This window comes from Haliotis rufescens, unplaced genomic scaffold (assembly GCF_023055435.1).
Source record: "Haliotis rufescens isolate VD_foot unplaced genomic scaffold, xgHalRufe1.0.p SCAF_20, whole genome shotgun sequence".
In the NCBI taxonomy this organism is placed as follows: domain Eukaryota; kingdom Metazoa; phylum Mollusca; class Gastropoda; order Lepetellida; family Haliotidae; genus Haliotis; species Haliotis rufescens.
The window spans coordinates 14,218,775-14,362,953 of NW_025963891.1; the positions used below are offsets into that span (position 1 = coordinate 14,218,775).

At 40.9% G+C, this 144,179-nt stretch overlaps 2 protein-coding genes across 3 annotated transcripts; both read right to left on the minus strand.

Annotated features, from left to right (window-relative positions):
* Positions 1-4,405: 4,405 nt before the first annotated feature.
* LOC124132149 (myosin heavy chain, striated muscle-like) lies at positions 4,406-31,414 on the minus strand. Of its 2 annotated transcripts, none has more exons than XM_046495865.2 (35): positions 31,377-31,414; positions 29,489-29,746; positions 28,905-29,048; positions 27,120-27,276; positions 26,721-26,748; positions 26,182-26,293; positions 26,005-26,097; positions 25,581-25,644; positions 25,243-25,341; positions 24,596-24,699; positions 23,896-24,297; positions 23,603-23,773; positions 23,158-23,461; positions 22,253-22,326; positions 21,844-21,931; positions 21,596-21,713; positions 21,218-21,475; positions 18,586-19,051; positions 18,204-18,413; positions 17,802-17,947; positions 17,254-17,344; positions 16,909-16,965; positions 16,235-16,321; positions 15,372-15,538; positions 14,553-14,631; positions 14,051-14,299; positions 12,876-13,072; positions 12,284-12,416; positions 11,704-11,920; positions 11,201-11,441; positions 10,565-10,757; positions 9,595-9,855; positions 8,396-8,635; positions 7,391-7,591; positions 4,406-5,589 (listed from the first exon to the last, which is right to left on the minus strand). In XM_046495865.2, the coding sequence occupies exons 2-35, from the start codon at positions 29,684-29,686 to the stop codon at positions 5,440-5,442; spliced, it is 5,799 nt and encodes a 1,932-aa protein (XP_046351821.2). In that variant the 5' UTR covers positions 29,687-29,746; positions 31,377-31,414; the 3' UTR covers positions 4,406-5,439. The 2 variants fall into 2 exon arrangements, with proteins under 2 accessions (XP_046351821.2, XP_046351810.2); XM_046495854.2 differs by having other exon boundaries at positions 22,253-22,329.
* Positions 31,415-41,478: 10,064 nt separating this feature from the next.
* Positions 41,479-77,000, minus strand: LOC124132151 (myosin heavy chain, striated muscle-like). Its single transcript, XM_046495879.2, has 36 exons — positions 76,985-77,000; positions 70,570-70,909; positions 69,997-70,140; positions 69,259-69,415; positions 68,553-68,580; positions 66,912-67,017; positions 66,162-66,254; positions 65,454-65,517; positions 64,758-64,856; positions 64,493-64,596; positions 60,393-60,644; positions 60,154-60,303; positions 59,179-59,349; positions 58,712-59,015; positions 58,418-58,485; positions 57,933-58,020; positions 57,467-57,584; positions 56,987-57,244; positions 56,410-56,875; positions 55,892-56,101; positions 54,040-54,185; positions 53,405-53,495; positions 52,705-52,761; positions 49,653-49,739; positions 49,131-49,297; positions 48,901-48,979; positions 48,317-48,562; positions 47,871-48,067; positions 47,192-47,324; positions 46,565-46,781; positions 45,931-46,171; positions 45,289-45,481; positions 44,497-44,757; positions 43,763-44,002; positions 42,921-43,121; positions 41,479-42,165 (listed from the first exon to the last, which is right to left on the minus strand). Exons 2-36 carry the CDS (start codon positions 70,765-70,767, stop codon positions 42,022-42,024), a joined length of 5,778 nt encoding a protein of 1,925 aa, XP_046351835.2. The 5' UTR covers positions 70,768-70,909; positions 76,985-77,000; the 3' UTR covers positions 41,479-42,021.
* Between the last annotated feature and the right edge of the window lie 67,179 nt (positions 77,001-144,179).

Genomic DNA, 144,179 nt, shown 5'->3' on the forward strand with positions numbered 1-144,179 from the left:
TATACGTGCGACATAGAGTATACATGTAGTATAAATGAGACATGGTATGTATATGTGGCATAGTGTATACGTGCGACATAGAGTATACATGAAGTATAAATGAGACATGGTATGTATATGTGGCATAGTGTATACGTGCGACATAGAGTATACATGTAGTATAAATGAGACATGGTATGTATATGTGGCATAGTGTATACGTGCGACATAGAGTATACATGCAGTATAAATGAGACATGGTATGTATATGTGGCATAGTGTATACGTGCGACATAGAGTATACATGTAGTATAAATGAGACATGGTATGTATACGTGGCATAGTGTATACGTGCGACATAGAGTATACATGTAGTATAAATGAGACATGGTATGTATACGTCGCATAGTGTATACGTGCGACATAGCGTATACATGTAGTATAAATGAGACATGGTATGTATATGTGGCATAGTGTATACGTGCGACATAGAGTATACATGTACATGTAGTATAAATGAGACATGGTATGTATATGTGGCATAGTGTATACGTGCGACATAGAGTATACATGTAGTATAAATGAGACATGGTATGTATATGTGGCATAGTGTATACGTGCGACATAGAGTATACATGTAGTATAAATGAGCCATGGAATGTATATGTGACATGGCAAAGCATATGCATGTGTAATTGGTTATACACGTGTCACATACTTAAGCACAGCACAGAGAGCATACGTGACATTCAATCTGGTAATCGTAACATTGCATGATGAACATAATGTAACAGATGCCATTTATTGAACTTCCCCGTTTTGTTATTGGGCAACTGTTATATGCTTTGAACCTTGAGATCACGCTCATTATGGAAACTCCCAAAATTCCCTTTCAAGTGATATTAGTATTAGTCACTGAAGATATTGACGAAAATGAACAGAATTGATATCGAATTTCTCAATATCTTAATTCCAACCGATCGGATGATTAATCCTCCTGTCATCATATAAGAATCATGGTACATTCAAGTCCAAAAAAGGAATCACCAACTATGCCCAATGCAGATATAATATATCAAACTGATAATGTTTTCTAAATATAACTAACTATTGGATACGTATTTCCATTTCTTCACATCTAATTGCATTCACATAACCATGACTGTGATGCCCTTAATGTCTATTTGGTAGCAAAGCTTGGGGAAACGTCAAATACGAGGAACAGCAGGCATCCCGAGTGTTACTTAAGGTTGTACTGGTATCCTGGCAGGGAGCCATGCAATTGGAACGAAGTTGTGAATCTATATATACCGTGCACATACCCGCTGGTATTACATACACGCTACTTATAGCGTCACACGCTCACGCCATGGGGGACTTGTGCTGATTACTGTGCTGCCATCCGCATACAGCCACAGTTTATAATCCCCTGCCATGAAGACACATTTTCTCAAAAGCTATCAAATTTAGAGAAATGAAACTTTACATGATTATGTTACTAGTCCGGATCTCAAAGGAGTCCGAACATTAGTGTCGTACATTCATTTTTGTACCGAGTTATGACCCTTGCGCAATGCTTTTCATCTTTGTACATACTGAGTGAAATGGGGACGGGTTTTCACAGAAACTACTGAAGTTGCAGGAATGAAGGTTTGCATGCTTATCTAAGAAAAACTTGTCAAGACTTGTCAAGAAAGTGTCTGCATTGGGGACAAGTATTTTTAGAAACAACTGAAGTTAACTTATTTAAGAGATAGTTTTCAAGACAGGATTATTTTTTTCCAGAGAAAGGGCATTTTGTGTGCATTAACTTTACGTTTAATCATTTTTTCTGATGACATGAAGCGGCCTAAGTGCCTACATCTTCTAAGGCTTTAAAGGACTCTTTGTGTAGTTTTTATTTACTACTATATGAAGAAACAATATCTAATATGACCCATGGCGGGGTATAGTGATAACGCTGTCTTCTTGTTATTATTATGATAGAGAGGATAATACTAATTGACACGAGTACTGGCAATGTTAGCCTTGTGAAAACACATTGGCCCAAAACATTGGTATGATAATGTATAGTTCCTCTGTGTATTGTGTCGTTGTCTGGAATCTCTAATATACAAGTACTTGTTTCTATAGGTAAACTCACACAGGGTGTAATTCATTAATTGGTATATAAATATACGGGACAACTATGTGTGATATGTTGTTTTCATGGCAATATTAGTATAGTGAAAGACTATTCAATCATCATATCATATTGTATTTCCAACTGATACTCATCACAGTGGTAGATACAGGCTGGAATATTATGTGAATAATAGTTTATTCTCATTCAAGAAAATAAGTTTGTGCAATGCCGTAATATGGGAAGAAGAATACATGCTACCCTCTCCCTCTATAACTGTCCAAGAACAAGGCGATTGCTTTTTCATGGAGAACTAGTAAATCGTATATCACTTCATTCAACACTGGTGGGAATGCATTTTCCCACTCCATAAACATTTTATGGAGTCAAATGTAATTTGATTTTCCTTTTTCGAAGTTTCAGTCAACTTAGAACTTAGAATTCCATCACCGATTAACCCCCATCCCCCACCCCCCACTCGAAAAAGAGCTCGAGTCTTATGGGTTAAACATGCATCACGTACAATTCACACTGCTAAGAATGATTGTACAGGCGCACGAACAAATAAAGTTAAAAACAGGCTGTACGTTAAAATATAGATTAGACCCACGCACGCACGCACGCACAGATGGTGGGTATGATGTCATCAGTGACAAGTCTCTCTACTATTCATGACATTTGTTTTCTTTCTTCATTTTTTATACATGGATGCCATACCTCGTCTACATGTATATACAACTGTATCTTGATAAACACAGATGTAGTCAATATGAACAAAACTGTGCCCGGGAAATGTACGGGATGTATCTGTCACTGGTTCTATATTCAATAGTAAAGAACGTGTGAAAACATAATCAGCCGTGATGCTGGGTGCCCAATGCCACCAACGGTCACGCCCACAATCGAAAACTTGGATATTTATTTGAGGATTCTTAAATTGAAATTGACTTAAACATTTACTACCTGTTCTCTAACATTAAATAAACCATCAGCTAATTTTAATTCGACAGTTTTTGTCATATACCATATTCTTTAACAACTGCATACTGAAAACACTGATATATGATATCAAATTTTCTTCTTCATCCTTACTAACCTATGCGTACAAGGTTTCTGTTTAACAAAGCTGCATTAGCAATTTTTCTTTACGGGCATATGAATGCGTCGTTGGACAGATAACTACAAATATATTGCCAGCCAAACTACATTTACCCACCTGGCAAAAGGTTCAGCACTATAATGTCTGAAGAAGAGCGCTGTATGCAAATACCACGATAGAGTAAGCGAGTAAGAGAGACTTTTTGTCGCGTTCATCAAATTTGGCAGTAGAAGCGCGGCAGGAAACCTCAAGAATCTGTGTCAAACAATGAGCTAGCGAACCCTCATGGAATTAGCAGATCCGGATACAGATTGCTGTGGTGACTACTCAACACTTTTGTGCACTTAGGTTTTGCTACGGTATTTTCTTAATACTGATTTAAAGTAATTTCATCAGTATATTCAACTCCTATCTGTCATAAAAAGAGAAAACAAAATTTGAACAGACAAATGTGAAAACCAACATCCATAAAGCATTGCAATTGGCAAACATGTTCCTATAGGTCATGCATGACAGTGGCTTTAAACATTTCGGACCCCAGAAATACATTCCAGGAAAAATATTTTAGGACATTTTTGAATGACAAGTCATTTCGCTTTTAGATTATATTTTGGAACTAAATTGCCCTGACAAGAATAGCGTTTATTTTTTTGTTCATTTTGATAAAACTGCAAGCAATTTTTTGCAGCTATCATCCAACTGACATAGTTGGGTGATGGCATAGAGCAACGGAAATGTTCCAGCTCTCTAATATGAATTTATGCATTTGTACTAAAACAGAACATATATACATCTCATTGTCAATAACATTATACAATAGATACTAAGCTCAGTCAGTGCCTTCATGGAGCTAAACACAACCTATTGTTGTATATGACCTCCTGGCAAATTCTGGGTTAGAGTCCTCCTATTATGCGATGCATGTAATATGTTACCCCGTACACGTAGTATGTTCCGAAGTCTGTTTCCACTTACAAGTGTGTGTTATGTCAAGGATGAAAACATTTCCCGGGCCATATAGTATGTCTCAACGATTTTGTGTGAAACCAAGTTCCCTAGGCCGTGATGAGACTACAGATATTCTCAAGGACAAATGTGCACATGAGAATATTTTCCACATAAGCTTCTGTGAGGAATTGTGTAGGCAAATAAAATATCAAAAACATTGATACCGAAGACGCCAAAGAAACACGTTAATGCATGAGTGTATATTGATATATTTTATTCCAGGTTCTGAACTCGGGTTCAAGGATACTGGATAATGTATATACAAACACAACACAGTTCCTAATGAATAAGACATGATTTGATCGTTGATGTTTCACGCTCTCGTATAAACCATTTATATATTTTCTACTTATAAATGTTTAGTTCCCATTTGAGATGATTCATTGAGTGATGTTCTGTGAATCATTGGTCACGAACGCTCGACCAAGAGGTTGTCCTACCTCGATCAGGGGCTACAGGCCTGACATCATCATGTCAGTGTTTCTAATGGCTCCGTTGGAGGGATTAACTGTTTGTCTTTATAAAGAAGCAGACCTCGCGTACCTGAGCACACCGATGTTTGTTATTTTTTTACAATGGCACAGAAGAAGGTATAACGTATAGAATATCAGTATTATCGGTGCTGGACCATCTTTACGAGTCTGGCTAGACGACGTTTCATTTTCTGTACATGGCAGATTTAAAGAATATGCAGCTTGGACGGGTCAGGAAGGCCCGGCAATGCCGCCCTAACTATGTGGTGCTTGGTCGGAAATAGCAGCATCACGGATTATGCAGACCGCCCGGACCCGTCTAACAATCAAAGTGTTTTTTTGTCTAGTAGTAGCTTGAAGTCCCCGTTTTCCGTCCTGACCATGTGTTTGTCATTTGGTATAAGACCATGGAAGCGTATGCTGTTGCGTCTGTGCAACAAAGCCCAGCATTACGGCCATGGACGCGTATATATCAGCATAATGGAATATACAGCTCCACCGGTCCTTGGGAATCTCGTAGCAAATCACTGACCGAGGTGACAAACCGTATATTTGGTCTCGCTGTAGATATGCATGTTGTCAAGTCTATGCTTTCAGAGCGCTTGGATCAGATCCAGAGCCTTCCTACCCACGTTTACAGGTTTGAGGGCTTGAGGTCACGAATGATGAATCACTAGAGTATGGCTCCGCCTCAAGTACGTGATTACAGGACCTTCATTATCACGCAGTGGTGGGGAGGTAACTGCAGATCTGGATGTTTATATATCATAGGACATGCTGGTCACAGTGCGACTCTTGCTTCTCATCTTCTCCAGGGCCCCTTCGGCAATGTTGGCTCTGGTATCACTGTCCTCCAACTCCTGCTGGGTTTTGCGGTATCGTCCCATGTTCACTGCCGCAATCTCCTCCTGCAAAATAAACAAGTTGATACATATCCACTTTATCATCCCAAACTGGCTTCAAGCGATATCTCCATCGCTACAATGTAATTGCACCACAATGCTTTTGCAGACCAATGTGACATCATGGCTACCATGAGGCCACAATCAAATGACATCACTAATTTCTCTGCCACTGAGGTTGAAAAGCTCTAAAGACTTTATTTTACACCCAAGACACTGGTTATTATTGTTCACAACTGAAACGTTGGAAAAATATTTTAGATGATAAATAGAGGGATAAGATTCTCTATGTATCGTGATAGACTACGTTTCATAGGACAGACTTTACATTTATCTCACCTAAACTCAACTTTTATACATTCTTCATGCACCCATAAACATCATGTAAATCAGTTAACGTGGAATTGTCCTAAAGCCACATGTAAACCTATTTTACCTCCTTCGTAATAGTTAAAAACCTATGTGTTGCTATCTTATGGGAATCAATTGTCATCACTGATGGCCGTGGTTGTTTATAAAAAAACACAGCATATAAGATTGATCAGAAGACAACAAAGGAAACAGCTCAGGCGTGCCACACTTCTTAACTTGTCATATCAAACGAAACTGTAAGGCATTAATAGAAAGACATAAACTTCACTATTTTGAATAACACAATAATTGTCAGCTTTGAGTAAATTTGATCATACACAAAATAGTCAGTAAAGGATTATGAGAAAAACTAACAAGATACGAGGAATTACGGGTTGTCGTTACCATGGGAACTGATGTCAAAGATGCACAGTGAGCCAAGCTACAGAAGGATCTATGACATTAATGAAAAGTTTAACTTGAATTTCGCGTTTCGAATTGGTTATTCTTTCTTTCCCATTATCAAATATACTGCAAACGTGCCGTGAGATCCCATCCCTTACCACCTTCAAAATTTCTAGCGAAATGAATCCCTACGCAAAAGAGACCTTTTCACAACACATCGGATAGTGTAAAATAGCTCGCTGTTACCAGTAGCATTTAGTATATTAATAACCTGCAAGACGTTAAAAACGTGCCGTGGCCTTTAATTTATTAACTTTAGCAAGTGCAAGTTAACAATTGTATAAGTCAACGTCGGCCAGGGCGAGAACGTCAGTTGTAAGTGGGTCACACGTGTTGACCTAACGTTACAGTAGCTAACTGAGCCATTTCTAACGTTTTTAAACATCAATGAGTTTATACCAGACATGCATACAACCACTGGATTATGAAACGATGTATACGAACTATTTTGTAGTTGTAGTTATTTATTTGGAATCAGAATCCAGAATTATGCGACGTCTCATTCCATATCATCACGTGGATGATAGACTGAATGAACAAACGAATGAAACATAGTTCTGGCGGCCAAGGAAAAGTCGAGTTATTTATAGAAAAACTGTAAAGATCATAACAGAACATTTAATACCCTCTGTCCAGTTTCCCTTATGGGTAAGACATGTTTATACTGAACTGATACGGCTAATATATGAGATTGTATCTTTGTCAGTCGGCAAAATCGTGACCAAAAAGTATTCAACCTAAGAGATCAAAATTCCACATATGAAATATTCAAGTCCAGTGGAGGATATTAAAGTCCCAATGAGGAGATATCAAAATCTCATGGAGGAGATATCAAAGCCCCCTGAGGAGATATTAAAGTCTCACAGGGGAGATATTAAAGTCCAACGGACGGGATATTATAGTCAAACGGAGGAGATATTAAAAATACTTGGGCACCGGTACAACAGTGGTCTATTCTGTCTCGATTAGCTATTTGAGCATCATAACTTACAGCCTCCTCAACCTGTGTCTTCATAGATCTGATTTTAGCGTTCTGTTTGTCCAGGACATCCTGCATTCTCTCCTGGTTCTTCCTCTCCTCTTCGATCTGGAAGGCAAGCTCCTTCATGCGACGCTCGTGGTGTCTGGAGTTCTTGGTGGTCTCGGCGTGACGTTGTTGTTCCTTCTCCAGGTCGGTCTCCACGGTGCGTACCTGATGCAGTTAAAACATTATGACCATACCATACCATACCAAAACATAATTTAACCATTACTACATCACACCACGCCACGCCACGCCACGCCACGCCACGCCACGCCACGCCACGACACGACACGACTCGCCACGCCACGCCACGCCACGCCACGCCACGCCACGCCACGCCACGCCACGCCACAACACAACACAACACAACACACTAAAATAACCATACCATACCACACCATACCATTATATATCATACCATACCAAAACATAATATAACCATGACTACACCACACCACACCACACCACACCACACCACACCACACCACACCACACCACACCACACCACACCACACCACACCACACCACACTAATCATACCATAACATAACATAGCATAACCATTATTGGACTAGACTAGACAAATATCCAGGTGTATCTCTTGTACGTTTGGCGAAACCAATGTCTACATATTTAACAGTTTTACTATTACTAGGTGATTGCACATTTCTCAACCACATGGCGGTAGGAGCCAGTGTCAGACCTGCACACAAGTTGGTCCGCAAGAGTATCCGAAAGGTGATAAACAACATCTTCACTAGTTGGTCTCGAGCTACTGTACAACTAAATAGAAGTATAACATGGCAACCCTCTTCATGTTTTCTCCATTCGTTTTTTAGCCTCTGCTTTCAAACTGGAGTTGGACACGGATTTCATGAAAGTGATTCAGAACCACAAAGACATTTTGGTAAAACGAACTTAATTGTGAAATCAATGATGTTTGTATTAACCGCGTAGGAAAGTTGAGACATACCCGCTGTTCCAGTTTCTGAATGGTCAAAGCGTCTCCCTTCGTCCTATGGGAATCTGAAGTATCAAGTCTTGTCTGAAGTTCTCGGACCTGATTCTCCAAAGCCTTCTTCACCTTCTCAATAGTGCTACTGTGTTCCTGTTCTGAATGGAGCTCATCAGATATCCGGGTAGCATCAGCAATAGCACGCTTGTAGTTTTCTTGGGCGCCTCTCAGGTCGGAGGTCATCTCATCAAGATCAGACTGAAGCAGACGACAAATCAAAGTCTCATTGAGGTTAGAAAGCGATTGGCGTTTACCATTCGGTCAATGCCTTTTCTGCGGCAGAGGATGTTATACTTACATTTTTATGCAAATTGTATGAGTGGTGGATGTTACTGATCGAGCAGGCCATGCTAACCTCCTTTCGCTAACACCTGGTATCATCACTGATTTTAAGTTGTCCATTCACATTATTTTCACAGCTTTTTTTGCCTTTTTACGCCGAATGGATTTGTTTTGGCAGATAATCGAGAATGATTATTCTCTCGCGTTGATATTCCGTTTACCTACCACTATGCACACCGATTTGTCATTTATTACCAAATTGTGTCACCGAGAAGGTGACAAGTTAAATTTTGGAACCCGACACGTCAAATTTACGAACATGACATAAAAGAAAAAATGTAAACATTGGTATGTTATTCCTCATGAGCAGTGAAAACCCAGTTATCGTTTTCAATTTGAAATAGTTCACATTATGACATTATTTCAGTTTGGGGGGCATTCTCGAGCATGCTGATGTATTAGCTGATGGTGCAATATTTTTTAACATATTGAAGTAATAATAAAAGAGATCAATATAAAAAATAGTTCCAAAACTAATGGTGAGTTTCTGTCCGGAAAAATGAATCATTGGTACACTGTAACGTCGTTTTAATCATATATAGACGTTCCAAATGGTAATGTCTGGAATGCAGTGTTTGGACAAATGGTTCCGGACTTTCATCATATAACATAACATACATGTACCATACCACCCCTTCAGTGTTCGAATGAGGAATGTCATCGCATCTTTCTTAAATGAGTTATTGGCTTACGTTTAATGATAAATCGTCAGCCTCCTCTTTATCCAAATATTTTAACGTGGCTCGCCACTATACGCTTTCATACTGCTGACTGCACGCACGACACAATCACGCCCTGTCAGGTACACCACAAACCTGCATAGCGGATATGTCGACATCCTGTTTCCTCTTCTGTGTACTGACCGAACTAAGCTGTGCGCTCAGTTCGTTCAAACGGTCGTTAATCTCCATCAGTTCGTTTTCAGTCATTTTTCTTGCTCGCTCAGAAGACTCGAGAGCTGTACGCATCTCATCATTCTCGTCCTTAAGGGTCATAGAACGACGCTCCACTGTCTGGAAGGAGTCCCGGGCCTCCTGGAGGGCCCTGCTGTCCTCCTCAACCTGCATCTGTAGATCCTGCCAGGGGCAAACATAGCGGCTTGAGAGACAGTATTTAAATGTAGGACTGTAGGATCATCACATCTCTTCGTATTACAAACAGTTGTGAAAATTATTTGTGAAATAATAAGCAGGCGTCTGAACTTCATGTCCCTTCTCTTCATTACGAACTGGTGTATCAAAATAATAAGCACTAACCTAAAACTGAGACTTAGACTGCCTATACACTTTCCTTCATAAAGATGCTATCTACCTTAGCTGTATTTACGACAATATTTACGTGTCATATTCGGGAATCTTCGGTGGCCTTTGCAGTAAATGTCCTCAGTATTACATGCTTGTCAGAAGAACCGACTAAAGTGATATGTTTCGTCTGTTTGTTGTTGAGTGCCGCACTCAGTAATATCACAGCTATAGGACGGCAGACTGTAAATTAAGGAGTCTGGAACAGACAATCCAACGATACAACGAGCCTGACTACTCGAGCCCTAGGTTGTTGAAGACTAATTCTAACCCGGATCTTCACGGACTGAGGTGAGGATCTGATGGTAACACTATGAGGCCTGGCTCACTTTGTGGCATCATTTCCCTACGGTGTGGTTCGTTGCCAAGGCTGTAACGTGAAAGCGCCGAGTATGACATTCCTTGATGTTTAATGTCAGGTTTGAATTACTACGCCTCGTTAATATTTCCTGAGCCATTGATGTTCTCAAGTCGAGTTGCTTACCTTCATCTGAGATTGATATCTCTTGCAGGCATTCTCAACCTCGCTCCTGGCCCGGTTAGCATTGTCCACAGCTATCTCGAGATCACCGATGTCGCTCTCCAGCTTCTTCCTGATCCTCATGTACTCCGCCTTGGACCTGCCTTCCGCATCCAAGGAATTTTGAAGGTTATCCAAGGACCGCTGGAAGTTACGACTGAAATACAAGTCAGAGTTTGAGTGAAACGCAAGGAGTAGCACTGGAGCATCTCACGGCTGATCGTGTATATATTGGTATACAGAGGATACGTATATGTAGTTGTTTCACACAGCTGACAAGGCATAGCGTATTCCAAGGACCTCAAACAGGACATCGATCTATTCTGCTATTCACAAAAACTATGGGTTAGACTATGATTTGTAACGACTTTTGTCATTGTAACCGCCTCGATGTCTAGGCATACAACAAAACATCAGCTTGAGACATGAACACCTAATTAATTGTTCAACGTCACGCTCTGTATTACTTTGTCATCCGTTACCTGTGAGAAGAAAGAACTTGTGAATGAACTAATCTTCTTAAGGACCTGTGATTGGGAACGGACCAAAGTATTTTAATGGTACACGAGGTGGAGTACTGATGATATACTGATATGTTACCGGTGGTTCTCAAATTCCTCTTCCTTCTCAGCAACGCGTTTATCAACTTCAGCTCGGACCTGAGAGATTTCAAGCTGTGCGCGCACAATCTTGGCCTCCTCCTGCTCCAGGGCAGCCTCAGCCTCTATCAATGCAGACTGAAGGTCGGTTTTCTCTGTAGAAATGCGTCGGTTAGCTTTCTCCACATCCGCCAGAGTCCTGGTATTGTCACTGAGTTGGTTACTGAGAATGACCACTTCCTCTGGAAAAACGATCAGCTTTCATTATTACCAGTTATCAAATTATCACGTCTTTGAGATTATATTTCCTGAAGAACGAATCAGGAGTATGAAGAACCCTTGATTAAAACTGTCGTCCAGAAGGAGTGGACTCTATCTGACAGGCGGTGGACTAAATAGGAAATAATGTGTACGCAAACAGGAAGAGGTTCACCATAAGCTGAGATATCATGCATGGTCGCCGAGTCTCTTTATATTTGCTAAGATTCAGCTCCGACTATTCACCTGAGAGATTCTTGTTCTCTCTCTTCATTGAGTCAATCTGGCCATCCATGTCCTCCACCTTGCTTCTGGTGCGGTACAGCTCGGCAGAGTAGCCCCGTGACTCTTTCTGAGACACCTCCAGTTCAGCCTTGAGGTCAGCGATCTTGCTCTGGTACTCCTGTACTAATCTGTCAAAGTTACGCTGCTTCTTCTCAAGACTGTTCACAGTAGTCTGGGCCTAGATTAAATGCATAAATCTATGTAACAACTGATTTCGTCACCATTTTCGTTAAATAATATTGTTTGAACTTCTCATTCATAAATTAAAATTTTCAAAATGAAGCCTACTTCATCTTTGATTAATTTAGATTTCATTGAGGGGAAAAGTGAATGTTGTCAGCAGCTATGTCACGGCCGGCGATAATATTCGAAGCTAGGTCAGGCTAACGAACGATCCACACCATCGCAGAACGATGACATTCAGATCATTCATTTTACCCGTCCGATCTCCATAAGTCGGAAGCTAAGTCGGAGGGTAATCCATCTCCGCCTTCCCACTGCCCCATAAATTAGGCATGCATAACGGAAGTAATCGTCTTACCCTCTGGTATTCCATGGCTATGTCATCAATCTCGGCTTGCATCCTGATCTTCACCTTCTCATTCCCGGAACTACGGGTACGCTCACTCTCCAAATTCTGTTCAGCCTCGTTTAGACGGGACTGCATGCGACGCCTGAAGCATCAATTGTTCCAAATGTAACTTACATAAAAGAATATCACCATGGTAATGCCATTTGACCATGTTATATATTGGTATTTACAGGTAGATATCAGTGTTACCAAATACGGTGATGAGATATTGGGTTGTGGAAAGTACTAATTGCAATTATTTTCCCATAGTCATGGTCACATTTACTGCCTTAACGATGGCCAATTATAGTAACCAGTCGTCTAATGCGCTGCAATTCTTTGTGATGTGACGTGCTGAAAGCTACGATCGTGGGTTCGAATCACAGATTCGCCCTGATTATGTCTCTGGAATTGTCAGCACCAACTCGTCCTCATGAGTTCACCATAATGGTTGACGTCTCATACCCGCACCACTTCGGGATTTCCTCCCGTATCAAGCTAACATACCGTGATATAACTGAGTTAAACCAAACTCACTCACTCACTCCCATAGTAACCGTACCTTATATCCTCCAACTCTTCCACCTTGATGCTGCCCTCAGTCTCGAACTTGGACCTCCACTGCAGCATCTCATTGTTAGATTTAGACAACTGTCGCTCCAGGCTGGCACACCTCTCCTGTTCCTCAATAAGCTGATCACGAACCCCTCCCATCTCGGCGTTCAGGTTGCGGAACTCTGCCTGGAGTTTCTGGCGCATCTGTTGGAGGATCACAACGAGACATGTTGCATTGTTAGAGAAAACGTTAACTATGTTGTGTCGTACGAAAATGCGGTTCCCTTGTGTTTTACAATAGTACGTGTCCAGCGTTATCTAGTACGACTATACCTGTCCGATGGTGTATGTAGTACACTGATGTTTGTCTTAGGTTCTAGAGGTGTATTATACGTGTCCTATTATGCAAAATACTACGTGTTCATGTCCTTTGTTGGATAGTATAAGAACATGTCTTATGATGTTCCTTAATACGTATCCTAAGATGTATAATGCAGTATGCTTCTGTTGATGTATAGTACCACAATACAAATATTCAGTTCTGAACAGAAAGACAACTTGTCTCATGGTGTATTGTGAAACTACGTGTCCTCCGTTTCGTTATGTCGTTGTTTTTAAACTAGAAATAAAAATAGATAATATGTTTGCTATTATGAAACCCACAGAAGAAATAGTAACGTGAAGCATATACTAGCCGTTTTATAATAAGACTTATAATAACAATTGATAAAAGGTAATGATATAATTGGTCGAAAAGGGAGGAGTTTTGGAGAAGAGCTTTCTAATATCTGAACATGAGCAAGTCTGATTTTCCTAAGTGATGTTAAAAACAGTACAAACATATGGCAAAACAATCATCACGTTCACGGACATGGATGGTCGGCCTTTTTGGCTCATCTTATCCATTACGTCTGAGTTTGATCATGGGACCTTGCAAGTGACAGATAGAAAAATGTTTACTCGTCCACCATTTGAATATGTGTGACAGTTTTGTACCATTATTTCGACATTTCCCATAACACTAACGTTGGACATTTCCAGTGGCCCAAAGGAAGCACTTACCCTTCCCCGATCTGTGTTACGATAGTGATTTCTGCCATACCACCCTACACGTAAACCCTTTAAGTAACCGTAACGACCTCTGGACCATCAGCTAGCCAGTGGTTCCCATCACTTCCTCACCCTCTGTTCTTCATCTGCACTGCGTCTGGACTCCTCCACCTGCGTAAGAAGTGTCGCCCTCTCCCGAGACAGGTGTTGTGCCCTACGTTCCGCGTCTTCCACCTGGCGGGTGAGGTCAGAGGTCTCACCCTGGAGTCTGTTCCTCTGGGTCTGGAGATCAGTGATGTTACGAGAAGACTCCTCCAGTTGAGATGCCAGGTCGGACAACTGGCCCTGCAGCTGTCTGGAAGCTGCGTCGGACATTCCACCCTACAAAGTCAGGTATTGCAATATGAATATTTCAATAAAAATACATGATAAAATTAGTTATTGGCTTTGATAAAAAAAGTAAATGATCAAACATTCCATATCAAAATTCATACGTCAACTCAGACATTGATTTTGCCAGATAAAGATACATTCTTGACAATTCAGAAATAGGGGACCCAAAGCAGATATTGTGTATCCCCAACAAGGGTCACCCGTTTACGCACTAAAGTACCAAACAACCATAAAAGTGTACCTTGTTCCTCTTGGCATTCTCCAGCTCTGACTGTAGATCATCCATCTCTCCCTTCATCTGGTTCTTCTCCTTCTCTAGTCTGAAACAGATCCGCGACCATGACAACCATAGAGTGATAATTTCTCAAATATACAATGGTAACTGATTAGCCAAGTCTAATGTTGGATCCGGTGGTGTATCCTAGGCAGAATACAATTTAGTACATGAATATCGTGTCTGTAGTGAGGGCTTGCTCTCGTGGTGTCACGATATTTCATGCGATAATTTGTCTGTGCACATCTGATTGTTTACCGACATGCTCCGATGTGAAACAATAATGGTCGATACGCTCACTCTTATCATAACGATTTAACGAAGACCTATGTACATAGATTATATTCCAGATTAACTTCCCTGTTGGTTTAGAGGCTGTCTGGTTTTAAAGATAGTCATTGGATAATAAATAACACTCTGCCTGAACAGGTCACGATGAAATTCCCTTTCATAAAACGTCGGTATTCCAGCATCTTGATTGAACATATTTCTCAAAACAAATAACTAAGTCCAAGAAACACAATGGTAGTTGGTGTTAATGTTGCACCAAACCGTTTGTGACATGTTCGCTCGATAGCTCTATTGAATGGTTCACTCACAAATGGTCTCCGTGGTCCAGATACAGCGTTAGCCCGAGAGAGCTGAAGATCGATGGTCGATAAGCATGCACGTCGCTGTATAACTGCCGTAATCTTAAACGCCACGTTAAATCCCATTTTACCTCACCGAATATGTAAAATTCATTGTGATAATCAAATCTAAAAATCTAATATTCTCTATATATACCTCGCCCTGTGCTTCTGCAGTGTGTCAATTTGGTCACTGAGATCATTGGAAACGTCCTGGTTCTTCTTGCGCAGAGCGGCGACCTGAGCTTCAGCCTGCATGACGCTCTCCTCCAGGTCTCTCTTCAGCTTGTTGATGTCAGCCTGCAGGCGCTTGTTTGCATCAGCCTGAAAGCACCGCAATATGAGCATGGCACATTTGTGATCGTATTGCTATAAGGGCCTCATCTTGATGTGTAGACCGCCTCCGAGGTCTAGTGGTAGAGCGTCCGCCCGGAGAGCGGAAGGTCCGGGGTTCGATCCCCGGCCGCGTCATACCAAAAGACGTTGAAAGATGGTACTTGTTGTTACCCTGTCTGGCGCTCGGCTAAAACAAGGACTGGTCGGCTCGGAGTCGGTATACTGTGTCTGAGTGGGGTATTCATGTTAAACTGCGGCATGGTATCTCAGTGAGCTAGCACTATAAATCGGCATCAGTCCGGACTAGTACAACCAGCCACACAAACATACACACGTACATGCACGTCGCTATATAAGTGCAATAATCTTGGACGCGACGTTAAACCCCATTTCACCTCACCTCTTGATGTGTAAAGTCACTTAACCATACCAGGATCCATTTCTCGTGAATTCGAATCCATGATTGCTACTGGTTATGGCCTTTAGTCTGTCAGCAACATACCCGTGCTCCTGGGTTGACAGGCTGTGCGTAACCTGAAATACTGGTCACAGCGTTGCTAAATAGTAACATAGCCTCACATAGTAAATTAAGGCTTTCACTACAAGTGTTGCCGTTTATGAAGAGTTGTTTTAACGTATTAACCAGAAGGCAACCTGTGTCACCATGCAAGGTTGTGGACATACATGGTTTGCAGTATCGTCACCCGCTTCTTCTAGGCGGACAGACAGTTCTTCGACCTCTCTGGCCAACTCTTGCCGTTGTTTTTCGACCTGTCAAAATTGCAATAATTGTAATATATTCTGTAAAAGATTCAGGCCTCTCACGAAAATGAATGCTAATGCGAAAAGTATATACTCATGAAAAGATGCATGTTCTAAACTGATTGAATACACAATACCCATCCGTTACACTGTGTTCGGACAGGTTTGTGCGACAGTGTCCTTAACATCAGCTATCATATTACAAAGGAGCATAAGTATGCAGAGTATGTTATTGACTATTATTCTTTCTATTTGTCATTTAACATGTACGCATTGTTCTTATTTCATCTGTTAACGCAATAACAGTTGCTGTGATATGTTGATAGAATCCATTTCAATTTTTCCACGCATAATTGCAAATGCATAGTGTTTGACATATCTGTGTGTTGATCGGGCATTTTGGTTGTGATTTAAGATGTGAACATGTATAAATCGTATTAATTTCAATTCTGCAATATTCAGGCTGCTGCTGCAATATTTAAACGCTGTACTGTTTATTTCAGGATGTGTGTATGTCATCTTCTGTTATATCGAAGACATTATTGAACATCCAAGAACATTGTGTTTCATGCGATCAATCTGCTAATTTCGCTTACCTTTGATCTGTTTTGTCTTTCCATCTCAAGCTCAGCAAGGCAGTCATCAACGTTTGCCTGCAATAGAATCAGTAACTGGATGACTTCCTTTGCATTCATTTAATCATATTCATTTTTAATATAAGTATAGATGTTGAAAACATACAACGATCAAACTACACTTTGTCTTATTTCTCAAACGGAAACATGTTTAAGAATAAAATGTTGGTGACATAGGTATTGTTGGAATCCTCTTCCAAAAGGAAATCGAAGTATGGGAGATAATACAGGCGCAGGAACTAGGCCGATGACTCTGAAAACCCACAGACAAATACTAGTAGTACTACATGTATTTGATTAACTGACTGTGAGGTCCTTGATCTTTCTCTGTTGTTGGCTGCACTTGTTCTCGGCATCATCCAGGTCAACCTTCAGGCTGGACAACTCCTTCTCCTTCCTGGTGGAGACAATAGCAAGTCATAAGAAGGGTGTAATGTCGTTTCAATCACTATTCCAGTCAATCAAGACAATGGTTTCACACATTGTGTCCATACAGTGAATCGAACATCTGGTTCGAGCCTAACGAGCCAGCCACTAGCCTTACTAAACGTCTCATTAGATACGAATGTTTTTGGTGGCTACTACGGTGGCAAGTATTAAATATGAAATGAATTAGTGAATAAACAAAAAGTGAACACTCCAAAGTTCGGGAATGGTTTGGACCCGATCTTTTAGGAGATGTGAAGAGTTGCTGCCATTAACCGTGCCAGATTCGGTTGGTCGTAGGTTCAAATCCCACATTTGTCACATTTGGCTTTATTTCCACTATAGGATGAAATATTGTTCAAAGCGGTGTTAAACCATACTCACTCGCCAAATGTATCATTAATCTGCCCCTGATACCATTAGCTTACCTCTTAACCGTTTCCTCGAGTTCTGTCCTTACATTCTGCAGCTCAGAGCAAGCGTCTTGGGAAGACTTGAGATCTTGCTCCAGCTTCTTCTTGGCCTTCTCCACGTCCGCCCGGACTCTCTTCTCACGTCCAAGATTCTCCTCAAACTAAAACATGTAGAACAAAAACCTAGTAAGTAACATTTTAAAAGACACAGAGAAGTATAAATTCTGACGACAATGCCCCCTGCCAACGACAACTAATATCTTGGAGCCATCATCATTGACAAAAAAGTTACTCAGAGCCTATAGATTACGAGTTAGTAACTAACATTAACCCTTATCAACTGCCCAAACAGTATGCTTAGCAACACACATATATTACTAAAGGATACCAAATAAACGACAATATTAACAATCTTACTTCATCAAGAGTTGTTTCCAACTTTTGCTTGAGTTTGTTGAGCTGTGAGTTCTTATCTTGCTCTGATCGAAGATCATCCTCTGTCTTCTTCAATTGGTCCTCAAGGTCTTTCTTACTCTTTGACAATTTGGCAATGGAGTCATCTTGTTTTGACATCTCTCCTTGTAAGGTCTTGATCTGGTCTCCTCTGGTTTTGAAATCGTTTTCTGCCTACGATGTAAATCATATCTACTGTGCGTATGAATTGTAAACTGTTAGTTTGATAGGGCAATTTAGAATGTAAATGCTCACAACTTGAAAACATGATAATCCAACATATGTGCTTTAAGGTGATAGGCATTTCTTTAATAATACCTAACAAGACATATTTTGCTTTATATACCTGGGTAAGACTGTTCTCAAGGTCGATAATGTCTTTTTCCATTATTTGCATTTGATTCTCCAGCTTTGACTGTTTCTCTGACAGTTTGGCATTTTGGGCTTCTTCCTCAGCCACCCGACCATCCAGTTCCTTTATCTGTGATTCATTTTCAAGCTTTGTCTGAAGCAATTGCTCGATTCTTTCCTCGCAATCATCTATGGTATCTTGTTGGGTCTCAACTTCCACTTTCAAGTCGTTTTTGGCATCATTAAGAACAACATTTGCTTCTTCAAGCTCCTTGCACCTCTGTGTCACCTTCTCAAGCTCTTCCTTTGCCTTTGCCAGTTCTTCTTCTTTCTGTTTCATCTCATCTTCAGCGGCTTGAATGCTGAGGAGGGGCTTGACCTTGGTGTAGAATCTCCACCAGAGCCAGTTCCTCATGGCCAGCCACTTACGGATGTTCTTCTGGATCATCTCAAGGGCAGTTCTGAAAAAGGTTACCGATATTTTCAAATCAGAATGCATGTCAGATGATGTCATTAAAGCATGCTTTCTATTTAATTCTTGATTTGTGTAGTTGTTTAACAAATTCAATTGTCTTCAAATTAAATACCAGATATGTAGTTAATGTATTATCAATAGTGACGGTACGAGGGGCGTTCAATAACTTTTGCAACTTCAATATAAGACCAAGTCGCAGAATATCTTATGCACTTTTATTTTTCAATATAATGTCCTGTAGGGTGGGTGATTTAACTGTTCGAACCAAGACTTAGCCCAGTGACTATTTCCTGTGACGGCAAATGAAATCTGCCCTACGTGGAAGACGCTTCCAGGATGACGAGGACATATAGGCTGCCACAGAGGCGTGGTAAGAGGGCCAATATGCGGATTTCTATAAAAATGGCATTAAAAGCTTGAAGGAAAAATGGAATAACTGTACTGGGTTGAATGAAGATTATATTGAAAAATAAAAGTGCACAAGATATTCTGCGACTTGGTCTTATATTGAAGTAGCAAAACTTATTGAACGCCCCTCGTATATCATCAAAATGAAGACCCATATGTCCATGTAACACTGCTATTGAAATATACTGAACAACAAAAGTTCCTGTGACATTGAATAAGATTTAATGCAAAGTAATGTTTTTTACCAAATCTGAAACAATTTCGGCTTGCAACAGATAAAAGACTCCTGTAAGTGTTCAAATGGTTTAATTTGCCACACTGACTTCAGAAAATACGAGATTTCATATAAAAAAAAACATGAACATGCCAAAATGTCAATTCACAAATCAATAGTGTGTGTGTCCACCTCTGGTTGCGATGCAAGCAACACATCTTCGTCTCATGGAATGGACCAGACGTCGCACAAAGTCCTGTGGAATATCTGTCCATATCTGCTGGAGCATGTTTCGAAGTTCCTGGAGTGTCCGTGGAACACGTGGTTGACGTCGAAGTCGCCGATCCATCTCATCCCACATGTGGTCGATTGGTGAGAGATCAGGGGAGCGAGCCGGCCAGGGGGTGACATTCACGTTGTTTTGTTGAAGAGATTCCTGAACAAGTCGAGCAATATGAGGCCGGGCGTTGTCATGTAATGCCTGGGCCATGACGACGCAAAAACGGTAGAACAACAGGGCCGATGATCTCGTCGGGGTAGCGCTGTCCATTGATATTTACCTCTACCACTATGAAACGGGTCCTCTGTCTTGCTGTAACCCAACCCCATACCATAACGCTGCCGCCCCCGAACCAATCTTCTTCCATGACACAATGATTGACGTAACGTTCACCTTGACGTCGGTACACTCGAATCCGACCATCGCTGTGGCTGAGGTGAAAACGAGACTCGTCAGTGAATAGAACTTGTCCCCACTGCATGGCCGTCCAGCGTAGACCCTGTCTGCACTACTGTAGACGTGCTTAACGGTGGTTTCCTGTCAAAATGGGACGTCTGGCGGGTCTTCTGGCGCATTGCCTGCACATCTGAGGCGACGACCTACGGTTCGTGAAGATATTCGTCGAAGGCCAGGGATGCTTCTTGCAGTCACTGTTGCTGGCTGGAATCGATTTCGTAGGTGTGTTGTTCGAATCCAGTTGTCTTGTCGATTATTGGTTACGCATGGCCTGCCACTCCGAGGATGGTCTCTGACTGCATTCGTCTGTTGCTAACGTTGCCATAAACACTAAATGGTGTTTCTGTGGACGTTAAATTGTCTTGTAACATCACGTTGACTCGATCCTGCTTCAAGCATACCAATGGCTCGCAGACGCTCATTTTCGGACAGGCGTGGCATTTCGTAATGTTGAATAATTGCGTAATTTTGTTGTTTTTCTGAGTGATTGTTGTCAGCACGATGCTAAACAATGCACATGGAATCCCGTTATTGCACATGTTTTTATACCCATTCTTGGGCAGTGAAATGCATGGGGCTTGCATAAAAGACAACTTTTGCATGGAATGCATGCTTTTCTGTAGCAGTTGCGTTTTTGTGACTTGATTCCATACATGCACTATAATATTGGAAACCAAACTTTACTTGTTTGAAAAATACACTAAGTGTAAGCCAGCAAGTTGGCTGGGATCAATGATAAGGTCGAAGCATCTTTGAAAGATATTTACTTGCAACGCCGGATATACATAACTTACCTCTTGTCCTGAAGCATCTTGATGAATTTGCGCTTCAGGTAGCCCCGAATATGGGCCTGGAACAGGGCTACAACAACGGACAGTCGCTCATCACGGATTTCCTCGAGGTAACCCAGGACACCAGCCTTGAAAAACACCTTGGTGTTGCCGAGACGATATTCCTCCTTATTGAGCTCCAGGGCTTCTAGGATTTTTGCCGAAACAATTTTCCCCTCTACAAAACCCTCAGGAACAGCGTTCGGAGCCAGAATGGAGTATCTGAAATTAATAGCATAAAATTAGTTTCCTTCGCAAATAGAACGGCAATTTTGGGAAACAGTTGTATGATATGGTCTTTTTTCCCTTAACAATCAAATTACCTGAGCCATAAACACTTACCTCTGTTTGAACTCTGAGTAGATGATCCTACTAGGGAATCCCTTTCTGCAGATACGGATACCTTCTAGTACACCGTTACACTGAAGCTGGTGGAGCACAAGTGCAGCGTCAATCAGACCTATTAAAGAGGTAAGAGTGTGGGGAAACAATGTGGTGATAGCAGTAATGACATGAACTGACATGAACCATTTTTTTCTACTGTCATACTATGTTCACTGCAAATGAATATGGATACTAATTAATAGTACCTGGCGTCTTTGTCTCATTGGGAATGATACATCGCACGAAGTGAGGGTGTGTGGTGTACAGGTTCTTCATCAGCTTGTTTAGAGACTCCTAAAATTCAACGTTAACATGTATTACAACAAATGTAAAGCTCTATCCTATCTACACAGTCAAAGTACATGTGCCATCTATCAAATTGCATCTTGCCGAAGCAAGCTAGTCAACTGAATGTAAAAGTCTAGTTTCCACCCTTGACGAACTAGGCATCAATTATGAAGTTCTACTTTGGCTGGACTAACGAGACTATGCGTAGTCGAATCAAAATCGCGAAACGGAAAGATGATCAACATGATGTATAAAGTAAGAAAATGCTTCATAAAAACATTTAGGGAAAAAACATCCTACTGTCGTCTGCTTTGATACACTTCTTACCCTGTGAGTGGCAGAAATGGTCTGGAATGCAGAGCTCTTCTTCTTCTTCTTACCACCAGAAGCTGCTGCAGCATCTGCTGAAGGTAATATACATACACTGAGTATATTGTATGATATGAATATTGCATACAGGTCATATTATGAGAACAGTATTTTCGGTAAATCTTACCGAACGCGATTACATCTCTACGCTTATAACATAAGCATTGTCCAACAAGAGAGGGCGTTTCCTACCAAACTACCATGATATGATATGATATGAATATTGCATACAGGTCATATTATGAGAACAGTATTTTCGGTAAATCTTACCGAACACGATTATATCTTAACGCTGATAACATCAGCGTTGTCCAACAAGAGAGGGCGTTTCCTACCAAACTACCATGAGTAAATTATTTATCATTCTGTATCGCATCAGTAATTGTCCCGATATAAAGAGATGATGTACCGCGTAGAATGCACAGAACTATGATATATCTGTCCCTCGTGAATTGCAACTGATGGGTAATAAATTAACATTATAGCTCATGAAACTTATTTTAGTTTACATGGGTGATCTGTATGTATCAATTGTCACTCTACATGAAAAGCATCTTTCTGTTGTTCATCTAGGTTATATTGAATCGGTTTAGAGTTCACTTATTCCTGAGATACATGAAGATCTAACTGCTACCAAACAATCTAATAGATATTGCTTTTAGCCATTTATTCTAAATCTATTCAAACTGAATTTGTTTTTGCTATCATATTCATGAAGATGTACTTAATTGTTTTACGAATAGTACCTACGAATAGGTCTACTGTGAAAATATTAGTAATAAACTGATAGCCATTTTTGTTAGATATATAATTGTTTATATGCGGCAGATAAGGTTAAATGAACTGTGAGTAAATATATCTACCTCCTCCAGGTGGAGAAAAGAGCAGCTGAACAAGTGGTTCCTTAGACTGTTTAAGGAGTTCCACAATGGTCTCATTGACAGGATCCTTGTTTTTCTCCAGCCAGCCTCCGATGTTGTAGGGAACTGTTCCTGCATAATGCTTCAGGGCGAAATCACCGTATTGACCTCCTTTCATAGATTTGTTTGTCTTGAGGAAATTGGGTGATTTGCCCATGTGATTCTCAGTCAGTTTGTCCTTGAAGGTCTTGTCAGAGGCCTTAGGGAACATGCACTCTTCTTCAAGGATTGACAGGATACCCAGGGGCTAAAACATTTGAAGTGTTCACGAAGATATATCTCTGTGATATCGAGAGTATTGTACAGACGTTACGTGAAATATGAAATACACGTCGTTTCGGGAAGTATAATTTACTGCCCAGATTTAGATTAGCAGCAATTAACCTACCTTTTCAATGAGTTCAATGCAGGCCTGTAAGTCCATGCCGAAGTCAATGAACTGCCAGACTATGCCCTCTTTCTTGTATTCTTCCTGCTCCAGCACAAACATGTGGTGGTTGAAGAACTGCTGCAGACGCTCGTTGGTGTAGTTGATACACAGCTGCTCGAAGCTGTTGAACTGTTTGTAGTGAAACCATGAATGTATATTAAAAAATATAATACATATTTATCTACACGATTTATAACTAGAATTACCTGCTGCAGAAAACCAAACGTAATAGTACAAGGCACTTTGCTCACCTCAAAAATCTCAAATCCAGCAATATCCAACACTCCAATAAAGAACTGTCTTGGCTTCTTGGTGTCGAGTGAGTGGTTGACTCTCTTGACCAGCCAGTTAAAAACACGATCAAAGAGAGATTTAGCAAGGGCACCCACTGAGTAGACAACCTGTGCCTTTGTCCTGCCCTGAATGACGTAATCCATGGCTACCTTGATCTTGGGTTTACACAGAGCCTTCAGGAAGTCACCATTGTTGACACCCAAAAGGAAGGAAACTTTCTCAGCCTCAGCAGTTCCATCAGGCTCAGCCTGTTCACCCTTCTGCTTGAACTGCATCTGACCCATGTGTAAGATGGAACCAGTGCACTTGTAACAGCTAACTTTTTCATCCGGAGTAAATCCCAAGACATCAAAGGCACTCTGCAACATATCATTGCAACTTTATTTTTGTTTTAATCTAATCATGAATATGTTTTACACCATTAACCCATGACACATCAAATTCAGAGGGCTTGTAGAAACTGACCCCAGTGTCATTAAAGCATCTGTCGCTAAAATCAGGACATTAAAATGTAGGTTGTTAATAAATTATTGTCATTATATAGTCATATACCAATGCTCACTTGTCATATGAACTAAGGGATTGTGCTCATATTTTTGCAGGATGATTGAACGTTCAAGAAAGTTTTGACTGTTTTGGCATTTGAGGGATACCTACATGTGTCATGTTCATCTCCTCAACATCATCGATGCCGTTGACTGTAAGGACTCCTTGGTTGATGAAGGAGTATAGACCAGCGTCATTCTTAGTCAAGCTAATTTCTAGAAACAACACATTGAAACGTTAATGACTTTATTTGCATATGCATTATATATTTGCATATGTATTTCGTATCTCAGTTACATACAGTAACCCACTACCAAGCAAATTAATATCCTACTGAGTATATTCACTGAATAGTTTAATATTGTGCAATTGCATTTATATTGTAGCAGCTTCACAAAGCAATACTATAACTTAATTTATTTTCAGGTACTAAAACTATTCGTAGACATAACAGTTAGGTGACTGTTTTGAACAGGTGTTTGCAGTGCAACACGTGTCTTGAATATACTTCATGTAACAGTACAGAACAAAATATCACAGAATATGATATGAGAGCTGACAATGTAGAATGTCCATATATAATACATCAAGGTTGTGCAGTAGATTAACTACTGGAATTTCTTTCCATCGGTGATCGCACGATGCATTCAGCGGAGGAGGCTGGAATGCAATATGATACCGTCTTATCGTCGCACCATTTGCGTCAATGAGTTATGCAAGGATAACTTCTTACGATATTGATTTCAAGACCCACTAACCCAAAATCTCTGGCACCGCTCCAGAAAGCATCTGGTAAAAGATGTGGTAGTTCCTCTCAACAGACTGTTGGTAGGTTACACGAGACTTCTCCAGCAGGTCTGGGGAGATAACAGATATGCCTGAGACTTTTTTTCAATGTTTTCGTTCTTTGTAGATGCATATTATCTTAATAACATAATGGTATATCAGAGAAGACAGCGTTCACAGTGATCTTCATGCACACTCTGCATGACACATTCTTGTTAGTATAATGCTAATATTCTTATATGATTACCCAAGTATCGTGTGTGCACAGAAAATGAGATAGAAGCTTGACAAGCCTTGCTGTAGTACTTACATGTTTCAATATCAGCACCAGAGATTTTTCCAGAGCTTGCGAAGTGGATACGAACAAATTTACCCTGAGAAAATATAGAAGCACATATGATCACTTAAAACATTCAAGTAGTCGAACTTTAGTAAAGTGATTTATGACAACGTTCTTTAGCTGAAATGATCTTCAAAGGGATCATCGATTACAGGTATAGCTAATATCTGAGAGGAAACAAACTGGAATTTTCAGCATGATTTCATTTGAATTTGCCTTTGATTTTTGAAGTTTGTTTACTGGATTCAGTTTATATGTAATCAGTTCAGTCGGTCTTCAATTTAATTATTAAGGACCAGAATAAATGAAACTCATTTGTGTTGTTTTTGACTTGAAATTGGCCCATTATAACATTATATGTATGTCTGTTATGAACAGCTGTAAAACAACTTACGAATCTGGAAGAGTTGTTGTTACGGGATGTCTTGGCGTTTCCGTAGGCCTCAAGAACAGGGTTAGCCTGCACGATTTGGTCTTCAAGGGAACCCTTGAATGATTGTAAAAAGCCTATTAGAATAAGTATACACACAATTTGGCAAGTATTGTATTCAAAGAAGGAAGCGTATATCACCTTCTTTTCTTCCTTCGGAGTTTCTTCCTTCTTGTCGCTTGCGGCAGCTACCAAGGCGAAGTAGCCGATGACCTTCTTGGTGTTCTCAGTCTTTCCAGCTCCAGATTCACCGCTGACAAATGATTATTATTGATTGATAATTATAAATACTGCCAACCAACAAAGGGTACAGTGAGTGAGTGATATGAACAGTATTACTGTTATGTCACTTGTCAGATTAATGCGGGAGGAGAGTTATGCAGATCGTGGACGTTTAGCACTTTGGTGAAATCCACGAGCACTGTTATGGTACTAACAAACCATATCAGGGATTATTTGAGATTATATTCCACAATCACTGAATTTTTTAAATGCCTTAAAACGCAACTAAATCGAAATGCGGAATCTTAGAGGGCCATCGGTGTTCGAAGCATTTCCATACAGTATAAATATGATATTCCCGTAAAGCATTGTAGATATTCAGGATCTTAGTACGTGAACATACATGTATCTGATGGTAATATTTGTTTCACTTGAATAAACACTGTCAAACTACTCACGTAATCAACATGGACTGATTTTCACGATCTGAAAAGTGAACATAGTACAGTGAAATCATACCTGTAACACATTGTGTACATATATCTGATATACTTAATAATCATATTTCATTAACACCCGTTGCACGTAGATGCAATTGGCATCAGCCGTTAGACAAATGTGCTATTGTGGGGACGACGCAACATAAAAATGTTTGTGACATCATCAACAATGTATGACGTCATCTTCAGTTATCAGACGCAATGCGTTAACATGACGTCACTTTGGAATGGGTGTCTTCGCAGACAATAACAATGGAACAAATAGGGCGAATCAGACAATCGGTATGAAACATAATTAACGAAAATCGATTCACCTATACTCTTGCCCCTATGGGTTATATTACTGTGTTAGCTCACCTTGCACCATGAACTGGTAGGCATTATCAGCAATGGAGAACAAGTGAGGAGGCATCTCGGTCTTCCTCTTCCCCCTATATTTATCTACAACTGACTGAGTGTAGATGGGGAGACGACGGTAGGGGTTGATGGCGATACAGAACAGGCCGGAATATGTCTGGAAACATATATATGAAATATATATGATATGAAATAGGTGAAACCAACGGGAGGACGCAATATGAAAATGTTAGTGTACACTCTACAGTTTCACTAAACCTCATGGTTCGCCAAATATAAATTATTGTAGGGATTTGCAATAGTCACTTAGTCACTTAGTCACTGATCACACCTGCAAGTCCAGACAGACGCCACCCACGCAACACGGTGTCTTTGTTCTTTGCGACTGCGTCAAAGGCCGACACGAGCCAGCGCGCATGTATTGTTTTAGCGGAAGTACTCTAATCAGTGCTAATGAGCGGTGCTATTTGGTGTGTGATTGGATTAATGTAAGGTTGGATGAGGGTGAGGATTCTCCTGTACACCTGACAGAGGACATTTTCTTTAGATATAAATCCACTGATGCTTGAGAGGAGGGGGGTGTCGCATACATATTGAGTCGCATTATTGACTAGGGGCCAGTTGTCGCATTCTTTTGGAGACGCATTAATTTCACGATTTACAGTATATATATATATATATATATCCGGGCGGACGCTCTACCACTAGACCACGGAGGCGGCCGTTGATGATAGGAGATTGGATATAGTGGTAGTATAACCACCTGGTACTATCATTACCTGAGAAAATACAATACAGATACAAGTGTACATATTCTGAGTGTGAATTGGGCAATGACTGGGTATTCTAAAATGTCTCACAATTCAGTCACTTGGTACAACAATACCATGACGACAGGGACCTTGTTGCTAAACTGACGTCACACGGCACTGTTTCGAACGTTGCAGCCAAGTCTTCTAAATTACGTCATGGGTATTGTCACATGTGTGCAAGCCGTTTCTATTACTGCCGACACACTCCGGCGCAGTGATGACTGTGCATTTGGTATAATTTGTTTTACCTTTATACCGATGAGAGACGTTACTACCAAAATATCAGATATCGGATGTGAATAGACAAAACTTTTCGAAACGTAACTTCTCAATGGCCTGATGAATGTGTTGTGTTCTATCACTAAGGTGATCATATGGACCCCGCAAGGTAGGAGAAATCAGTCTTGCCAGGGTTAAGTGTTTATTATTTTACGCCGCTTTTACCAATATTCAAACAATTTTAATGAGGGAGAGTTAAAGAAACGAAAATGTATAATTAAAAAAGGGTCAAAGTGAACACAGTATCATATTGGATTGTACTGCCATTAATGTAGGTGAGGTGAAATGGGGTTTAACGTCGCGTCCAAGATTATTGCACTTATATAGCGACGTGCATGCACGTGTATGTATGTGTGTGGCTGCTTGTACTAGTCCGGACTGATGCCGATTTATAGTGCTAGTTCACTGAGATACCATACCGCAGTTTAACATCAATACCCCACTCAGACACAGTATACTGACTCCGAGCCGACCAGTCCTTGTTTTAGCCCCTTAATACCGAGCGCCAGACAGGGTAACAACAAGTACCATCTTTTAACGTCTTTTGGTATGACACGGTCGGGGATCGAACCCCGGACCTTCCGCTCTCCGGGCGGACGCTCTACCATCAGACCCCGGAGGCGGTCTCCATTAATGTAGACATACCCCGGTAGCCGGAGGTATATCACTACTCTAACAACACACGCGTACTTACATAGATCATGCCAGAGGTGTATCGAGATCTTAAATTGTAGAGGACGCTGGCTTCGTTCAGATAGGTAAGGTTGGCGATGTCCTCGTATTTCTCAAACTTGGGTGGGTTCATTTGCTGAATCTCATCAGCCTTGAACGTTTTAACCTGAAAAGAATAAAATGGAATTCGGTTTAAGAGCAATTAATATAAAAACGGACATTGAAGAAAACACGTGTTTGATACCAAGAAAGACATGTGCTGTAAAGTTATGATTAAAGAGATTATGATTAAAATGCGTTTGCATTGATACAGATACCATAAAATAAATTGAATCTGGTTAATGAAATGACTATAACTTTTTAAAATAATCAAATACAATTGTTTTGTTCCTTTGTTATTAACGTCACACGTAGAAATATAACAGCTATATCACTGCGGCCTGTAAATACGGGCCAGACAGTCCAGTCGCCTCTTACGACCTGCATAGGTTGCTGTGGACTCTTTCTACCCGGGACCCCTTCGGGCGTGATATTGATTAAATGACAAATGATATACGATACAATGATAAATGATAAAACATAAAAGAGATATCAATGGCGACGAACCTCATTCGTGTCCACTATTTTAACGGTGACTTTTTCTCCTGAGGTCTCCTGTATCTCCGCAGAAACAAACCCCTCTTGCTCATCTGGGGCCCAACATGCCTTCTTGGCATCAAAGGTCCCTTTTTGTTCCTTTATCAGTTTCTTGCGATCAACCGCAAGATACTGGAAGTCGGGGTCGTTGGGATCAAAGGAGGACATTTTCACAGAGGAAGTGAACTAAAGAAAGTCCGAAAGGTGATGAGCAACTCTGTTCTGTCCCTGCAAATATATACACATTCAATTCAATTCAGAACACTGACGCGCCATTCTGATTAAAAAATAGCGTCAGCCATTTTGTTGCAAAAGGGAAGTAACACCGCCGCCATGTTGGCGTTTTCCTTGGCGGACATTGGCGTTGCCATGGAAACCTTTTATGATGAGGATGCTTAAAATACTATTTGTCATGTCACAAATAGTCTTACAGTAATTGGCAGATTATCAAAGTTCATACAAACATATTTTGCCGATGGCATCCCTTTTAAATTAAGTCGTTATTAGCAATCAGTATCGTTATCTGTGAATTCCACGTACAAAACATGTATACAGCTTTATTCATATCTACAGTAATGCAGTGTCTTGTGTTTGTTTATTCACACACATTTCCATTATGAATCAAAGACATCGCCTCATCATTAACACGGCTACTTCATTATTACTATCACGCGCTCTTCATTATCAAGAATAGAACGACATTCCAAGGGCCGTGGGCTCCCTGCCATACATATAAGGCTAAGGAAACACTACACCTTAACGCCGGGGTCGTGTATCGCTGTCGTGGTACCTAAGTCCATGGAAGTAGGCCAAACGAACGTTATTACTATCATACTGATGATGGCGAAAACCCCTGGCAACTGCCCTAGCTTCACACCGCTGCTGCATGGCGCTCACGGCCGCCAGCAGCAGCACCGGGAACCATGAATGATGGTAACATACCGGATCTCAGAAACGGGACGTTTTGAGGTTTATTAAATTAACTTGAGAATGTTTTATAAATTAATGGCGGTGTTCGAACGCGCCTAATTTCAGAATAAATATAAAATGCTGCTACTCAAGTAAATTAATATAAAACGAATAATTATGAATAACAACCTTGGCAATTGAACCCAAATGAAACCTATACTGTCTGATCCAACAAGTGGAATCTTTCGTCACATACTTTCAACGTAAGCTACATTGAACTTTATCAATAATTTCATCCTAAGATTTCTCGTTAAATCCAGTGAATAAACTCCAACCTCTATAGCATTTTGGAAAAATTGTTTGCAGTACATTTAATACAATGATCAAATTGATAAGGATTTCCAATGAATCTTCTTCCAAGGTACTAGAAACTGTTTTTGGTATCCATAGCAACGGGAAAACACAAATGTCCTAAGGAATATATTACGCATAAAACATACTCATAAGTCTATAGCAACGTGAAAAAATCATTGTCATAAAATCCAAAAAATTAAAGAGGCACAGAATTAATGATGCACCGGAAAGATGAGTACAAACGGATTCGGAGTGACAACAAAGTGTTTAGCTGGAACATCTACGAGGAAGGTATTGGTAAATCTGTTCACACATGTCAAACACCAAAACACGGATATGTATTAATAAGATTTCCCATACGGGCATCAGTTGATCAGTGAAGAAATGAGAGTTCTACTCCAAGGTAGGAAGTCCAGGATAGGCACACTATCACTCGGTTGTTATGTTTTCTGGGATGGTAATATTGAGATATTGAGTAAAGAGTAAAGGTAATGGTAGGACTCTGAGAGACAGTGCAGGGTGTAGTAGGGTCGGTCTTGTGACAGGGAGGGAATATATCCGCCAGTGCACGGCACAAGGGGGTTCTAATACTCACGGCCAGAGCTGGTCTGAACAGCTACTGCCAAGCTCACTTCATATATACAGCGGCTTATCTTTCCCGACCAATTATGTAAGGCGTGCTTTGATTGGCTGAATGGAGCATGTGATCTTGGGTGCCCATGCTGCTTCCTGCATGGTCAAGCGTTTGATTGAGGGTGAAAAGAAAGGTCGTATGGTAGCGATAACCTTGGGTGAGAATTTACAAGATTTAATTGACCAGAACACAACAAGAAGAACCCTTTTAGTATTCTACACTTTAAGAGTAACGTGGGCCAGGGACTGTGGCTTGTTTCTGTTTTGCATTATGATGTTATATGCCAAGGTTTTGCCATGTGGTCTGAATCATGTTATCGAGTAGATACATGTGGAAGTATTCCGTGACAAAAACCATTAATGGTACTGATAATGTGCTGTCATGCGACAGACATGTTGCTATATATTTTATTCTAATATAGTTGAAAGTTGTTACCAATAAATATACCATCATTAAAATGCCACGACACTTTCAAAAGACCTTAGTTAATAACCGCAGAGGTGGGTGAATTACCATATATTATGTTTGTTATAAGTTCTGATTGAACATGTTCTTGCGTTTACATTTACCATGTCCTTTTTTCGTAAAAAGCCTGAAATACTCTTATCTTTTTACATACGCTTTTTCAAAATCAATCTAACATCACAGATTTGTAAACATGAATTGCTCATGAATGATAGGAACTGTTCTTGATAAATATGTACGATATAAGTGGGTGAATTTCCTTGTTGCACAGTTGTGTACATATGGTAACGGATATAAGGAAAATGTATTGAAGGTATTAATAACAATGTCTATTATTCTCCTGTCGACCACACAATCACCTTGTGTTGTACATATCAAATAACAAACCCTACATCATATTTAATATGGACAAATAATTTGTATGTTAAATGTGTTATGTCAGAAGTGTATATTGACAACATTGCCAGTTTGCAGTCATAATGTGTCGAATAAGCAAAGCAGATGAAGGACCCTACATCCAGGGCATTTGAGAACAACACGCTAACCATTGGACTACTGCACACGATGATGTATACACAACACACGCAGTATGTCGTCCCTTAAAATCCAAATGCTGACCCTTACTTTAATGGATCGGGTGGTAATGCTTGGTGACTATGTTACCAGCGAAGATTGGATCGTTGATCATGAGACTGATCTCTGGTTGTTTACGGGATGCCGTCCGCATGGGGGGGCGGTCGGGTAGTCTAGTGGTTAAAGCGTTCGCTCGTCACGCCGAAGACCCGGGTTCGATTCCCGACCTGGGTACAATGTGTGAAGCCCATTTCTGGTGTCCCCCGCCGTGATATTGCTGGAATATTGCTAAAAGCGGCGTAAAACCATACTTGCCCACTTACTTGCCCCCGTACGGATGGAGTATTATCTTTGCATATGTACATATTACCACGCTAATTGCATCCGCGATCACGAATAGTCTGACATTCTGTCTCATTCATTTGTATGGCCGGCAAACTGTCATTTTGTTATCATTTGAATGTAAAAACCTCAAAAATATATTTCCACACCGATATTACTTCTCGTGTGTTTCATACAAGTTATAAATGCATTCGTCATGTGATTGAAATAGGATAAATCACTTAATTCCTCTTTTAAACATGGATACACAATGGATATTGACAATGTTCATTATGACATATAATATGGTCTTACTTTTCTTCCAAATATTTATTTAATCGATAAGACTACGCTAATTGCGTGATAATTTATATCATCATTATTGCAGTGTTTCTGGTACTCTTATTATATAAAGAAAGTATTACATAAAATATTATGTGATCAACTACCATTTATACAAATTACACTATTCCCTGGTGCAGACTGTCTCCAGGACGACATCACATATTCTCTGCTACCCCGGCGAGTGTTACATTCCGGTTTTTGCATCTTTCTTCAAACATGTAATTCCCAATATGCGTTATACATTCTCCTGAATGTTGCTGTAATCATGTCGACATCGTTATATTTATTAGTTACTGATGTTGCATCTTATCTTTCCGAACAGTCACATTTTTGTAACAATAATGAGCGCGACGTCTTGGATTAACTGGTGAATAACATTGCATTTATTAGTTTCTGCCGGATGTACAATAATAAAGTGTATCTGTAATTACGTTGTTGTATGATTATGACTAAGGTTTATGTGACCAGTTGACGGTTTACGATTGGGTAGAACATTCGTAAGGATAAATGCCCCGTTTGATTCCTAATTCGTTACTGGTACTATGACATAATAGTTTGGATATATATTTAAAAGTATCGTGTACCTATAACAAATGTTGTGCAAGTGAATCAGTAGAGCTGACATATGCTGACATGAACGTGAACCGAGCATATGTATTAAATCCTCTTGTTTTTGTTAATTCAAAAAATTGTTTTATGAACAATGTAACTGCATTGATTTTTACATATGATTAAACCATTTTATTGACTATTTTGAATTGCTGTTACAAGTTGATATTTAACCTTTCTCTCTCCGTTAGGCGGACCTTGTGTTCTTCCTTTTTGTCGTACCATGCGTATTTAATGTCAAGTTGTTTACACCATCAAATGAATATGATTCACTTTTATGACTATTAACATGTTCAACACTTGCAATATTCATTCATCTAATATTTTAGTATTTTGAATCCATGTTTGCAAGAACGTTCGTATAGACAGCTGTTTTATATATGCTCCCACAACGAGCGTCACTTTTTACATTGCGTCGGGCGTACAAGAACATTATTTGTTGTTTTTTCTATATTACATTCCGCCAACCATCTGGTACAGTGTTCCCTTCAACCAGCGTGTGCTGTCATCCACAGCACTTCGCTAACACCGTTATAATGGAAGTCTCCCCGATGGAAGCCGACAGCAGAGCGTGCGAACGCTGTCACCTTGAGTCTGTAGATGAGGGCATTAGGATGCAGTTCACTATCTCTGGTGCATGTGTATAGCAGCAGTGGGAGGATAAAGGATCAATCAGCTACGTCCCTGGACAGAGATATATGGGCTAATAACTTCTGTTTTTGTAAATACATATCGCAATAATCCTCTTAATATTTGGTTGCCAAGAGTTCTTTCCACTGCTTTTTTACGCCCAGTGGAATATGTTTCGGCGGATAATCGAGAGAGGTTGTTTTCTGGCGTTGACGCTTTATATATTCTTGTGGTCTAGCGGTATATACGTGTATGATTTATCATGGTATTACGTGTCTTGTATTTTTCCAAACTGCCTCTACTGCCAAAGTAACAAAGAATGGTTTTCCTTTCCAGTAGAATATTAATATATACCTTATACATACGGTAACATATTACCAGACTGATTATGATGTGAATCTCTTCGTGTAAAATAAATAGATAAATAGTTTTTCTTTTGTCGTGAGGGACAACATATCAATTCTGAGACTTCTAGCGGAACCCACAGCGACACAATATGAAGGAGTTAACTTTTGCATCAGCGTTATCTATATGCATATGTACGTGCAAGAGATGTAATTACATCATTGATTAACCTTCTGTAACCAATGCAGTTATAATTACCTGATTCATATTCCAATTTAAGTACATGAAAGTACCTAAGGTATTATTATCTATATTGTTGTTTTTTCCGTAAGATGGAATCCTGGAGGAGAACTATTGCTGAAAAAATACTATGTTTCGGTTAAATAAACAGATGCAAGCAATGGTGGCTAATGTATTCCAGATACCGCGGTGCATGTCTGTCGATCAAAGCCGGTATAGAAAATTGCATACGTTGAAAAACATGGCTAAAAGCATTTGTAACCAGCGGTTATAGGTTGTCGTGTGTGTTTTTTCCCCACAAGTACACAGATGCTGACGTCTTGTAGAATCTTCATTTCACAATATCTGGATCCTAATTCACGTACATGTTTACGTCTAGCAATTACTCGTTTGACCCTGGTGACCTTGTCAGAATGCACATGAACAAGTGTATCTTACACCAGTAGTTATTTGCACAAGCATGGCAGGTATCTTGTAGCGAGTGAGACTGGACGTTCAGGCAGTGTATGTGTACTTTAGTACTAACAGATGTCAATGTTTTCTTGTTGCCACTGTGCAATTAAAATATCTCCTTCTGAGTGGTCGTGACGTTTATCTGAAATAAGATCTCAAGGGCAGGAACCATCACTGATGATGCTTTGTTTGTTTGTTTGTTTGTTTGTTTGTTGTTAAACGCCACACCCAGCAACATTCCAGCTACATGACGGCGATCTGTAAATGATCGAGTCTTGACCAGACGATCCAGTGATTGACACCATAAGCATCGATCCACGCAATTTGGTTACGATGCCAGGCATCCACCAAGTCAGCGAGCCTAGCCACCCGATCCCGTTTGTCGCCTCTTACGACAACATAGTCGCCATTTACGGCAAGTAAGGGTTGCTGAAGACCATTCTACCCCGGATCTTCACGGGTCACTGAAGAAGCAGCGATACAGTGTCAGTCCCTACAAGTAATACATATGTAGTTGAACTTATTACATATTTGAGCACAGCCTCCGTGGTCTAGTGGATAGAATATCTGCCCGGAGAGTGGAAGGTCGTTGATGATTCCTGGACTCATACCAAAAGACATTGAAAGATGGTACTGGTCGTCTCGGAGTCAGTATACAATGTCTGAGTGTTCATGTTAAAACTGCGGCATGGTACCTCAGTGGGCTAGCACGATATAACCAGCATTAGTTAGGACTAGTACACGCAGCTGCACACACACACACACACACACACACACTCACACTCTCACACACACACGCACGCACACACAACGTCGGTACGTTGTCGCTATAAGTGCAATTATCTTAAACGCAACATAAAAACCCATTTCACCTCACCTATTACATATTTGAGAAATATCGATCTCATTATTAATAAGCCTTTTTACATACTTTGCACATAATGAACAATGTTGATATTCTTCATAAAGTTAACAGATACTTGTATATGAGATTGTTGTTATGTAAAGTCAACATCTTCAGTGTTTATTGTGAACCATAACATCATAAAGAGTTCTGATAATTTCACGTTTCAAACGAATGCATGACTGGAATATGCCTGTCAGTCAATGGTAGTCATGGTAACAGTGGTTTCTGGAAGGGTCGCTGCTAGGTAGTGCACAGACTGACACTGTTTGTACAATCAGTCAGTCAGACAGCAAGGCATACGTTATCAGGCCACGTTGCAGGAACACGGAGATTCGGTTACCTGGAACCCAGCTTCATTTACCTAATGATCCAGCATCCGGCGGGACGGCGAGGCTCTTCTGATGTCTTGGTTCCATGTGGCTGGAATTACTTATAGAGCATACCTTCATTAGTTACCTTTGCGTACTATAAGCACGGGTTCTTGGTGTATAAAAAACACCTAAAAGAAATGGACAGTATTCCAAACTGAAAGGCAAGCTGTAGGGAAATGCAGAGACACTACACAGATACCTAATCCCATAAACTGACCAAGGTCTTGCCTCCAGATAATCATTTTATATTATTTATAAATATGTCATAAAAGTAAAGAAAAGTATGAAAGTGAATGAGTCAGCGAGAGCTTGGTAGAGTGAGTGAGTGAGTGAGTAGGATTTTGCGCTGTTTAGCAACATTTCCGGCATATCAGAGCGGGGAAACATTGGCTTTACACATTTTACCAATGACGGGAATAGAACCCTGGTCGATTAACAGGACCAGCGCTTTAACAACTAGGCTACACTGCCGTCCCTTAAGTTATAACAACGTGACGCAAAACATACAAGGCGCAATTATACGAACGTAATAATTTTACTTTAAAACTAGCCCACAGTTTATTATTTCATGCGTCCTCACCTTCAAAGAGCTCGGTAAAAAGTAACGAGAGGTTACGTGTTCGCCAAAAGTACGATTATCTTATAGCATCATATCCCTGAGCGAGTTCAACGCCAAAAACATATGTTATCCTAAATTGTTCTTTCAAGTGCTATACTAATCATAAACAAAATGAACCTCACATCACAGGGACATGAAAACAAATAGTTGTGAGTGCATACGGCACGATCGTGGCCATGAGACTTCCAGCGATATGCACACCACAGATGATGGGAAGGTACGCGGGCGAGCAACAGTATTTGTTCTGTGTGAATAATTAGAGAACAGCGGTGTGTTGATGGTTGACGTTAATTGCTACCTAGTCCGCCATGTGTTGTATCTGCGAGAGCGGGGCCGCTGATGTTCTGGTTTTCTCGTTACAGCTTGAGGAGAGGTGATGTGATACTGAAAGTAGGCTTGAGCGCTGGTTCCTACATCAGCACTACTGGCGCATGGTGGGATGAAGTTCACTGTAGGTTACGAGAGTTTGTCAGTGCAGACATGACTCACAAATTTGCAAACTCCGCTTTTTCCGAATCCGTCAACCTCGATTTTTTCCAGTCTAGAAGTAAATCCATGTTTCAACTTTAACCTACATACCGATGAGTCGAGAAAGTCTGATATAACGAATTTGGTTATCGCGAAACATCGAGCATTTTGAACATATTTCCACTCTCTGGCCGTTTAATAGGCGATGTTGTGTTGCCTTTGCATGTGTTTGTGACGGCTGCCACCGGTGGGACATGATACGCTCACCCTTTCGTGAACACATGGTATCATCACTATTTGATAGTGATTCCTAAACACATGCTCATGATCTAGTTGGAATCGTACAATCGGCTCTGTTTTTTGGCGGGGGCACGGGTGGCCCAGTCGTCTAAGGCGCCGCGATTCGCTGTGCAGAGTTGCGTCCCTTGGGCACGCCAGAAACCTATGATTGTGGGTTCGAATCCCGGTTCGCCCCGATTATGTTTCTCGGTTTGTCAGCACCATACCCGTGCTCAAGGGTTTCACCGAAGTGGTAAACGTCTGAGACCTGCATCACTTCGGGCTTTCCTCCCACATTAAGCTGACACGCCGCGATATAACTGGAATACTGTTAAAAGTGGCGTTAAACCCAACTCACTCACTCACTCACTCTGTGTTTGGCAGATACTTCTCTAGAAGTTTGTTATCTTCTATTTACATAAATCATGAACTTCGAATGTACTGATCTGGGGCATCTAGCGTCCGTTATATCAGGATTTTAGAATCAAAATTCCCTCTTTTATGAGCAACACAAAACACAAATTTAGAGTGACGAGAAGGTTGAGTTGTTTAATTACTTGGTTTTCGGGTGAGCTGCCCGACTATGTGGCATAAATCTGATAGATAAGAAGTCGTTTTCCCAATGCCTGCCAACTAAATTCAGTCGTTAAATAATGTGAGTTAATCAATGTAGGAAGCGAACCTTTGACTTATACTTTGGCTAAATATTATTTTTTTCTTTATATTGAATTGAGCAATTACTTTAAAACTATGTGGGGGTTTTTATATTCCATTTTTATCTTTAATTCTGCCGACAACCACTTTAAAGTTAACCAAGCGATAAGGGGGAGGGGGGGGGGGGGGGGATAGGGACGTTGCTCATAATATCAGTTACTTGTTTTTCTGGGCCGGATTCGATTATTTCGAGAGGTCTCCGTCATTAATAGTTGGTTATGCTGTTGTATTTTATTTCTATTCTGTTACGATAAATACCACTGACACATAGCTTCGTTGTGAGCCGGATTCGATTCACACGACGCTTAAAATAGCCGTCCTTTCAAATTACAAACAAACTCTGTTCTAGATTAGCAATAAGATTGAGGGACATGGTGACGACAAATGAAACTTTCATGGTATTTATCTTTATGTGGTGGTGTGGTTCGTTGGTTGTTTTTTAGCGCCGCACTCAGCAATATTCCAGCTATATGACGGCGGTCCATAAATAATCGAGTCTGGACCTGACAATCCAGTGATTGATATCACGAGCATCGATATACGTAATTGGGATACGATGACAGGCATTAACCAGGTCAGTGAGCCTGACCACCCGATCCCGTTAGTCGCCTCTTACGACAAGCATAGTCGCCTTTTACGGCAAGCACGGGTTGCTGAAGACCTATTCAACCCCGGATGTTCACGCGATTAATAGAATGGAGATACATACACACGGGACACTCGAGGATTGTCGTCATATTGCGGGAATATTGCTGAGTGTGGCGTTAAAACACAAATACTGATTTGTTTCTGAAACTATGGCATCTCGATGACACACAGTTCTGATACATTTCATCCTTGCTGAGTTGTAAATTATTTAAGCGCTCTTCGAATGACAATCCAGAATGATTTAATGTTATGTCTCTTTAACAGACAAATGTCGCTTAAGAATCTATCGGAAACATATGAAGTTGCTGCTTGTCTTTATTTGCATATATACGGTAAGACAGCACAAGACATGAACCCTTTGAAAATGTGTTATCAGTGTAAGGGAGATAACTCGTGCAAGCCTTACTCACACATTGAGCATGGACACCGTTGTGAATGAAGACGGGGAAGTTACTGCTATTGACATTACACATACGTCACAATTAACGAAACAGAACACTCTTTCCGTCAGAATATCCATGGTTGACAGTGTGTATTGTAGATGTAGATATTTCTACAAAGTGAGTTTTGACATATTCATTGACAAAATCGGTTGAAATATATTCACGAGCAGTTGACGGGAAACAAGTCTTTATTGAGATTAAGGGAGGCAACTCTTTCCGCCTTAAAGTTGACACTGTGGTAGATGATATTCCCATGTGTGTGCACACAGATTCTCCCTGAAGTGTTATAAACTCGTGTGTAAAAGCCCCCCGCCCCTTCTAATGAACGTTATTACTAAAGGAGCCTTCCAATCCAACTGCGTCATATTCCATTTTAACCCTCTTATCCACGCTCATCCGATGGCGACCCCTTCGAAACCACCTGGTCAGTCTTTTCCTGTCCCAGCATAGCTCTCGTGCACCCGGCCAATCTCTCCGTGTCCCACCATAGCTCTCGTGCACTCAACCAATCTCTCCGTGTCCCACAATATATTTCACGTGCATTCAACATATCTCACGTGCACCCGGCCAATCTCTCCGTGTCCCACCATATCTCACGTGCACTCAACCAATCTCTCCGTGTGCCACCATATCTCACGTGCACTCAGCCAATCTCTCCGTGTCCCACCATATCTCACGTGCACTCAACCAATCCCTCCGTGTCCCACCATATCTCACGTGCACTCAGCCAATATCTCCGTGTGCTACCATATCTCACGTGCACCTGGCCAATCTATCCCTGTCCAACAATTTCGCAAGTGCACTCGGCAAATATCTCCCTGTCCCGCAATATCTCAAGTGAACTCCATCCATCTCTTCCTGTCCCACCATATCCAACGTGCACTCGGCCAATCTCTGTGTCCCACCTAAGCCCACGTGCACTCGACAAATCTCTTTTGCTCCACCATATATCAAGTGCACCCGGCCAATCTCTCCTTGTCCCATCTAAGCCCACGTGCACTCGGCCAATCTCTCCCTGTCCTACCATGTCTCAAGTGCACTCAGCCACTATCTCCCTGCCCCCACCATATCCCACGTGCATCCGGCCAATCTCTCCTTGTTCCATCTAAGCCCACGTACACTCGGCCAATCTCTCCCTGTCCCACCATATCCAACGTGCACCCGGCCAATCTCTCTCTGTCCAACCATATCCCATGTGCACCCGGCCAATATATCCCTGTCCCACCATATCCCACGTGCACTCAGCCACTATCTCCCTGTCCCACCATATCCCACGTGCACTCAGCCACTATCTCCCTGTCCAACCATATCCCACGTGCACTCAGCCACTATCTCCCTGTCCCACCATATCCCACGTGCACTCAGCCACTATCTCCCTGTCCCACCATATCCAACGTGCACTCGGCCAATATCTCCCCGTCCCACCATATCCCACGTGCACCCGGGCAATATCTCCCCTTCCAATAATATCTCGCATGCAAACAGCCAATGTCTCCCCGTCCCACCCTAACGCACGTGTACACGACAAACGTCTGCCTGCCCTTCCTAAATCATTAACATCACACCTCTTTCACACTTACAATTCCATAATTCATTTAATGTCCACGTCGTGCAAGAATAAAAAAAGAATCAATCAATAAGTAACATTTTATTCAGGTTCCGAACAAGGGTGGCATGTCAAGAAACTCATGACTGACAAATATTTTACAATGTGTTGTCTGTGAGCGAATATATAGCACTGTTATCTTGTATTCATTCATATTGCGGTGAAAGACGCCATTAGTTGGCATCACGGTCATTTCATTGTAACGCTTACTACTTCTGGGCGTACCAGGGCGTGGTGCGTGATGAGTTAGCGCATCCACTAGCCCAACTGTACGGCTTATATAACGAATCGTCAGTTAAATGCATCTAGAGATACCCTGGGCTTCAGTAACTAGACTTCACATGCCCAGATTCCGATATCTGTAGGTGTATTTCTGAGCAATATATCAATGTTAAAATGATGTCGGTTTGTCAATCTTTACGGCTGATCTCAGTTGGGAATGAAAGCCGATTTCGCTCCCCACACTCCCTCAGAAAAAAAACATTGTCAACCAGTTGAAATGTTCAAAAGAATATACGTGTCTCCGGAATTCACAAACAGGCAGGGCGTGGTAGAACGTGCTGTAAGTTTTTAATGAACACTGGATATGGTACTGCGGTTCTTGGCTCTGAGTTTGGACAGTGCATTCTCAGCAGAATCAGCTCTCTCTTCCGCATCATCCAGCAGCTGCTGCACCTGCCGGTACTTGTTCAGGTTGATGTTGGCCAGTTCCTCCTGCAACATCACAAGCCAACATATCATTGTCAACTTCATCAGACCCTAGACACACTTTTCGGATTGGTCAACCCTGATCACATTCAGGTACCGTGACCAAAGTCACACTTTTATCGGTCAAAATTGATCATTTTCAGATCAAGTACCGTGACCCTAGTCACGCTTCCAATGGTCAACATGGATCCCTTTCTAGTACATGACCCTAGTCACACTTTCATTGACTAACCCTGATTGCCTTCAAGTACCTGGACCCTTGTCACAATTCATTGGTCAAACTTCATCACCTTCCACTACCTTGACCCTAGTCACACTTCATTGGTCAAACTTCATCACCTTCAACTTCTGTGACCTGAGTCACACTTTCATTGGTCAAGCCAAATAGATCTATCAGAAAAACATGACCCCATTCTCATTTGTATTGCTCAAGCCAACCATGACTACTATTATTAACAAACCCTAAATCTAACAAATCTTGTTCCCCAAATTAATGCTAAAATAGGGACAATGCTTCACAGAACTAGGCCGATTTCCAGTATTCAACAAGACCTCGCAAGTCGTGTATAAAGTGTGATACTGAGACGTTTTCTCTGTCATTGTGGGTTTCCATTAACTGTAAGACGAATAGACTTCATAACATTGAAAAAGCAGGCTCGAAGTGGTGTTTCAACCATTTGAATCAAACTTGCTGGGACCACCAATTTGCCTGAAACTTATTCGTTTTTAATCTTGAAAATACTTGCAACGAACGAACTTACCGCCTCTTCTGTTTGTACTTTGAATGTCTTAATCTTGCCGTTGAGTTTGTCCACGTAGTCTTTGAGTCTCTGCTGGTTCTTCTTCTCCTCCTCGGCCAGGAAGGAGATCTCCTTCACGGCCCTTTCAGCCTTGCGAGCCTGCTTCTGGGTGTCGGAATGGCGGCGTACCTCGTTCTCCAGATCACCCTCCACCTGGTGGAGCTATAAATACAACACATTCTGTGAACATTGCCTACAATATCTGTTCCATGTGTGTATGTGAACTCATGGGAGAGTGATGTAGGATAAACACACTGCATTTTTTTGTAGAGCTAGGCTATCTGTAGATTTAACCGCGCCTAATGTAATTTCGTACCGAAAGCACAACGTGAGGTTTCAAATGTAAAATTTAGCAAGGTTAAATCTACGGGTAACCTATCTCTACATTGAAAATTTAATTTTGTTTATCTCCATTTTATCATAAGGGAATAAAAGGGAATAAATGTTTGGTTTTAGCAAGTATATTGGGAAAAGCAGCACATGTGAATCCCCGACAACTCCCTATAAAAAAACGAAATACGTGCTGTGTATGCTCAAGCAGTGTTTTGTATACCGAAATATTTCGCTAAAACATATGGGCGGCACTGAAAGCATGTAGCATAGCATCCGTGTTGTCTCCTTATAGTAACAAATAGTGGCAAAATGTTATCATGGCATTAGGGCCTCAGGGATGTTCACGCTCGTCTCTCCCAAACAAACGCCCGATATAGACGTACTGGACAGGTGAATAAATTACATTTGGCCATACCTGAAAGAACAACGAGCTATAATTTGAAATGTGATTTAATGGTTGTGTTACCCACCTTCTGTTCTAGTTTTATGGTGGCCTTCTTGGCCTCCTTGACGCCGGTCGCCTCCGCCTCCTCAGCGCGAATAATGAGCTCCTTCACCTGGTTCTCCAGGTTCCTACGTGCCTTGTCCAGGGACTGGGCGTGGTCCTGTTCGTTACGGAGCTCTTCGGAGAGACGAGTGACATCCACAATGGCGCGCTTATAGTTTTCTGTAGCCGAACGGGCGTCAGTGCTCAAATCCTCTAGGTCGCCCTGTACAGAACCAATAGTGTTAGAGTTTATTGTAAGAGTTCTTTTAAGGTTTAGCTAAAGGAAAACTGTCAGTAACGTTTCTATAGCTCTATACTCTACGAGCGAGAAGAAGTGGTCATTTTTTGGCATACAGTGTCATTAAGGTATTACTGGTTTTGTCATAGAATAACTCCCACACACAAAGCGTGTATCGGATAAGATGGGTAAATGAGATTCCTTTAAGAAATAACTACTTGCGTTCCATATAGCAAACGTAAAGGTATGTTACGCTCGGGCCAATTAACCGTAATTGAAAGTCCACTTTGCTTGACCGAATGTTATGATTTTTATCAATCAAGCTGGTACTTAATACCGTAATTACATATACCTCTAATCACGTTCGGCTCTATACTGAAAATGAGTCAGGGTGTAGTGTAGTCTCTCTTTAAGCAGCTTATCGAAACTCCTTTGCGTTGAAGTAGAAGTATGTTAATAAAGTCACATTCCCTCCTCACCTGCATAGCTGAGATATCAGTCTCCAGCTTCCTCTTCTGTCCAGCTACGGAGCCCAACTGGGCAGACAGTTCGTTGATGCGGTCGCTGGCCTCTTGGCATTCTCCCTCAGTGACTTTGCGAGCACGTTCAGAAACCTCCAGAGAAGCCCGGAGTTCCTCACACTCGGAGTTCAGCAAGTTGTAGCGCCTCTCGGCAGCTACCACAGCTTCGCGAGCCTCGTCCCGTGCATGTTGTGCATCCTCAACCTGAGACTGGACCTCCTGTGGGGAACATGCATCAAGACAGGTCTTCAGATCAGGTGCTGACTCAAACGCATTAGCCAATATTCTAGGAAATAGTTGAAAATTCCGATTTTAACATTCCACTGTTGTTACTGAGTATGTGTCTCATTGTTATCTGTAATCAATCTACCATCTTGCAGCAGATGATTACAAAATGGATCAGAGCTTTAAACCAGATGCTGAGACATCAAGAGGATTTCAAGAAAGAGAGATCTAAAAGGGTTACGCCTCGGTGGGGGGAGTGAGTGAGTAAGTATGGTTTTACGCAGCTTTTAGCAATATTCTAGCAATATCACGGCGTGGGACACCAGAAATTGGCTCCACACATTGTTCCCATGTGGGGAATCGAACCCGGGTCGTCGGTATGACAAGCGAATGCTTTAACCACTAGGCTATTCCACCCCCCTGATTGGGAGGAGACACAATGGACATGTTTCACAATTGCCAATGTGATATACGTTACAAGTGAATGTAAACTACCCCACTAGTAGGCCTATCAGGACAACGTACACTGATCTGCTGCTGGAATCGCTTGGCATTCTTCTCGGCGTCAGCACGGCCACGGTTGGCGCTGTCCACAGCCACTTCCAGCTCGTTGATATCCTGCTCAAGCTTCTTCTTCATCTTGATGACCTCAGCTTTGCTCTTTGTCTCCGCGTCGAGGCTGGCCTGCAGGGATTCAACAGCTTTCTGGTGATTGCGCCTGTAAGAAATATACGGAACATATGGAAAACATCAAATCATTAATATTCGTTTCTTCCAAAAAAGCAATTAATTCAAGGCGCATATTTATCTTATAAAAAGGACACTTACTTTGTACCACAAACCAATATTATACTTTTCCTCCTTCATTGTATTAGAACAGCAAGTCTTTTAGCTGACACAGCATATCGGTCATTTTCCGACTTTTTCACTTTTGATTTTAAATTCGATTTAAATCATGATAAATGACCTTGAGAATAGTGCTGGGAAGATATGTGTCGTGTAGCTAAATCAGTACTGCTCTATCACTATCATACCATTACATTACATTGCCTACGTGTGTTACAAGGGGATATAACTCATGCCATTGTAAATGTAGTGACGGCCACTATTAAAGGTTGAAAAACACAGCTACAAGGGTCGACATTAATTAGGGCAGTGAAAATGTACCTGGAGCTGGCAAAGTCGTCTTCCTTCTCGTTGAGGCGCCTGTCAATTTCACTGCGGACTTGGGCCAACTCAATCTGAGCACGGACAGTTTTGGCCTCTTCCTGCTCCAGACTGACTTCCGCCTCCTCCAGGGCAACTCGGAGTTCCTCCTTCTCGTTCTGGGCACGCCTGCGGGCCTTGTCAATCTCCAAGGCGCTGCGACCACCATCTGTCAGTTGATCTGTCAGATCACGGATCTCGTCTGAAGAAAGACACAGATTAGTGAAAAAGCAGTGGAATATTGAGCACATTCAGGTCAGGCCGTTGGTGACATTTTAACATACTTATGATTCATTGGCGTGTCACAGTCAGTGTCAGCGAATGATGTTATCTTTCTGATTCAAATTATCGGTCTTGTTTGATCAAAAATGCATTACCTATCAGGGACTTGAACAAGTTCAGGAACAATAAAGCAAGTGCAAAGTGAGGGACACCAAAGTGAGGCTGAACCCGTGTTGACCAACTGATATGACCTTGTATCCTGACGCTTCACATAATGGCACATCTCTGTTAGAGACAACGTGGTATACCAGCGTGGAACAGATGTAGAGTCTTTGTCTTTCACGTCATGGAGTGTTCATGACAAGCAGCTCACCAGAGAGGTTCTTGTTCTCTCGCCTCAGAGCCTCCACACCGTCATTAGCTTCGTCAACCTGGCTCCTCATACGGAACACGTCAGCGGCGGCGGCTCGGCTCTCCCTGTTGGCGGTGTCAAGTTCGTTCTGGAGGCCCTTCACCTTGCTCTGCCACTCGGTCACGGTCTTGTCGAATGCACGTTGCTTCCTCTCAAGGTTGTTAGCATTGGCGTTGGCCTATTGAAAATTAAATAATCAAAAAACTACCTTTATTCATCATTTGCGCCATCTTGTTTTCAACATTATTTGATAGTGATTCATAAACACATGCTTATGATATAGTCGGAATCGTACAATGGACTATGATTATGGAAAGGTTGTCGCTTTTACATACATGCTACTTTTGTACTGTCATGTATTAAAGATACCATTAGTGACCATGTTGGAGTTCGTCGAATAGTACAAATACAGTGAAACCGCACCCTGCACAAGAAGTGTTGTGAACACTCAAATTTACGTTCTGATGTCTGTTTACACATAATGGGACGTTACTCTGTACCCATGATTCGCTGATTTAGAAATGTGTTTATCTGTACGTTTAGGCCTGGACTAACAGGATCACTGAATCAGCAGAACATGATTCGTACCCTCTCCGCGTCAATCATGAGATCCTCAAGCTCTCCCTGCATTCGGAATTTAGCTTTTTCAAGGCCTGTGACCTTGTTGTTGGCAGTGTCCAGGTTTTGCTCTGTTTCACTGAGTTTGCTTTGAAGACGGCGCCTTGTTTGGGAGAGAAGATACATTGGGTTTATTACAGAATATTTTGCAGATTCATGGTCCACGGCACATGGAAAAATAAGTTTCACACAGTGTAACAATACATGGGTGCGAACCTGGGTTGATGTGTTTTAATCAACTAGACCACCCAACACATCCTCTGTTTGTTTGTTTGATTGTTGTTTAATGCTGCAATAGTCCAGCTATGTGACGACGGTCTGTAAATAATTGAGTCTGGACCAGACAATCCAGTGATTGATATTGTGAACAACGATCCACGCTGTCGGGGTACGATGACACGCAATCAACCATGTCACCAAGCCTGACCATCCGATCCATTCGGTCGCCTCTCACAACAAGCACAGGTTGCTATTCTGAGACTGATGAAACATAGTATCCCAATATCATCCACACTAACCATAAACCCTCCCCTGAAGATGATGTAGACATATCATGGTCATATTCACGGGAACATTTCTCTCCCAATGAATAACACTAAAAATCGACGTCGCCATCTACTATTATAAATAAGTGGTGTGGCAAGATCACCTTGCATCTTCGAGCTCATCAGTACGCGCTGCGCCCTCTGTCTCAAACTTGGCCCTCCACTGCTGCGCTTCATTGCTGGCCTTGGAGAGTAGCCTCTGAAGGGCACTGCGGCCATCCTGCTCCTCCTCAAGCTGGTCGCGGATGTTATTGACGTCGGCGGACAAGTTGCGGTTCTCTGACTGCAGCTTCATACGGAGCTGTACAAATTTCGAATGATAACTCAGTTCCCATGGATCGCAATCATGATACATGTAAAACACATTTCAGGTTCATCCTTAATTTAGAATTTAAAACACTGTATGACAATTTGTATGACACGCTTGAAACAGATGTGCTCACTTTATGACACACGTAAAACAGTTGTGCCCATTGTATGGCACACTTTTTTTAACAGCTGAATTGGTCACAGCATATTTGACATTGGTATAATATGGAGTGAAACTTACACGAGACTCATCCTCGAAACCTCTCTTTGCCTCTTCTAGGTTACTGCTTAGAGCTGCTTTGTCTTTCGTCAGCACACTAACGCGGTGTTCGGCATCCTCCAGCTGGCGTGTGAGGTCGCTTACTTCTGCCTGCATACGATTCCTCTGAGATTGGAGATCAGCGTTCTGGCGGTTACTGTCTTCGATTCTAGAGTTCAGCTCAGACAGCTGAGCCTCCATCTGCTTTGATACTTTGTCAGAGACGCCCTGAAAAGAAGCGACATTTTATCTTCGCTTTTCGTAACGTCCTATATCTCGAAACTTCATGCACCTGAAACGAGTTTATTCTTCAGCCACGATTGATTTGTTTTAAATAATCAGATAGATTATTCCAAACCTACATACTGAAAACCTCGCTAACAAGGCCTACGACAATAATAGTTTGAATTATCCGTAATCAGAAACAAGTGCGATGCCTACTACTAATTCGTCCGGACTTTTCACTGTTATTTTGCCTTTTACGCCCAATAGAATTGGCCAAGGTTTCACTGTAGTTTATGCCTACAGTTTATTATCGTAAACCAGTAGAATGTAAATGTACTGACGGCTGTCTTGGGTCTGGACTCTAGCTGTGACTGAAGTTCATCAATTTCGCTCTTCATCTGGTTCTTCTCCTTTTCAAGCCTAAAAAGAAAATAAATAGTTTGACAACCATTGTATAGCAATTGTTTAAAACTAACAAATATTATTTTACGCTGCTTAGATTTTCATTGTATTACACAAATACACCCCCCTTGATGGATGTGGATGTCACTTAGGCCAAACAAAAACTTACCTTTGCTTCACCTTTGTCAGTTGGTCCACCTGGTCGCCGAGCTCGTTAGCGGTGTCTTTAGCTTTTTTACGAAGGCTGGCAATCTGAGCTTCGTTCTGAAGAGTTCCCTCCTCGAGGTCGCGGCGGAGCTTGGCGAGTTCTTGTTCTCGCTTTTTGTTCAGATCCATCTATAGCGACATACCACAGTCGATATTTAATACCTTTCAAATATCTCGGTAAATATGGTGCCGATGTCGTTATATCTACCTATTGCATAGTTCAACCCTTTAGATCAAGATTGGTAAAAATGTGTTACTGAGCTTCTTGTTAGAAGACTTGAAAGTTACAAAATTTAATGAAATACTAAAGCTCATATAACGAACGGTTGTTAGTTTTATATGGAATCGTTATATATTATAGCAATAACCCTCACCCCAATGCTCTTTTGTCAATTATCCGTTTATTTCCCAACACGTCCGTTTTTATAATAATCATTACTGGAACATTATTATAGGTTTGTGTTGGTCACAAGAAATGGCTGACCTGAACAGCTGTTGCACCTCCGGCCTCGTCCAGACGCATGGACAGGTCATCCAGCTCGCGAGCCAGCTCTGTTCGCTGCTTGTCGACCTACAAACACATTTGAATAACTTGTACTGACCACACCTCCTCATAGGACATCACAAAAACTGCACACCTCCCCATTTATATAACAAAAACTGACCACATTTCCCAATTTTGCATAATACATATACTGACGCACCTCCTCAATGGACATCACACACAAAAAGCACACCTCCCCATTACATCACACATATTGTGACCACACCTCTCCATTGTACATCACACACATACTGATCACATCTCTCCATTGTACATCACACATATACTGACCACACCTCCCCATTTACATAACACATATAGAGACCACACCTCCCCATTGTACCTCATACATATATTGACCACATCTCCCCGTTTACAAAACACATATCCTGACCAAATCTCCCCCTTGTACACCATACATATACTGACTACATGTCCACCTTTACATCACACATATCCTGACCACACCTCCCCATTGTACCTCATACATATATTGACCACATCTCCCCATTTACATAACACATATCCTGACCACACCTCCCCATTATACCTCATGCATATATTGACCACATCTCCCCATTTACATAACACATATCCTGACCAAACCTCCCCATTGTACACCATACATATATTGACCACATCTCCCCATTGTATCTCATACATATCCTGACCACATCTCCCCATTATACCTCATGCATATATTGACCACATCTCCCCATTTACATAACACATATCCTGACCACACCTCCCCATTGTACACCATACATATATTGACCACATCTCCCCATTGTATCTCATACATATCCTGACCACACCTCCCCATTATACCTCATGCATATATTGACCACATCTCCCCATTTACATAACACATATCCTGACCACACCTCCCCATTGTACACCATACATATATTGACCACATCTCCCCATTGTATCCCATACATATATTGACCACATCTCCATTGTATCTCATACATATATTGACCACATCTCCCCATTTACATAACACATATCCTGACCACACCTCCCCATTGTACATCACACATTTATTGACCACATCTCCCCATTGTATCTCATACATATATTGACCACATCTCCCCTTTTACATAACACATATCCTGACCACATCCCCCCATTGTACCTCAGACATATATTGATCACATCTCCCCATTTACATAACACATATCCTGACCACACCTCCCCAATGTACACCATACATTTATTGACCACATCTCCCCATTGTATCTCATACATATACTGACCACACCTCCCCATTGTACCTCATACATATATTGACCACATCTCCCCATTTACATAACACATATCCTGACCACACACCCCCCATTGTACACTATACATATATTGACCACATCTCCCCATTGTATCTCATACATATATTGATCACATCTCCCCATTTACATAACACATATCCTGACCACACCTCCCCATTATACCTCATGCATATATTCACCACATCTCCCCATTTACATAACACATATCCTGACCACACCTCCCCATTATACCTCATGCATATATTGACCACATCTCCCCATTTACATAACACATATCCTGACCACACCTCCCCATTGTACACCATACATATATTGACCACATCTCCCCATTGTATCTCATACATATATTGACCACATCTCCCTATTGTATCTCATACATATATTGACCACATCTCCCCTTTTACATAACACATATCCTGACCACATCCCCCCATTGTACCTCAGACATATATTGATCACATCTCCCCATTTACATAACACATATCCTGACCACACCTCCCCAATGTACACCATACATTTATTGACCACATCTCCCCATTGTACCTCATACATATATTGACCACATCTCCCCATTTACATAACACATATCCTGACCACACCTCCCCATTGTACATCACACATTTATTGACCACATCTCCCCATTGTATCTCATACATATATTGACCACATCTCCCCTTTTACATAACACATATCCTGACCACATCCCCCCATTGTACCTCAGACATATATTGATCACATCTCCCCATTTACATAACACATATCCTGACCACACCTCCCCAATGTACACCATACATTTATTGACCACATCTCCCCATTGTATCTCATACATATACTGACCACACCTCCCCATTGTACCTCATACATATATTGACCACATCTCCCCATTTACATAACACATATCCTGACCACACCTCCCCATTGTACATCACACATATACTGACCACATTTCACCATTTACATAAAACATATCCTGACCACACCTCCCAAATGTACACAATACAAATATTGACAACATCTCCCCATTGTACCTCATACATATACTGACCACATTTCCCCATTTACATAACACATATAGTGACCACACCTCCTCATTGTACTTCATACATATATTGACCACATCTCCCCATTTACATAACACATATTGTGACATCTCCCCATTTTAAATCACACATATCCTGACCACACCTCCCCATTGTACATCACACATATACTGACCACATCTCCCCATTTACACAACACATATCCTGACCACACATCTCCATTGTACCTCATACATATATTGCCCACACCTCCCAATTTACACAACAAATATCCTGACCACACATCTCCATTGTACCTCATACATATATTGACCACACCTCCACATTTACATAACACATATCCTGACCACATCTCCCCATTGTACATCGCACATTAACTGACCACATCTTCCCACTGACCACACCTCACCACATCACACATCTTAACTCAATTTTATATGTTTTCTAGAAGACTAATATACTTAACAGCGGTTACATAAAACGAAATTCAGCTTGCATATTACATGTGACACAAAGGCACACTTTTATGGTTGCTTCTCCCCAATATGAAACCATGGCAATACTGACTTGTGATATCCAAGCCGTACTTCAAGTGTTACCTTGTAATAGACCTGTCGGGATTCTCCTTCAACACACGGAGACATTCAGCAGGTGACAACCTACCTTTCCTCTCATCTGCCTCTCACTCTCAAGCTCTTCCTCCAGCTCCTCCACGCGGCTCTGTACAAGAAACATAGTCATCATCACTATTATTCATAGCAGTTGTGGTTTATCATCAACTCAGTTAAACCATCAACAAGCGTTAATAACGTACACTCGACGTTATATCAACTGTATGCTTCTGTAAAATCACATGCTCTGTTAATAATAATATCGAGTATGGACAAGGACGACAAATATAACATATACATTTCGTCTTGCCAAGAATATATTGATATCACTTTGAGAAAGCAGAGCTGGTATATCTATGTGCATGTATCGGTGTTCCAGCACGGACCTAGATTACATTAAGGTCCTCGATGGTATTTTTCGAGTAATTTCATTACTTTTGATATATGGGTTAATTATAATACAATATTACTTTAAATTTCGATAGGCATTTGTTTGTGGTATTCACACTATAACTGTAAATCATTTTTCATCAGGCCACCAACATCCTGGATAAAACTTGAAACATGTCATGTCATGATCCTAATGTCTTATCTGAAAACTTATCAAAGAATCTTCTTCTCCTTTATAAGATAATCGCGTTAAATTATATAAGAATATAATGTTCGTTGACATTGACAAATAAAAGTAAATTATATGTACATTTCATTTCAAGCTATTTACAAATAAGAGCGTACAAGGTGTTAAAACATACTTGGAATTCCTTAATTTTCCTCTGTTGCTGAGCCACCATGCTCTGTTCATCTTCGAGTTTGGTGTTAAGACCTGAGATTTCAATGTCTTTCCTGAAAAGTAAATGTTTTCACATTTAACGACATATTCATTCTCGTGATCATAACATGCAGACCCAAACTTCCATTAAACCTAAAGTAACCAGACATGTTCCTTTCCTGCGTAGCGTTATAGACTAACCCAATAAATGATGAAATACAAAAGAATGACCTTGTATAGATAGAAACCTACTTATCCTTGTGATATCTATACAGTTTCAACTTCGCGCTGAAACTTTAGTGTCAGGGGGAATTGATTGATCGACATAATATTTGTAGTATATACGGTAGGCTGTCAAGTTAAGGGATCAGAAGTCAAATCCAGGGATGTGTTTCACTGAATACATCAAACAATGATTTTGCCATCACACTTTAATAATGAGAATCCTTGAAACTATATATGCGTCAAATTATATACATTATATCATTAAAATGTCATTCTCTGAAGTTATGGTTGAATTAACCACCAACAGTCACTCACAGAAATAGGACACAAAAACAAAGAACTTGTATACTAAGTCATAATTTTTATACGGACACTAACACCTCGATTATCTACCTTCTCATTGCTTCTTCCCCTTCTCTCTTGGCACGTTCTAGGTCTTCCACAACCTCCTGAGTTCCCTTGAGGTCCTGCTCGATCTTCCTCTTGGCCTTCTCAACATCACCTCGTACCTTCTTCTCACGCTCTAGGTTGTCTTCAAGCTATGTTTGAACATCAATTTCATGTTTGATCTTTTCATTCTAGTTTCTGTCAATCCTTCAGTTTTCTCAAAAAAACATTCGTTTAGAGGTACAAACAACATTGATAACTAATATAGACTATGAAGATCGTCTTTATTCAACTTGTCCATTACTATATTTTATCATCCAAAACTGGCTCCTACACTGTAGATATCGCTGCAATGAAATTACATCACAATGCTTTGCAGACCATTGTGACGTCACTGTTATCATGACGTCACAATCAAATGACATCCCTTATGGCTCTGCTACTGAAGCTGTCAGCAGTACTATTTACACTGAAGACACTGCTAATTACTATCTACAAATTGGAAGAGTCGGAAGAATGATGTTGGATGATAAATAAAATCTCATCCTCGTGTCTTTTGATATCAAATATAGCACTCGTTGATAAAAGTGGCAAATATCCTCGGCAAGCCTCGGAATTTTACCATTTATATCAACTCGTGTTGCTCTATTTGAAATCAAAAGACACTCGGGTGAGATTCTCTATATACTATTCAATACATCTTTAGAAGAAGAAAATATATTCGAATGCCTGACTCTTGAATTGACTCTTTTTGCACAAACAAAATCAACATTGAAATGAACATGGTACGCGACAGAATACTTCTTCAGCACTGAGGTTTTAATACGAAATCAATAGTATACTTGGATATGAAATAGAGAATGTCTTTTGATATCAAATATATCAACACGAGTTGATAAAAGTGGTAAAATACCGAGGCTTGTCTAGGATTTTTGCCACTTTTATCAACGACCGATGATATATTTGATCAAAAGACACGAGGGTGAGATTTTATTTATCATCAAACTTCATTCTTCCAACTTTTTCAATTTGTAGACAGTAATTAGCAGTGTCTTCAGTGTAAAAAGTACTGCTAACAGCTTCAGTAGCAGAGCCCTTAGAGATGTCATTTGATTGTGACGTCATGGTAACAGTGACGTCACAATGGTCTGCAAAGGATTGTGATGTAATTTCATTGCAGCGATATCTAGGGCGCGTTAGAAGCCACGAATGGCTTAGAGAAAGCAAATTCATCGCTCAACCTGCAACAGTTCGAAGCGCTTGCGCACTCTTCCAAAATGGCGGCGCAACTACCGCTTGGTTGCGTTGACGTTTGTTTGTTTGTTGTTTAACGCCGCTCTCAGCAATCTTCCAGCTATATGACGGCGGTTTGTAAATAATCGAGTCTGGACCAGACAATCCAGTGATTGACATCATGAGCATCTATCCACGTAATTGGGATACGATGACATGCATCAACCAAGTCAGAGAGCCTGACCATCAGCGTAATGAAAAAACGTAATAGAAGAGGCTCGATGACGAGCTGATGAAATTTATGACCATTTTGAAGATGTGGAGCAGACTGAGGATGATTGGGTTTTTAGCAACCTTTGCTCATTCTCTCGTTGATCCAGTCAAGAATTCCTTGTTCCGCTGTCAAAGTAAGCCGCCATTTTGGTTTGAGAACGAAGCGACCTCAGTCAGCGATTGTTTCGCTTGCAAGCGGCTGAAAGTTGGCGCGCTGTTGTAAGGCGAATCGCTGTACATCGCTTACAAGCGATTGGCGCTTTGCAACGCACCCCTACAGTGTAGATATCGCTTGATCTCATCCAAGCGATATCTCCTGTGGGAGCCAGTTTTGGATGATAAATGACCATACCTCATCAAGAGTTTGTTCCAACTTGTTCTTAAGCTTGCTGAGGTGATTGACTTTGTCCTCTTCTGCCTGCAGATCGCTTTGGGTCTTCTTCATGTTGTCCTCACCATCCTTCTTCTGTTTAGACAGCTTAGCTAAAGCATCATCAGCATTGGCCAGTTCATCCTGCAGACTCAGAATCTGCTTGTCCTTCGCTTGCTTCTCATCTTCAGCCTAAAACGGAATCTCCATATACAACGTGCTTGCCATCTCGTAACTTCACTATTAAATAGAGCTTCATAAACACATGCATATGATTTAGTCGGAATCATATAATGGACTCTGCTTATAGCAGATGTTTCTTATGATTATGGAGAGGGTTCTGTCGCTTTTATTTAAGGAGCAAGGAGTGTCAAATTCACTCACATACAGTAAATATACATTTTAGGAATACTTTAGGAATCTGGTAGAATTGGCCTTATGGGTTTGGACCTAATGTTTTATTTACCAGCATCTATTACTAAATTTGTTTGATATCTTACTTTTTTTAGGTTTCCCTCCAAGTCCTCGACATTTTTCTTCAAAGCCAAATTGTCTCCTTCCATTTTTTTACGGTTTTCAACAGCATCCGCATTGGCATCTTCTTCATCAAGAAGGCGATCTTCAAGCTCTTTCAGTTGATTCTCAAAGTCTTGTTTGCCTTTCAAAAGCTGCTCGATTCTCTCCTCGCAGTCATCGATAGTGTCTTGTTGGGTCTGCACCTCCAGGAACATTTTGTTTTTGGATTCCATCAATGTAACGCTCTGTTCCTCAAGTTCCTTGCACCTCTGACCAACCTTACCAAGCTCTTCCTTTGCCTTTGCCAGTTCTTCTTCTTTCAGTTTCATCTCATCTTCAGCGGCCTGAATGCTGAGGAGGGGCTTGACCTTGGTGTAGAATCTCCACCAGAGCCAGTTCCTCATGGCCAGCCACTTACGGATGTTCTTCTGAATCAACTCCAATGCAGTTCTGTGGAAGGATTGAACTCATTGTAGCCATGCAATTATCAAAAACAAAGTACAAATTAACTTTTTATCAACAACGCCATTGATTCATTATTTTAACCTTCATTTCTAATACCTCTTGTCATCCAAATTCTTCATGAATTTGCGCTTCAAGTACCCACGAATGTGAGCCTGGAACAGACAACAAATTGTGCTGAGACGATCGTCACGGAGTTCCTCAAGGTAACCCAGGATTCCAGCTTTGAAGAAAACTTTGGTGTTACCCAGACGGAACTCTTCCTTGTTCAGTTCCAGGGCATCTAGAATCTTGCCAGCAACAATCTTGCCTTCAACGAAGCCTTCTGGGATAGCGTTGGGAGCCAAGATAGAATATCTGGAAAGAATAAGATAGAACTTAGCTCAAAGACGACAAGACATCTCATGATCGAAGTAGGGGAATGCCTGTACGTGTTTGTGTCATTTAGACAATAATGATCTAGATTTTCTAATGGTTGAAGTGATTTATATAGGTATTCGCCAAAGCCTCGGTGTGTAAAAGGAACATTCCTCTGAGTACATACAACTGTCATTGGATGTGCGAGAAAATAACACGAACCTCTGTTTGAACTCAGAGTAGACGATTCTGTTAGGAAATCCCTTCCTGCAGATACGGATGCCCTCAAGTACACCGTTACACTGAAGCTGGTGGAGGACAAGGCCAGCGTCAATAACACCTACAAGTATAAGGTCAAACTGTTTGCTTATGTACCTGTGCACATTGTAATCATCTGTACAATACATTGCTTTGTAAATATAGCCTTGACTTGTGTTCTGAAATTATGTGTATTGTTAGTGCATATGACTTTGTACATGGATCAAATGCTATTATAAGAACCTGCAAAAATGTTAAGGTCAACACACTCTGACAGGATGTACTCCATAACGTCAGGCAAAAAACCAATGGGGCAAAGCTCCTTAAATGAAAAGACGTGTATGATGTTATCTATCACTAGATAAGCAATGTTACGATTACTTAGGGAAAATCAATTAATGTGCTTACTAGATAGGATCAGTTAGTTTACCTGGACTCTTTGTCTCGTTGGGGATGATACAACGCACAAAGTGAGGGTGAGTGGTGTACAGGTTCTTCATCAGCTTGTTCAGAGACTCCTAACATATAGCATAAAGAAACATCTTTGAAACAAGTGACATCATTCACACCATAAGTAGTAAAGTAAACTATGTTATTTACTCTAAATGCCTCTGCGTGTCGATGATGAAAGTATCAATTGCTCAACTTGAGGTCGGGGTGCGGGTGTGCGTGTGAAGGGGTGGGGGACTTTCAATATGTCTGAAATGTTCATTCCTTTACAGGAGTTTTTACAGTTCAAGTAAATGAATAACAGTTCTTATCATATCTGTACTCTGGAAATGAACAATGCCACTCTCCTGGGTAAAACCTTCCTTGCATTATGTGTTGTGTCTCTACAACTTTTTATTCTGTTTTGATAACATTTATTAAATGGTTTGTTTTCACTTGTTATATATATGGTGACGTATATTTTACCCTGTGGACTGCAGAAATAGTCTGGAATGCAGAGCTCTTCTTCTTCTTCTTACCACCACCAGATCCATCTAAAGAATGTTTAATTAATGTTATTGGGATTGGACCACGGTATGTTTCATAGCAAGAATGTGCTAACAATGATAATTGTAAAATGTATGACAAAATATCATTATCATCAATTCCATTATTTATTTTCATATCTTTCCAATAGTTGGTAGTGTAAAAATAATAAGGGATCTTAATTTCGTATTGATATATCTTTGTAGTAAGGAGACACAGAAAATAAAATTCTACCATCAGCTGGGGGCTGGAAGAGAAGGGACACCAGCGGTTCTTTGGATTCTTTAAGCAAATTCACTAAGGTTTCGTTGATAGGATCCTTGTTCTTCTCCAGCCAGCCTCCGATATTGTAGGGAACTGTTCCGGCGTAATGCTTCAGGGCGAAGTCACCATGTTGGCCACCCTTCATAGATTTGCCAGGCTTGAGGAAGTTGGGAGATTTGCCCATGTGGTTCTCAGTCAGTTTGTCCTTGAAGGTCTTGTCAGATGCTTTTGGGAACATGCACTCTTCTTCCAAAATTGACAGGATACCCAGGGGCTAAAACATTTGAATAGATGAGGATGTCCCATGCCTACTTAGTATCTAAAGTATCTATCCATGATATCAAGATGATCTTACGGACGTTACGTGAAACTTATATACCCGCTGGTTAGGTAAATCTCATTACTGTCAAGATTAAGATTAGCAGCAATTAACCTACCTTTTCAATGAGTTCAATGCAGGCCTGTAAGTCCATGCCGAAGTCAATGAACTGCCAGACTATGCCCTCCTTCTTGTATTCTTCTTGCTCCAGCACAAACATGTGGTGGTTGAAGAACTGCTGCAGACGCTCGTTGGTGTAGTTGATACACAGCTGCTCGAAGCTGTTGAACTGTTACAACATATCATCAAGAATTTTTTTAATGCCGCTTCACTAGACATGTTTTTATCATACCGAGGACAAGTTACACACCGAAACTCTTTTAGTTGTTACTGTCCCATATCTGAGCTAAATGGCTATAAACCTGTTGCGCTAACGTCAATTGCAATGAAGTGTTTATAACGCATTGTGTTGCGTTATCTAATCAATCAAGTCATGGACAAGCTAGATCCTTTGCAATTTGCGTACAGAACTAGACGGGGCACCGAGGACGCAACAGCTTCGCTACTAAATGACATTTACGACCATTTAGATAGACTGTCAGCTTATTGCCAGAGTTGTTGTCGATTTCTACTCCTCGTTCAACACTGTTCAGCCTCTTGTTCTTATTAGGGTATTAAGCAAGACCCTAATTCGATGGATAACTTGTTTTATCATATAATGGGTGGGTTTCTCCGTAGGATAAAGTCAACGGATAACAATGATATCCGTTCGGTTGATATGCGGATAGGGATGCAAATATCAAAGGTCAAGTAGGGACTTCTTTCACTGTTCCTAAACAGACATGGCGTCGCCCTTGTCATTCGGCGATCGAGTCAGAATTAACCATCGGGAATCTGTGAGAAACTCCTGGGACAATTGCTATCATTATTAAAAGAATAGTCTGATTGATGAAAATAAGTGTCTATCTTTGACGTTTGCACAGGTAAGGTAAGGTAAGTTAAGCATTACCTCACCTCACCTCACCTCACCTCACCTCATCTCAACTTGACAAGTAAGAAGTATTACGTGTTATGTGTCAAGGTAAATACCTACATCAAAGATCTCGAAGCCAGCAATGTCCAGTACACCAATGAAATAGTTTCTTGGTTTCTTTGTGTCCAGGGAATGGTTGACTCTCTTCACAAGCCAGTTGAATACACGATCGAAGAGAGATTTAGCCATGGCACTGACCGAGTAGGTAACCTAGAAACAGTCATTGAAATGACGTCATCTATTTTAGTAAATTGTTATATTATGAAGTACATAAAGGAAGTTCATAAAGTATAACTAACCTGATTCTTGGTTCGTCCTTGGGTGACGTAATCCATGGCCACCTTGATCTTGGGTTTACACAGAGCCTTCAGGAAGTCACCACAGTTGACACCCAATAGGAAGGAAACCTTCTCAGCCTCAGCAGTTCCATCAGGCTCAGCCTGCTCGCCCTTCTGCTTAAATTTCATCTCACCCAAATGCAGGACGGAACCAGTGCACTTGTAAGCGCTTACTTTTTCATCTGGGGTAAAACCCAAGACATCAAAGGCAGCCTGCAACATATGAACGTAAAAGTACTGGGCCTCAAAACATTAAAACGTTGCTTTACGTTCACATATACACGCTGTAGGTTCAGGGGCGATAGGGAAGCCAAGTGGGTAAAGCGTTGGCTCGTCACGCCGAAGACTTGGGTTCGATTCCCCCCACGGGTACACTGTGTGAAGACCATTTTCCGGTGTCCACCGCCTTGATATTATTGGTGTGTTGCTAAAAGCGGCTTTAAACCATACTCACTCACTCACTCATTGTAGGTTCAGAGTCAACCTTGTTCTCTTATTAATTGAGTATACATTGTATCTTGCGTAAACAGCAACTTTCGAATACACTGGAAGTCCATTACAGTGACACCCCATTACAGTGGGGTCCCATTACAGTCACACCCCATCACAGTCACACCCCATTACAGTCACACCCCATCACAGTCACACCCCATCACAGTCACACCCCATCACAGTCACACCCCATCACAGTCACACCCCATTACAGTCACACCCCATTACAGTCACACCCCATACAGTTCGACCCCATCACAGTCACACCGCATCACAGTCACACTCCATTACAGTCACACCCCATCACAGTCACACCCCATCACAGTCACACCCCATCACAGTCACACCCCATCACAGTCACACCCCATCACAGTCACACTCCATCACAGTCACACTCCATTACAGTCACACCCCATCACAGTCACACCCCATCACAGACACACCCCATCATAGTCACACCCCATTACAGTGACACCCCATTACAGTGACACCCCATTACAGTGACGGCCTATTACAGTCACACCCCATTACAGTGACACTCCATTACAGTGACACCCCATTACAGTGACACCCCATCACAGTCACACCCCATACAGTTGGACCCCATCATAGTCACACCCCATCACAGTCACACCCCATTACAGTCACACCCTATTACAGTGACACCCCATTACAGTGACACCCCATTACAGTGACACTCCATTACAGTGACACCCCATTACAGTCACACCCCATTACAGTCACACCCCATTACAGTCACACCCTATTACAGTCACACCCCATTACAGTCACACCCCATACAGTTGGACCCCATCACAGTCACACCCCATTACAGTCACACCCCATTACAGTCACACCCCATCACAGTCACACCCCATCACAGTCACACCCCATTACAGTGACACCCCATTACAGTGACACCCCATTACAGTGACACTCCATTACAGTCACACCCCATTACAGTCACACCCCATTACAGTCACACCCCATTTCAGTCACACCCCATACAGTTGGACCCCATCACAGTCACACCCCATCACAGTCACACCCCATTACAGTCACACCCCATTACAGTCACACCCCATCACAGTCACACCCCATCACAGTGACACCCCATTACAGTGACACCCCATTACAGTCACACCCCATTACAGTCACACCCCATTACAGTCACACCCCATTACAGTCACACCCCATACAGTTGGACCCCATCACAGTCACACCCCATCACAGTCACACCCTATTACAGTCACACCCCATTACAGTGACACTCCATTACAGTGACACTCCATTACAGTGACACCCCATTACAGTGACGGCCTATTACAGTCACACCCCATTACAGTGACACTCCATTACAGTGACACCCCATTACAGTGACACCCCATTACAGTGACACTCCATTACAGTGACACCCCATTACAGTGACACTCCATTACAGTGACGCCCCATTACAGTGACACTCCATTACAGTGACACTCCATTAGAGTGACACCCCATTACAGTGACGGCCTATTACAGTGACACCCCATTACAGTGACACTCCATTACAGTGACGGCCTATTACAGTCACACCCCATTACAGTGACACTCCATTACAGTGACACTCCATTACAGTGACACCCCATTACAGTGACGGCCTATTACAGTCACACCCCATTACAGTGACACTCCATTACAGTGACACTCCATTACAGTGACACCCCATTACAGTGACACTCCATTACAGTGACACCCCATTACAGTGACACCCCATCACAGTCACACCCCATACAGTTGGACCCCATCATAGTCACACCCCATCACAGTCACACCCCATTACAGTCACACCCTATTACAGTGACACCCCATTACAGTGACACCCCATTACAGTGACACTCCATTACAGTGACACCCCATTACAGTCACACCCCATTACAGTCACACCCCATTACAGTCACACCCTATTACAGTCACACCCCATTACAGTCACACCCCATACAGTTGGACCCCATCACAGTCACACCCCATTACAGTCACACCCCATTACAGTCACACCCCATCACAGTCACACCCCATCACAGTCACACCCCATTACAGTGACACCCCATTACAGTGACACCCCATTACAGTGACACTCCATTACAGTCACACCCCATTACAGTCACACCCCATTACAGTCACACCCCATTACAGTCACACCCCATACAGTCGGACCCCATCACAGTCACACCCCATCACAGTCACACCCCATTACAGTCACACCCCATTACAGTCACACCCCATCACAGTCACACCCCATCACAGTGACACCCCATTACAGTCACACCCCATTACAGTCACACCCCATTACAGTCACACCCCATTACAGTCACACCCCATTACAGTCACACCCCATACAGTTGGACCCCATCACAGTCACACCCCATCACAGTCACACCCTATTACAGTCACACCCCATTACAGTGACACTCCATTACAGTGACACTCCATTACAGTGACACCCCATTACAGTGACGGCCTATTACAGTCACACCCCATTACAGTGACACTCCATTACAGTGACACCCCATTACAGTGACACCCCATTACAGTGACACTCCATTACAGTGACACCCCATTACAGTGACACTCCATTACAGTGACGCCCCATTACAGTGACACTCCATTACAGTGACACTCCATTAGAGTGACACCCCATTACAGTGACGGCCTATTACAGTCACACCCCATTACAGTGACGCTCCATTACAGTGACGGCCTATTACAGTCACACCCCATTACAGTGACACTCCATTACAGTGACACTCCATTACAGTGACACCCCATTACAGTGACGGCCTATTACAGTCACACCCCATTACAGTGACACTCCATTACAGTGACACCCCATTACAGTGACGGCCTATTACAGTCACACCCCTTTATAGTGACACTCCATTACAGTGACACCCCATTACAGTGACATCCCATTACAGTGACACTACATTACAGTGACACTCCATTACAGTGACACCCCATTACAGTGACATCCCATTACAGTGACACTACATTACAGTGACACTCCATTACAGTGACACCCCATTACAGTGACATCCCATTACAGTGACACTACATTACAGTGACACTCCATTACAGTGACATCCCATTACAGTCTACAGCAGTCTTACTAAGGTTGTTCTTAACAGAACTCGCTCACCTAATGATGACATTATTTGAATATAGTAAACAAACGACAAAAGATGTCACTGTGGAAGAATGTAAGTATACATTCATCATGTCACTTCTCCTTTTGAGGAACTACTTCATTCCGCAATACAGCTGGTTGTTGTATGACTGTCAGGGTAAACATGAAGTCACACGTACTAAATAAAATCGTGCATAGATCTAGAGACATCAATCAAGGTAAAAAATAGTGATATAAAAAATTATAAGAATTGACTTTCTCTTTGATCATTGGAGTATGACCTTCATAAATTGAATACATTGTAAGAACGTCGTCGTTCAGTGTGGCCCTCAATCTATGAAGGTTCACACTCCAATGACCTCGCACAAAGGGGAAGTCAATTCTTAATTGAAAGAGCACTCACATGGGTGGTGTTCATTTCCTCCACGTCGTCAATGCCATTCACTGTCAACACACCCTGGTTGATGAAGGAGTAGAGGCCGGGGTCTGGTTGAGCCACAATTTTCTCTGTGGAAATGTTTGATTTTTTATAAAAACATGTATAAGTACATGAGTCAGCATACACAATCTCTCAGTTATGTACATTCTCAACACACCATCATAAAATTTATTCTAATGGTGATTATATTTATTATGGATTATTCTGCTTAAACACATTTTCTACTTACCAATTACATCAGGTACGGCATTTGACAACATCTGGTAGAAGATGTGGTAGTTTCTCTCTACCGACTGTTGTTGGGTTACCCGAGACTTTTCCAGCAAATCTAGGATTAAAAGTGAATGAGTGAGAATTGGTAACGCCGTCTTTAGCAATATTCTAGCAGTATACATCAGAAATGGTTTTCACACAATTGACCCATGTAGGAAAACGAACCCAGGACTTCTGCGTGACGAGCGAACGCTTTAACCATTAGGCTGTCCCACCGCCTCCTAAATTGTAAAAAGTCAGCACATGAGACTAAATATAGCATCCGGCCTCGATGAGTGATAAAACAGCTATATAACCGCAAATGTATAAGGCATGTAATATATTCTGACCCTAAAAAAGGGATCATGAATATGTTGTGGATATTTTTATGAAATTGTGTGCTCAGTCTTCACTACAAAAATATATTCCCAAAAATATTTATGATCCCAAACTTTTTTCGGTTCAGTATACAAACTGTTGGCGGAATATGTTGTACTGAACAACGCCCTATAAGAACGATGGTTCTGCTTTGTTTTGAATTCTATACTTAGAAAGAGTTTCTACCTGATTCATAGTCGTTCTTAACATAGGTAATATATCAACCATTACCGTCACCAACGTCATCTTATTGTATGAAGCCAGGGTATCTATCAATTTTTACACTTATACTCACATGTTTCAATATCAGCTCCGGCTATTTTTCCTGAACTGCCGAAATGGATACGCACAAATTTACCCTGAAAGATCACAAAACAAACTGTCAGTTTTTGTCGTATGTGAACAACATATGGATGACAATAGACATCTGAGAAAGACAGGACGGGGATGGATCAGCTTTCAACCGTTAAAGTGATCACCAAGCAGGTGTAATCTTTGTGACTTCAAAGGGCAGGGTAACAACAAGTACCATCTTTTAATGTCTTCTGGTATGACGCGACCCGGGATCGAACTACCGACCTTCCGCTCTCCGGGCAGACGCCACGTATCCACAACCCCACGTAGGCGGTCTAGTATATAAATAGTATATAAATTCTCGGGGAAATTAAACTTCGTTTTTCCCGGTGTAGATTTGTTTTGGTACTTATCCACAATGAATGAAAATGTTTGTTTGTTTGTTTGTTGTTTAACGCCGCACTCAGCAATATTCCGGCCATGTGACGGCGGTCTGAAAAATAATCGAGTCTGGACCAGACAATCCAGTGCTTGACATCATGAGCATCGATCCACGCAATTGGGACACAATGACGTGCATCAGCCAAGTCAGAGAGCCTGACCACCTGATCCTGTTAGTCGCCTCTTACGACAAGCATGGGTTTAGCATAGAAGACCTATTTCAACCCCGGATCTTCACGGGTCGAATGAAAATGTACAAAAGACTTACGAATCTGGAGGAGTTGTTGTTACGGGATGTCTTGGCGTTACCGTAGGCCTCAAGAACAGGGTTAGCCTGGATGATCTGGTCCTCGAGGGAACCCTGAAGAATTGAAAGGGATATATGAATAGCATATAGATAATGACAGATGATATAACATAAGTCTGTATAAACTGGCGTGACATGTCGTCTCCAACACTGACATTTCGAATACGTGCTTAAATCGAAGTCATCAGTAGACCTAACGCCGGTTGATATCGTCTTAAAATGAAACAAAGGACATTTGTCCGTATCCACGATTCGTTAATCAGGATATTTCTTAATCCACATGATTTCATTGGGAAAAGAACCGTCCGAATTCACGAGGTTCCTCTGTATCATGAATAAAACAGAGGTTACAACAAAGGGATTCTTTTGGGTCCGTAGTTGACCGCAGTAGATCTAGCAGCATTAGCGCAGCAATTCTCTGGCATGAACTCCCGCTAGAAATCAAACTGGCACCATCCTTGGACTATTTCAAGAAATTGATTAAAACACATCTTTTCCGAAAAAGTACTACGACGTGTGAATGCTTTATATGGCTGCTCTTATCAATTACTATTATTAATTCTTATAAATTACGTAATTGACATTCTTAGAATGTAGCGCTTTGAGCATACATTTGATGTTTGGAATATAGCACGTTACGAATACACTTCATCATCATCATCATAATCATCATCATCATATGAAAGGTTTTGTAAAATTCCGACGACTTACCTTCTTTTCCTCACTCTCTTCTTTCTTCTCTCCGGCGGAAGCAACGAAGGCGAAGTAAGAGATGACCTTCTTGGTGTTCTCAGTCTTACCAGCTCCCGATTCGCCGCTGATAATGACCAAAGTTGACATTGGGTAGATTTCAAAATATATATAGTTACAGATTACTTCTAGAACGTATTCATCTCGTCAACGTGTGTTTACGTCTCTTCTAACAATAACAAGTATTATCACGGCAGGTCACCAATAACGGACCCATTTTGGGAATCAAACCCAGGTTTTCGGCGTGACGATAGAACGCCTTAGCGTCCCTCGTCTACTGAATGCAGCTTTCTTGTGCAGGCTGAGTAAATAAGTGACTAAATGAGCGAATGTTGTTTAACGCCACAGAAAGCACATCACCATCTATAATGATAAATAATGATAAAATATTAATAAATAATCGAGTTTGGTGCAGGCAAACCAGTGCCTGAAAGGACGTGCAATGATCGACGCCATCAGGGCACGAAGCCTGACCACCCGATCCAATTTAACTTCCTCTTCCGGTCAGCAAGTCTAACCCATTGTTCATGCAGTCATACGAACCCAATATCAACCGGACATTGTATCTCAGAATGCATGGCCCCAGACAATGATATCTCGTGCCAAAGGCCCTACGCGTGTATGGAACAAGTGTTGGAGCCAACAACACTTACACTTTGAGGTGTATTATAGTCATTTAAATGAATTGCAATTACAATATACTTTAATATTAAGATATCGTCAGTGTAAACAGAATGAGTGAGTGAGTGAGTGAGTGAGTTGGGTTTAACGCTGCAGTATTCCAGTTATATCACGGCGTGTCAGCTTAATGTGGGAGGAAAGCCCCAAGTGATGCAGATCTCAGACGTTTACCACTTCGGTGAAACCCTTGAGCACGGGTATGGTGCTGACAAACCTAGAAACATAATCGGGGCGAACCGGGATTCGAATCCACAATCATAGGTTTCTGGCGTGCCCAAGGGACGCAACTCTGCACGGCGATTCGCGTCGCCTTAGACGACTTGGCCACCCGTGCCCCCAGTGTAAACAGAAACCATCCATAATATGAATAATAAATTGCAAATAAATATTGTATAATATTGTATTTTTATATGATAAAAAAGGTTCATATAGTATTTGTTCAGATCATCAATTTTTTTTTCCCCGATACATCAACATATAGATCGTTCACTATTACTTCGACAAACTATGACATATAGATGAGAGTATGGTTATGCAACCTGTATCCCAACGAATATATAAACAAATTAATGAAACAATAAATGAAGATTTCTTTCAGCCCACTATCACATAGCAGAAGTATTGCCATGTGCCACGTTAAACACCAAACAAACATTTGGGGGACATTTGACCGAATCGCGTGTCTTCGTGTTTGTGACTCTACACCAAGAAAACACCATTTGCTTATGCAAGAAAACAAACATACTGAACAAACAAAGTTAGGAATCATGAATATCTTGGGGGATTTTTTTTATGAAAGTGTGTGTTCAGTCTTCACTGCCAAAATATATCCCAAAAATAGTCTAATCCCTAACTGGTTTTGTTCAGTATATATTGGTTCATCGCAATTTAATGTTCGTAATAAGTTAAGAAGTGCCTTACGTGATCAACATAGACTGGTTCTCACGATCTGAAATGCAAAGGATAGCATTAATTTTCATATCTTCCCGAGGCAAGGGAGTTAACTGACCATAAAGGCCCAGTTTCAACCCTTGCCGAACAACACTGTCCCTCCTATTGACCAATCAGAATCCACATCTAATATCAAACAAAATGACGACAACCATGTTATTATATATCGATAACCAAGATCTATATTGTAATAAAAGGGCCTAACTTCGTGAAGTGCATCAAATCACCTGAGCACCTTGATTATAACATGAAAGGATTTGGAAAATATTTGTTGAAGAGAAGGTGACGGTACATATGCTTCGTAAATCCTGCAATCGACCGAAAGCTACAAGGCAGTTTACGAACCGGATGTCGATTTCGTTACGCGATTTTCATTGGACTATGCATAGACTCGTTAGTCCAGTCAATACATAACTCCATAATTCCAGGCTAGTTTGGCAAGGGCGGAAACTGGACTTTAACAGTCAGTTGACCCCCTTGCCCCGGGAAGAAGTATTTTTCATAATATTCAGGACGACTACTTTTATGTTCGTTATTACAATCATCAAACCAAACGTTTACACCTAAGGCTTTATTTAATGTCATTAAGTTATGGCGTGTGTTATTACGTAGTTAATGTTACGACTGTGTCGAAATGTATAGCTTCATATAGTCATGTCGAGATGTAAACCCCTACCTTGCACCATGAACTGGTAGGCGTTGTCAGCGATGGAGAACAAGTGGGGAGGCATCTCGGTCTTCCTCTTGCCTCTATACTTGTCAACGACAGACATGATGTAGATGGGGAGACGACGGTAGGGGTTGATGGCGATACAGAACAGGCCGGAGTACGTCTGAATACATGAGATATAATCAAGTGTGTGTTGTTTGGTGTGAAATTGTTCTTTTTTAACAGAAGAAGGACAACCTAATTTATAACACATATGGTATCAACGTTGCATTATTGTTAAGCGTTTACACATTGTAAGAATATTCATGCATTTTCCTTCTTCACTATACCAACATTCTTCGAAAGAATATGTCTTTGCCACAACCATCAACGTTGAATTGTAAAAGTGAGTGAGTGAGTTGGGTTTAACGCCGCTTTTTCTACAGTATTCCAGTTATATCATGGCGTGTCAGCTTAATGTGGGATGAAAGCCCACTTTGGTGAAACCCACGAGCACGGGTATGGTGCTGACAAACCTAGAAACATAATCGGGGCGAACGGGGATTCGAACCAACAATCATAGGTTTCTGGCGTGCCCAAGGGACGCAACTCTGCACAGCGAATCGCGTCGCTTTTGACGACTGGGCCACCCGTGCCCTCGAATTGTAAAAGAAAATTTGATACCGCAACGGGGGTAGTACCATGTGTTTAACCCAGTGACCACGTGAATGGTGGAGACGATGGTTCAAGGGTCTAGTAACTCACGTAGATGAGCCCTGCAACGTATCTGGCCCTCAGGTTGTGCAGGACGCTGGCCTCGTTCAGGTAGGTCATATTGGCGATGTCCTCGATCTTCTCGAACTTGGGAGGGTTCATCGACTGGATGTCATCCCTCTTCAAGGTTTTCGTCTGATAATGTAAAACACAAACGTTCTTGTTCAACATTTTAAACGCAAACTGTTCTTGAAAACATATGAACTCGGTAACAAACACTTTAATCTTAGATGGCGGTAAAGTTAATTTTATCCAAGAACATTACCCTTGGTAAAACTTGCAAACTAACATAAATAAATGTTTACTGTCACCATTTACAGAGCACAGTATTAACCTGCATACACTCCTGGCGTTATTAAGGTCTAAAAAGACAACATTTACACAATATGCTGCATATTGTCATTATTGTGTTAGGTGTTTAACGTTTGATATTTACTGAAGCTGAATTCTGTTACAATATTGACGTTTAACTTTCAACACATAAACCAGTTACCTTCATCACAAAAGCCGAAAAATGAAATCGTTGTGTTAAAGCCTGATTTTTTTTAAATTGAACATAGTTACCTCATTGGTATCCAAGACAATGACCGTGACTTGTTCACCAGATTCGCCCTTGATCTCGCCGGCGCGGAACCCTTCTTCCTCATCGGGGACCCAGCAAGCTATTTTGGCATCAAATGCCTTTGTTTGCTCTTTCAGCAGTTTCTTGCGGTCTACCGCAAGATACTTCATGTCCGGATCATTGGGATCGTAGGAGGCCATCTTGTTGGTACGGTCAAGCTCCTTTAGTTGTCGAAACAAATAAAAACCCGAAACTGGGAGACTGTCTTCAGATTGGCTCCCCGATCTCTGTACCGCTCTTGGCCGCTGAAGTCGATCGGAACAGCCCTAGACTCGAGTCTAGCTGGAATGATCCAAAACGCAGAAATAAGTGAGTATGTTTGGTATAGCCTGACATGGAACAGTAGTTCAGTTACACCATGGTGTGAAACATTCGTAGGACGAAAGATCAAATACACTAGATCCCTGGACGTTTAGAATTTTGGTGAAACCAATTATCAGACAAACACAGGATCCTAATCAGGGCGACACTGTTATTTAAATCCCTGCTCAGCGCATCCTTGCATGACAAGGGGGCGCAGTTCTGCACATCCTTTTAGACACATTGGCCATCCATTGATGTTCCTACCATGAAGTGGAAGGATTGCTACAAACAGGTCAGTGTAACAGAATACTAACTGACTTATATGATTGAGACACAACTGTTATACACTGAAACAAAGGGACAGGTTATGGAATGATGCGGTTTAAAGGGAAATGGTAGGTTGTAAGGCAGTTTGGAGGGTTACAACACGATACACAATGACAATACCGTCTTCACTTCCAAGTGGAATTCAATAAATTATCATTCTACCATGAATGTGGAATCTATTCGATTCTGATAGTTCAATCATGAGGTTTCAAGTCACAATAGCCCCAGCTGAAACCATTGATTTAACAGCTGCATCACCACGGAAGCTAATATTTATACAAAATTCTTTCTCATTGTCGCTATGCATTTTGAGAAAATGATATGTACAAATATAGGTTACAAAATTCAGAATTGTTCAAAATATGTGTAGTAATACAGTTTGGACCATAAAGAGCACGATTGCAACCGACTGAATAGTGAATTTCAAGTTTTGGGGAAAACGGACAGCTTGAAATTTCGCGCTTTTCTATATCAAACGTCCTGTAGCGTTTCCTCATAATTAGCAGCATGGCGTCATAACAGTGACGAGCGGCGTAGAACTAAACTTTGCAAGGATGCTTAATTTTCCTCAGCGGTGTCAAGTGCATGTGTGTCAGGAAGTAGCTGGGCTAAATACTTCCAATGCCTGTCTTATATGTGGGTAAGGTATAATGATGTACAAAATACAATGTTGGAGCATAAACAGCATCACGGTATGTCTCTGATTGAGATCGACAACCTCTCAAAACCCATTCAAACCCATTCTGCTTCACGCTCTTTCTCCGAAAACACCTAGTATAGCGTTTTATTTCATCATGGTAGCATAAAGATTATATACTGGTTGCTTTCTTTTAAATGTTAGGATTGTTAAGGGTATGAGTCGCTCTGTGAACAACTTGTGAGACATTGTGCTGACAAAGAAGGGATTCAAAGAATGGACCGTGGAACAATCTGATATTTCTAATGACTGATGCATATCTCCAGTTGCAAACATGCAATCCCTTTCGACAACAAACCCGTGAAGATTCCGGGGTAGAATAGGTCTTCAGCAACCCATGCTTGCCGTAAAAGGCGACGATGCTTGTCGTAAAAGGCGACTAACGGGATCGGGTGGTCAGGCTCGCTGACTTGGTTGATGCATGTCAATCCCAATTGCGTGGATCGATGCTCATGATGTCAATCACTGGATTGTCTGGTCCAGACTCGATTATTTACAGACCGCCGTCATATAGCTGGAATATTGCTGAGTGCGGCGTTAAACAACAAACAAACAAACCTTTCGACAACAGAAGTTGGGGACACACTATTATACGCTGGGGCTGTTTTACTCGAAGAATATCTCTCTAGTATATAGAGATGCTCCAATATTACGAGAACTTTTAATATTCATGGACATATATGTATCGTATGGTTTTCTATTTGAACATGTTCATGACCTTGGATATAACATCTTATTGAATGTTGTAACTGTTCTGGCGATGGTGGTATTCTGAGAATAAACTGAATTGAGGTGAAAAGGAGTTTGACGTTGCGTACAAGATTATTGCAGCCGACTCCGAACCGACCAGCCTTGTTTTATCCTCTTAATGCCGAACGTCAGGCAGGGTAACAAGTAACATCTTTTAATGTCTTCTGGAATGACGCGGCCGTGGATCGAACTACCCACCTTCCGCTCTCCGGGAAGACGCTCTATCCTTTATACCAAGGAGGTCTGAGTTGGGTTGAGACACATCAGGAGTAACACAATTATCCGCAAGGCGTACGGGTATCAGCTCTATGTCAGCCAAATATAGTCGGTGTGAAGAAAAACTGTAAATCAAATTATTTCGGAATACACATATATATATATATATATACCCTAACACTGTTAACTCGAAGTCCAGGGACATATTTATTGATTTATCCGTAGTTCGAAGTGACGATAGAAAACCTTAAAGTCGTCTATATATCGCGATAATCAGATTTCACTTATTTCTAATGGAAAAAAATAACGAACTGGCAATAACCACAAAAACGGGTTGGATATGACATTTCGATAAGTAGTATTCTTTGGCAATGCATCTGAATATAACACGTCAACGCCAAAGAAAAACAAGTCTCGATTATCCCCCGAAGCAGATTCCATTGGGCGCAAAAAGCAACATAGCGGTGACATTTTTAGGAATGGAATATGTTTGACAGTTTCCTGTGACTACTATCTTTATATGAATTATTGTGCACCCAGAAGTGCTCATTATTCAATCCCGTAATGTGTTCCTAACTATGGACTACGTTTTCTAAAGGGGTGGGACGACAAGTGCAGAGCAGATATACAAGGTATTGAATTACAAGGTAGAGGAATAAACCATAACGAACTATAACCTCCAGTAGTGGTATCTAAGTATAGTGATCCTAGGAATAGTGATAAACCTCCATCTGTGGTTACTATAGGTATAATCATCCTGGGAATAGTGATAAACTTTCAGCAGTGGTAACTAGGTATAGTGATCTCAGGAATAGTGATAAACCTCCATCTGTGGTTACTATAAGTATAATCATCCTGGGAATAGTGATAAACCTCCAGCAGTGGTAACAAGGTATAGTCATCCTAGGAATAGTGATAAACCTCCATCATTGGTACCTAGGTATAGTCATCCTAGGAATAGTGATAAACCTTCAGCAGTGGTTACTAGGTATAGCCATCCTAGCAATAGTGATAAACCTCCAGCAGTGGTAACTAGGTATAGTGATCTCAGGAATAGTGATAAACCTCCAGCAGTGGTAACTAGGTATAGCCATCATAGGAATAGTGATAAACCTCCATCAGTGGTAACTAGGTATGGTGATCTCAGGAATAGTGTTAAACCTCCAGCAGTGGCTACTAGGTATGGTGATCTCAGGAATAGTGATAAACCACCATCAGCGGTAACTAGGTATAGTCATCCTAGGAACAGTGATAAACCTCAATCAGTGGTAACTATAGGTATAATCATCCTAGGAATAGTGATAAACCTCCATCAGTGGTAACTAGATATGGTGATCTCAGGAATAGTCATAAACTGCCAGCAGTGGTAACTAGGTATGGTGATCTCAGGAATAGTGATAAACCTCCAGCAGTGGTTACTAGGTATGGTGATCTCAGAAATAGTCATAAACCTCCAGCAGTGGTTACTAGGTATGCTGATCTCAGGAAGAGTCATAAACTGCCAGCAGTGGTAACTAGGTATATTCATCCTAGGAATAGTGATAAACCTCTATCAGTGGTAACGATAGGTATAGTCATCCTGGGAATAGTGATAAACCTCTATCAGTGGTAACTAGGTATAATGATTTCAGGAATAGTTATAAACCACCAGCAGTGGTAACTAGGTATATTCATCCTAGGAATAGTGATAAACCTCCATCAGTGGTAACGATAGGTATAGTCATCCTGGGAATAGTGATAAACCTCTATCAGTGGTAACTAGGTATAATGATTTCAGGAATAGTTATAAACCACCAGCAGTGGTAACTAGGTATATTCATCCTAGGAATAGTGATAAACCTCCATCAGCGGTAACGATAGGTATATTCATCCTAGGAATAGTGATAAACCTCCATCAGTGGTAACGATAGGTATAGTCATCCTGGGAATAGTGATAAACCTCCATCAGTGGTAACTAGGTAATTTCAACCTAGGAATAGTGATAAACCTCCATCAGTGGTAACGGTGGTATAGTCCTCCTGGGAATAGTGATAAACCTCCAGCAGTGGTAACTAGGTATAGTGATCCTTGGAATAGTGATTTCGGAAAACGAAAGCTCTGTTCAGGGTCCACTTCCACAAAACAATCTTAGCGAAGATTTCATTCCAAAGATAAGAAGTGGCAATAGTCTTAGCTCTAAGATCGTTTTGCAAGTTGACCATTAAGGCTGGTACCTTGGAGCTCGGTACATCTGGAGTACAATTGTAATAACTGAAGCCAGCAAGTTTCCTGTACAATCACTAAAAGTGCATACCGTCGGCGCAGAATGGTGATGATACTGAACTATGTTTAACATAAAGAGAAACTCATACACACGTGCACGTGTGTAGACTTGCCTTCAACATGACTACGTGACGTAGTTCTTCATGATGCCTTTACCTGTTGTATTACGATGGCTATCGGGTTGGTTATGATGATGTATAGCCCCTACTGAATATGGTCAGTGAAATATGTTATTTCTAGCACATGTGTCTCACAATGCGTCAATAGCGAATGAGTAAGATTTACGCCATATTAGCGTGGGGACACCACGAATAGGAATACACTGGTCTACAGGGAGACAACGCGAGGCCATACTAAAGGCCCATCAACATGTCAATATATGGCAACACTGATATAGCGCACTGAAACAATAAAAGTCTAACATGTTTGCAGCCATTGGAATGCCCTAAATGTAAAGGCTGAATAATTACGTTCATCAATTTCTTCTAAAATCCTGCTAAAAGGAAATTAATGTCACCTATGAATACATTCCAAACGACGTAATCAATCTCGAGAGAGACGTTCTTCTACGGTTTACGCAAACAGTGTGGTTCTCAGGCAAATATTCTCACCACCAAGGCAAGATTGTATGGTCTCCGTCAACACAGAATGCTGAATTCAATGAACGGCGTCAGACGAAGAAGCAGCCTAAAAGAAGCACTTCGAGTGTTTGTAAAACAGCCCCAGTGTAATAGTGTATCCACATTTTCTGGTGTCGAAATGGTTTGCAAGTTGCAACTAGAGATCCGCAATAGTCATGTGAAATAAACATTTCCACAGTCCATTCTTTTAATCCCTTTTTTGTCAGAAGAATGGCTAAGATTATAAGATTATATCAATTTGGGTTTTTTTCCCACATGAAGCTGACACGCAGTGATATACAGAAATAATGTTTGCAATGTGATAAACTTGACTCAACAATCTTTACATTGAATACATTATCCCATCAATTTGGAGTTCTCCTTTAAGAATCATTTACGTGAAATAGAGTTCTCATTTGGAATAACTCTCCCTTGCAATTTTTGTACCAAAACACTGGGAGCAAGATATAATTTTTTGTTAGTTATATTTTGCCTTGAAAGTTATTTAGTTACATTGAGATGTGTCCGCTTCATGTGGGAAGAAATCCCAGTCTGAGGCATTCCGCACATGTTTAACAGCGGACGCTTGGGTTCTGACATGTCAAGGGTCATAATCAGAGCGAATCTGGGATTCGAACCAACGGCAGTGGATCTAAGCAGCTTAAGAAAGCTTTCGGCATATCTGTGGCGCTTTCAACCTCTGAGCCATCCCCTACTTTTTTTTCATATTGCATATTATGTATGTTCTGTTAGATTTCAATTAAAAGTAGACCAGTGGTGCACACTGAATATTGATTAGGGAAATATCCACAGCTCTAAGACGCACACTCCACCGCCGACACGCGGTTAACAAACCTTAATTCTGATATCCAGGGTAACATCTTATCAAGGTAATCCAAGCGAAACAGATGTAATCCTGCTAAATAATGAAAAATTCTCTGAAAATCTGTAGAAAATGGGTTTTCGGGATTTCAAAACTTTGGTTCACTCGTGGTTGGTATACACAGCAGGATTTTAGGGTTTATAATGAAAGCAGGTGGAATCTCATTAAAGGTACATATGCATGTGGTGTGACGATGTGATCAAGGTATTTGGGGAGGTATGGGAAAGAATGGGTGCATCATTCAAGGGTGGTTGTCACTTTGGAGGGCCAAACACACAATACCTTCACCTTTCACTCACGTTCAAAAGCTGTTCTGGGGCCGCACATCTGCGCTGTGAATTTATACCTCCTATCACCTAGCCTGGTGATGGTGTTTCATTAGCGGGGAGGCGATTGGCTGGTGCCAATGTCCCGACCAATGTTGACTTCTCATAACTACATACAGAACTTCTTTATATGGCCAGGGACATTCTGGACGACTAGATGGCTGTGATCTGAAATCTAATAGTGTTCTGATACTGTAAGATTCCCTTCGCGCGTTTCCCTTTTTCTCCGCGCCATCAAGGCAGCGACAGACCGCCGGCTTCCAGGAATGCCACGCCGATGCAGAGTAATAGGGAAGAGATAAACGTTTCACATGGAACATTATGTTTTGCTCATTCGGCGTTTGTGGATGAACTCCGGTCATGTTCTTCCTGCTCTTCTTACATAAACTTAGGGTTCGTTTTGCGTTGTCGATATGCTTAAAATGAGATTAAACAAAACACATTGGCTTCACATATGTCAGGGTCTTGACAGATTCATAATTTTTAAAAAGCGCGATATGTGCCCTACCTACTCTGGAACCTTGTATACCTGATCATACAAACTGTGGCAATCAATTTCTAACCCGTCTCATTTAATTATCAAAGTTCATTTACTACAAAGTTCCACACATACTCCAGCATATGTTGGGTAATATATTTAAGTGGTATTTGGAAGCTGTAACATTAATGAAAACTTGGTTTACGTATGGATTTCAACTTCTTTATTCCCACAAAGCGACGTCTCCGTGATGTGCCAGACTGTAGACGTCCTTGATAAAGGCTCTAGCACCTGTACCGAAAAATCGCATTGAAAGAAAAACTAAAAAACTGACATCCATAAGTCACCCCTATCTTGCGAGATGTGGTGCTATGTCTGTACTAAGTTTACGCATCGCTTTCATAGTACAATGGTTTCTGCGTTTTGCAGAGATTTCTATTGGATATGGAAAGGGTTTTGTCGCTTTACTTTCTCAGCACTTATGACATTTGTAGCACTCCTATCTTTTATAAGAATTAATAATCTTAATTTCTTTGAATCTCGGCGTTATAACTACAGTAAACTACGGTTATAACGAACACGCTTATAACGAACTGACGGATATAACGAACTACTTTTTTGGTCCCGACTATTTGCTGTAGTTATGCTGTATATATGCTTATAACGAACTACGGTTAAAACGAACTAAAATTAGTAGTCCCTTTGAGTTCGTTATAACCGTACTTTACTGTACTGTTAATATCTGAGTCTATATACGAAACAAACAGTGAACAGTATTTGAATTAACCGAGTCTCCTCTGAACTTGAGGTCAGATGAATTGATCACATCAAACCAAATGAAATAGCATCACCTCACTCCGTTGCTCTCAGGTTTTGAAGCGGTTCGCCCCAATTATGTTTCTAGGTTTGTCAGCACCATACCCGTGCTCGTGGGTTTCACCGAAGTGGTAAACGTCTGAGACCTGCATCACTTCGGGTTTTCCTCCGACATTAAGCTGACACGCCGCGATATAACTGGAATACTGTTAAAAGAGGCGTTAAACCCAACTCACTCACTCACTCAGGTTTTGAAGCCTTGTATAATGTCAGTAAACGCTACAAGTTTTGCTTCTCTTTTCTTTGCAGCATTATTGCAAAGCTTTGTCCTATATAATTTGACATAGGTCCTACTTCAGGTGCGACAGCGTATTTCCAGCTTCGCTATATTGGTGACTAATCAGACTCAAGAGGCTCGAGAAACCGGCGAGCATACCAATAGAACCCATAACATCTCCCATCTTTTGATGGTAGCAAACCGTGACTGATGGCTTCAGCGATTCAATCAGCGTCTCCGAGGAAAGGTGTGGAACCTATACACAATGTGGAAACTGCTGAGGCGATAAAACAGCCGCGTGCCCTAATTTTTTTGTCTTTGCGTGTTCAAACCGCTATACAGATACAAGATGATACGGCAGGCACCAATCTGGCATTCGGCCGAGTGGGGGCACATGTTTTTTTCTTAACTCCGCAACTCGGCACTCGAAACAGCATCGCTTGCAGTATGCGACAGTAATCATGCATAATTGATGCCATATAATCGCTGAAGAAGAGTTGCTATCATATGTTTCATAGTTCCATGATAAATAAGGAAGAGTGTTTTTATAGTGTTTGGCTGAATGTAAGTATTGATAAATTATAGTATAGGCTGTTGAAACTGTTGAAATTACACGTACCTATAACTAAATATGTAATGATTGCATTCATTCAACAGCATCTTTACAATGGATGTATCAGTGACAACGAAAGTAATAGATAACACCATGCCATGGCGTGTAATTGATATGCATAACGAAGGTATGAGAAGAACGTTTGTTATATAGTCTCAGTGCTGATTCTAATTATCAGAAGTATCTATTGCATTCAACTGACTGCATGTGTACCGAATATACTGACGGCAAAGTTTCCGAGTGCCTAAACATTTGAAGATGCATTGAAAATAATCATTGCGTCCAATACAACAATGTATGTTTTCAAGTCCATTACGTTGTAAGAACAGTTTTCTTTGCAATTGTCATGTACCAATATAACACCGAGGTATGAGTTTAACTGCAATAGCACCTTCTTTTTCTCCTTGCTGTAGTAACAGGCTACACTGTATGTAGTGCCGGGAATGGAATCTAGCGCAATATAAATGGATTATTATGCACAGATTAAAATAAATAAATGAAGCAAAGAAGGTTTGGGTGATCCTGGCAGGCTGCTTAGGCTCATCATTAGCTCAGGGCCCTTGGCCCCTCTATACGCAGCTCAGACAGCTAATGGGTCTTCTCCTAGGAAGCGCTGCCTAGTCAAACCCACCGAAAACTTTTCGGAGAATGTGAAGACTCCCCAACACTGCAGCCTTCTGCATTACCCAGATTGTCAGAAGGGCTATATTCCTGGCAGAAAACTCGGGTACTCTAACAGTGTTAGTCTAATGGTACTCTAAAAATGATTGGGAGGTACCAAACCTAAGGCTCCTTTCTGCTGCATGTAAATAATATCAGCAGCTCTATGACACAAGATCTGCGAGACACAATGTAAATATTTTGTATAGTCTTTTCAGACAAGCAATAGAGCGGACATTTTGGGATCAGTCAAATCACCTTTCTTTGGGAGAAGTATGACAGTATGACCTGGTTGTAGCCTGGGGTGGTCATACAGCCGATAGTGTGACCTGTTTGATTGTGTGTCATCAAACCCCGATGATGTGACCTGGCAGTTTGTGTGTCTTCACAATCAGATTGTGTCAATCGGTGTTCGCGCTACCGATCACCGGATTCTCTTGTCAGACTCGATTATTTACTTATCAACATAACAAACCTAACAGTGGTGCCTGCGACGTAAAAGAATTTAGCTCCTCGTTCAACACTTCATGTGGATGCCCCGGTCATACAGGTTTCAGAAGAAAAACACTGAAAGAAAGAAGTAATTGGTAACATGCCTCAACAATTACTTCTTTATAATTTTAATTTTAATCCCAGGATAACCAACAGGTAGTATCACAACAAATTGGCTTCTTATGTTATAATGTCTGGGTAATTATTCATCTTGACATTCTTTTTACCTATCGTTGGCTAATAAACAGAAATAGTCGTCAGGAATTCAACTTACCGCCTTGTCATTTCTACACATTATCATGAAAATTCAACGTAAACCCATTACGCATCCGTGAGACTTAACACATTGTTTCCTGACTTTATATGTACTCAAAAAGTACCAACACAGCAATTTGTACGTTGGTATATCAATTTACAATTTATTGCTTTTATGGCTCCAGAGTAGTCCATGATGTTAATTCGTTTTAATTTGTCACATCTATATGCGCTGTCGTTTTGATTTCAATTGCATATACACTGCCGGGCGATGGAAAGTAAAAGTTTTCACTTAAAAATTTGATTTGACCAAACAAATACAAATGTTATCAAAACGTTACTTGACTGAAACCAGTTACCGAAACACTGCAAACGAAAGGTCAAAAACACGACTGTGACACTCGTATCAAATACATCACCATCGAATAACCATATGCATATCTTGTTTGTTTCCAGTTCAGCAACGGTCAGACATGCGTGTTTACATTCACCCGGTAGTTTAGGACATACATAGATCACGATGGCGGGATTCAACAGAGAATGTCATAGAATGTCATCAAACTGCTGATATGACATTCTAAAGCTGGATGGATTTGGATCGAAATGCCACAAATCGTCTGTGGGATTAATCATCATTGCCACAGAAACTAAAGATAAAGACAAGGCAATTATCTGTCAGTCGGAGTAAGCAATTTCTTTAACGGTCAGTTGTTTATTGCGATATAAAAAAAACATCTTTTTGCTAGATCGTCTTCCGCAAAATTAAACATTTCATTGCTAATGTAAAACCTTGAAATGTACATTCTCTCTACCTAATACACTGGGACGTTTCACCACCCCTTGTAAATGCTACTAAAAGGTAGTTCCGTGTTTGCAAATTCTTAAAAAAATATGTACAAAAGTAACAAACTATATTTGAGGTCAATAGCATCCCTTATCCTAAATTTGGATATGATTTATACAAATCAATTTCAACAAAAAATATTCTTGAAAGCTGCGAGACTGTTGTTCGAAGCGAAAGAATACACGCTGATCAAGTAACAAAATGGCGCTTTGCGAAACGAAGAGTCTCTAATGACGCTTTATATGAGCAATTTACAGTTCATAACGAAACATTTTCAAGAGTATAACAAACGGCAAGAAGCGATATTAACTCCATAAATTACCATCTGTCAGTATTATACCTTGTCAATATGGAACTAACATGAAAAGGAAGTCAACAATTATGGTACGGGAGAGACACTTACGATAAAGGGGAGATATTTTGCGGAGAGGTAGCTCTTGTGCGACAGTAGTTCCGTCAAAGTGTTATGATCACTGCAGTGAAATATTAAGTAATACTGTTGTATGTTCACTGCAATGAAAGCATCACATTTCTCAACTTTCACACTGAAGTATAAAATTAAAAAAGTTGTCAGTTTCTTTCTGCCTTGCTGTCTATCGTGACATTGGATAAGTCGTATATCGAGTAAACTTCATATTGAAAACGTATTAAAAACATAAGCAACAAAAAACATTGCCATAATCATAAGAAATCTAATTGTACAATTCCGACTTTGTCAAGAGCATGTGTTTATGAAACACTATCAAACAGTCAGGATACCATGTGTTCTCGGACAGGTAAGTGTATCCTGCCCCACCGGTGGCACTTGAAAAACGTATACAGTAAACTACGGTTATAACGAACTCAAAGGGACTACTATTTTTAGTTCGTTATAACCGTAGTTCGTTATAACCATATATACAGCATAACTACAGCAAATAGTCGTGACTAAAAAGTTTGTTCGTTATATCCGTCAGTTCGTTATAAGCGTGTTCGTTATAACCGTAGTTTACTGTATGTATGATTAAGCCACTTTCCATACTAAATCAGACTGAAGCCGCAAAATAATCACCATATACCTGTTACGTACCGCCTCATATTAGAGCAAACAAACGCGGATCCGGAATACGATGGCCGCCCTATTTGTCGGCTCTTTGTGGCTGGCGACTTTTTTGTTTCCGAGACCCCACAAGGAGATAACACAGACACATTGTCTTATTTTTCTGTGTAGCTATGGCTTTAGGTATATCGAGCATCTTGCCCATGAGAAAGTCATGCCATACAATTTCTGCGAAAATGATAACGCTAGATGTATAAATGCGCTTTATTTTATAGATATCACAATGGATGAGTGCCATCCATGGATACGCCTATCCACTGAACACTATTATTAATTAAATAAACCCGATTATCTAATTTTGAGACAGATAGAGCGCTATTTATTCATTCTCGCCAAATATCATCATGAACATGTGTATTAATAACATGATAAAAGATGATATTAAATACAACTTTAACATTTTCCATTTACGAGAAAAGACCTATCCTTCGCTAACTGTGTACACAAGTGAAGAAGGCGTTTCTTGAAAGTTTGCTTGATAGCGATGATAGTCATTTCAACAAATAATTTATAACTGTAGAGAAAATGTTTGATGGAAATCTCCCATGCTCTCCCAGGTGTATTTACATCTGCTGCAACCGTGTGAAAGAGAATAGAGAATTACAGTAATGGTTCCAAATGTGTCCAGTGCTTTACGCTTCTCTGTCAACTGAAACCCGTACTCTTGGTTATTTTTAAGGCGGTAACACCAGGATGAGGAAATGAACATTTGAACACATAAATAGAAACATGAGGTAACTGCTTACAAATCCTCTTTCTATGATGCAAAAATACACTTTTTCATACTCTAATATTTCTTTGTACGTTGACTGTTAATGAACATGTTAACACATAAATAGAAACATGAGGTAACTGCTTACAAATCCTCTTTCTATGATGCAAAAATACACTTTTTCATACTCATATATTTCTTTGTATGTTGACTGTTAATGAACATTTTAACACATTAATAGAAACATGAGGTAACTGCTTACAAAGCCTCTAGGTATATGATGCAAAAATACACCTGTTCATACACAAATATTTCTTTGTCTGTTGACTTTTATTATACTCCACTTGAGGATATGCTTTGCAGGTTTGGTATCCAGGGTAGGTTAGCATCAATAATTAACAAGTGTAGGGCCCAATCTTGCCAGAGGATCCATAGCTTATGCATGTTTTAGCGGAACGTAGCGAACTAAGAACAGTTAGTACCGTAAGACTATGAACAATAACTTCGTTCATGTTGAAATATAGTTATTGATATACACTGAAGAGTTTGTGAATGCCACAGTCGTTTACATTTATCAATACGAAAAGAAACGTAACACATGATGTGTTTTCTCAATTCTCAAACTTATAGATGCAAAATTCCAATTCCCCAACATGGCACAGGCAATTTCTTTTTACATCCGTTTTTTAAAAGTCTTGATACCGGCCAACAGGAAAACCCGTGGTGGTGCTATTATTAAGGAAGAAACTAAGCCATTGTGCTATTGCGCTCATCGAATTTCGAAAACACTACAATCAGTTACATCTTTGAAATGATGGTGCTTCTGGGTAAATGTGAAGACAATCATGAAATAATAACATACACTAATGTTTTGGCCGACAATCTGGTTTAGTGGTTTTTAGCCTGAGACCTACGCGAAACACTGCACATAAAACCGCTTCCCTCGCCATGCGTTCTGTATCAAGTTCCGAAGTCCCGAGCGCCTTGATGAGATGCCTGGGTGATTATGGTGAAGGGAAGACAACAATTTAACGGGCATTCATTCTCAGACAACCACACACTGGGTTTACAGAAAAGGCGCCTGGTGCAACTCCAATATTATGTTTTGCTTAAAAAGTCTACCTTGAGATATTTGGTAATTCTTTATCCTTCCGGGACATATATAAGAGAAGAAAATCCGGGGAAATGTTTACCGGCGTCTCATTGCGAGACTGTAACCATGGTGATGTATGATAGGTGAAATGTGTTATATATTTTGGGGGAGCATGCCGTGTAATATATTCACAGTGGGGAATGCAATAGACTCTCTATGGCAAAGGAAGATAAGTGATGAGCTGGTAGAACAGAATGAAACCTAGTCGCATGCTAAGATATGCATGTTTGTGTAGAACTTAACACACATAGGTCATGCGAAGGTCGCGAGGTTAACGATGCGTCATCAAACCGGTTAGAGGTTCACAAGGAATTATGGGAAACTGTTATATCAGCTGTTCATAATTATCTACATACAACTGTGTATGTTCCTTTTCTGTAGGTCTTCTAGACTAACATGTAGTCTCTGAAATCTTATATTACACAGTATCCTTCTTGACTCTAAAAATGGAAAAAAAAGTCCCTATGCTGATTTCAGAATAGAGCTAGTTTGAGCTGGCTAGACTTGCTTTTGTATGCATTTCTAGGTTATTTCTTTTAATAAAATAAATATATTCCACGGTCATGTTGCAGGACTATGGGTCTTCCAAATGTGTGTTTCTTGGAATAACAAGAAAAACCGTTAATAACCTTCCCACACTGAACTATTTTGATGGTATTGTATCCTTGTAGTTTCCTAAGATACTTGTCGAGAAGGGTAAATACACTTCTGAACATTTTATTTGATTATTCCTACAATGATACTCCTACAATAGTACATAATTATATATAATATGTCACATCACACGATTATTCTTAATATATCCGAATGTTTTATAACATCTTCAAAAGTATCAAACTGATTAAATTCGGAAACCTCGTAAGGTATATGGATACAAGTACAACCGCTGGAACTCTGGAGACAAGTTCACCTGGCACCTCAACAACATTGGACACGATGTCTTCAAAGCAAAAGACATGGAGATTATATAGAAACTTTGAATCACAAGATCCGTGAAGATCCGGGGTAGAATAGGTCTTCAAAAACCCATGCTGGCTGTAAAAGGCGACGATGCTTGTTGTGAGAGGCGACTAACGGGATCGGGTGGTGAGGCTCGCTGACTTCGTTGATGCTTGTCATCGCATACCCAATTGCCTGGATCGATGCTCATGATGTCGATCTGGTCCAGCCTCGATTATTTACAATCCGCCGTCATATAGCTGGAATATTGCTGAGTGCGGCATTAAACAACAAATAAACAAACAAATATACAAAACTCAATCCATGTACGTATCCTAAGTATAGTTGGTATAGACGCAATGGCGTAACAAGGTCACGGACCATATGGGATCGAACATAAATCTTATTGTATGTAGAGCCTTCATTACGGACACTTGTAGGCGTCGACCAAGAGTATGACCGGGGGTCAGGGACCGGGGGTCCCGAGTCCCGTAAGTCGACTGCCACTGCCGCCGTATCTCTTCTCTCTTACCGGTACAATTATATACAGCAAAGTACGGTTATAACGAACTCAAAGGGACTACTTATTTTAGTTCGTTATAACCGTAGTTCGTTATAAGCATATATACAGCATAACTACAGCAACTAGTCGGGACCAAAAAGTAAGTTCGTTATATCCGTAAGTTCGTTATAAGCGTGTTCGTTATTACCGTAGTTTACTGTACTTTTATACATGATAGGGAATGCATTTTCAGTAGTACGTACAACATTCTGATTGGACGATATAAGCAATGAATATTATACATTTTCATTTGAATGGACATGAATAAATTGCCTTTACCTGATTGACATTTATGGTTGTCTATCTATAATAAAACTGAGACTTAAAAAAGCCGTTACTGTAACTACATTTGTCAGTTTCAAACAAATGCTAAGCACAGCACCATGTCTATTTTTTTAGTTCGGGTTTATAGTGGGATAGTGACGTCCCGATGACCTCATGCCTAGTTTAAGTTTGGTAAATAGTGGGTTATATGCTACTACCGCGGGTTTCATGTTATCTTATTATATATCAGTATCATTTCATGTTATCTTATTATATATCATTATCATGATCATTTCATGGTTATCTTATCATATATCATTATCATTTCATGTTATCTTATTATATATCATAATCATTATCATTTCATATTATCTTATTATATATCATAATCATTATCATTTCATATTATCTTATTATATATCATTATCATGATCATTTCATGTTATCTTATTATATATCATTATCATTTCATGTAGTCTTATTATATATCATTATCATTATCATTTCATGCTATCTTATATTTCAATATCATTTAATGTTATCTTATTAAATATCATTATCATTCAATGTTATTTTATTATATATCATTATCATTATCATTTCATGTTATCTTGTTATATATCATGGTCATTTCATGTTATCTTATTATATATCATTATAATTATCATTTCACGTTATCTTGTTATATATCATGGTCATTTCATGTTATCTTATTATATATCATTATCATGATCATTTCATATTATCTTATCAGATATCGTTATCATTTCATGTTATCTTTTTATATATCATTATCATTTCATGTTATCTTATTATATATCATTATCATGATCATTTCATATTATCTTATCAGTATCATTATCATTTCATGTTATCTTATTATATATCATTATCATGATCATTTCATATTATCTTATCAGATATCGTTATCATTTCATGTTATCTTGTTATATATCGTGGTCATTTCATGTTATCTTATTTTATATCATTATCATGATCATTTCATATTATCTTATCAGATATCATTATCATTTCATGTTATCTTATTATATATCATTATCATTTTATGTTATCTTATCATATATTTGGTATGCATAAATCTTTAAATCTTGGCATCCCAAACATTGTCATGTTCAAATATGTTGTTGCCATCGAATGAGAAAAGTCATAGATAGAATAGTTCCTGACAACCGAGATTCCAGAAGTTTGTATGACACTGGCACATCGAGATTCAAGTCACATCACTTCGGGAGACACCGAAGAATGTATTTTACAGATTGTATATACGTAAAAGAGACAAAACCCTTTCCATATTCATAAGACATCTCTGTCAAAAGCAGCGTCCATTGTATGATTCCAACTATATCATGAGCATGTGTTTATGAATCACTATCAAATAGTGATGATACAAGGCGTTCGTTTGAAGGTGAGCGTATCCTGCCCCACGGGTGGCACCGTCACAAATACATGCGAAGGCAAATTAATTGTTCACCTAAAAGACACGGGAACAAATGGTACAATTGGGAATTGCATCCGACATCATTTTTGTCACTGATGTGTCATGTTTGGAATGTCATCCACAAAACCATCAAATGTTTGGAAAGCTTTACTGAGGCCTTGAATGTTGGAACATTGTTCAAGCAACTTCTGAGAAGTCTTGGTAGAAAGAGCATGCTCGATTGTTCCTCAAAAGTTGTGAAATGTAAACACCATAAGCTGGAGCTTCTGGAATATTGCGGAAACGGAAACAGAAAGTTGACTTTCCACATGTACTACTGTCAAGCCGAGGCAAGGCTATTCATTGGACTAGTCAAAAGTTGAAACTGACCCGGATGTCTAGCCGATATGTGTATCCCTTACCAATGAAAGTTTAATTATTTTTTTCTACAATCTCAGCAAAGACATTTTGCTGAAATAGTTTTAAATTGTAGGCTCGTGTGCTTTGAGGGGCTTAAGGACTAGCGAACATTGTAAATCATTGAATTAATGCGTCACATTAGTTAATGAGACTGCCGACCTTAGCCTAAAATGTGTCATTAAATTAATGCGAGTAGCCTCAAATTTGAATTTTATGAATTAATCGGTAAACGACAACACGAACACTATGTCTTTAGAACTCAACAAAGTGACTGATACGTGATATAACTTCCATGACATCAAGGTAGATATAATTTCTTGATAACAACTTCTATATTTTGCTGTAATGGCGACGTTACGGTATAGATCCTTATACCGTTGTCAAGCAAGGCTGCACTTGCTTGACAACGGTATAAGGATCTATACCTAAACGTCGCCATTACAGTAAAATATAGAAGTTGTTATCCATAATTTGTGTCTACTTTATCACCTGTCAACTTCTAAGTAATGCCTAGCAAACAATTCCATGAAAATCAATGACAGAAACTTCCAAATAAGGTATAGTCATGAGATAAGTCTGCTGTGACCCTGCGGTCAGTAGACGTTAAGACATTCAGTACCAACCTACACTGATATTTGAACTCGGGTCTTCGGTGCGACAAACGAACGCTTTCGCCACGAGCCCACCCAACTCCCTTACATGGAAAGTACAATATCTAAGTGTACAATTCTCCTGCACAATAAAGATATTGAGACCAGTTAATGACAGGCGCATACCAGACACGTGGTTGAAATTAGTCGTTCGCAGAATCGACATGTCCACGTGGTTGTGATCTGCAACTCAGTGCCGTGCACAATCCAGGGCTACCTCCACATCACGACGGTTGTGTTTGCTGGCTTATGGGAGTTTTTCTTGTACATGTAGGCGTGTGGTGACTGGAAAGAAGTGGGAAGCAGGGCCACAACGCCTGTTAACCCTTTCAGTGCCAATAGGAGTATGACGATCCATGGCAACCAGGATCGTTATCTCATGTTAAGAACATTGCACACCATGCAGTATGGGATATGATTTAGTCATGTGATCCGTTACGACGTTGCTAGTTAGATGATGGTACAGATTGTGATGGAGATACCGCGATGATTTCATCGCCTTCGGGGGTGGCAATTCGCTGTACAGAGTTGCGTCCCTTGGGCACATCAGAAACCTATCATTGTGTGTTCGAATACCGGTTCGCCCTGATTATGTTTCTAGGTTTGTCAACACCATACCCGTGCTCGTGGGTTTCACTGAAGTGACAGGGGCACGGGTGGCCCAATCGTCTAAGACGCCGCAATTCGCTGTACAGAGTTGCGTCCCTTGAGCACGTTAGAAATCTATAGTTGTGGGTTCGAATCCCGGTTCGCCCCGATTATGTTCCTAGGTTTGTCAGCACCATACCCGTGCTCGTGGGTTTCACCGTGGTAAACGTCTGAGACCTGCATCACCTGGGGCTTTCCTCCCACATTAAGCTGACAAGCCGTGATATAACTAGAAGTACTGTAAAAAGCGGCGTTAAACCCAACTCACTCACTCGCTAACTCACTCGCTCACCCACCCACTCACGCACTCACTCACATCATTTGAGGTTAGAGGGAAACTTTTACGTGTGTTATGTGTAACAGCCGCTTGCACACTGGCGGTTGTGATGAGTGAGTGAGGGAGTATGGTTTTACGCCGCTTTTAGCAATATTCCAGCAATATCACGGCAGGGGACACAAGAAATAAGCTTTACACATTGTACCCCTATGGGGAATCGAACCCGGGTCTTCGGCGTGACGAGCGAACGCTTTAACGTCTGGGCTACCCCACCGCCCGCGGTTGCGACGATACCGGGAGGGTAACGGATCAGTCGCACGTTGGGAACGTGCTTGGAACGATTACATATAAAGGGGCATAACTGCTTTGTATAAAGTATTTGTTGATCTAGAAAATCGCTTTACACGGTCCGGATTAAAATAGCTTGGTTGCACATGTTCCTAAAGTTTTTTGAGACAGTTGACTGTTTCTTTCACAATCTAAAAAGTTGTTTGTTTGTTTGTTTGTTTAACGCCGCGCACAGCAATATCTCCGCTGTATTGTGGCGGTCTGCAAATAATCGCGTCTGGAGCAGACAATGCAGTGATTAATATCTCATGGGTATACGGTAATGAATTTAAAAAAAGATTTTTATAATTTATGAAACGCTCTTCAACATGCACACGATATGTGTGGATGTGTCAGTAATGAAGTACGACTTCATAAATATCAAATTCCTTATTTAATGTCATTTTTTCATGATTACTTTGGCCATATCGGTCTTAAAAATCTATCTATCTGATTCAGTTCATCGCCATTACGTGTCTCACGCAATTCCTGCTGTCTGAAACGCCCATAACACTTCTCCCATTCCAGGAAGCCATATGCTTCACTGAACATCATTTGTCCTGATAACAAATGATGAAATAATTATTACGTCGAGCATGTCATTGCTAGAGACTTCTGTTGATTAATTTACCATTCTGTCTGACAATGCCATTACCAAGCCTACAATAACATGCCATGCTTTAGTTCAGTCGGAAAGTCTCGGGACTGACATTCGATGTCGGAGTTTTTCCAGAATCTCGGATTTCTCTGTTGACTTAATTGCGCCACTCGCTCCGAGCATAACGCTGATTCATACCAAGAAAACAAAGACTTGAAAAGAATAGATCGATGAAAGGTTATAGATACATAAAAGCCCTGATTTGCGAGTTATTATGGTTTAAAACATGCGTGACCGTTTGTCCCCAGACAGTGAATATCAATATTCCATTTGTCTTTCCTCTGACCCTGACGGGATGTCTGTGTGTGTCTGTGAGCGATTTTGTCAGATTTAACAGATATCATCTTTGCTACATTCTTTCATATTCTATAATGAATTATATGAACATTCGTTTATCTGCCAGACTTTGTGGAGCCTGCGTTTTTTTCACAATTCATGTAAAGGAATCAAACCCCAGGGGTATACGATGCTTGATGGTCGCGATGGTATAATTGCTTTACAGGCGTGTTATGTCAATACAACAAATTAAGTGGTATGTTGGGATGGACACACAATAAAAGCCCGCTAGTCAGGACCCAGTTAAATCAGACACCCCAGGTTTAGGACGTGAAGTGTTGGAAACGTGTCCATGTAATGAAGTATTCTCTAATCCGGAAACCTGTTAATTGGACGGTTTTCTGTGGACGTTTACCGTGCGGAATAACGGGATTTCAATGTCTGTTGTATTGTTTTGTAAGTTTGACGATTTCAGTAAAATATATACTTAATATTTGGCTTCACTGACGCAGTCTGTCAAACATGATTTGGTCAAGAAGCCGCAGCGTAAGATATTTACAGTTTCTACATCAGTGATATGTACTGAATACTAATCTAAACCCTTGGTTACTTTAAATATATTATTTACTGTGCTACTTGCGTCTCCTGATATTAAGGATAGACGGCTTCGGCGGAAATAATGTATAAATAATGCATGATGGTGGATACAGAAGATCTACTATCTACATGAGATTGCCTGTTCCCGAACCGATGCATTCGGAGAGTAAGTAAGTGAGTGAGTTGGGTTTAACCCTGCTTTGTGTTTCAGTGATCACAGCTTTTAATCTTAAGGTAGGCGGAACGCCCGGTGATGCAAGTCGTTGATGTGTACTGCTTATCTGAAATCCACGATAGCGTTCATGATTCTCAAGGGGGGGCACGGGTGGCCCAGTCGTCTAAGGCGCCGCGATTCGCTGTGCAGAGTTGCGTCCCTTGGGCACGCCAGAAACCTATGATTGTGGGTTCGAATCCCGGTTCGCCCCGATTATGTTTCTAGGTTTGTCAGCACCATACCCGTGCTCGTGGGTTTCACCGAAGTGGTAAACGTCTGAGACGTGGATCACTTCGGGCTTTCCTCCCACATTAAGCTGACACGCCGTGATATAACTGGAATACTGTTAAAAGCGGCGTTAAACCCAACTCACTCACTCATGATTCTCAAACAACAAGAATCATTATTAGGGTGAATCCGTTATTCACACCCACGTCCACAGGATTCTGAAACGCCTAAGGGACGCAAACCCGCGCAGCGGATTGCTGCGTCTTGGACGACTGGGTTATCCGTGCCCCCATGAAGGCAAGCAAATAAAGTTAAACGCAGAGACCGCTTCCGTGGTCTAGTGGTAGAGCGTCCGCCCGTGGAGCAGAAGGTCCCGGCCGCGTCATACCGCGTTAAAAGACGGTACTTGTTGTTACCCTGTCTGGCGCTCGGTATAATAGGGGTAAAACAAGGACTGGTCGGCTCGGAGTCAGGATTCATGTTAAACTGCGGCATGGTATCTCAGTGTGCTCGCACTATAAATCGGCATCAGTGCGGACTGGTACAAGCAGCCACACACACACGTGCATGCACGTCGCTATATAAGTGCAATAATCTTGGACGCGACGTTAAACCAAATTCACCTCACCTCACCTTAAAATGCAGATTGATGTTAGTGAGTTTAGTGACAGTATTTCAAACTAAATGGATCGGGTTGTCAGGTCAGGCGACTTGCTTGATTGCATGTCATTGTATCCCAATTGCATGGATCGATGTTTGATATCACTCACTGGCTTTACTGATCAAGACTCGATTGTTTACCGACCATATACCTAGAGTATTGCAAATAAATAAATGTTTAAATATGAGAAACAGGTGAAATTCGTGAAACGGCATGAGAGCGATGAAGCATAATCCATTTAGGATAATCCCATGGGCTACAGGAAAGGTCTCCAGTACTTGTAAGAGACGACTATTAAGAGCGAGCGAGCGAGTATGGTTTTACGCCGCTTTTAGCAATATTCCAGCAATATCACGGTGGGGGACACCATAAATGGGCTTCACACATTGTACCCATGTCGGGAATCGAACCCGGGTCTTCGGCGTGACGAGCGAACGCTTTAACCACTAGGCTACCCGACCGCCCCCGACTATTAAGAAAGGGGATGGGTTGATTATGTGTCATCGTTCTAATGGCTGGGATGGTTGGTCTTGCTGTAGTCTCTGGTTTGTCTTGCTCAGAGTTTTGTATTGCCAAACTCCCGTGATATATCTGGAATAGAGAGACTGCGACTTCAACTCAATTATTTATTCGTTCATTGAACAAACTTATGGCCGACATTTAGTGAGAAACAGGGAAACAGGAAGAAAAAAGAAAATAACCTGTGTGTGTGTGTGTGTGTGGTCGCTTGTACTTAATAGTGCTAGCACACTGAGATACCACGCCACAGTTTCACATGAATACCCACTCAGACACAGTATACTGACTCCGAGCCGACCAGTCCTTGTTATGCCGAGCGCAGGGTAACAACAAGTACCATCTTTTTACGTCTTTTGGTATGACGCGGCCGGGGATCCAACCCCGGACCTTTCGTTCTCCGGGCGGACGCTCTACCACTAGACCATGGAGGCGGTCTCCTGATATTAGTCGAATCACCTATTGAGATGGCCACTCGTTCAAACCAAAAGATCTCGATCAGCATGAAAATGACGAATCTATATATGAAGTGGAAATAAATCTAATTTTACCCTTCCAAATTATATGTATTCAAGATGTCAGGTCAACCTGTACTTGATAGGACGAGCCACAACCGATGGCCAGAGCCACCACCATCGGCTCCATCCGGGTACGTTGCAAAACATCCAGCAAGGTCACCTATTTAATCCCCTTTTGACGTGTACGTGAAGCATGGGGCACTGGGGACACATCCCGCCCCTGGATCCCCGAAGGAACACGTGAGTGTTACGGCATTATAAAGAACCCTCCCTTTCACAATAATGGTCCACTGAAATATTTACAACCTGAACGTGGACGTGGAACATGAACTGACGAACGCAAATTACAGAATGCCACAATACAACATACAACTGGTTCGTATTGTGGGCCGCGACATGAAACTGTAATTACCAACATTTAGGTTACCCCTGCCCAAATCGATGGCCACCATAATGTTATTTGATTTGTGAACATTTGTAATTGTTGCGATCAATTCTGGTTGATTAATCTAAACATAGAAGCTGCATTAACATGTCACAAAGCTTCCATTCTATCCAGTCCCGTCTTAGAATTGTCGGTATTTAAACCTCGGAATTACAGCATCGAGACGAAGGTCGACGTTCTCTGCATTTACCCCCACAGTCGGTCTCTCCGGTGGTGCTTTGAAGTTGTAGTGATGACGTAATTTGAGATGTTGGAGCCCATTGTTGGCATTGATCCTCATGGACCAATCGATATAGTTGTACTATAATAAGTTCACGGCATATCAACTTTGTGGCATAATAACCTTCCATTTACGGGTGAATGAGGGCACTAGGAGTCGATTCTAGACCGACCGAGCAGAGCTACATATTACCATAATATCTATTTATTAGTTCAGTGCATGTAACTTAGACACAAGTGAGTGGGTGAGTGAGTATGGTTTTACGCCGCTTTTAGCAATATTCCAGCAATATCTCGGTGGGGGACACCAGAAATGGGCTTCACACATTGTACCCATGTCGGGAATCGAACCCGGGTCTTCGGCGTGACAAGCGAACGCTTTAACCACTAGGCTACACGACCACCCCCTTAGACACAAGTAAATGGATCGTGAGTTCTTGCGGACGTGATTTGTCTTGTGTAATAATAAGTGTTCAAAAGACTTCAGTGTAAACTGACATCTGAAGATATTTTATACCACAAATATGACTTAACGTTCGTGACTACGAAACCCGTACAAACCCAAATACAGCATTCGCCATCATCACGCCAAAGTTAATGAGTAAAACTATGATTTTACGGCGTTTTAATATTATTCCCATATTACGGCGGGGAAGACCAGAAATGGGCTTTGGACATTGTACCCATGCAGGGAGTCGAACCCGGGCTATCAGCGTGATGAGCGAACGCTTTAATCACTTGGCTACCCCACAGCCCATCACGCTATGGCACGATTCCTGACGTAGATGCTATTTTTGAAACCCAATCCTGGTATTGCTATTGATGGAATATTACTGAAAGGTATCAAGCCATTCTCACTCACTGCTTGTCGAAGTTTGGAATCATAGCCACAAAGATCGGGCAGCGGAAAAGCACGACCCTTACACAACTGCATATTGAGTTAATATGTTTTCGACCAATTCAATTACTTGTTTCAAAGATTGCAAACATCATCTAACGATGCAAAACAAGCGCTGTTTCTCCTTAATATGTAGAACACTGACAGACAAACGAAAGCACCAGGTTTTTCCTTCACAAGCCTGAATTTTCGAACTGGGATAGTTTTGCGCCTGAATCAATAACAGGATATGGCCAAAGGCACAAAACAGCCTCTGTATTGCCGAACAAGATGGACAACTCTATCTAAATTATTGTCGTGGAGTAAATAATGTCCTTCTATTTGGCCTGTTATGTACACATTGAATGTAATGAGAAATGCTTGAACATCCTTGTCAGGTCTCGTGTGGATGCAGCCGGCGTTCACATCCTCTTGGTCCTTATCTGCTTTGATATTTATCAATGTTGTCCAAACAAACCGTCCCTAACATATAAAAAACTTATGTTTATTTTCTTAGGAGATCAAATTGAGATTTCATTTTACAATTCTGACATTGAACTGATGTGATTCACTGCACCTATGCGGTGATATATTTGCATATACCTGCTCCTCCACCTGCGCCGCTCGGGCTCCTGGTTAAGTGGAGTCCTCCAGGTAGCTGATCCGACATCACCCGGGTCATCGTGACATGGTCGCAGCATCGGAATCAGCCACTTTCGTATTCACTATTTCTCCAGAGGCTGATTTCAACCACTCGATATTTCAATATTTAACACAAGTCAGGGTATACAGGCGCGGTTTTAAATCTCTCCCATCTAGTCCCTTGACCCGTGCACTGACTACCCTACTCACACATTCGTCCAATTTCCATGCACTCCCCACTCACTCACTCACTCACTCACTCATTCGTCCACCATTCACTCAAAGCCACTCACTCACTCAAACTCTTTCATTCGTCCACTATTCACTTACTCCCCGCTCACTCATTCGTCACCTCTCTCTCATTCGTCCACCATTCTCTCAATCACCATCCTCTCACCTCCTACTTACTCACTCATTCGTCCACCATTCACTCACTCCCCACTCACTCATTCGTCAACTTTCATTCACTGCCTAATTATAACGAGCTGTAAATTTAAGCTGTAGTAACGTGCATATCCTCGATTACCAAGTATATTTTTATTCTGTATATTTTGATATATAAGCTGAACCGACCGTTTGTGGATCCAGAGTATTTATGATAAAAGAGTGGGGATATGACAACCTGCATAATCGAGAATGTCTCAAGCTATAAATACTCAAGACATCGGAAAACCATTATTCCATATTATGCTCCAGTTCATTCTTTAAAAACATACCCCAATTATATGCATTACATGCAACACATCTTTTTCAGTTTCACAAAGATGGTATCACGTTTCCAATTAGACGATGTTCCAGAGAGAGGGGAAGCGGCGGGGGGTGCTGCATTACAAACAAATGTCAATAGAATGTTGTCTTTGCGCTGATATTCTAACAAAAGACACCATATTTAGACATTGCTGAAAGTATCACCAACTTTCCCTTTTCGGAGAACTATTGACGCAAGGATGATTACAGGTTTCCGCTAAATAACCACAATGACGTCAAACCATTGAAGACCAAACTTCCTTTCAGCATCAAAGGAATTGATTTACCAGCCCCGAGTTCAAGACTCTTTGATATATCCATGGCAGTAGTCTACATATGAAGAAATTATTACTGTCGATTTCTCTCATGTAATCATCTTGCGGCCTTTTTCCACAGTGCGTAACAATGTTTTGTTAGGTGAAGATATTCTGGTAAAGCGATTAGGGAGTGATATACTCTACTGATGTCAACGGGTGTGCTTAGACGGGAGTGAGTGGGTGCTTTGCGTTTAGCGCCTCTTTGATCAGTTTTTCAGTTTTGTCAATGCCTGTCAGCAGGCGGAAAGCTCAGAGTTGCGCGCGCCGTTGTCGCGAAAAACAGGGACTTGTAGCTGACAAACCAAGTGTCATAATCGGATCTAATTCAGGATTAACTCAATGTCACATGACCCGGCTAAACGACACAACATGGATATAAAGAGTGTCATATGTCTATACAAGTCTCCTGTGTTGACTTGTCTACGTTCAACTGCAACAAGACCAAGTACATGTGAGTGGTGAGTGAGTGAGTGATTTGGGTTCAACGCCGCTTTGGGCGTTATGTTAGTTCTATCAAGTTGTTATATGAGGAAAGCCTACGGTGACTTAACAGGATCCAACCTCCTTCAAACGGTCACGTGTACGATGCGAGCAACAATATGGGTCCTAATAAGGATGAATCTGATAACCCAACCCATGCGGATCCTGGAACTACCAAGGGACATTACTATGACTTGTTCAATGACTTAGAAGGGCGAACGCTAGACGTTTACCACTTTAACGTTGCTGGAATGTTCTAACCAATGACTCAATGGGCCTTGTTAGTACATTGTTATAACATTGATCCGCATTACAACACTGGATGGGGCACTGGACCATCTCCAGGGTTTGGCATTACACGAATCGATGAACGAATAACTTAATCCAACAGGGGTGATGTCTGACATGACTCACTCGGAATGAGGGTTACTGAACCCTCTTGGATCGTAAACTTATCAATATATGTACTCTAGAAGGGATAGCATCTCCGAGCGAAAGCATAATGAATTTTTATTCACTGCATACTTGAATTGAGCTGCCTGTCTTTCTTTGATGTTGTAAATTCACCCCGAGCGGGCAATCGAGACGTTCCCTGCTGACCAGGACATGGAGTATAATGTAATATGTGTATGTATGCACTGGAGGTTTGGGGGTGAAGGGAAGTGTTATGTCTCAGGAGGATTCGGATGCACAGACACAGGATGGTCTTAATGGGAGACGCACACAGAGGTGACGGAAGATTCTTGAGAAATATTCAAGGAATACAACACTGGGACATTAAAAATATCCTTCACACTTTGTACACATTTGAACGTGCTTTAGGATTTAGGTTTCCACATCGGCCCTAACGTTTACAGTCAAATATATGGATTATAATTTGATTATTCGCTTTATATGTGTTATTAGCTTTTACTTTTTGATGTCAGTTTTATTGCTCGGGTTCTTTGTGGCTTATAAATGGAAAAGGGTGGTAATTCGTTTCTTTTTCAAAGTGCAACACTTCCTTAAGTGATCAACAAGATGGAAATTCATCCTCATACCAAAGGACGATTTGTGTTTTCTTTTCACATTGTTATCTTTCGGGTAAACTACATAGACCCGTTTGTTGTCCAAACAGTTTGTTGGTGTCGGTTTGTATGGAAGACAAGTAAACAGTTACGTTTACTCTAAGATGTATTCTAAACCATGTGACTTACAACTGGACTTCACCTTATAGTTAGTAATTATCATAGTACAAACATGACCAAGTACGTCCATAAATAGTACATTCTATTATCTTACTATACCGTCATGGCGTCAAGCTGACACTGAAAGTACGTCATTAAAAATTAACCCCGATATAATATAACTACCACAGAGGTAGAAGTCCCAGGGTCCCCCTATTGATGTGGCCGCTGGCGACTGGGGACGTCCTGTCTCTGAACTCTCCCCTACTTCCAAGTAATGGCCACTTTTAGTATCATCTGGAAATGGAAAATGACCATTGTTTTGTCACAGACTAACATGTTTATGACGACAATATACTCTCCATGTTCTCCGCACCAGGCATAACTCCTACTCACTGTCAGATGGGGGAAGGGTCGATCAGTGCACATTCAGGATGTCCTCGATTGCTGTTGTGCCCGTTGCTATCGTTTCACTACTGAGCGAGTGAATTGTGTTTAACGCCACTTTGAACACAATATCAGTACTATCAGAGCGTGTCAGACTACTATGCGTTGAAATGCTTAAGCGACAGCATGTCCGAGACGTTTACGACTTTGGTAGAATCTACGATCACGCGTATTGACAAACCAAGAAACGTTATTAGGGCAAGCAAGAAAGCACGATTAGAAGCAACTTAGACTAATGGCCATCTATCCTATTGTTTTGTCATAACGTTTCCACTTGTGTATTTGGATGGTAATTATGTACTTTCATTGGCCCTTTCATATAATTTTCACCAGTTCAAGAGAAATATCGAAAGTGGTTATTCTCTGGCGTTGACGTTTTATATTTCGAATACGTATACTTAGATGATGCACTGGTACCATGCTGATTGTTAGCGCCATACGCGTGCTCGCAGCTTTCACCAAAGTGGTAAACGTCAAACATGTGCATGTCAAGCTTACACACCGTGAAATACAGTTTATAGCAGCGTGAAGCCAAAGGTACAGACACCTAGCTGATTGTAGAGTATGTGTATGGCGGATCGTCGTCCATACAGTCAGCCACTTGCCGGCCCAGACAAGATTTCTTACAGGCCAACGTGATGTAGTGTGAATCTGCACACGTCGGCGGAAACCAACATTCACTCACTAACTCACCAGGGAAGAGACATTTATTGATTATCCTAATTAACAAAAGAACAAGAATAAAAACAACAACTAAACTGCCTTTGCCCTAGTTAGTAAAACACAAAAACGGGCTATCATGACGTGTTTTACTCTCCAATATATTCCAAGGCAGTCATCCAATTATCTCACTCCTTACAGACGAGGTCTCCAGGCGAGCACATGTACAGTACAAGTAATTATTCACATAGCACATCTGGCACAACGACCCTAAACGAATACTTCGTAAATAGTAGAATGTGTATCATGTTCTTCTTTTATATTCAATGCATATTCATCGAAATAGAGAGAATAACAGTCTCAACACATATAAGCATACAGACACACCATTTTATGAAAGTACTCAAACTATCATTCTTTAGCGTGTGCGTTATACCAGATCGCTTAATAACGAAATACATCGTTGAGTTGATGTAACCAAAAACCTGCAAGCTGTTTGCGTTGTTAAAACCATGTTATTGCCTTGGCCCTCATCCCCGCTCGACAGAGATGTATGAGGGTGTTGTGTTGCTATTGATCAGAGTTATATGATAGTATGGAACACGGATAGAATGGTAAACAAAGGCAATTAGAACTCGGGCAAGTCTCCCAGTGCCATAGTAGTACTCGGCCCTGTAACACACGTTTTGACAGCCAGGAGAACACGTCGGCCATCTTGGCAAGTTTGGGGAAGGCCCGGTGTTTGCCGACTGTCCTAATGATAGATGTAAAGTGGTTGGGGAACTTTTGTTTTTATCGATATATCTAATTATGTTTAATGCACTAAGTTAAGGCATACGTGCGCGAGGCCGTTCAGTACAGTTTGATGGATATTTCTTTTTTGATAGCTGAAGGAAAATCATTGCTGCCTGTTTTCAAGGGGAGGGACGACTGTTACACATTCTTCAGAGAAACTGTTGATACCCTGATATGACTAAATGAGGGATTACGAGAGTGAGTGAGTATTAATTTAGGCCGCTTTTAACATTATTTAAGTAACATCAGGGCGGTGGACACCACGAATGTGCTTAATTCATACTTTGTACCATGTGGTGATCGACCAAAACGATACCTCAAAGCTGTTTAACCAAACTTCTTATGATGTCATCTCAATTAAAACCCAACTATTATCCATGTAGATATGAGTTATATATTCTAGTTATTCTATGCATGAAAGTTTGATTGAGTCTAAATTGTCAAAAGAGGTGAACTCGTTTTAAACGTGCCTCCACTACCGGGGTTTGCAAGCGACTGGGATAGGGAGGTTCATAAATATTAACGTGTGGACTTGCTTTACGGTGTTTCCTCATGTCTAGGTTAATGAAGTGTGTGCATTTGTGTGATAAAAATGCCCCTCTGTAATTGTGTGTTGTCAGCTGTAAGCAAATAATTATATTCTGAGTGAAGTTGATGAATATCCATGTGGGGATTCCGGGTTAGAATCAGTCCCTTGTTTGTCGTAGGCCATAAAATAGATCGGAGTGGTCAAGTTCAGTGACTTATTGCGCGTCATTATACCCGACTGCGTTAGAACGTCCAATGACATCAATTAATGGAAAGCCTGGTCCAGACTCGATTATTCAGAGGCCGTCCTGATATAAATGGACTATTGATTAGGGCGGCGCTAAAACAAAAAATAGCAACAAAACAGACTTAAAAATACAAACTCCTCTTCTGTGTTGCGAAATGACAATCGGAATAGGAATTTGTTAAGTTCAAGCAGATTCCTTACCTTGGTGATTGGGTAGCTCGTCACGCCGAAGACCCCACATGACCACAATGTGTGAAGCTTATGTCTGGTGTCGCCTGTCGTGATATTGCGGTAATATTACTGAAATCAGCGTAAAACCATGCACACTCACTCACTCACTCACTCACAAACTTCTTCAGAAAGAATTATTTTGCTGAAAGATCTGTAGTTGTATACACTCAAACACAATGATTACGTCAGAGAAATTGACTATGATCTGTGACGTCAGTTCCAGTGTCTGCTTACCTACTATTAATTGTGTTGTGGCGATATGTAACGTAACTGGGAATACAGGCTATATTCATATACTGTGTGGGTGTGTTTGTAACATGGGTTTACTGGAAATATTACATCGAGCTACTACCTGAACTACCTTCTAAAATAGTAAGGTGTGTATATACAATATTACAATATACAATCTGCTCTGGGTGACGAGGGTATGAGTGAGTTGATAAAACGCCCCTTCAATCATTACGTCAGTTCTATCACGGCGTGTCAGCATCACGCTGTGTGTATGGGCGGGTGGTGGTGGTGGTGGAATGGGGGTTGGGGGATTTTGGTTGGATGGGGTGGGGGGGATGGGGTGGGGGGATGCCAAAGTGACACAGGACTTATACGTATCCATAACAACTGAAACCCAACAACTTCCAAACCAAACATCATAAATAAATTACTTAAATGAAATAGACTGACATCGGAAGATCTGCTGTGACACGACTATTACTTAAAGTTCGTGACTACGAAACTCATAAAAACCTAAGTGCAGTGTTTGCCGTTACGGCAAAGGAAATGGGTATTGTTTTATGGCGTTTGGTGATAGTATTCCAGCAATATCACGCCGGGGACACCGGAAATATGCTTCGGGCATTGTACCAATGTGGGGAATCGAACCCGGGCCTCCGGCGTGATGAGAGAACGCTTCAGTCACTTGGCTACCCTACCGCCCGTCACGCCATGGTCCGATTCCTGACATAGATGCTATTTTTGAAACCCAACCCTGGTATTGCTATAGATGGAATATTACTAAAAGGCATCAAACCATTCATACTAACTTGTCGGGTCGAATTTTGGATATTGAGTTGACAAGTTTTCCATCAATTCTATTATTTATTTCAAAGATTGCAAACATTTAATACCGATGAGAAACAGGCGCTGTTGCTCCATAGTATGTAGAACACTGGCAGAATAATGGGACCACCAAGTCTTTCATTTACAGGCCTGAATTCTCGAACTGTGATAGTTTTACGCCTGAATCAATAACAGGATGTGGCCAAAGGCACAACACAACCAATGTATTGCCGAACAAGATGGACAACTCTATCTAAATTATTGTCGTGGAGTAAATAATGTCCTTCTGTTTGGCCTGTTATGTACACATTGAATGTAATGAGAAATGCTTGAACATCCTTGTCAGGTCTCGTGTGGATGCAGCCGGCGTTCACATCCTCTTGGTCCTTATCTGCTTTGATATTTATCAATGTTGTCCAAACAAATCGTCCCTAACATTTAAAAAAGTGATGTTTATTTTCTCAGGAGATCAAATTGAGATTTCATTTTACAATTCTGACATTGAACTGATGTGATTCACTGCACCTATGCGGTGATATATTTGCACATAACTGCTCCACCACCTGTGCCGCTCGGGCTCCTGGTAAAGTGGAGTCCTCCAGGTAGCTGATCCGACATCACCCGGGTCATCGTGACATGGTCGCAGCATCGGAATCAGCCACTTTCGTATTCACTATTTCTCCAGAGGCTGATTTCAATCACTCGATATTTCATTATTTAAAACAAGTCAGGGTATACAGGCGCGGTTTAAAATCTCTCCCATCTAATCCCTTGACCCGTGCATGACTACCCTACTCACACATTCGTTCAACCTGCACTCACTTCCCACTCACTCACTCATTCGTCCACCATTCCCTCCCTGTTCATTCACTCATTCGTCCACCATTCGCTTACTCCTCGCTCCCTTATTCGTCACCCTTCTCTCATTCGTCCACCCTATTCTCATTCGTCCACCATTCTCTCACAGCCACTCACTCACTCAAACTCTTTCATTCGTCCACTATTCACTTACTCCTCGCTCACACATTCGTAACCTCTCTCTCATTCGTCCACCATTCTCTCAATCACCATCTTCTCACTTCCTACTTACTCACACATTCGTCCACCATTCTCTCACTCACTCACTCATTCGTCCACCATTCACTCACTCCCCACTCACTCATTCGTCACCTTTCATTCACTGCCTAAATATAACGAGCTGTAAATTTAAGCTGTAGTAACGAGCTTATCCTCGATGATCCAGTGTATTTTTATTCTATATATTTTGTTATAAAAGCTGAACCGACCGTTTGTGGATCCAGAGTATTTATGATAAAAGAGTGGTAATATGACAACCTGGATAATCGAGGATGTCTCAAGCTATAAATACTCAAGACATCGGAAAACCATTATACCATATTATGGTCTTCCTAAAGGTTCCAATATGTTCCAGTCCATTCTTTAAAAAAATAACCCAAAAATATGCATTACATGCAACTCTATTGTACATTTGCGACACATCTTTTTCAGTTGCACGGAGATTGTATCACGTTTCCAAATGGACGATGTTCCAGAGAGGGGGGGAAGGGGGGGGGGGGGGATGCTGCATTACAAACAAATGTCAATAGATTGATGTCTTTGAGCTGATATTCTAACAAAAGACACCAAATTCAGACATTTAAACTTTCCCTTTTCGGAGAACTATTGACGCAAGGATGATTACAGGTTTCCGCTAAATAACCACTATGACGTCAAACCATTGAGGACCAAACTTCCTTTCAGCATCAAAGGAATTGATTTACCAGCCCCGAGTTCAAGACTCTTTGATATATTCATAGCAGTATTCTACATATGAAGAGATTAGTACTGTAGATTTCTCTCACGTAATCATCTTGTGGCCTTTTTCCATAGTGCGTCACGATGTTTTGTTAGGTGAAGATATTCTGGTAAAGCGATTAGGGAGTGATATACTCCAACTGATGTTAACGGGTGTGCTTAGACGGGAGTGAGTGGGTGCTTTGCGTTTAGTGCCTCTTTGATCAGTATTTAAGTTTTTTCAATGCCTGTCAGCAGGAGGAAAGCTCAGAGTTGCGTGCGCGTTGTCGCGAAAGACAGGGACATGTAGCTGACAAACCAAGTGTCATAATCGGATCTAATCCGGGATTAACCCAATGTCACATGACCCGGCTAAACGACACAACGTGGATATAAAGAGTCACATATGTCTATACAAGTCTTTGAATACACTCATGTGTTTACTTGTCTACGTTCAACTGTAGAGCGTGCTAACAAGACCAAGTACATGTGAGTGGTGAGTGAGTGAGTGACTTGGGTTCAACGCCGCTTTGGGCGTTATGTTATTTCTTTCAAGGTGTAATATGAGGAAATCCTACGGTGACTTAACAGGATCCAACCTCCTTCAAACGGTCACGTGTACGATGCGAGCAACAATAAGGGTCATAATAAGGATGAATCTGACAACCCAACCCATGCGGATCCTGGAACTACCAAGGGACATTAGTATGACTTGTTAAATGACTTAGAAGGGCGAACGCTAGACGTTTACCACTTTAACGTTACAGGAATGTACTAACCAATAACTCAATGGGCTTTGTTAGTTCATTGTTATAACATTGATCCGCATTACCACACTGGATGAGGCACCGGACCATCTCCAGGGTTTAGCATTACACGAATCGATGAACAATTACCAAACTGAATAACTTCATCCAACAGGGGTGATGCCTGACATGACTCACTCGGAATAAGGGTTACAGAACCCTCTTGGATCGTAAACTTATCAATATATTTTCTCTAGAAGGGATGGCATCTCGGTACGAAAGCAAATGAACTTTTATTCACTGCATACTTGAATTGAGCTGCCTGTCTTTCTTTGATGTTGCAGAATCACCCAGAGAGGGCAATCGAGACGTTCCCTGCTGACCAGGACATGGAGTATAATGTAATATATGTATGTATGCACTGGAGGTTTGGGGGTGAAGGGAAGTGTTATGTCTCAGGAGGATTCGGACGCACAGACACAGGATGGTCTTAATGGGAGACGCACACAAAGGTGACGGAAGATTCTTGAGAAATATTCAAGGAATACAACACTGGGACATTAAAAATATCCTTCACACTTTGTACACATTGGAACGTGCTTTAGGATTTAGGTTTCCACATCGGCCCTAACGTTTACAGACAAATATGCGGATTATATTTTGATTTTTCGCTTTATATGTGTTATTAGCTTTAACTTTGTGATGTCAGTTTCATTTCTCGGGTTCTTTTCGGCTTAAAAGTGGGAAAGGGAGACATTTAGTTTCTTTTTCAAAGTGCAACACTTGCTTCAGTGATCAACAAGATGGAAATGCATCCTCAACCAAAGGACTGTTTGTGTTTTCTTTTCACATTGTTATCTTACGGACGAACTGCATAGACCCGTCTGTTGTCCAAACAGTTTGTTGGTGTCGGTTTGTCTGGAAGACAAGTAAACAGTTACGTTTACTCTAAGATGTATTCTAAACCATGTGACTTACAACTGGACTTCACCTTATAGTTAGTAATTATCATGGTACAAAAATGACCAAGTACGTCCATAAATAGTACATTCTATTATCTTACTATACCGTCATGGCGTCAAGCTGACACTGAAAGTACGTCATTAGAATTTAACCCCGATATAATATAACTACCACAGAGGTAGAAGTCCCAGGGTCCCCCTATTGATGTGGCCGCTGGCGACTGGGGACGTCCTGTCTCTGAACTCTCCCCTACTTCCAAGTAATGGCCACTTTTAGTATCATCTGGAAATGCCAATTGTTTTGTCACAGACTAACATGTTTATGACGACAATATATTCTACATGTTCTCCGCACCAGGCATCACTCCTACTCACTGTCAGATGGGGGAAGGGTCGATCAGTGCACATTCAGGATGTCCTCGATTGCTGTTGTGCCCGTTGCTATCGTTTCACTACTGAGCGAGTGAATTGTGTTTAACGCCACTTTGAACACAATATCAGTACTATCAGAGCGTGTAAGACTTCTATGCCAGACAAGATTACTTACAGGCCGACGTGATGTAGTGTGAATCTGCACACAGCGGCGGAAACAAACATTCACTCACCAGGGAAGAGACATTTATTGATTATCCTAATTAACAAAAGAACAACAATAAAAACAACAACTAAACTGCCTTTCTCCTAATTAGTAAAACACAAAACGGGCTATTATGACTTGTTTCACTCTACAATATATTCCACAGCAGTCATCCAATTATCTCACTTATTACAGACGAGATATCTGGACGAGCACATGTACAGTACAAGTAATTATTCACATAGCACATCTAACACAACGGTCCTAAACGAATACTTCGTAAAAACTAGAATGTGTATATATATTCAATGAATATTCTTGGAAAAATGAAGAGAATTCCAGTCTCAACACATATAAGCATACAGACACACCATTTTATGCAAGTACTCAAACTATCATTCTTTTGTGTGTGCGTTATACCAGATCGCTTAATAACGAAATACATCGTTGAGTTGATGTAACCAAAAACCTTCAAGCTGTTTGCGTTGTTAAAACCATGTTATTGCCTTGGCCCTCATCCCCGCTCGACAGAGATGTATGAGGGTGTTGTGTTGCTATTGATCAGAGTTATATGATAGTATGGAATACGGATAGAATGGTAAACAAAGGCAATTAGAACTCGGGCAAGTCTCCCAGTGCCATAGTAGTACTCGGCCCTGTAATACACGTTTTGACAGCCATGAGAACACGTCGGCCATATTGGGAAGTTTGGGGAAGGCCCGGTGTTTGCCGACTGTCCAAATGATAGATGTAAAGTGGTTGAGGAACGTTTGTTTTTATCAATATATCTAATTATGTTTAATGCATAAAGTGAAGGCATGCTTGTGCGAGGCCATTCAATACAATTTGTTGGATATTTCTCTTTTGATAGCAGAAGGAAAGTCATTGCTACCTGTTTTCAAGGGGAGGGACGACTGTTACACATTCTTCAGAGAAACTGTTGATGTCCTAATATGACTAAATGAGTGATCAATGGGAGTGTGTGAGTATTAATTTACGGCGCTTTTAACATTATTTAAGTAACATCAGGGCGATGGACACCACGAATGGGCTCAATTCATACTTTGTACCATGTGGTGATCGACCAAAACGATACCTCAAAGCTGTTAAACCAAACTTCGTGTGATGTCATCTCAATTAAAACCCAACTATTATCCATGTAGATAGGAGTGTTATATTCTAGTTATTCTATGCATGAAAGTTTAAATGAGTCTAAATTGTCAAAAGAGGTGAACTCGTTTTAAACGTGCCTCCACTACCGGGGTTTGCAAGCGACTGGGATATGGAGGTTCATAAATATTAACGTGTGGGCTTGCTTTACGGTGTTTCCTCATGTCTAGGTTAATGAAGTGTGTGCATTTGTGTGATAAAAATGTCCCTTTGTAATTGTGTGTTGTCAGCTATAAAAAAAAACAATCATATTCTGAGTGAAGTTGATGAATATCCACGTGGGGATTCCGGGTTAGAATCAGTCCCTTGTTTGTCGTAGGAGGCCATGAAATAGATCCGAGTGGTCAAGTTCAGTGACTTATTGCGCGTCATTATGCCAGGCAGTGTTTGAACGTCCAATAACATCAATCACTGGATAGCTTGGTCCAGACTCGATTATTCAGAGGCCGTCGTCATATAACTGGACTATTGATTAGGGCGGCGTTAAAACAACAAGGAACAACAAAACAGACTTAACAATGCAAACTCCTCTTCTGTTGTGAAATAAACATCGGAATAGGAGTGTGTTCGGTTCAAGCAGATTCCTTTACTTAGTGATTGGGTAGCTCGTCACGCCAAAGATTTCACATGGGTACAATGTGTGAAGTCCATGTCTGGTGTCGCCCGTCGTGATATTTCGGAATTTTGCTAAAAGAAACGTAAAACCATACTCACTCACTCACACACTTCTTCAGAAATAACGTATTTTGCTGAAAGATCTCCAGTTATACACACTCAAACACGATAATTACGTCAGAGAAATTTTCGAACTGTGATAGTTTTGTGCCTGAATCAATAACAGGATATGGCCAAAGGCACAAAACAGCCTCTGTATTGCCGAACAAGATGGACAACTCTATCTAAATTATTGTCGTGGAGTAAATAATGTCCTTCTGTTTGGCCTGTTATGTACACATTGAATGTAATGAGAAATGCTTGAACATCCTTGTCAGGTCTCGTGTGGATGCAGCCGGCGCTCACATCCCTTGGTCCTTATCTGCTTTGATATTTATCAATGTTGTCAAAACAAACCGTCCCTAACATTTAAAAAAATGATGTTGATTTTCTTAGGAGATCAAATTGAGATTTCATTTTACAATTCTGACATTGAACTGAGGTGATTCACTGCACCCATGCGGTGATATGTTTACATGTACCTGCTCCTGCTCCTTCGCCGCTCGGGCTCCTGGTTAAGTGGAGTCCTCCAGGTAGCTGATCCGACATCACCCGGGTCATCGTGACATGGTCGCAGCATCGGATTCAGCAACTTTCGTATTCACTATTTCTCCAGAGGCTGATTTCAATCACTCGATATTTCATTATTTAACACAAGTCAGGGTATACAGGCGTGGTTTTAAATCTCTCCCATCTAATCCCTTGACCCGTGCACTGACTACCCTACTCACACATTCGTCCAACTTCCACTCACTTCCCACTCACTCACTCATTCGTCCACCATTCACTCACAGCCACTCACTCATTCGTCACCCCTCTCATTCGTCCACCATTCTCTCAATCACCATCCTCTCACTTCCTACTTACTCACTCATTCGTCACCTTTCATTCACTGCCTAATTAAAACGAGCTGTAAATGTAAGTTGTGGTAAAGAGCTTAACAGTGTATCGATTATCCAGTGTATTTCTATTCTGTATATTATTATATATAAGCTGAACCGACCATTTGTGGATCCAGAGTATTTATGATAATAGAGTGGGGATATAAAACGCTTGATAATCGAGCATATCTCAAACTATAAATACTCAAGACATCGGAAAACCATTATTTCATATTATGGTCTACCTAAAGGTCCCAATGTGCTCCAGTTCATTCTTAGAAAAAATTCCCCAATTGTATGCATTATATCCAACTCTGTTGCACATTTGCGACACATCTTTTTCAGTTGCACGAAGATTGCATCACGTTTCCAAATGGACGATGTTCCGGGGAGGGGGAGGAGGGAATGCTGCATTACAAAAACATGTCAATAGAATGCTGTCTTTGAGCCGATATTCTAACAAAAGACACCATATTCAGAAATTTAAACTTTCGCTTTACGGAGAACTTTTGACGCAAGGATGATTACCGGTTTCCGCTAAATAACCACTATGACGTCAAACCATTGAAGACCAAACTTCCTTTCAGCATCAAAGGAATTGATTTACCAGCCCCGAGTTTAATACTCTTTGATATATCCATGGCAGTATTCTACATATGAAGAGATTAGTACTGTAGATTTCTCTCACGTAATCATCTTGTGGCCTTTTTCCATAGTGCGTCACGATGTTTTGTTAGGTGGAGATATTCTGGTAAAGCGATTAGGGAGTAATATACTCTAACTGATGTAAACGGGTGTGCTTAGACGGGGGTGAGTGGGTGCTTTGCGTTTAGCGCCTCTTTGATCAGTATTTAAGTTTTGTCAAAGCCTGTCAGCAGGAGGAAAGCTCAGAGTTGCGCGCGCCGTTGTCGCGAAAGACAGGGACATACAGCTGACAAACCAAGTGTCACATGACCCGGCTTAACGACACAACATGGATATAAAGAGTCACATATGTCAATACAAGTCTTTGAATACACTCCTGTGTTAACTTGTCTACGTTCAACTGTAGGGCGTGCTAACAAGACCAAGTACATGTGAGTGGTGAGTGAGTGAGTCACTTGGGTTCAACGCCGCTTTGGGCATTATGTTAGTTCTATCAAAGTGTAATATGAGGAAAGCCCACGGTGACTTAACAGGGTCCAACCTCCTTCTAAAGGTCACGTGTACGATGCGAGCAACAATAAGTAAGGGTCATAATAAGGATGAATCTGACAACCTAACCCATGCCGATCCTGGCACTACCAAGGGACATTACTATGACTGGTTAAATGACTTAGAAGGGCGAATGCTAGACGTTTACCGCTTTGGTAAAACCCACTAGTGAATAGTTTGATGACAGGGACAAACAGCCTGACACATCTAAGGCCGTTAAAGCGGTCTTTTACCACTGAACCCTGTGTCTCAGTCAAGTTAACGTTATAATTACAGGAATGTTCTAACCAATGACTCAATGGGCCTTGTTAGTACACTGTTATAACATTGATCCGCATTACAACACTGGATGAGGCACCGGACCATCTCCAGGGTTTAGCATTACATGAATCGATGAACAATTACCAAACTGAATAACTTCATCCAACAGGGGTGATGCCTAACATGACTCACTCGGAATGAGGGTTACTGAACCCTCTTGGATCGTAAACTTATCAATATATTTACTCTAGAAGGGATAGCATCTCGGGACGAAAGCAAATGAATTTATATTCACTACACACTTGAAATTAGCTGCCTGTCTTTATTTGATGTTGTAATTTCACCCAGAGAGGGCAATCGAGACGTTCCCTGCTGAACAGGACATAGAGCATAATTTAATATGACTATTTGTGTATGTATCGTGTGAAGGGAAGTGTTATGTCCCTGGGGGATTTCGAAGCACATGCACAGGATGGTCTTAATGGGAGACGCACACAGAGGTGACGGAAGCGTCTTGAGAATTATTCAAGCAATATGACACTAGGACACATTGGTACGTGCTTAAGGATTTAGGATTTAGGTTTCCCTAACGTTTACAGTCAAATATATGGATTATAATTTGATTTTTCGCTTTATATGTGTTTTTGGATTATATATTTTTTATGTCAGTTTAATTTCTCGGGTTATTTGCGGCTTATAAGTGGGAAAGGGAAGGCAAATGAACTTATATTTACTGCATAGTTGAATGGCGCTGCCTGCCTCTTTGATTTTGCAAATTCACCCCGAGAGGGCAATCGAGACGTTCCCTGCTGAACAGGACATGGAGAAAAAGTAATATGTGCATGTGAGGTTTGGGGTTGAAGGGAGGTCTTATGTCTCAGGAGGATTCTGACGCACAGGCACAGGATGGTCTTAATGGGAGACGCACACAGAGGTGATGGAAGCTCCTTGAGAAATATTCAAGAAATATGACACTAGGACATTAGATATGCTTCACACTTTGTACACATTGGAACGTGCTTTACGATTTAGGTTTCCACATCGGCCCTAACGTTTAAAGTCAAATATATGGATAATAATTTGATGTTTTGCTTTATATGTGCTTTATTTGCGGCTTATAAGTGAAAAAGGGTGGTATTTAGTTTCTTTTTCAAAGTGCAACACTTCACTTCTTTCAGAGATTAAAGAGATCGAAATGCATCCTCATACCGGGGGCACGGGTGGCCCAGTCGTCTGTGCAGAGTTGCGTCCCTTGGGCACGCCAGAAACCTATGATTGTGGGTTCGAATCCCGGTTCGCCCAAATTATGTTTCTAGGTTTGTCAGCACCATACCCGTGCTCGTGGGTTTCACCGAAGTGGTAAACGTCTGAGACCTGCATCACTTCGGTCTTTCCTCCCACATTAAGCTGACACGACGCGATATAACTGGAAAAATGTTAAAAGCGGCGTTAAACCCAACTCACTCACTCACTCACTCATCCTCATACCAATGAACTATTTGTCTTTTCACATTTCACATCTTACGGGTAAACTACATAGGCCCGTTTGTTGTCCAAACAGTTTGTTGGTGTCGGTTTGTCAGATGGGGGAAGTGTCGGTCAGTGCACATTCGCTACTGAGCGAGTGACGCCACTTTGAACACAATATCAGTACTATCAGAGCGTGTCAGACTACTATGCGTTGAAATGCTTAAAGCCACAGCTGTCCGAGACCTTTACCACTTTGGTAGAATCTACGATCACGGGTATTGACAAACCAAGAAACGTTATTAGGGCAAGCAAGAAAACACGATTAGAAGCAACGAACTTAGACTACTAGGCCATTTGTGTTCCTGTTTTGTCAAAACGTCTTCCGACGTCCACTGGTGTATCTGGACGGGAATGGTGCATTGTCATGGACCCATTCATATTATTTTCACCAGTTCAAGAGAAATATCGAAAGTGGTTTTCTCTGGCGTTGACGTTTTATATTTCGAATATGGATACTTAGATGATGCACTGGTATCGCCATACGCGTGCTCGCAGCTTTCGCCAAAGTGGTAAACGTCAAACATGTGCATGTCAAGCTTACACACCGTGAAATACAGTTTATTACTTCGAGCCAGTAATTTTATATAATAGTGAAATCTGGGGTGTAGAATCAATCCTCCTGAACAACTTTGATTCATTTATCCCCGAAAAACTGCAGCTCAAATTTTGTAAATCCATATTAGGTGTCAACAAATCAACACACAACTGGGCAAGCCGAGCAGAACTAGGACTCTACCCTCTTATCTACACAGTGTTAATCAAAACAGCAAATCTTTATCACCATTCTTCCAAAAACATAATACTTCAGAACGCTTTTACAGAAAGTACATATTTGGTGAAAAACGATTAGGGTGGGTTTACCAGCTCAATCTTTTCTTAGGAAAATACAATTTGAGTACTTCAGCTTTCCTATCACCAATATTCAAAGAGACAATCAAATCTAAATTCAACTCCCTCTTCAAGGAATCTCCTCAAGATGTAAATGCAAAAAGAGGCACAGGAAACAAACTTAGGACATATATAGGATAGTTAAAAATGAAATGAAATTAGAACCTTATCTCAGTCACTGTAAAGTAAAAAAATATCGAGTTCACTTTTCTAAACTAAGATTAAGTAACCATAAATTAAATATTGAACTTGGAAGACATACAAAGCCACCAACCCCACTACATCAGAGGCTGTGCTCTACATTTTCAACCATTGATGACAAAAAAACACTACTTACTTCACTGTATTAAACACACTCAAGAAAGAAATATACTCTTTGAAAAATGATCAAGACAAAATGTAAAATGTAAATGTCCACAATCATGAAGATAAATTATTTCACTACATCCTGTCAAATAATGAAGCAGTCAATATCAACTGCATTTGTTTCCATGTCTATAATTTCAAACAATAAATACCCCTTCATAATCAACCGTTGACATTTTATGTATAAAAATATCATCAAATATGTAATATTGATTATTTTGTTTTTGTATGTGTCTACAGGAATGTAAATTATGTATGTCTGTATATTTGTATATATGAATTATAATGTCTTGTCTTTTAAAGTTGAATCTGTCCCGTAATGGAACGTTTCTGCAATAAATATTATCTTATCTAAGCAGCGTGAAGCCAAAGGCACAGACATCTTTCTGATTGTAGAGCATGTGTATGACGGATCGTCGTCCATACAGTCAGCCACTTGCCGGCCCAGACAAGATTACTTACAGGCCAACGTGATGTAGTGTGAATCGGCACTCAGCAGCGGAAACCAACATTCACTCACTAACTCACCAGGGAAGAGACATTTATTGATTATCCTAATTGACAAAAGAACAACAATAAATACAACAACTAAACTGCCTTTGCCCTAATTAGTAAAACACAAAAACGGGCTATCATGACGTGTTTCACTCTCCAATATATTCCACAGCAGTCATCCAATTATCTCACTCCTTACAGACGAGGTCTCCAGGGGAGCACATGTACAGTACAAGTAATTATTCACATAGCACATCTGGCACAACGACCCTAAACGAATACTTCGTAAATAGTAGAATGTGTATCATGTTCTTCTTGTATATTCAATGCATATTCATCGAAATTAAGAAAATAACAGTCTCAACACATATAAGCATACAGACACACCATTTTATGAAAGTACTCAAACTATCATTCTTTTGTGTGTGCGTTATACCAGATCGCTTAATAACGAAATACATCGTTGAGTTGATGTAACCAAAAACCTGCAAGCTGTTTGCGTTGTTAAAACCATGTTATTGCCTTGGCCCTCATCCCCGCTCGACAGAGATGTATGAGGGTGTTGTGTTGCTATTGATCAGAGTTATATGATAGTATGGAACACGGATAGAATGGTAAACAAAGGCAATTAGAACTCGGGCAAGTCTCCCAGTGCCATAGTAGTACTCGGCCCTGTAATACACGTTTTGACAGCCATGAGAACACGTCGGCCATATTGGGAAATTTGGGGAAGGCCCGGTGTTTGCCGACTGTCCTAATGATAGATGTAAAGTGGTTCGGGAACTTTTGTTTTTATCGATACATCTAATTATGTTTAATGCACTAAGTTAAGGCATACGTGCGCGAGGCCATTCAGTACAATTTGTTGGATATTTCTCTTTTGATAGCTGAAGGAAAATCATTGCTGCCTGTTTTCAAGGGGAGGGACGACGGTTACACATTCTTCAGAGAAACTGTTGATGTCCTAATATGACTAAATGAGTGATCAATGGAAGTAAGTGAGTATTAATTTACGGCGCTTTTAACATTATTTAAGTAACATCAGGGCGTGGGACACCACGAATGTGCTCAATTCATACTTTGTACCATGTGGTGATCGACCAAAACGATATCTTAAAGCTGTTAAACCAAACTTCGTGTGATGTCGTCTCAATTAAAACCCAACTATTATCCATGTAGATAGGAGTGTTATATTCTAGTTATTCTATGCATGAAAGTTTAAATGAGTCTAAATTGTCAAAAGAGGTGAACTCGTTTTAAACGTGCCTCCACTACCGGGGTTTGCAAGCGACTGGGATATGGAGGTTCATAAATATTAACGTGTGGGCTTGCTTTACGGTGTTTCCTCATGTCTAGGTTAATGAAGTGTGTGCATTTGTGTGATAAAAATGTCCCTTTGTAATTGTGTGTTGTCAGCTATAAAAAAAACAATCATATTCTGAGTGAAGTTGATGAATATCCATGTGGGGATTCCGGGTTAGAATCAGTCCCTTGTTTGTCGTAGGAGGCCATGAAATAGATCCGAGTGGTCAAGTTCAGTGACTTATTGCGCGTCATTATGCCAGGCAGTGTTTGAACGTCCAATAACATCAATCACTGGATAGCTTGGTCCAGACTCGATTATTCAGAGGCCGTCGTCATATAACTGGACTATTGATTAGGGCGGCGTTAAAACAACAAGGAACAACAAAACAGACTTAACAATGCAAACTCCTCTTCTGTTGTGATATAGACATCGGAATAGGAATGTGTTCGGTTCAAGCAGATTCCTTTACTTAGTGATTGGGTAGCTCGTCACGCCAAAGATTTCACATGGGTACAATGTGTGAAGTCCATGTCTGGTGTCGCCCGTCGTGATATTTCGGAATTTTGCTAAAAGAAACGTAAAACCATACTCACTCACTCACACACTTCTTCAGAAATAACGTATTTTGCTGAAAGATCTCCAGTTATACACACTCAAACACGATAATTACGTCAGAGAAATTTTCGAACTGTGATAGTTTTGTGCCTGAATCAATAACAGGATATGGCCAAAGGCACAAAACAGCCTCTGTATTGCCGAACAAGATGGACAACTCTATCTAAATTATTGTCGTGGAGTAAATAATGTCCTTCTGTTTGGCCTGTTATGTACACATTGAATGTAATGAGAAATGCTTGAACATCCTTGTCAGGTCTCGTGTGGATGCAGCCGGCGCTCACATCCCTTGGTCCTTATCTGCTTTGATATTTATCAATGTTGTCAAAACAAACCGTCCCTAACATTTAAAAAAATGATGTTGATTTTCTTAGGAGATCAAATTGAGATTTCATTTTACAATTCTGACATTGAACTGAGGTGATTCACTGCACCTATGCGGTGATATGTTTACATTTACCTGCTCCTGCTCCTTCGCCGCTCGGGCTCCTGGTTAAGTGGAGTCCTCCAGGTAGCTGATCCGACATCACCCGGGTCATCGTGACATGGTCGCAGCATCGGATTCAGCAACTTTCGTATTCACTATTTCTCCAGAGGCTGATTTCAATCACTCGATATTTCATTATTTAACACAAGTCAGGGTATACAGGCGTGGTTTTAAATCTCTCCCATCTAATCCCTTGACCCGTGCACTGACTACCCTACTCACACATTCGTCCAACTTCCACTCACTTCCCACTCACTCACTCATTCGTCCACCATTCACTCACAGCCACTCACTCATTCGTCACCCCTCTCATTCGTCCACCATTCTCTCAATCACCATCCTCTCACTTCCTACTTACTCACTCATTCGTCACCTTTCATTCACTGCCTAATTAAAACGAGCTGTAAATGTAAGTTGTGGTAAAGAGCTTAACAGTGTATCGATTATCCAGTGTATTTCTATTCTGTATATTATTATATATAAGCTGAACCGACCATTTGTGGATCCAGAGTATTTATGATAATAGAGTGGGGATATAAAACGCTTGATAATCGAGCATATCTCAAACTATAAATACTCAAGACATCGGAAAACCATTATTTCATATTATGGTCTACCTAAAGGTCCCAATGTGCTCCAGTTCATTCTTAGAAAAAATTCCCCAATTGTATGCATTATATCCAACTCTGTTGCACATTTGCGACACATCTTTTTCAGTTGCACGAAGATTGCATCACGTTTCCAAATGGACGATGTTCCGGGGAGGGGGAGGAGGGAATGCTGCATTACAAAAACATGTCAATAGAATGCTGTCTTTGAGCCGATATTCTAACAAAAGACACCATATTCAGAAATTTAAACTTTCGCTTTACGGAGAACTTTTGACGCAAGGATGATTACCGGTTTCCGCTAAATAACCACTATGACGTCAAACCATTGAAGACCAAACTTCCTTTCAGCATCAAAGGAATTGATTTACCAGCCCCGAGTTTAATACTCTTTGATATATCCATGGCAGTATTCTACATATGAAGAGATTAGTACTGTCGATTTCTCTCACGTAATCATCTTGTGGCCTTTTTCCATAGTGCGTCACGATGTTTTGTTAGGTGAAGATATTCTGGTAAAGCGATTAGGGAGTAATATACTCTAACTGATGTAAACGGGTGTGCTTAGACGGGGGTGAGTGGGTGCTTTGCGTTTAGCGCCTCTTTGATCAGTATTTAAGTTTTGTCAAAGCCTGTCAGCAGGAGGAAAGCTCAGAGTTGCGCGCGCCGTTGTCGCGAAAGACAGGGACATACAGCTGACAAACCAAGTGTCACATGACCCGGCTTAACGACACAACATGGATATAAAGAGTCACATATGTCAATACAAGTCTTTGAATACACTCCTGTGTTAACTTGTCTACGTTCAACTGTAGGGCGTGCTAACAAGACCAAGTACATGTGAGTGGTGAGTGAGTGAGTCACTTGGGTTCAACGCCGCTTTGGGCATTATGTTAGTTCTATCAAAGTGTAATATGAGGAAAGCCCACGGTGACTTAACAGGGTCCAACCTCCTTCTAAAGGTCACGTGTACGATGCGAGCAACAATAAGTAAGGGTCATAATAAGGATGAATCTGACAACCTAACCCATGCCGATCCTGGCACTACCAAGGGACATTACTATGACTGGTTAAATGACTTAGAAGGGCGAATGCTAGACGTTTACCGCTTTGGTAAAACCCACTAGTGAATAGTTTGATGACAGGGACAAACAGCCTGACACATCTAAGGCCGTTAAAGCGGTCTTTTACCACTGAACCCTGTGTCTCAGTCAAGTTAACGTTATAATTACAGGAATGTTCTAACCAATGACTCAATGGGCCTTGTTAGTACACTGTTATAACATTGATCCGCATTACAACACTGGATGAGGCACCGGACCATCTCCAGGGTTTAGCATTACATGAATCGATGAACAATTACCAAACTGAATAACTTCATCCAACAGGGGTGATGCCTGACATGACTCACTCGGAATGAGGGTTACTGAACCCTCTTGGATCGTAAACTTATCAATATATTTACTCTAGAAGGGATAGCATCTCGGGACGAAAGCAAATGAATTTATATTCACTACACACTTGAAATTAGCTGCCTGTCTTTATTTGATGTTGTAATTTCACCCAGAGAGGGCAATCGAGACGTTCCCTGCTGAACAGGACATAGAGCATAATTTAATATGACTATTTGTGTATGTATCGTGTGAAGGGAAGTGTTATGTCCCTGGGGGATTTCGAAGCACATGCACAGGATGGTCTTAATGGGAGACGCACACAGAGGTGACGGAAGCGTCTTGAGAATTATTCAAGCAATATGACACTAGGACACATTGGTACGTGCTTAAGGATTTAGGATTTAGGTTTCCCTAACGTTTACAGTCAAATATATGGATTATAATTTGATTTTTCGCTTTATATGTGTTTTTGGATTATATATTTTTTATGTCAGTTTAATTTCTCGGGTTATTTGCGGCTTATAAGTGGGAAAGGGAAGGCAAATGAACTTATATTTACTGCATAGTTGAATGGCGCTGCCTGCCTCTTTGATTTTGCAAATTCACCCCGAGAGGGCAATCGAGACGTTCCCTGCTGAACAGGACATGGAGAAAAAGTAATATGTGCATGTGAGGTTTGGGGTTGAAGGGAGGTCTTATGTCTCAGGAGGATTCTGACGCACAGGCACAGGATGGTCTTAATGGGAGACGCACACAGAGGTGATGGAAGCTCCTTGAGAAATATTCAAGAAATATGACACTAGGACATTAGATATGCTTCACACTTTGTACACATTGGAACGTGCTTTACGATTTAGGTTTCCACATCGGCCCTAACGTTTAAAGTCAAATATATGGATAATAATTTGATGTTTTGCTTTATATGTGCTTTATTTGCGGCTTATAAGTGAAAAAGGGTGGTATTTAGTTTCTTTTTCAAAGTGCAACACTTCACTTCTTTCAGAGATTAAAGAGATCGAAATGCATCCTCATACCGGGGGCACGGGTGGCCCAGTCGTCTGTGCAGAGTTGCGTCCCTTGGGCACGCCAGAAACCTATGATTGTGGGTTCGAATCCCGGTTCGCCCAAATTATGTTTCTAGGTTTGTCAGCACCATACCCGTGCTCGTGGGTTTCACCGAAGTGGTAAACGTCTGAGACCTGCATCACTTCGGTCTTTCCTCCCACATTAAGCTGACACGACGCGATATAACTGGAAAAATGTTAAAAGCGGCGTTAAACCCAACTCACTCACTCACTCACTCATCCTCATACCAATGAACTATTTGTCTTTTCACATTTCACATCTTACGGGTAAACTACATAGGCCCGTTTGTTGTCCAAACAGTTTGTTGGTGTCGGTTTGTCAGATGGGGGAAGTGTCGGTCAGTGCACATTCGCTACTGAGCGAGTGACGCCACTTTGAACACAATATCAGTACTATCAGAGCGTGTCAGACTACTATGCGTTGAAATGCTTAAAGCCACAGCTGTCCGAGACCTTTACCACTTTGGTAGAATCTACGATCACGGGTATTGACAAACCAAGAAACGTTATTAGGGCAAGCAAGAAAACACGATTAGAAGCAACGAACTTAGACTACTAGGCCATTTGTGTTCCTGTTTTGTCAAAACGTCTTCCGACGTCCACTGGTGTATCTGGACGGGAATGGTGCATTGTCATGGACCCATTCATATTATTTTCACCAGTTCAAGAGAAATATCGAAAGTGGTTTTCTCTGGCGTTGACGTTTTATATTTCGAATATGGATACTTAGATGATGCACTGGTATCGCCATACGCGTGCTCGCAGCTTTCGCCAAAGTGGTAAACGTCAAACATGTGCATGTCAAGCTTACACACCGTGAAATACAGTTTATTACTTCGAGCCAGTAATTTTATATAATAGTGAAATCTGGGGTGTAGAATCAATCCTCCTGAACAACTTTGATTCATTTATCCCCGAAAAACTGCAGCTCAAATTTTGTAAATCCATATTAGGTGTCAACAAATCAACACACAACTGGGCAAGCCGAGCAGAACTAGGACTCTACCCTCTTATCTACACAGTGTTAATCAAAACAGCAAATCTTTATCACCATTCTTCCAAAAACATAATACTTCAGAACGCTTTTACAGAAAGTACATATTTGGTGAAAAACGATTAGGGTGGGTTTACCAGCTCAATCTTTTCTTAGGAAAATACAATTTGAGTACTTCAGCTTTCCTATCACCAATATTCAAAGAGACAATCAAATCTAAATTCAACTCCCTCTTCAAGGAATCTCCTCAAGATGTAAATGCAAAAAGAGGCACAGGAAACAAACTTAGGACATATATAGGATAGTTAAAAATGAAATGAAATTAGAACCTTATCTCAGTCACTGTAAAGTAAAAAAATATCGAGTTCACTTTTCTAAACTAAGATTAAGTAACCATAAATTAAATATTGAACTTGGAAGACATACAAAGCCACCAACCCCACTACATCAGAGGCTGTGCTCTACATTTTCAACCATTGATGACAAAAAAACACTACTTACTTCACTGTATTAAACACACTCAAGAAAGAAATATACTCTTTGAAAAATGATCAAGACAAAATGTAAAATGTAAATGTCCACAATCATGAAGATAAATTATTTCACTACATCCTGTCAAATAATGAAGCAGTCAATATCAACTGCATTTGTTTCCATGTCTATAATTTCAAACAATAAATACCCCTTCATAATCAACCGTTGACATTTTATGTATAAAAATATCATCAAATATGTAATATTGATTATTTTGTTTTTGTATGTGTCTACAGGAATGTAAATTATGTATGTCTGTATATTTGTATATATGAATTATAATGTCTTGTCTTTTAAAGTTGAATCTGTCCCGTAATGGAACGTTTCTGCAATAAATATTATCTTATCTAAGCAGCGTGAAGCCAAAGGCACAGACATCTTTCTGATTGTAGAGCATGTGTATGACGGATCGTCGTCCATACAGTCAGCCACTTGCCGGCCCAGACAAGATTACTTACAGGCCAACGTGATGTAGTGTGAATCGGCACTCAGCAGCGGAAACCAACATTCACTCACTAACTCACCAGGGAAGAGACATTTATTGATTATCCTAATTGACAAAAGAACAACAATAAATACAACAACTAAACTGCCTTTGCCCTAATTAGTAAAACACAAAAACGGGCTATCATGACGTGTTTCACTCTCCAATATATTCCACAGCAGTCATCCAATTATCTCACTCCTTACAGACGAGGTCTCCAGGGGAGCACATGTACAGTACAAGTAATTATTCACATAGCACATCTGGCACAACGACCCTAAACGAATACTTCGTAAATAGTAGAATGTGTATCATGTTCTTCTTGTATATTCAATGCATATTCATCGAAATTAAGAAAATAACAGTCTCAACACATATAAGCATACAGACACACCATTTTATGAAAGTACTCAAACTATCATTCTTTTGTGTGTGCGTTATACCAGATCGCTTAATAACGAAATACATCGTTGAGTTGATGTAACCAAAAACCTGCAAGCTGTTTGCGTTGTTAAAACCATGTTATTGTCTTGGCCCTCATCCCCGCTCGACAGAGATGTATGAGGGTGTTGTGTTGCTATTGATCAGAGTTATATGATAGTATGGAACACGGATAGAATGGTAAACAAAGGCAATTAGAACTCGGGCAAGTCTCCCAGTGCCATAGTAGTACTCGGCCCTGTAATACACGTTTTGACAGCCATGAGAACACGTCGGCCATATTGGGAAATTTGGGGAAGGCCCGGTGTTTGCCGACTGTCCTAATGATAGATGTAAAGTGGTTCGGGAACTTTTGTTTTTATCGATACATCTAATTATGTTTAATGCACTAAGTTAAGGCATACGTGCGCGAGGCCATTCAGTACAATTTGTTGGATATTTCTCTTTTGATAGCTGAAGGAAAATCATTGCTGCCTGTTTTCAAGGGGAGGGACGACGGTTACACATTCTTCAGAGAAACTGTTGATGTCCTAATATGACTAAATGAGTGATCAATGGAAGTAAGTGAGTATTAATTTACGGCGCTTTTAACATTATTTAAGTAACATCAGGGCGTGGGACACCACGAATGTGCTCAATTCATACTTTGTACCATGTGGTGATCGACCAAAACGATATCTTAAAGCTGTTAAACCAAACTTCGTGTGATGTCGTCTCAATTAAAACCCAACTATTATCCATGTAGATAGGAGTGTTATATTCTAGTTATTCTATGCATGAAAGTTTAAATGAGTCTAAATTGTCAAAAGAGGTGAACTCGTTTTAAACGTGCCTCCACTACCGGGGTTTGCAAGCGACTGGGATATGGAGGTTCATAAATATTAACGTGTGGGCTTGCTTTACGGTGTTTCCTCATGTCTAGGTTAATGAAGTGTGTGCATTTGTGTGATAAAAATGTCCCTTTGTAATTGTGTGTTGTCAGCTATAAAAAAAACAATCATATTCTGAGTGAAGTTGATGAATATCCACGTGGGGATTCCGGGTTAGAATCAGTCCCTTGTTTGTCGTAGGAGGCCATGAAATAGATCCGAGTGGTCAAGTTCAGTGACTTATTGCGCGTCATTATGCCAGGCAGTGTTTGAACGTCCAATAACATCAATCACTGGATAGCTTGGTCCAGACTCGATTATTCAGAGGCCGTCGTCATATAACTGGACTATTGATTAGGGCGGCGTTAAAACAACAAGGAACAACAAAACAGACTTAACAATGCAAACTCCTCTTCTGTTGTGATATAGACATCGGAATAGGAATGTGTTCGGTTCAAGCAGATTCCTTTACTTAGTGATTGGGTAGCTCGTCACGCCAAAGATTTCACATGGGTACAATGTGTGAAGTCCATGTCTGGTGTCGCCCGTCGTGATATTTCGGAATTTTGCTAAAAGAAACGTAAAACCATACTCACTCACTCACACACTTCTTCAGAAATAACGTATTTTGCTGAAAGATCTCCAGTTATACACACTCAAACACGATAATTACGTCAGAGAAATTTTCGAACTGTGATAGCATGTGCCTGAATCAATAACAGGATATGGCCAAAGGCACAAAACAGCCTCTGTATTGCCGAACAAGATGGACAACTCTATCTAAATTATTGTCGTGGAGTAAATAATGTCCTTCTGTTTGGCCTGTTATGTACACATTGAATGTAATGAGAAATGCTTGAACATCCTTGTCAGGTCTCGTGTGGATGCAGCCGGCGCTCACATCCCTTGGTCCTTATCTGCTTTGATATTTATCAATGTTGTCAAAACAAACCGTCCCTAACATTTAAAAAAATGATGTTGATTTTCTTAGGAGATCAAATTGAGATTTCATTTTACAATTCTGACATTGAACTGAGGTGATTCACTGCACCCATGCGGTGATATGTTTACATTTACCTGCTCCTGCTCCTTCGCCGCTCGGGCTCCTGGTTAAGTGGAGTCCTCCAGGTAGCTGATCCGACATCACCCGGGTCATCGTGACATGGTCGCAGCATCGGATTCAGCAACTTTCGTATTCACTATTTCTCCAGAGGCTGATTTCAATCACTCGATATTTCATTATTTAACACAAGTCAGGGTATACAGGCGTGGTTTTAAATCTCTCCCATCTAATCCCTTGACCCGTGCACTGACTACCCTACTCACACATTCGTCCAACTTCCACTCACTTCCCACTCACTCACTCATTCGTCCACCATTCACTCACAGCCACTCACTCATTCGTCACCCCTCTCATTCGTCCACCATTCTCTCAATCACCATCCTCTCACTTCCTACTTACTCACTCATTCGTCACCTTTCATTCACTGCCTAATTAAAACGAGCTGTAAATGTAAGTTGTGGTAAAGAGCTTAACAGTGTATCGATTATCCAGTGTATTTCTATTCTGTATATTATTATATATAAGCTGAACCGACCATTTGTGGATCCAGAGTATTTATGATAATAGAGTGGGGATATAAAACGCTTGATAATCGAGCATATCTCAAACTATAAATACTCAAGACATCGGAAAACCATTATTTCATATTATGGTCTACCTAAAGGTCCCAATGTGCTCCAGTTCATTCTTAGAAAAAATTCCCCAATTGTATGCATTATATCCAACTCTGTTGCACATTTGCGACACATCTTTTTCAGTTGCACGAAGATTGCATCACGTTTCCAAATGGACGATGTTCCGGGGAGGGGGAGGAGGGGATGCTGCATTACAAAAACATGTCAATAGATTGCTGTCTTTGAGCCGATATTCTAACAAAAGACACCATATTCAGAAATTTAAACTTTCGCTTTACGGAGAACTTTTGACGCAAGGATGATTACCGGTTTCCGCTAAATAACCACTATGACGTCAAACCATTGAAGACCAAACTTCCTTTCAGCATCAAAGGAATTGATTTACCAGCCCCGAGTTTAATACTCTTTGATATATCCATGGCAGTATTCTACATATGAAGAGATTAGTACTGTCGATTTCTCTCACGTAATCATCTTGTGGCCTTTTTCCATAGTGCGTCACGATGTTTTGTTAGGTGAAGATATTCTGGTAAAGCGATTAGGGAGTAATATACTCTAACTGATGTAAACGGGTGTGCTTAGACGGGGGTGAGTGGGTGCATTGCGTTTAGCGCCTCTTTGATCAGTATTTAAGTTTTGTCAAAGCCTGTCAGCAGGAGGAAAGCTCAGAGTTGCGCGCGGCGTTGTCGCGAAAGACAGGGACATGTAGCTGACAAACCAAGTGTCATAATCAGGATCTAATTTGGGATTAACCCAATGTCACATGACCCGGCTAAACGACACAACATGGATATAAAGAGTCACATATGTCTATACAAGTCTTTGAATACACTCCTGTGTTTACTTGTCTACGTTCAACTGTAGGGCGTGCTAACAAGACCAAGTACATGTGAGTGGTGAGTGAGTGAGTCACTTGGGTTCAACGCCGCTTTGGGCGTTATGTTAGTTCTATCAAGGTGTAATATGAGGAAAGCCCACGGTGACTTAACAGGGTCCAACCTCCTTCTAAAGGTCACGTGTACGATGCGAGCAACAATAAGTAAGGGTCATAATAAGGATGAATCTGACAACCTAACCCATGCCGATCCTGGCACTACCAAGGGACATTACTATGACTTGTTAAATGACTTAGAAGGGCGAACGCTAGACGTTAACACTTTGGTAAAACCCACTAGTGAATAGTTTGATGACAGGGACAAACAGCCTGACACATCTAAGGCCGTTAAAGCGGTCTTTTACCACTGAACCCTGTGTCTCAGTCAAGTTAACGTTACAGGAATGTTCTAACCAATGACTCAATGGGCCTTGTTAGTACACTGTTATAACATTGATCCGCATTACCACACTGGATGAGGCACCGGACCATCTCCAGGGTTTAGCATTACATGAATCGATGAACAATTACCAAACTGAATAACTTCATCCAAATGGGTGATGTCTGACATGACTCACTCGGAATGAGGGTTACTGAACCCTCTTGGATCGTAAACTTATTAATATATTTACTCTAGAAGGGATGGCATCTCCGGACCAAAGCAAATGAACTTATATTCACTACATACTTGAAATTAGCTGCCTGTCTTTATTTGATGTTGTAATTTCACCCAGAGAGGGCAATCGAGACGTTCCCTGCTGAACAGGACATAGAGCATAATTTAATATGACTATTTGTGTATGTATCGTGTGAAGGGAAGTGTTATGTCCCTGGGGGATTTCGAAGCACATGCACAGGATGGTCTTAATGGGAGACGCACACAGAGGTGACGGAAGCGCCTTGAGAATTATTCAAGCAATATGACACTAGGACACATTGGAACGTGCTTAAGGGTTTAGGATTTAGATTTCCCTAACGTTTACAGTCAAATATATGGATTATAATTTGATTTTTCGCTTTATATGTGTTTTTGGATTATATATTTTTTATGTCAGTTTAATTTCTCGGGTTATTTGCGGCTTATAAGTGGGAAAGGGAAGGCAAATGAACTTATATTTACTGCATAGTTGAATGGCGCTGCCTGTCCTTTGATTTTGCAAATTCACCCCGAGAGGGCAATCGAGACGTTCCCTGCTGAACAGGACATGGAGAAAAAGTAATATGTGCATGTATGCAGTGGAGGTTTGGGGTTGAAGGGAAGTGTTATGTCTCAGGAGGATTCCGACGCACAGGCACAGGATGGTCTTAATGGGAGACGCACACAGAGGTGATGAAGCTCCTTGAGAAATATTCAAGAAATATGACACTAGGACATTAGATATGCTTCACACTTTGTACACATTGGAACGTGCTTTACGATTTAGGTTTCCACATCGGCCCTAACGTTTAAAGTCAAATATATGGATAATAATTTGATGTTTTGCTTTATATGTGCTTTATTTGCGGCTTATAAGTGAAAAAGGGTGGTATTTAGTTTCTTTTTCAAAGTGCAACACTTCACTTCTTTCAGAGATTAAAGAGATCGAAATGCATCCTCATACCGGGGGCACGGGTGGCCCAGTCGTCTGTGCAGAGTTGCGTCCCTTGGGCACGCCAGAAACCTATGATTGTGGGTTCGAATCCCGGTTCGCCCAAATTATGTTTCTAGGTTTGTCAGCACCATACCCGTGCTCGTGGGTTTCACCGAAGTGGTAAACGTCTGAGACCTGCATCACTTCGGTCTTTCCTCCCACATTAAGCTGACACGACGCGATATAACTGGAAAAATGTTAAAAGCGGCGTTAAACCCAACTCACTCACTCACTCACTCATCCTCATACCAATGAACTATTTGTCTTTTCACATTTCACATCTTACGGGTAAACTACATAGGCCCGTTTGTTGTCCAAACAGTTTGTTGGTGTCGGTTTGTCAGATGGGGGAAGTGTCGGTCAGTGCACATTCGCTACTGAGCGAGTGACGCCACTTTGAACACAATATCAGTACTATCAGAGCGTGTCAGACTACTATGCGTTGAAATGCTTAAAGCCACAGCTGTCCGAGACCTTTACCACTTTGGTAGAATCTACGATCACGGGTATTGACAAACCAAGAAACGTTATTAGGGCAAGCAAGAAAACACGATTAGAAGCAACGAACTTAGACTACTAGGCCATTTGTGTTCCTGTTTTGTCAAAACGTCTTCCGACGTCCACTGGTGTATCTGGGCGGGAATGGTGCATTGTCATGGACCCATTCATATTATTTTCACCAGTTCAAGAGAAATATCGAAAGTGGTTTTCTCTGGCGTTGACGTTTTATATTTCGAATATGGATACTTAGATGATGCACTGGTATCGCCATACGCGTGCTCGCAGCTTTCGCCAAAGTGGTAAACGTCAAACATGTGCATGTCAAGCTTACACACCGTGAAATACAGTTTATTACTTCGAGCCAGTAATTTTATATAATAGTGAAATCTGGGGTGTAGAATCAACCCTCCTGAACAACTTTGATTCATTTATCCCCGAAAAACTGCAGCTCAAATTTTGTAAATCCATATTAGGTGTCAACAAATCAACACACAACTGGGCAAGCCGAGCAGAACTAGGACTCTACCCTCTTATCTACACAGTGTTAATCAAAACAGCAAATCTTTATCACCATTCTTCCAAAAACATAATACTTCAGAACGCTTTTACAGAAAGTACATATTTGGTGAAAAAACGATTAGGATGGGTTTACCAGCTCAATCTTTTCTTAGGAAAATACAATTTGAGTACTTCAGCTTTCCTATCACCAATATTCAAAGAGACAATCAAATCTAAATTCAACTCCCTCTTCAAGGAATCTCCTCAAGATGTAAATGCAAAAAGAGGCACAGGAAACAAACTTAGGACATATAGGATAGTTAAAAATGAAATAAAATTAGAACCTTATCTCAGTCACTGTAAAGTAAAAAAATATCGAGTTCACTTTTCTAAACTAAGATTAAGTAACCATAAATTAAATATTGAACTTGGAAGACATACAAAGCCACCAACCCCACTACATCAGAGGCTATGCTCATTGATTTCAACCATTGATGACAAAAAAACACTACTTACTTCACTGTATTAAACACACTCAAGAAAGAAATATACTCTTTGAAAAATGATCCAGACAAAATGTAAAATGTAAATGTCCACAATCATGAAGATAAATTATTTCACTACATCCTGTCAAATAATGAAGCAGTCAATATCAACTGCATTTGTTTCCATGTCTATAATTTCAAACAATAAATACCCCTTCATAATCAACCGTTGACATTTTATGTATAAAAATATCATCAAATATGTAATATTGATTATTTTGTTTTTGTATGTGTCTACAGGAATGTAAATTATGTATGTCTGTATATATGTATATATGAATTATAATGTCTTGTCTTTCAAAGTTGAATCTGTCCCGTAATGGAACGTTTCTGCAATAAATATTATCTTATCTAAGCAGCGTGAAGCCAAAGGCACAGACATCTTTCTGATTGTAGAGCATGTGTATGACGGATCGTCGTCCATACAGTCAGCCACTTGCCGGCCCAGACAAGATTACTTACAGGCCAACGTGATGTAGTGTGAATCGGCACTCAGCAGCGGAAACCAACATTCACTCACTAACTCACCAGGGAAGAGACATTTATTGATTATCCTAATTGACAAAAGAACAACAATAAATACAACAACTAAACTGCCTTTGCCCTAATTAGTAAAACACAAAAACGGGCTATCATGACGTGTTTCACTCTCCAATATATTCCACAGCAGTCATCCAATTATCTCACTCCTTACAGACGAGGTCTCCAGGGGAGCACATGTACAGTACAAGTATTATTCACATAGCACATCTGGCACAACGACCCTAAACAAATACTTCGTAAATAGTAGAATGTGTATCATGTTCTTCTTGTATATTCAATGCATATTCATCGAAATGAAGAGAATAACAGTCTCAACACATATAAGCATACAGACACACCATTTTATGAAAGTACTCAAACTATCATTCTTTTGTGTGTGCGTTATACCAGATCGCTTAATAACGAAATACATCGTTGAGTTGATGTAACCAAAAACCTGCAAGCTGTTTGCGTTGTTAAAACCATGTTATTGTCTTGGCCCTCATCCCCGCTCGACAGAGATGTATGAGGGTGTTGTGTTGCTATTGATCAGAGTTATATGATAGTATGGAACACGGATAGAATGGTAAACAAAGGCAATTAGAACTCGGGCAAGTCTCCCAGTGCCATAGTAGTACTCGGCCCTGTAATACACGTTTTGACAGCCATGAGAACACGTCGGCCATCTTGGCAAGTTTGGGAAGGGCCGGTGTTTGCTGACTGATGTAAAGTGGTTGAGGAACGTTTGTGTTTATCGATATATCTAATTATGTTTAATGCACAAAGTGAAGGCATGCTTGTGCGGGTCCCTTTAGTACAGTTTGTGGGTTCTTTCTATTTTGATAGCTGAAGGAAAGTCATTGCAACCTGTTTTCAAGGGGAGGGACGACTGTTACACATTCTTCAGAGAAAATGTTGATACCCTGATATGACTTAATGAGGGATTATGGGAGTGAGTGAATATGATTTTACGTCAATGTTAACATTATTAATAACACCAGGGCGGTTCACACCACGAATGAGCTTAATTCATACTTTGTACCAAATGGTGATCGACCAAAAGGATACCTCAAAGCTGTAAAACCAAGCTTCGTGTAATATGATCTATTCTCCAGGTTGATATGAGTTATATACTCTAGTTGATCTATGCCTGACGTGTACAGGGAACCATGTGTTTAAATTAGCCTAAATATTTAAAGAGATTAACTAGATTTATACTTCCGGGTTTGATAGGGAAGTTCATAAATATTAACGAGTGGACCTGCTTTACGGTGCTTCCTAATGTCAAGGTTAACGATGTGTGCGCAGTCCCTCTGTAATTGTGTGTTGTCAGCTGTAATCAAAACAATCATATTCTGAGTGAAGTTGGTGAATACCCATGTGGGGATTCCGGGTGAGAATCAGTCCCTTGTTTGTCGTAGGAGGCCATAAAATAGATGGGAGTGGTCTTGCTTGATGACTTGGTTTATCAATCACTGGATTGTTGGATTATTCAGTTTCTTTATTCTCCATAGACCACCGACCGTGGTACAAGAGCATACATAAAGTACAGAGATGAATATGATATGTACATCGAGACGGTTGTGTGCATTTAGATTTAGCTTTCAAAGTGGTAAATACAAATAATACATATTTTGATAGACGTTTTAGCCCGTTCAGTCTGGTCATTGAAAATAGGCTTTTTAGTGAAAACACATTTGACCAAGTTAAATATCTTCTAGGAATAAGTGCAAGTCTTTTATTATCAAAAGCTTGACATCGAAATATATAATGGAATTCATCTGCTATTGCTGGGGAGTTACAGAGTGAACAAAGACGTTGTTCTCTGGGTACATTATTCCAGCGGCCAGTCTCGACTGGTGAATTGTGGTTATTTGTGCGAAATTTTAAGAGCGGGTAATAAACAGATTTAGGTAGACAGAGATAGTTTTCAAATAATGGCATTTCTTTAAGATGTTTATAATAGAAACCTTTTTGACTCGACAATATTGAACTTCTCCAGGATTGTAGAAAATGATCGGTCAATATTCTTTCCACAGACGAGACTAGCCACTTGGTGTTGAAATTACATGGCATATCATAAACTTGGGTCAGGCCACAGGAGCTTAATAGACATTCGAAATTACATAACCAAGGGTGAATATTGGAGCATCCATCCTTGATATATTAGAGTCGAAAACTTATTTTGTTGCGATCGTATAATATGTCTATGCCAAAAACCTATAATTCTCTTAGCTACTCTAATATTAAGGTGTGGGGCGGGGGGGGGGGGGGGGGGGGGGGGGGGGTGTCCTGCCTAATTCGCCACAGACCATAAAAGAAGGAGTTGATAATTTCAAACCAGCCGCGCTAATATAAGGAATTTTAAATGAACTTATTCAACCATATTCAAACATTCAAATCCCCACACAGTAAGATTGGTAACACCATGACATCAAATGCTTTAATAATACAATCGAGTGGGAGATTGATATTTCGGGATTTCTTCAGGAGACAGTATATACATTTTGTGGCATTCTCGATTAAAGTTTTGATGGCAAATTTCCTATTTTTATTGAATTTTATTGCTAAATAATCATAGAAGTCTACCATTTCTAATTCTTTATTGTCAAAAATGAAGTGGGCGAGTTTTCTATTTGTAGTACAACTGCCAAAAACAACAACTTTAGTTTCAGATATGTTAACCGTTAGTTTCCATTTTCGACAGTATGATAAGAGGGAGTTTAAAGAAGTTTGTAGAGATCCCGGGTCGGTACCAAATAGAACTATGTCATCAGTGTACAGCAGTAACAGGAGCTGTACACAGAGAGTAAATGTTTCATCTGACAGCGTTAACTTGACACCTTGACAACAGTTTTCTATCAACCACGGTTCGAGGTCGTTAAGGAATATTGAAAATAGTAGGGGAGATAAATTTTCTCCCTGGCGAACTCCAGTGTAACTTGGGAAGAAGTTAGAAGTGTGTTTGCCTATTTGAACACATGACTTAATGTCACTATACATTTTTTTAACTAATGTTAAAAATGTACCCGTAATTCCAGAATTTAACAATTTTGACCAGAGACCCCCAGACATTATCAAAAGCTTTTGAAAAGTCAATGAATACACAATAAAATTATAATTTTTCTTTATTATTTTTTAGTATATTTATTAGCATTTTCAAAACAAAAATATTGTCAATTGTAGAAAATCCCTCACGAAATCCAGCTTGGGCTGGCGATAATCTGTTATTCACATTTAAATAGTTAGTTAATCTAGTGTTTAAAATACCAGTAAATAGCTTACCAAGACAACTCAGTATTGTGATAGGTCGATAAGAAACAGGGTCTAACGAGTCACGCATTCTCTTGTATATAGGCTTAATAATACCAGTTGACCATGGATTAGGAAGCATACCCGTGGTGAATATTCAGAGGCCGTCGTGATAATACTGGGCTGTTGATTAGGGCGGCGTAAAACAACAAACAGTAACAAAACAGACTTAACAATACAAACTCCTCTTCTGTGTTGCGAAATGACAATCGGAATAGGAATGTGTTCAGTTCAAGCAGATTCCTTTACTTAGTGATGTTGTAGCCTGTCACGCCGAAGACTTCACATGTGTACAATGTGTGAAGCCCATGTCTGGTGTCGCCCGTCGTGATATTCCGGCATATTGCTAAAAGCGACGTAAAACCATACTCACTCAATCACACACTTCTTCAGAAAAAAATATTTTTTTACTCAAAGATCTGTGGTGATACACACTCACACACGATAATTACGTCAGAGAAATTGACTGTGGTCTGTGACGTCACTTTCAGTATCTGCCTTCCTACTATAAATTGTGTTGTGACGAAATTAACAGAACTGGGAATAAAGGCTTCATTCATATACTGTGTTGATTTGTTTGTAACATGGGTTTAACAGAAATATAACATCCAGCTACTGCATGAACTAACTTGACTAAAATGGACTAAAATGGTAAGGTGTGTATATACAACGAGAAGGTAGTGAGTGGGTTGTTATAACCCCGCTTCAATCAGTACTTCAGTTTTATCACGGCGTGCCAGCATCATGGCGGTGGAATGCCAAAGTGATTCAAGACGTGTACGTATAAAAAAAATACTGAAATCATCAACTCGCAACCCAAACATCGCAAACAAGGCGAATCTGGTACTACAAATCACGATCAGCGAAACCTTGCACGACTAGGGGACGCAAATCTTATCAGTGAACCTGGCGTAATTTGTAGTGCCTTGTTATAATAAATATATTTCATGGGCAATATCTAGATCGGCGAGAAATGTATTCAGAAGGGATTCACCTCGTCCTATACCACACTACGGTGGCTGTGCATATAGAGAGTGACGTATGGCCGTCTTTTCCAGTAATCGTTATTGATGATATTTGATAACTGCAATGTACACCATAAAGAAACCAAGCTTACACACTTGCGTGTTCAGACGCTATACAGCCCAATCAAAGGCTGAATTCCAGACAGACAATCTTTGGTCGAGCAATCAAACTGCCTGTACACAGTAATCATCTTAGAAGCAGTGTGCCAAAGAGTATTACACTGTGCCTACGTTGAGAGTACTTTGTGTTGATGCTTCCGATACGGCACGACTGCCTGGGAATTATTCATGGAAGACACACCACAGAGATACGTGTTTGTGGCCGTAACGGTTGGAATGGCGCTTAGGTCACTAATGTAACTAGAGGATATAGATTTTATGTGTAAGAAAACTATTAAGTTAAAAGCGCAAGATAAATATTTTATTTTGGTTATGTTATTAAGACAATGGCGGGAGCTGTGCGTATTTCAAGCCGGTTGATTAGGTTTGCGTTCTGGTGTTCATGGTGTTGTGAGTCAATTGGTGGCCTGCTTGCGGTAATGAGTAAGTGCTAAACAGTCTTTATTGCAAGCGAATATTGGTTTCCTCGTCAGTCACTCCTCTAGTGCGGGGTTATCACACCAGCAGGTAATGCAGCGTCAACCCGGAGCCTTGAACATGCACTCAGCGCAATCCGACAATACGGGAACTTGGTGCAGGGTTTTCAATACACTGAATGTACAAACACGAAATAGAGTAAGTCTAGTTGTTTCGACCTCGTTATCGTATAATTACTCAGCAGTAATTTTATTTCATTTTGTTTTGATTCAAGAACTATGTTTTTCTACACAGCGCGCAATTCCATACCCACTAGGTCTTTCTATGAAAAAGTTATATAATTATATTGTTTTTACCCAAATCCGTAATATTTCATTGTTCTTCTACACAGCATGCAATTCCATACCCACAAGGTCTTTCTATGAAAAAGTTTATATAACTATATTGTTTTTACCCAAATCCGTAACATCTCTTTGGAATTGTCTCAACAAAACCATTATACATAAGCATCACAACATTAATTGTTGGATCAAAAAACTTGTTATAAGTGACTTGACATATAATCGACATTAGGCCAGAATCTTAACAGGAAATCTGCTAAAACCATGCATCATTACTTTCAACTTTTGGCTAGACTTCATGTCCATATCTCTTTTGTACTGGATTCCAAAGCTCCATAAAAGTCGTACAGAGAGAGATATATGGATGGGTCCAGCAAATGTACCATCACATCCCTGTCTCAGAGATGAACCACAAACCTTAATCCGATCAAGGGTGTACTTTCCTTATATTCACAGAAAGTATTTGAGGCAAGTGGAATTAACACAAAGTGGAATCTCAAAATCTCATAGGATTTCCTTGAATATTAGCAGTTCAATTCTGTTCTTTGAAAATATTTCAATTGTCATTGTTATACACCACCATCCCAAACAACAAACTAAAGTGGAAATTGTATTCCTTGTTCAATGACCGCCTCCGTGGTCTAGAGGTAGAGCGTCCGCCCGGAGAGCGGAAGGTCTGGGGTTCGATTCCCGACCGCGTCATACCAAAAGACTTTTAAAGATAGTAGATGGTAAGGGGCTAAAACAAGGACTGGTCGGCTCGGAGTCCGTATACTGTGTCTGAGTGGGGTATTCATGTTAAACCGCGGCATGGTATCTCAGTGTGCTTGCACTATAAATCGACTAGTACAAGCAGCCACACACACGTGCATGTACGTCGCTATATAAGTGCAATAATATTGGACTCGACGTTAAACCCAATTTCACCTCGACTTGTTCCAAAAGGCATAGTTTCACAAAACGAGGTGACCATAGATATCCTTACATCTCTATCTTCAACGGTTCAAGACAATTTGTCAAAAGGAAAATCAAATGTCATCTGAATTTTAACCGACAAAACAAAATGTGAAATGCTGGACTGAACATGTTTTTGACATTTAAGGATATAACATTGAGGAAAGAAGCAGACACCCTCATGGGAGTTTGCCATGATCAGTTTGAATTGAATGTGTTCGGATTGGCAAAATCGAAACAAAAGATTTTGGCCTAGATGTTAAATTTAAGCTTGAAGTATATCGAAGATCCGATATCTTTCAATGGTGGACACATATCTAATTCCCTTCCACTGATTTACCCACCTGAACTAGAAATAAAAATGTTTATATTTAGATCTATGCATAAAGACTCAGGGTGATTCAAACCTTACACAAGACTATGAAGAGAGGGGTGACATCATCTTTCCCTTCATGTCGAGCAACATTCCAGCAGCTCTAGCCCTTGGTGTCTACATTTCAAAATGTTTGAGATACAATCGAGCATGCTCTATCTACCAAGATTTCAAAGAGCGTCATATGACTCTTGCTCAAAGTTTGAACACGGCGGACATGTCGAAGACATTTCACGCATCAGTGACCAAAATGATGTCCGATGCAAGGCTATATTTTGACTTGAACCATATTCACTTGTATCCCCACTATTTGATGCTCGGGATATTGTAGGAGTCGAGCAATGGACTTTTGCTGACGGGTGGGTCTACAGGCACTAAGAGCACACAGTATCGACTAGAGAATATAGTTCATGTTATTGCTTTTAAACGTTTAAAACTAGAAACAGACCCACTAAATCACAAAAGACTGCATGTTCCTGAATTTTGAAATTCCCAATAAAGGGAACTGACGCTTTAAACTTAAGTAAAATTCTCAGACAAATGTTCCTAGACATCCCACAAAATTTTACATCAGTATTCGGTTCCGTATTCAGTATCCAGTGTATCATAGTAATTATGTCTCGTAGAGTCCTTGAAGGAAGTTACATAAACACACACCAAGCACTGGTATTATCAATATTTGTTAGTGATTCATTTACACATGCTCATGACATAGTCGGAATCGTACACAGTTTACGCCACTATACACAACAGTACATACCACACAGTACGAAACACAATAGACCACAGAACACACATGCAACTAGTACGTACAGATCACACATCACATAACTCTACACACCACACAACACTACAGACCACACAACACTACAGGTTAAACACTACAGATCACACACCACTACAGATCACACAGCACACAACATTACAAATCACACAACACCAACACTGACAACACATAATACTAGAGATAACACGATTAAACAGCACTACATATCACATAATACAACACTACAGATCACACAACATTACAGGTTAAACAATACTACATATCACACAATACAACACTATAGATCACACACCACTACCGATCATACACCACCCACTACAGACCACACACTAGCACATCACACCACACAACACTATATACCATAAACCACACTACAAAAGAACACCACACAACACTACAGATCATACACCACCCACCACAGACCACACACTACCACATCACACACCACTATATACCATAAACCACACTCCAAAAGAACACCACACAACACTACAGATCACAGACCACACACTACCCAACACCACAAACCACAGACTACACATCACTCAACACACACAACACAACAGACCTACACGCTATAACCTCACACTAACACTACACTCCACACACTAACACACCACATCACAGCACCGACAAAAATCATATCCTATACTTAGTCGCCTTCTGGATAATTCCTTTGATATTATTGGGAGCAGCTGCAATTCTATTTGTAAAAATTATTGGTTCCCAAAGAAAAATGGAGCGGAATAATTTGCCGTGAGGTTTTACCTCAAAAAGAAAATTGTTCGTTGGACATGCTGGCAGTCGGGGGAAAAGGTGCTGTGCAAAGAAATTAAATTCTTCGGATCCTCTTTTTCCATAACAAAATTGCAGTGATCGAAAAAATATCAAAAGAAACTATTGGCAAGTAGACGGGAAAAATTAGGGGGCTATACATTATTCATTACAATTTGAGACCTGAGTTTGTTACCCAGCCATGCTTATTGTGATCTACTTAGACTGTGACCCAGCAACGTTGATCCACTGATTGTGATCCACTGAGATTGTTACCCAGCCACGATGAATGTGATCCACAGATTGTTACCCAGCCACGATGAATGTGATCCACAGATTGTTATCAAGCCACGATCAATGTGATCCACATATTGTTACCCAGCCCCGATGAATGTGATCAACAAATTGTTACCCAGCCACGATCAATGTGATCCACATATTGTTACCCAGCCACGATGAATGTGATCCACAAATTGTTACTCAGCCACGTTGATTGTGATCCACATATTGTTACTCAGCCACCTTGATTGTGATCCACATATTGTTACCCAGCCACGATGAATGTGATCCATATATTGTGACCCAGCCACGTTGATTCTGATCAACTGAGATTGTTACTCAGCCACCTTGATTGTGATCAACTAAGATTGTTACTTAGCCACGTTGATTGTGATCCACATATTGTTACTCCGCCAAGTTGATTGTGATCCACATATTGTTACTCCGCCACGTTGATTGTGATCCACTGAGATTGTTACTCAGCCACCTTGATTGTGATCCACATATTGTTACTCAACCACCTTGATTGTGATCCACTGAGATGGTTACTCAGCCACCTTGATTCTGATCCACTGAGATTGTTACTCAGCCACCTTGATTGTGATCCACTGAGATTGTTACTCAGCCACCTTGATTGTGATCCACATATTGTTACTCAGCCACCTTGATTGTGACCCACATATTGTTTCTCAGCCACGTTGATTGTGATCCACTGAGATTGTTACTGAGCCAGGTTGATTGTGATCCACAGATTGTTACTCAGCCACGTTGATTGTGATCCACTGAGATTATTACTCAGCTACCTTGATTGTGATCCACATATTGTTACTCAGCCACCTTAATTGTGTTCCACTGAGATTGTTACTCAGCCACCTTGATTGTGATCCACTGAGATTGTTACTCAGCCACCTTGATTGTGATCCACATATTTCTACTAAGCCACGTTAATTGTGACAAACATATTATTTCTCAGCCACCTTGATTGAGATCCACAGATTGTTACTCAGCCACGTTAATTGTGATCCACTGAGATTGTTACTCAGCCACGTTGATTGTGATCCATAGATTGTTTTTTCAGCCACGTTAATTGTGATCCACTGATTATTACTCAGCCACGTTAACTGTCATCCACTGATTGTTTCTCAGCCACGTTGATTGTGATCCACAGATTGTTACTCAGCCACGTTAATTGTGATCTACTGAGATTGTTACTCAGCCACCTTGATTGTGATCCACAGATTGTTTCTCAGCCACGTTCATTGAGATCCACAGATTGTTACTCAGCCACGTTGATTGTAATCCACTTAGATTGTTACTCAGCCACCTTGATTGTGATCCACAGATTGTTACTCAACCACCTTGATTGTGATCCACTGAGATTGTTATTCAGCCACCTTGATTGTGATCCACATATTGTTACTCAGCCACGTTGATTGTGATCCACATATTGTTACTCCGCCAAGTTGATTATGATCCACACATTGTTACTCAGCCACGTTGATTGTGATCCACTGAGATTGTTACTCAGCCACCTTGATTGTGATCCACTGATTGTTACTCAGCCACGTTATGTGATCCACAGATTGTAACTCAGCCACGTTAATTCTGATCCACAGATTGTTACTCAGCCACGTTAATTGTGATCCACTGAGATTGTTACTCAGCCACGTTGATTGTGATCCACTGAGATTGTTACTCAGCCACCTTGATTGTGATCCATAGATTGTTTCTCAGCCACGTTAATTGTGATCCACTGATTGTTACTCGGCCACGTTTATTGTGATCCACAGATTGTTACTCAGCCACGTTGATTGTGATCCACTGAGATTGTTACTCAGCCACCTTGATTGTGATCCACATATTGTTTCTCAGCCACGTTCATTGAGATCCACAGATTGTTACTCAGCCACGTTGATTGTAATCCACTTAGATTGTTACTCAGCCACCTTGATTGTGATCCACATATTGTTACTCAGCCACCTTGATTGTGATCCACTGAGATTGTTACTCAGCCACCTTGATTGTGATCCACTCATTGTTGCTCAGCCACGTTATGTGATCCACAGATTGTAACTCAGCCACGTTAATTATGATCCACAGATTGTTACTCAGCCACGTTAATTGTGATCCACTGAGATTGTTACTCAGCCACGTTGATTGTGATCCACTGAGATTGTTATTCAGCCACCTTGATTGTGATCCATAGATTGCTTCTCAGCCACGTTAATTGTGATCCACTGATTGTTACTCGGCCACGTTTATTGTGATCCACAGATTGTTACTCAGCCACGTTAATTGTGATCCACTGACATTGTTACTCAGCCACGTTGATTGTGATCCACAGATTGTTTCTCAGCCACGTTCATTAAGATCCACAGATTGTTACTCAGCCACGTTGATTGTAATCCACTTAGATTGTTACTCAGCCACCTTGATTGTGATCCACATATTGTTACTCAACCAAGTTGATTATGATCCACATATTGTTACTCCGCCAAGTTGATTGTGATCCACATATTGTTACTCAGCCACGTTGATTGTGATCCACATAATGTTACTCAGCCACGTTGATTGTGATCCACTGAGATTGTTACTCAGCCACGTTGATTGTGATCCACATATTGTTACTCAACCACTTTGATTGTGATCCACTGAGATTGTTACTCAGCCAAGTTGATTGTGATCCACTGAGATTGTTACTCAGCCACCTTGGTTGTGATCCACTGAGATTGTTACTCAGCCACCTTGATTGTTATCCACATATTGTTACTCAGCCACCTTGATTGTGATCCACATATTGTTTCTCAGCCACCTTCATTGTGATCCACTGAGATTGTTTCTCAGCCACCTTGATTGTGATCCACTGAGATTGTTCCTCAGCCACGTTGATTATGATCCACAGATTGTTTCTCAGCCACGTTGATTGTGACCCACATATTGTTTCTCAGCCACGTTGATTGTGATCTACTGAGATTGTTACTCAGCCACCTTGATTGTGATCCATAGATTGTTACTCAACCACCTTGATTGTGATCCACTGAGATTGTTACTCAGCTACCTTGATTGTGATCCACGTATTGTTACTCAGCCTCGTTAATTGTGATCCACTGAGATTGTTACTCAGCCACGTTAATTGTGATCCACTGAGATTGTTACCCAGCCACGATGAATGTGATCCACAGATTGTTACCCAGCCGCGATGAATGTGATCAACAAATTGTTACCCAGCCACGATCAATGTGATCCACATATTGTTACCCAGCCACGATGAATGTGATCCACAAATTGTTACCAAGCCACGTTGATTGTGATCCACATATTGTTACTCAGCCACCTTGATTGTGATCCAATGAGATTGTTACTCAGCCACCTTGATTGTGATCAACAGATTGTTACTCAACCACTTTAATTGTGATCCAATGAGATTGTTACTCAGCCACCTTGATTGTGATCCACTGAGATTGTTACTCAGCCACCTTGGTTGTGATCCACTGAGATGGTTACTCAGCCACCTTGATTGTTATCCACATATTGTTACTCAGCCACCTTGATTGTGACCCACATATTGTTTCTCAGCCACCTTCATTGTGATCCACTGAGATTGTTTCTCAGCCACGTTGATTGTGATCCACATATTGTTACTCAGCCACGTTAATTGTGATCCACTGAGATTGTTCCTCAGCCACGTTGATTGTGATCCACAGATTGTTTCTCAGCCACGTTGATTGTGACCCACATATTGTTTCTCAGCCACGTTGATTGTGATCTACTGAGATTGTTACTCAGCCACCTTGATTGTGATCCCCTGAGATTGTTACTCAGCCACCTTGATTGTGATCCACTGAGATTGTTACTCAGCCACCTTCATTGTGATCCACTGAGATTGTTACTCAGCCACCTTGATTGTGATCCACATAGTGTTACTCCGCCACGTTGATTGTGACCCACATATTATTTCTCAGCCACGTTGATTGTGATCCACTGAGATTGTTACTGAGCCAGATTGATTGTGATCCACATATTGTTACTCAACCACCTTGATTGTGATCCACTGAGATTGTTACTCAGCCACGTTGATTGTAATCCACTTAGATTGTTACTCAACCACCTTGATTGTGATCCACTGAGATTGTTATTCAGCCACCTTGATTGTGATCCACATATTGTTACTCAGCCACGTTGATTGTGATCCACATATTGTTACTCCGCCAAGTTGATTATGATCCACATATTGTTACTCCGCCAAGTTGATTATGATCCACTGAGATTGTTACTCAGCCACCTTGATTGTGATCCACATATTGTAACTCAACCACTATGATTGTGATCCCCTGAGATTGTTACTCAGCCACCTTGATTGTGATCCACATATTGTTACTCAACCACGTTGATTGTGATCCACATATGGTTACTCCGCCAAGTTGATTGTGATCCACATATTGTTACTCCGCCACGTTGATTGTGATCCACTGAGATTGTTACTCAGCCACCTTGATTGTGATCCACATATTGTTACTCAACCACTTTGATTGTGATCCACTGAGATTGTTACTCAGCCACCTTGATTGTGATCCACTGAGATTGTTACTCATCCACCTTGATTGTGATCCACTGAGATTGTTACTCAGCCACCTTGATTATGATCCACATATTGTTACTCAGCCACATTGATTGTGACCCACATATTGTTTCTCAGCCACGTTGATTGAGATCCAAAGATTGTTACTCAGCCACGTTGATTGTGATCCACTTAGATTGTTACTCAGCCACCTTGATTGTGATCCACAGATTGTAAAACAGCCACCTTGATTGTGATCCACTGAGATTGTTATTCAGCCACGTTGATTGTGATCCACATATTGTTACTCAGCCACGTTGATTGTGAACAGCATATTGTTACTCGCCCAAATTGTTTGTGATCCACAAATTGTTACTCCGCAACGTTGATAGGGATCCACTGAGATTGTTACTCAGCCACCTTGATTGTGATCCACATATTGTTACTCAACCACGTTGATTGTGATCCACTGAGATTGTTACTCCGCCAAGTTGATTGTGATCCACATACTGTTACTCAGCCACGTTGATTGTGATCCACTGAGATTGTTACTCAGCCACCTTGATTGTCATCCACATATTGTTACTCAACCACTTTGATTGTGATCCAATGAGATTGTTACTCAGCCACCTTGATTGTGAACCACATATTGTTACTCAACCACTTTCATTGTGATCAACTGAGATTGTTACTCAGCCACGTTGATTGTGATCCACTGAGATTGTTACTCAGCCACCTTGATTGTGATCCACATATTGTTACTCAGCCACGTTGATTGTTACCCACATATTGTTTCTCAGCCACCTTCATTGTGATCCACATATTGTTACTCAGCCACGTTAATTGTGATCCACTGAGATTGTTACTGAGCCACCTTGATTGTGAACCACATATTGTTACTCAACCACTTTCATTGTGATCAACTGAGATTGTTACTCAGCCACCTTGATTGTGATCCACGTATTGTTACTCAGCCACGTTAATTGTGATCCCCTGAGATTGTTACTCCGCCACGTTAATTGTGATCCACTGATTGTTACTCCGCCACGTTTATTGTGATCCACAGATTGTTACTCAGCCACCTTGATTGTGACCCATATATTGTTTCTCAGCCACCTTGATTGTGATCCAATGAGATTGTTACTGAGCCAGATTAATTGTGATACACTGAGATTGTTACTCAACCACCTTCATTGTGATCTACTGAGATTGTTACTCAGCCACGTTGATTGTGATCCACTTAGATTGTTACTCAGCCACGTTGATTGTAATCCACTTAGATTGTTATTCAGCCACCTTGATTGTGATCCACATATTGTTACTCAGCCACGTTGATTGTGATCCATATATTGTTACTCCGCCAAGTTGATTGTGATCCACATATTGTTACTCAGCCACGTTGATTGTGATCCACTGAGATTGTTACTCAGCCACCTTGATTGTGATCCACTGAGATTGTTACTCAACCACTTTGATTGTGATCCACTGAGATTGTTACTCAGCCACCTTCATTGTGATCCACTGAGATTGTTACTCAGCCACCTTCATTGTGATCCACTGAGATTGTTACTCAGCCACCTTGATTGTGATCCACAGATTGTTTCTAAGCCACGTTGATTGTGATCCACAGATTGTTACTCAGCCACGTTGATTGTGATCCACAGATTATTACTCAGCCACGTTGATTGTGATCCACATATTGTTACTCAGCCACGTTGATTGTGATCCACTGAGATTGTTACTAAGCCACCTTGATTGTAATCCACTTATTGTCACTCAACCACCTTGGTTGTGATCCACTGAGATTGTTACTCAGCCACCTTGATTGTGATCCACATATTGTTACTCAACCACCTTCATTGTGATCCACTGAGATTGTTATTCAGCCACCTTGATTGTGATCCACATATTGTTACTCAGCCACGTTGATTGTGATCCACATATTGTTACTCAGCCACCTTGATTGTGATCCATAGATTGTTTCTCAGCCACGTTAATTGTGATCCACTGATTGTTACTCGGCCACGTTTATTGTGATCCACAGATTGTTACTCAGCCACGTTGATTGTGATCCACTGAGATTGTTACTCAGCCACCTTGATTGTGATCCACATA

What these genes read in the sequence shown, in the direction of transcription:
- LOC124132151 (XM_046495879.2), bottom strand. Translation starts at nt 70,767, where the DNA reads ATGGCCTCCTACGATCCCAATGATCCGGACATGAAGTATCTTGCGGTA. An exon ending in CGGAGCTGATATTGAAACAT is followed by an intron (nt 64,857 to 65,453) that starts GTGAGTATAAGT and finishes TTTTAATCCTAG; the next exon opens with ATTTGCTGGAAAAGTCTCGG. An exon ending in AGTCCAGACCCAAGACAGCC is followed by an intron (nt 48,563 to 48,900) that starts GTCAGTACATTT and finishes GCTTCTTTTCAG; the next exon opens with GGCGTCTCTGACAAAGTATC.
- LOC124132149 (XM_046495854.2), bottom strand. Translation starts at nt 29,686, where the DNA reads ATGTCCTCCTTTGATCCCAACGACCCCGACTTCCAGTATCTTGCGGTT. An exon ending in AATCAGTCCATGTTGATTAC is followed by an intron (nt 26,294 to 26,720) that starts GTGAGTAGTTTG and finishes ATCATTTGTCAG; the next exon opens with CGGTGAATCTGGAGCTGGAA. An exon ending in AGGAGATGAACATGACACAT is followed by an intron (nt 24,298 to 24,595) that starts GTAGGTATCCCT and finishes GATATGTTGCAG; the next exon opens with AGTGCCTTTGATGTCTTGGG.